This window comes from Accipiter gentilis, chromosome Z (assembly GCF_929443795.1).
Source record: "Accipiter gentilis chromosome Z, bAccGen1.1, whole genome shotgun sequence".
Lineage (NCBI taxonomy): Eukaryota > Metazoa > Chordata > Aves > Accipitriformes > Accipitridae > Astur > Astur gentilis.
In genome coordinates this window covers 45,252,812-45,396,990 of record NC_064919.1, presented here as the reverse complement: position 1 = coordinate 45,396,990, position 144,179 = coordinate 45,252,812, and the positions used below count along the sequence as shown (strand labels likewise).

Genomic DNA, 144,179 nt, shown 5'->3' with positions numbered 1-144,179 from the left:
ATGAAAAGGTTGAAGGTTGTTGAAGGTATGATTGAAAGGAAGTTAGAAATTGGGTATTAATATTACACCTCATTGTTAGGAGTGAAAAGAAAAAATTAGCATTTTTGCTTTTGAAATGAACAAATGTGCAGTTGGCACATCAGTGTGGATTCTAATGCAAGGAAGAAGTAACGACAGCATGTGCAGGGGCCAGAGTTCTTAGTTTAAGTTTCTAACTATTTAACCTATCTCACCATCTAACTTCAGTAGGGTCATTTTCCATTGCTGCTTACCAATTCAGACACCTATTGCAAAAGAGTTTTTCCACACCATGTGAGGGACATCTTTAATGTATTTGCTTTTACTGAAAGAAAGTGAGTTCAGCAAGCCAGATCATTTTTAGGTCACACTGTTTTTCTCTTAGTGTGTCATTTTTTAAGTTCTCAACCTCAGTGACTGGGAAAATGCTATTCCTGATTCTATTTATTTTAATAGCATGTGTGTCTTGCACCCACTTGTATCCTGCTACTTGAGTTGAACACGTTCTAACAGAAGGAAATTATTTCAGTATTTATTACCATAAATTGCACTCTTAGCCAAGTGAAAAGTAAGAAAGAAGCGGAGCATATCCCAGTTGTGCTCCAAGTGACACAAGCATGAAATAATTTATAAAGTCTGCCTGACTCTTTTTGTAGCTGAGCACAAACTTAAGTATATATCTGATGATCTAAGCTCATAACATAGGTGAGGTATGCCAGTTCTGAACCATATCCCAAGAACAAGAACTTCTTGTTAAGAAATGTCAAATAGAAACTGTGACATTTGTTATAAGGTATGCTGATAAGCTTTTTTCCCAGAGTGTGGGAAGAGGGCAGGGAGAGAAAATTTGCTATGAAATTCCCCCACTGGGACTCAGGAGACACCAGTTCAATTCCCAGTTCTGCTGCAGGACCTCGGACAAGAAACTCTACCATCCCATACCAGCATTGCCCATCTTCGTTGCCAGCTCCTTTCAGCAAAGACCATCATATTAAAGATTTGTTCAGCCCTTAACAGTGCAGGCATGGACTCCAAGGCAATTAACGTTGTGGCAATTAGCAGCAGTTTCTGACAAAGTTAGTACACCTACAATGGAGACCATGTTACTTTTCCATACTAGAGTACCATGCTCAGATCCAAACAGATGCCACAAACTGCAAATAAACTACTAGAGGGAAGTAATTTGAAGAGGTAGTTGCAAGAAGAAGCAAAGAAAAACAAAGCAGATTTAGAAGGTATCTCTTATACCAGAATACCTCACAGATAGAGAAGGAATGAACTTCAGTTAAGTGAAACCACCTCAGAATACCTCCTATCCATTAATACCAGTGGATGTTAGCAGCCTCCAGCTCACCAAGGCTTCCAGACACACAGCATCTGAAAGCTGAGAGAGAAACTTCTAGTATTAATTCCTCTGCAGATGTGTTGAGAGACGTGTACTGCACAGCTACCAGCTGTGATTTCATGCCCAGCAGCAAAGCCTTGCCAGCTCAGGCTGCAGCCTATTGCCCCAGATGCAATGGTTAGGACAACTTCAAAGCAATTTTTTGAGAAGTGCACATTGCATATGTGTACACAATGGATATACACAAAACAAATGGGACATCCGAAACAGTACAGCAAGAGCACAGGTTAAGGCTACAGAACTGCCATATCCTTAGGACTAGTGTGCCCCAGGAGCTATTTGCAAAGAGCTGTTTTTCCTGGACTAAAAAGAGTGCTTTGTTTTGCTTTAGCTTTTCCTACTTTGAATTTCGAGTATCTTCTGAAAATACTGACATTCCCGTAAAGATAGGAATACTACCCCCACAATTCCTTTAAAATTAGGAAGACACCATTTTTTGTGATTATTTTAGTGATTTGTTCAGCCAGAGTAACACCAAAAAAAGGAGGGAGTGTCAAACACTTCTGATGCCCTTAGGTAGGTGTGTATGTATGTGTATGTCTGCATTTATATATATATATATATATATATATGTATATATATGTATGGTAGCCTGAGGCTGCCAGAAACTTTGCCTGCTGAATGAATTATAGAACAGGAAGCAGATGGGCTGTGTATATGAAACAACCACTATCTGGCATGATGTGCTGTGCAATTTGGCTGCAAAGATTAAATTGAGCTATTGAATGTTTAATACACTATGCATAACAAATACAGCCAGAGCCACAAAACAGCATAAATTACAGAATTGGTATTCACGCTGCCTTTCCCAGGAATCAATACACTGCCACAGCTCATAAGAGTCTGTTGTTTAATACACATAAAGAAGAGAAGAATTCTTCTATTAAAATGAGTTATCTGGGCTATTTACCAAAGGCAGTGATTTAACAGTGGTAAAGTCTATGTAGTGCTGTTGAATGCAGATGATAATACTTCTTGTCCTTGTCGGCCTATTTCATTGCTCCTATCAGTTGCTGCTCCTGCAAGGTCCCCTGGGTACATTAGCAGTCAGCCCAGGAAGTGTGTTTAAGTAATGGACATAATGTTCACATTTGCTAGACCAGCCTTCTCCCTAATCATGAATTATTCTTCCCCAAGGCTCAATTGGAACATTACTTTAGAAGCAGAAGATTTAATCCTTTTCAGCTGATTGGAGGGAATGATTACAGTATTATTTTCTTGTACAGGCTGTCTCCAGTGAAGGTGCCTTTTTCTGTCCCCATCTTTAATAGGCAGCAATCTTTATTTCCCTGGAGGGAAATGGCAATGAATTCAAAATGGGATAAATCTTCAGGAATGTGAGGTGTTGAGACTGTAGATCACTGACGGTTAGTTAATTAGTTTAGCCCTTGCTTGTTTCATCTCCAAGACAAAACACCTTGCTAGGAGGCAAAAAGAAGGAAACATGCAAATAACCAATTACACTGCCTAGAAATCCCAGCCTCTGTGCACCTGATTTTAGAGGGTAACCTACAGGTTTGATTTCTATTTGATACAATCAGTCAAATAAGCAGTGCACTGTTCCCTTGGACTATTCTGATGTCTGAAGATTATTTGACCTGCAGAAATAGATTATATCTTTATCCAGTGGATACTGTTGAAACAGATACAGGCAAGAGACTACAAAAGGATACATTTATAGACTAGCATGAATATGATTGCAGTTGGCATATAGAGATGTGTTTACTCAGACAGTGAATCCTGTATCCTGTGAGATGGAACAACAAATATATTCTTTGCACACAGACATTACATGTAACTTTGAACACTGGACCCGCAAACAACTGTTTGAGTTTTTAATGACTGATGTTTCATCATCAAAGGTGTGGGAAAAAATTATAATTGTATCGTCTTTATTCTACTTCAGAATATGGTTTGAAAGTCTAATAATTTTCAACCATTTTTCTTTCAATGTACTGGGGTAGAAGCAAGTGATCTAAAAGTTTGGAAATCCCTGCACTGAATTAAACGAAAGCACAGTTTTTGCCATTGCACAAGCACTTTTTGATTCCCCTAAAACTTTCCTCATGGGGCATACTTTTAAAACAATAAACATTGGAGGAGAAGCAATACAGGCTCATTAATGTACTTGTAACCCAAAATCTTGATCAGCACCTCTTGAATTTAAAGAAAGGCCCAAATCTGTCATTCTGCAATTTATTTACAGACTCATGATATCCTGACCTTTCTTATACTATATAGCCAAGAGATGAGTACAGTGCTTGCAAAGTGTAGGAAATCAAGAATGCCTTGGGCTGACATTTTTCAATCTCTAAAACAGTGGATTAAAAAAAAAATAATTATATTTTAAAATTAAATTTGCAGGAATAAGATATGGTAGAATAATGATTATTTTGTTAAATGTAATGTATGAAAATTGAGGATGAGAAGCTTTTCAAGGGCTATTCCAACTTGGGTTCTTTTCTTCTTTTCCTTAGTATACAGAATTACATTGTGATACAGAATAAGATACATATATATATATTAAAAGTAGAATCAATTATTTACAACCATTTCAAACACAAGAATATTTCTTCAGTTCTTGATAACAAGTTGAAAGGTTACAGAGAACTTTTATCTTGGTATGTGGAGTGTGAGGATTTTTCTCAGTAGGTGAACCTGGAAAGTGCTGATGTTCACACTCTGCAGGCTCACCCCATAAGCAAAGCATGAAAAGCTTTCCCCTGAGGTTCCTCCCTGAAACACTCTAATCTCAGCTCAGCCATCAACTGCATAAGAGTTACCCCATAAATTATATTTGGATTTTACATTATTTGGTTTCATTTTTCTGCATTTACAGTTTTTTGCATAATGGGTAACGTTCACAGCCCAGTTATTTTCAGTAAAACTTAACCTAAACTTAATTTGCCACAAGCAATGACACACAGCAATAGTTTGAATAGAAACTCTACAAATATCACACTTGAAGCTTGCATATGGGATTTTTTTTTTTTTCTTCCCTTAAGATATAGTGCATTGTCCTTCAGGATCAGGACTCCTGTCTGTAACAACATGTAACTGTGGACACAGATTTACTTTGAAAAAAGAAAGAAATTTATCACCTCACTGAACCCTGGAAAAGGGTGTGGGGTTTTATTTTTAAAAATAAGAGAAATGGAATAGGTTTGAACTGCAAAGATCAGAAAGATGATGACAGGCAGTGAACACAATTGATCCTAAGAATGATCAATATCTGAATATTAAACTATTGCCAGGAGTGGAAAATTAGTTTGCTGGAGATGAGCATCACAATAGTCAAAGGAAGAATGTCTAGGGTTTAATATTTGACCCTTACCTGCATAAATGCTTAGCACCTCTGAAAGACAGACTATTAATTCAAATTTAATCACCCTTAGGAGTTACTCTATTAGACAGTATAACCAAGAATCCTTGCAAATTTTGCAGAAGATAAAGGGGAATACGGAAGACACACTCCTCCAATGCCAATAGAGAGTTGGGATTTCTTCATCTGTGATGTTTTAAGAAGGGTTGGGAGCACTGGCAGCTGACAGCAGGAAATGTCAGGGATTTGAATCTGCGTATGACTTAGATAACATGGTCAATATTTCTCTGTAAACAGTATTCCCCACAGTAAATATTTGGTTGGTTTAGCTAACATTTAATCACAAGTAGGTATTATTTTTATTGAAAGGCCCCTTAATATTTCTCCTATATTGATGTCCATTAGTAGGGAAACTGTACAAATCTAGTAAGAGACTGCCCACTCCCAAAGTAGTATCTGAAAACCACACGTTTCAGAGTGACAAGTACAGAGGGTATGTACATCAGTACATAGGGAGTACAAAGGAAAACCATCCACACCCTGCAACAGCAGTTCCCCCAATCATGTCACCCAGAGAGCACATAGAGCAGCACATTGAATGGTATCTCAAGATGCTTCATGACCTTAGCAAATCTCCTACACCTATGCCCAGACATCCAGTATCATTTCCTTAGTCACTTCTGGTTTCTCCAGCAACTCTGCTCGCTCTCTCCTCAGGAGCTCCACAATATCGACTCCCCAAGATTTCATACCACCATTGCATCATCAGGAATAATTCAGTTTGATAAGTGGTGAAGTGAGCTGAAGGTGTTCAAAGATGTCTTGCCATTGTTTGTCCATCATTTTCCTCACTTTACTCCCAGAAAGATAATTCATCATTTCTAGATTAGTAAGATCTGATATATATTCCTTCAGATACTAATAATTGGGCCAGTTTCTTCCAATGAGAAAAAAAAGTTGAACAGGACTACAAGAACAGAGACAAGACAACTTTGAGCTCTTTTGAAATCCCACTGTATTTCTGAGTTGCATGAACACCACACGTGAAAAACATTTTCTGGCTATAATTCTCACAGCTATTTTTTTCAATCATCAGTAGTTGAAAATAAAGTTACAATCAACCTTTGTGTGGTCTAGTGGAATAGAAATATATAAAATTGTTGATAATGACAGTGAATAGAAGACACTTACCAGCTGCTAGGAAGATGTTCCATTTTAAAAATGTTCAGTGCTATTTATTTTTTGATTCTGTGGGAAAAAAAAGAATACAAAAGTATTTCCTCTGAATGCATCCTGTGAATTAACTAACAAACAAGAAAAGGCTAACTACAACAATCATCTCTTCTTCATTCAGTGAAATCAGTTTGACATGATTTCTGTGTTATTTGTAGATAACTGCCAACGGGAATTGTTTGAAAGTACATTTGTGTTCATCAAAAGAGCAATCCCACACAGAGCAGGCACCAAAACCAAAGTACAGATGACAGTTCACTGAAGTGAGGTCACCAGCAATTAACGTCCAGAACACAAAACAAAAAACAGTTCAAAATCAGTAAGCCACTCAGCTTAATGAATAAATCCCCTCCAAGAAGAGTTACCATAGAGAAAAGTGAATGACTAAAAAGCAGTGAGGCATTCAGCATTATTCTGATTTTAATAGTAAATGTCACAAATTTATGAACAGCCTTACGTGATTAAGTTTCCTGAAACAGCAGGAACACATTCCTGAAATAGCTATCCTATATGCCATATTCAAGTTATAAATATATTTCTCTAATAATTTTAGTTCAAAATATGTAAATAGTTCTGCGTGTAAGAGCAGAAGCTAGAACTTAAGTCTTTCACTCCATTCCCCAGCTAGACAGTCACATTCACTACGCTTGGTCCAACTGACAAAGGCATGGGGAATGCAGGGGTGAGAGGAAGAGGGAGAGATGGTCATTAACATATTGTGTGTGAAGTTCAGTTCCATAGGTTTGCTTCAGATGAGGGGAAAACACGCCTGCTCGACCAGGCCCTACAGGAGATTGTGCCTGCAGAGAAAAGTGGTGGAAACTAAAAAAGTTTTGCTTTTGAATACTGGCAAGGCTCAGGCACAGAGTGTCTCTGCACTAGTAAGACAGAAACATTTTTGGGCAGGCTTCTAGGGACTAAAAACTTTTACTGCCAAAAAGAAAAGGTGACTAAAAACTTGTGCATGGGGGTGTGGATAACACTTTTGGATCTGATGCCCAGTTCTACTTACATTCCTTTGTGGGGACTAAACAGCTTTCTGAGAAAATAAAGCATCAAGTATACAGGACTTGAACCCAGGTGTGCCAAACACGTGTCAACCACCAGCTCAACTTTCCTGCCATAAGGTTGACCTTACAGTGCCAGACACAGACTTTTATAATAGATCTCCGTTAAGCAGTAGTGTGGAAATGGGAGCACCTTCTGGAATGCTGAGTTTAATACACCCATTAAAGAAAGGGCATATTCAAGCCGATGTCAAAAAGCTCGCATTCAAATCCCAGTTTTGTCACTGTTTTTCTTGTCTTTGAAAAAACATGCAATTCTTTAGCCTTAGTTTTCCCATCTTCAGAATGAAGTTAGAAACCTCTTAAACAATCCTAAGAGTTATCATTATTTGTAAAACAGTTGAAGCTCAAAAGTATTGTTGGGGGGGGGGGGGGGGGGGGGGGTCAAGTATTTCTAGAAAATATATATGGAAATAGTTGTATTAAGTATTGCAAAAAGTTGCAACATTTAGAGAGGCATAACCTCATTATGAAGATATCATTTGTTTTTTGAACAGCAAGACTATATGTTTATTAACATCCTTTTCTAGCTATTCAATAGTTTCCACAGAGAGATGCCAGGAAATACCCCATGGGAATCTTGCTCTCAAGGTAAAAGAATATTATTTAGCCCTTGAACATTCAAGGGTCAGTGTAACAGAAGTAAAAAGATATTTTTCTTAAAACAGCTTTAAAAGAGACAGTACAGCTCTAATGGAGCAAGAAAAAGCTAATATTAGATCCTCTTGTTTTACCTCTGAAGACCTATATTGTCAATAATAAAAAAAAAATCAATTAATTAGATTTTAATTGCTGGTGACTTGGAGAATGTACCCATCTCTTGACTTCACTGAAATTGTGCTGTCAAACAAGTCCTATGAATCTTCTTTCATCTTCTTTACTCGCTTGTACAGTGCTTGAGACTGTGCACTGACATACTTGAGAATCAGTTATCACAAATATAACACATTACTGAGAACCAACTGTGCTTGTGACTCTGCCAGAATGTTTCTGTTCTTGAAATGCTGAAATGTCAGGTCGGGGTAATGAAATACTCAATGCTCGAGGTAACTTTAGTCCAACAGAGAAAACAGCAATGTCTGTCTTTTTCTTTTTTTTTTTGTCTTTTTTTTTTTTTTTTCTTTAACCCAGAAAGATTTTACTGGCAAATAAAATATTCATTTCAAATCAAACTTTGGGATGGAAAGGATAAGATGCATCCAGATTTCAGTTCTTCCAAGGTCTTAAAGAAAATTTCCAGATAATCATTTGCATATGCACTTTTTTTAAGTGAATCCTACATATCAACAGATTTTGTCTCTAAAGCCTTTTATCACGGTAACTGTATGCAGAAGAATTGCATACTCTTCTCTAATAAAAATATAATATCCACAATACTGTCACCAGCTGTTCAGTTTTCTAGAGCATACTGAAATACAACACAGTCAATATACTCATCTACCTGAAGGAGAGGTCTACACAGATCTGCGAAGACCACACCAAAAACAACAGCAGCAACATCTCCTCAAGTAGGATTACTTCTCCCTTCTTCTGCTCTCCTTATTCACATGAATATCATGCAGTTAAAACAAAATCTATACAGACCCAGGATACATAAATTTACCTTGACATCCAGTCACCAGCTTATGCCTTAACTCTACAACTCGTATATGTAGAGCCACTGCCTGAGAAGACGACTTCATTTTTGTGGAGATTTACGAGCTGGTAGCAGAGTTAATGTCATTGTAAAAATAACTACATTGGATAATACATATATAAAACACCTATATTTTGGATAATAATTACATTGCACAAAAAAGGGAGAAAAAGCATCCTTGCTCTCATCATTTCAAAGTACAGCTGCTGTGGCCCTATCAGCTGAACTCTGTACACTGCATGTCCCACCAAGACATAAACAGAAAAAGATGAGGAACCAGGTGACTGCTCCTCTCATTCTTTCAATTAGGCAGCTCGGATTTTGATTTCAAATTTTCAACTGGCAGAAAGCCTGGAAAATTGGTTGAGTGAAAACCTGAAATGGTGGGAGTCAGAATACCATCCGAGGATTATTCACAGTCTTCCATCATCCTTTTTGCAAGCACAGGTACAGTGTGCAGCAGCACGGGAGATGTTTTAAGTCCCAGAGCCTCAGCCTGACAGCTTTGCCACGGTGTAACAGCCAAGTGTGAAATCATCACTTACTTCAACTTGCTTGGTTATTACTACAAATTAATAAGGACAGAGCAGAAGGTAGGCTAAGGGGAGAAATAGCTGTGCTTTTCAGCAGGAGGGATGGCCAAGCAAGCCCCAGGGCAGCTGCCAAGCTCAGGCTGATGCCTCAGCTGGTGAGGGCAGCAGAGTCGGGACAAAGGCAATCTGAAGCTGGGGTCTCTGGCTATAGCGTGCTTCACAAGTCAGGAAGTTTGGCTGGCCTCTGATCTGAGAAGAAAATTAACCTACCATGACCAATTGATTTATCTGTAAAATGGAAATGTTCTCAGCAGATGCGTGGTTGGAAAGCCTCTTCGAAGTGGAGCAATTTAGACCCCCAGAGTTTGCCACAGTCTGAACCCCAACCCACTGCTACCATCCTGCCCTCAGCAGGGTTGCCGCCCTTTGTCCCACACTCACCATGTAAACAATGCTGTATTTTCAGACAACCTGCTTATTGTGAAAGTTGTTGTGGTATCCAGGTTCTTTGTTTCTCCCTGCTTTTTCTTTTACTTAAAGCAATTCTATTTGTTCTTCAGTATCTAGAGGTAAAAGCTCAATCCCTGAGGAAATATATGGTACATATTTTCAACAACTGCAGTATGCACTTATTTGTGAAATAGTCAGGTGTTGTTTTATAAACACAAGGGTTTTCAGCCCATCAGGACGTTTTCCTATTTAAATATTAATTTTAAAACCTTGCCAAGTAAATCAGGAAGTTGAGAAAGAAATTTTACAGTGCACAGAAAAGCAGCTGTTTTCTCCCCCTCAAGTCCTGGTAATTTAACCAATTGTTTCTTTAAATAACGGCAACAACAACAAGGAAGGCAAATAGTAACTTTGTTTCATTACACTACAGAGCCAAATTAGGTTTTGCAAATGTTTCCAGCAGAAGACATGTGTGCACTAAGTTGGTATTTTTCCATGTGGAGGGCATGAGAGGAAATATAAATTTAATCACACATTACATTTCAAGAGCTTTTTAGTATGTGAGGGGACAAAATATTCTTAGCTGCTGCTTTAAGATCCTGCAGAATTCCCAAGCAAAACTTCGCCAACACAAGCCAAAAATCAGTACATTAAAAGTATCACTGAAAAGCTTTGAACTTTGCCCTCTTGGATAAAAACTGGTTTAATACAATGCCAGGCTGGGAAATTTGAACATAATATAAGTGGATTTAAAACAAAACAGAATTCCTTTTTTCTTTTATTTGAGAGGTAAATAATTTAATTGTTCATAACAAATAACAGCACCTTGTGCTCTTCCCTTTACAGTAACTTTAGCTGAATGTCACACAGTCTTTTTGAAACTATCACTTTTGAAATACAGAACCACTCAAGTCAGCCACATTTATTTTTCAGTCAGCTCCGTTTATCATTTTGTAATTTCTACAAATACCTGCAGTCAGAGCATCCATTATTCTGAGCACAAGCAAGGACACGTGTGCACTAAGAAAGCACTACCTCCTACAATGCTTTCTACAATCTTCTGTTTAAAAGTTTTCCTGGTAAAGAAGCAGAAACAGTAATGTGAATCACATGTCACCAAATATAAGCCACAGAGAGAGAAAAGTAACATAATCCAGGGATCCAAAAGTAGTACTGGTTATATGAGCTCAGTGACATTTTCATAAATCAGGTCTGATTAGCAATTCAGTAATATGCACCTACGTAAGTTTTGTACCATTTTACAGTAAAGGAACCTCACCTAAAGGTCTAGAGGCAGAACACCCATCTTTCATACCTCAGAAGCTCATTTGTCTTGAGGTTCCCCCTTGTTTATCTTCTTTATGTGGGCATAGCTAGGTTATTGTTATTATTAACTAACAAAATGACGATACTTTGTTCAAAGTGCTTCTAACAAAAATTGTACTTCCCTAATGAACTTAATACAGGCAAAGTGTATGGGGTAGCAACAGCAAGAATGTGTGTCCAAGTGCCTTGAAATGTAGAGGAAATCCTGCAGAAGCCTTTAAAATATTTCACATTCCTCTCTGCTGATGAGGAAGGAGGCAGAGGAAAGCAAGCATATGGATTTACAAACATTACAGCCACAGCAATTCCAGAAACTTAGTTACTCCCACCTGGGCCAGCCAAATCCTTCCCAGCAGAAAAGGAAGAGATGTTTCCCAGTGGTAGCCACCAACATGATTGTATTTGTACAGGCACGTGCAAAAACCTAATTGTTGCCTAGAAAAAAAGATAAAATTACTCCACACATTTACTTTTGTGGTTCATTTATATTTGTGGAAAGGTGTACCTGTGGGTATACTTGTGAAAGATTTGCAGCGAGTGGCTTGACAGCTCATTCAGCAGCTAGACTGTGGGAAAGAGCAGCAGTGCTTGAATCTCTGCCCATGAAGCAAACTCAGCCCACACACGCGACACTCGCCGTAACCAGTGTGCCTCTTCACAAAAGGGAAGTGGGTTTTTATTTTTATCTCCATCTCTCCTGTGTGCTTAGGAGATGAGAAGAGGGGTAGTTAGCTGCATGGTTTCCAGCGGGCTCCCAGTCTGCAGGCTCTGCCTGCACCCAGCCCGGTGAGACCGCCAGCACTCCGAACAAGCCACATGCGTATTATTTATCCTTTTGCTTGTAATTCTGCCCCCACCAGTGAAAATACCTTTCCCTGAGGCCAAACTGAATCAGGCACTGATGAAACCATTGCCTCTACACTCCAAGAGCACTGAAGTCGAGCATGTGAGCAGGCTGCAAGAGCCATCCTGCACGTAGGGCTGCTCACCACACTGGCATGGAGCAAGCCAGGACCAGCACCGGGAAGCCGGAGGCAGCCATCCTCCAAGCCTGGGTGTGTACCACACGGTGAGGCTGCAGACCACTCGATAGAGAGCTGGCAGGCCTCAAAGCCCTGGCTGTCCTTCCCTGCTCCTAACTGCTGCCACAGATGTCCAGACTTTATTATGGAGATGAGCTTGGATGCCTGCAAGAACAGCTGGAAGTGAGGAGCAGCAGCCAGTCTAATTGGCTCCAGTACAGGCCACGGCTGTGTTAAAAGAAGCAAGAGGGAAGAAAGGGAGCTGTTTTCAGAGGCTGCAGCCACCAATGAAACAGTTAAAATAATTAAACGCTTTCCTAGTCTTCCTTCCCCGCTTAAAAAGCTGCGTTCGATGCTACAAGACTATCACAAGACTGCATCTGGGTGTTCTCTGTGGACCGAGCTGGGGAGGCCCAGTACACACTACACAGATGTGGTCTGTTCTTGGGGAAAAATGAGACACCCTGAGTTAAAAGTTGCATCAGACATTGGCACTCCCAGTGGGAGAAATGCCCTGCCGAAGTCTCAATTACAGCCAGAAGGCAATCCATAAGATTGTTTAGGAACATGCAACATGTCTTCTAGCATATTCTAAACATATCACTATGGGAGGGTTTAGCAGATCTTTGAGAAAAACAACAAAACCCACTTGTATTTACCAGTGCTGTAGTAAAAGAGTGCTCAGGTATTTCTAATATGGGCAAAACCCAGAAACTTTGCTTCAAGTTTTTCTTAACTACTCTGAATGTGCATCCAAATGCAGTGCTTGGAGCTACAAAATTTGATGAAGAGGCACAAGCAGCTCGCTACAGAACGTGAACAGCTATGGTTACTAAGTTCAACTATAAAACCTTCACTTAACGGTAACAAGAACAAGACCTCCAATTTGCCACACATTTTGCCACTATGTACTACAATCTTTTGTGCAGCGCACTTTTACCGAAATCAACTAAAAATTAAGTAGCAGAAAGAGTTGCAAAGATATAAGTTGCATTCAGACTATATGCAGCACCTGTGATTGCTTTCTAGCACCTATGTCAGATGTGGCCCCAGGGAAGAATGCCAAGATGCAGCACAAGTACATGGCACACAGGACTGAACCCCCTGGGGAGGAAACCTCGGAACACAGACTGAGAATAAGTTATGGTACACCCTGAGGAGGTGTCTGGTTTGCTTGAGCACCAACAAAGATATTGGGACATCATTACAAGTGGAGCAGTCTGGAGATAGCCAGCCAAGAAATGATTTCTGCAAGGACATCCAGCAGATTAAAAGAAATAGACAAGTAATGCAAAGTTTCAAGATTTGTAGGATACAAACCAAAGGACCATGCTACTGTTCTACCATTCTCTCACCTTTACCATGTATCTCTTTTGACTGGGCTATTAAATACTAATTATTTTTCTTTTCTGAAGTAAACTTCCACCTGTGATTATTTAACAGTGTCATTAAATTTTGATAATTTCATCAGTATTTGACTTGTGTGAGTTTTCACACTGATTGCAATTCCACCCCACCCCTCCTACCTACACACACTCCCTTGCCTCCCCAAATCCCTGAGTCTCTTACATGCCACTTTCACCTTAATTAGAGATTGAATGTCCTGGCAACACACTAATATATCACCTTTGCCATGACTGAAATATATGTTATAGTCTAGAAGCATATTGTATTAACTATGCTAGAAGTATAACGCATTTTCTTAATAGGAAAAACAACCATAATTTATAAACCACCACTTTTGTATCACAGCTCACAATTTTGTTAGTCTTCTAAGCGGACATCTTCAAAACAATTTCTAATGATCCAAACTAGAGGAATTATAGTCCCATTTTTTTGGTTAGTCTTGGCATAATTCTTGTAGGTATGAAAGTTTAAATTCCACGTCTACTGCCTGTAAAATATTTTGCAGCCTCTGACAGGTAACACTTGAAATTGCCTCCAGATGAATACTATCATTTTCCAGTAACATAAAAAGCCATGTACATGATTTCTTTGCCTTTGCTGCTAAAGTAGTGACCAATCGATACTCAGAATACAAATTACCAGTTGCATCATACCAATATTGTCAGAAGACTCAATTCTTTTGACAAGGGAACTAACGAAGCAGCACTTGCTTCTAGACTAGCATGACTTGAGTATGGGGGTCTCACCAGAATCCTGTACCAAGTTCCTCACTGACATTGTACAAGACATTTCACTATTTTAAAAAGCAAAAAGAAACAGTTATAGACTGCTAGTTAAAAGCAAGAAAAAAAATTACAACAAATAACTAGCATTTTCCAATATGGGAAATAAATCAAGCACAGCTCATCAAACAGCTGTACGACTTGCCACTTGCTTGACCCGTTCTTTCTGATTTTTCTCTGAAGAACCTGGATAACATGGAAGAGGAGTCCATTTTGAAAACATTAGTCTGGGAAAGTTAGTCTTACTACCATGGGAAGTAGAAATATGAAGTAAGCAGGATAAGGTCAACACATTAACATTTACATGAATTCAGATCCCATATAACTTTAATCCTCTTCAGTGACAGGCAAACCATCAGAGGGGTGGAAATTAGACTTCAACATTAATTCAAAATGCCTGATTTAACCTTTAGAAAATAATTCAATTTTCTCTTCCTTCCCCTTTCCTGTTCCCCTGTTCCCATACACCACGAAGGCGCTTTTCTGTTTCTTCAAAATTATCTATGTCTTTTTCAAGCTTTCATTTAAAATTTGGAGAAACTGCCCATGCACTCTTTATGAGACCTAAAGTACACATGTGGGACTTAAACTCCTTTCAAACTCTCCATGCCTCTTTCCTGTAGACTTAACTGAACTAACAAAGACAAATGAGTCAGGATTAGCTTCTATTCACCCAAAATACCAGTGGACAAATGTTAGCAGTCACTGCCTGGGAGTTCCAGGTGAACTTTTCAGTAACAAATCACCTGACAACAGACAAATGGGACTGAAGTTACAAAGAAGGGCACTCACCAATTATTTTGGAAAGAGGAGTTAAGAATTAATATTCCAACAGAGGAACACAAAGGAGAGAGAGGGAGAGAGGATCCCAAATCTTGAGTAAATGCAACTTGGGAATACTTAAAAACAGTTAGAAGACTAAAGATTCAGAAAGTATTTTATTTTTTTCTGGCTCCACGAGGCTGTCTAGGGCAACAATCATCCTTCTCACAGGGATCCTTCACGTTTCTCCAGACAGGTGGGCTACAGTTTGCAATGTCTAGAAAACTACAGCTCTGGAAAGGATCAGTTTAAGTAATCTGGGTGTCCTAGATCAGCAGGATTGTGATGAGATAACAGTGTCTTTGTCTTAGGCAAGACATCAAAGAGAGTAAAATACACTGCTCAGAAGGACCAAACACACTCAGATCCAGACCCAAACTGGTAGGATCCAGCTTGTCTTGCTGAGAGACAGTCTGCAAAGATGAAAATTATGCCAATACCATGATATCTCTATTTCTGACCACACCAGCATAAGTCCTTCTTCCTTTCTAGAAAGGATTTCTGTTTACCTTCATATAGGTTAGTGTGAGAGTGCTTATGAGACTATATCACTCTAATAAACATAAATATCTTAATAGCTTCAAAACAGCAAAACTTTTGTTAAAGACAAACATCTGCTATTTCTTTTTAGATAAGGCACTGCAATTGTACATATAGACAAAAATAAGGACAGCTGGTTCTTACATAGGATGAGACACAAGAACATTACTGAAGGCAAACACATGCAAGAGTTCTGGAAATGTGATCATGCTCCCTGAAGACACTAAACTCTTCACACAGGGACTTCAGAGAACAATTTCTCCTTACCCCTTCATGTTCCTGAGGGGAAAGTGAACTCACCCAAGTGGTGAAGGCCTAACAGGGGGAAGTGGCAGTGAGCTCCAGGCTAGCCCGTGGAACAATCACAAGTGCTTTTGTATTTTTGTCCACCTGGCATCACCTCCAGGTGATGTGGAATGTCACATGAAGCAGGGCACCTCTAAAGAAGAGGTTTTTAAATTCAAAGGTGCATGACAAGAACAAAAAAAATCACAGATTCCAGTTCCTGAACAATAGATAAAATTATCTGTTTATTCAATTTCGTTTCTATTTAAAAAAAAAAAAAAATAAAAAAAAATAGCCTGAATCAAAGCAATCTTGCTTACTTTACTTGCTTCCATCATCATTGTATTCAAAGAAGTTCTATTCTTCTCATTTCTTGCCTGGCACAGACTTACTTTATTTTAAATACAAACCACTATAGTACTTGGTTGCCAAATTGCTGCATTTTTAAACATTCTAAATAGGACATTAGTTCATAGCATGAATGTTTTGAAATCTGATCAACAAGCTGTTTCTCAATACATTAAGCAAAGCAAGCAAAATTAGGCTGTTTTATGTCAGGTACTTAGCACAAATCCCTTAATAATGTGTTTGAGTGCAGAAACCATTAATAAATGCATAATTCCCTAAGACAGGCTTGATTAATTAAGTCATATGTGTATCCTTCTAATTAAAAAAAGAACATTAGGCAGATGAGTGGAATTTCTGAGTACAAAATTCAAAGGCTGTTTTGTTTTTATTTGAACAACGAAAGAAAAGCTGCTCGTTAATATAGCTGCCAAAAAAGCAGCAAGAGTGCTGACACAAACCCCCAAAACTCTGACTTATTCAAAACAACTAAGTATTTATTCCCTCATTTGTAGTCCAATTTTTAATCAGGTAGCTACTTGATTAATCCAGGCAGGTCAGATTACAAGGGCAGCTGGTGCTGATATATACATAAGCAGATACATTTGTTTCATTTATTCTCAAGTAAATTGTCTAAACCCAAAGCCTTAGAGGTTTTTGAACTCTCCGAGAGAACTATTTTATGAAAAAATAACAGTCTAATGGTAAACTCCAGACTCTTCCCAAGCACGCACTTTACTGTTGTGTGGACTGCAAATTTTGGTATTATACCACAATTTGCAGCAACACTGAAGTAATAACTATTTTTAAATGCATAGTTCTTCTGTTAAAACAATTAGCTTTTTGAGATTCCTTTTTAAAACAAGTAAACAAAAATGGAAACAACAGAAAATATAATGTTCTAAGGCATAACAGTAACACCAAATATTCTGCTAAGCTAACAGATACTGTTAAGCATAACAATTTTGCTAAAGTTATTTTTGCAGATAAGTAGGACTGATAACAGTCAGCAAAATTTCTTATAGAAATGCTAGTAGATAAGCCCCACATGGTAACATCTTAGTCTCAGAAACAGGACCCTGTTGAGTATAAAAGGGTAAAGTTAGTGGCCTGTAGGTAGGCAAGCCTGGTACCTACCTGTAAGGCACAGAAAACAGACTGATCTGCGGGATTAGTCCCAGCTGGGGAAAGGACTCCACTGCTTTGAGCAGGGGGGTGAACTACATGATCTCCAGATATCACTTCCAACCTAAATTATCCTGTGACTGGGCCCTTGAGGCACTGACCTACTTAGAAGAACACAATGTCCTATGGCTGTTTAATTACAGAGAAGTGCTTTGATTTCGATGAGAAAAAAAACAGGTGTCTGAGAGCAAGAGTGAAAACAGTAGGCAACAATGAGTAAGCAGCAGCAACTGATACACTTGATATAGGCTGGACAAAATACACTGTATTCATGGGACAAGGAGGGGAGGGGAAAGCAGGAACAAGGGCACAGAAGTGATTTGACAGCATCCCAAGAAACATTATGGGGCTCAAAACAGCTGACAAAATTGGCCTGAATCTGCTGACCTGAAAGAGGCTAAAAGTCAGACACCAGATCCAGTTATAAAGCCGCTGAATTGGTTTCTTGAAGGGATTAAGTCTTTCAGTTCTTCAGCTCCTACATCCTAGACCATCAACATGAGCAACACTCCACAATAACAAGCAAACCTGCTTAACGTAAAACCAGCCAGACGGCTACTGCATGTAGTCATAATTGGTTGGTGCAGCCAGATTTCCAGGCCTTATGCCTAGGCAATTAAATAACTCCCAACAAGAGTGACAAGAGTGAAAGAAGGCCCACCACGACTGCTAGTCTTTCCCCAGAGTCTTCATCTAAAAAAGAGTTAGCTGGGAGTGTGGTCTGAAGCTTAGACAGACAGACTGAGTCTGCAGCTATGAAGAAGCCAGTACATTACTACCACATCAATGAATACAAGATGACTTGCTGCATTGGATATACAAAAGAGGTTATGTGAGGCTGCAACTTTTGTGCAATCTGGAATGTGACTTTGAATTAAGCAGCATTCACTTTATTAGACAAGTAAGAACTGAATACAGCTCACCATTTCAGCCCCAACTCCCAAATCTGGCTTACATAGCACCCGTGGAGAGGCATACAAAGAAAGGAAAAAGATTTATCTGCTGTACCACTTCTTTGGGACAGGTGTTTATTTAAATGCATGAAACTTTCAGAGACAATTCACAGACCTTCCAAGCACTGAATTCCAAGACAATGCAATTGGCACCAGCAGTCTCCTTGGCTTGAGGGGAAGTCTAAGATCTCCAAAGAGAAAGAGACGCTTAAGTACCTCTATCCGGAAAGACATACAGCACTGCACTTAACCTTTTCTGCTTTTGCCATAACATATATGCAGGCATCTACCAGACTCTGCTTAGTAGACTGATACAAGGCTACCGCTCTTCAAAAATCCAGTAAAGAAGACTTAAACCAACAAGACATCCAGCATGACACAACAAATCCTGTTCCTAAAAGGTTAGAGAATTACAGCAGATCTACAGAGACAAGATGTTGGAAGGCACCAAAGAAAAAGAACATGTACAGTAAAAGTCTGGTTGGAAAAGGTTTAAATGAGGTCCTAGGGAGAGTTGTTAGGAGAATCTTGAAACTTGAAAGTTTCTTGCTTGATGGCAAGGACAATAAATACGATAGGAATGGCAGAGAAAACAAATACAATTGGTCTGGATTTAAGTGTTTAATAGTAAATCCTGCTAAAAAAAAAAAAAAAAAAAAAAAAAAGACTCCAGTTTGGCTCCAGCTGGAAAAAAAGAAAGAGAAAATAAGGCTTCCATATTCTAAAGGGATCTGAGTTTAATGGAATTGACTATTGGCATGGGAGGAAGAAACATCTATCCTACAAATCAGCCACCTTTTCCACCAGTCTTGCTTTCCAACATAACTCAAACTCTCTGTGCCTTCCTGGACTGTAATTAATTCCATGAAATCATTTCTTCCTTCTAGGAAAACTGTTTTCTTTCTAACGTTTAGTTACAAGACCAGTTTCTTCTGTTGTTGTGAGCTCTCCAACTTGTTCCTGTGCTGCCTGCCATCTCCCATGCCCTTTGTCCTTTGCCCCCCACCCTAGAACATTTGCCAAGCTTAGTACGCTTTCGGGAAGATACAGTCTCTCTTATTCTCCACTCATCAAACTCTTCGTTTACTCTCCTTCTTTCTACTGTTCCATCCACAACCTCTTCAAAAGCCTACATATTTTGTTTTGATGTTTTGGGTTGGGGTGGGAGTTGTTTGGGGGTTTTTTTTGAGGAAAAAAAACCATATTAATCAGTTATACTGAGTATGAAAATGAGAGCTAGAATGCTCTAGAACTGGACAATTTGACTGATGAGGCTATTCCTGACTTAAATGATTTCAGAATGTGATTGAAGTAATCCTGATATCTAAATAGAAATCAAAACCAGGCCTTGCTCTGCAGACAGGCATTGCAAAATCTCCAGTAGGTGGATTTTTGTCAATAATGTTAGTTTTCCCTGAGACTTTGTTTTCTGCTAAAAATGCATGCCCATGGCTCCTGGCTGCCAATATGCTAGGGTACATGTCTATTCCCTGAAGATCAGCATTGTATCACAGGTCATCGTTCCTTGGGACTCAAGTCAGATTAACATCCAGGCCCACATGGTTTAATCTTTTAAGGTTAAAAATCGCATCACACCAACTAAAAAAAAAAAAAAAAAAAAAAATTACAGTTGTTGATATACATAAGAAGTTTTCCTCTCCTTCAAAACCTTTCTCCCTCTACTGTTTCTCTTGCTCTCTTTCCTGGATCAAATAGCTAAGAAACCTGGGCAATTTGAGAATACACCTTAAAGAAAGCACTGCTTTTCCCTCTGTGTTTGTTTTTTTGTTTTGGTTTGGTTTTTTTTAAATACTCATTTCTCTGCTTTGTAGAAAATGTTTACAGTCCAAATATACACAAAAAGGAGAACAAAATGGTTCATTTTTCCCTTTCCAACAAACATATAGTAAAACAGCATTTAGACTATATGTGCTGACATACTTCAAAAACAAGGGGAAAGTATTTGGCAGCTTTCAACTTTACTAAGAATAGCACCTCCGTCTTTTTAAGGCTTCACTCAAGTGGGTCTCAGGGACAGACGATGGAGCATGGCCTTCCAGGGACAAGTTTTCTCAACAATTACATTTTCCTGCCTTGTACACAATCCCAGTGTTATTAAATGTTTGCAGACCATTTGCTGCAGGAGACAAGGGCACAGCCAATTCAGACCAAAGCCTGGAACAGGGATAAACACAGAAATTCTGGAACCCACCTCACAGCCAACGGTCTGGAGTGAGGGCCAGGATACAAGCCGAGGCTGAAGCCAAAGACAGGAACAGAACAAGCTGCCAAGAGGCAGGAACCAGAGCCAGGATATGATCCAAGGGTTGGGAGCCAGAGCCAAGATGCAAGCCAAAGGTCAAGAACAGCTGCCAGGGGCTTGGATCAACAACAAGCTTCAATCGTTCAACAGCTGAAGACCAAATGCAGACACCACTTTAACACCCAGCAACTAACTACATGGGATGGCCACACATGTGACCGTGCTGCTGAAAAGCACCAGGCCTCCCTCACCCAGCAATTTCTAACAGGCCCCAGCTAGCACTGAACTCAGGCCAAACCCAGCAGTCCAGACCCAAATAAGCTGCAAACTATTGCATCATAGCTAAGTATCAGTACTGGGGCACAAGGTAAACTCTGAAAGTAGCATCACAGCTTTCTTGCTCCCAGAGACCTGAATCAGCCTGATAACACGGTTCATTACACATAACACATGCCTGCGGTTCTGCATCCTTGTGCCTTTGGCAGGGTGAGCTACAACATACATTACTACCACTGTGCGTCAGGAAATGGGATGGCTAGATGACCGAAGTGGAGATCGAAACACAGAAAAGTTACAGATACAAAACTACTTTCAAGGTTAGTTTCGTCAACAAACTTGAGGCTGTGTAAACAGACGTTCCAGTAAAGCCAGTAGGAAATCTGGCCCCTTTATCAATAATCAGGCTGTCAATGTATAAATACATCCTTGTGCACAGCCACAGACAAATAGCCATAGTGTCATAATTAACTCACTTTCTCCTATGAAGTCTGTAAATTCTGAACCGAGAATTAGAAGCTTCAGAAATCAGAGTGGAAGAACAGCATGAAATATCATATCACAATCTTTGGCTAGCCGAGGGAAAGGAAAACCATTAATTGCATCCAAGCTGTAGGTATAACAAGAGGGCTTACCTAATCTGTAAGCTAATAAACCCAAGCGGTGGAGGAATGAACCAAGGCAGATAATTAGAGCCCACTGCACTGACACAGCCAAAGCTTATTCAATAAGAATTAGAAGCACCAACAAAATAGAGTTGTCTAATTTGCCCTGATTAAATACCTGGCATTTCCCAAAACTTCATCCTCTCTGTATCATGTTTGAAACAAGTTTTACTGAGATGTATGTATCTTTCCTTTAAAATAGTCTTCAATTTTTATTTCTGCAGATGATGAATTACAGGCTGCATAGCAAAAAACAAGTTTTACATTATTGGGATCCAAAACCATCAAGAGCCATGCTCTTCATTCTTTTCCACATTTGCATTTTACACCCTGCTGATCCAGGTCAGGTAAATGGCTGCTTATGAAGGAAAAAGGTGATGTTTTCACTCCATTGTCTTTACAAAGCGTTTGTAAATGCATGAAAAGGTGAATTAAATTTGGTTTAGAGTTTATAGTAGCTTCTAATCTTTGCACTCATGATAAACACATATGTATACATATGTGAAAAGCTGTAAGAGGTGGAGGAGACGAAAGGGCTCCCTAGGTAGGAAGAAGGTGAGTGGTAGGGTTGTGCACTGGGATTCACTACAAAGGTGAGTCCAATAAACCCACATTCAACTTGATTATTTGACATGGCCCTTCTTTGTCCTAGACAATACACATGATGTCCCTGTGTTGTCATATGATGTCACCAAATTCAAACTCTTCTACAGGCATTCTTTTAAGAGCATCCAAGAGTGGTTTTCATGGAGGAAAGGAAAAAAAGGAGGTCAAAAATTAAGAAAGACATTTTGTTCAGCTTTGTTTGTAAAGAACCACGCTGCCAAAGCATAGATGTGTTTCCTTTCTAGATGAAATAACAGTTTGTGATACTAATATTTCCCTTTGCCAGAATGTCTGTAGGTGCATCTACTCCTAGTTAAATTCCAAATATTGAACACTATTTTTTAAATAAAAAGTCATTTTTGGAAAGCATCAACATTTCTGTGGGATTACAAAATCAGCACCTTGGTATTTGAGCCCAACTCAATTTCCCTTGGACTGTGAAAGTGGAACATGAGTCAATGATCCCAGTGAACTGCACATTGATATTGCAGGCTAAGTGGAAGGGAAACCAAAATAATGTAGATGTAGAGATTGATCTAGGAAAATCTCCTTGCTGACACAGTGAGATCAAGAAATAATAGACTTCAATGAGTTAGACAATGCCCCCCTTTATTGTGTTTAAGTTTACAACAATGTTATTTTTTAAAGAAGTGGATAACAAAAAAAAAAAAAAGATACATGGTTTCTAAATGCTTTAAAGTATATTAACTTAAGTGACTTAAGTGCACTTGCACTTAAGTGCAAGTGATAGTGCATATCAATCCAAACCTCTCAAATAATGGCTGTTTCTCTGGTCTGTTAAAGAAACTAATACTCAGGCTTCAGGATATTTACAGCTTTAGGCTTTCATGTGGTTGTCCTCACCAGGAAATCAGCACATACTCTACTACAAGCTTTCCTCAGTGAAAGAGGCTGTGAAATGATAGCAGAGAAGTTTCCAGCTGAAAGCCTTTTGGGGGCAGGAGGAAGAGAGCAATCACTTCTCTAATTTCTGTGGGAACTGTGCTGAGGAGATGGGTGTAATATTTCTTGCCACTGGTCAGATACCATTACTGAAGTACCTTTCTTTTCTTTCCTTGAAGGTCTAAATCGTTCAAGTCGAATACTGAAAAATATCTACTATCAGTAGTAGTAACGTCATAACTCATAAAGCATTTGTTACATAGGTATCAAGCATCTCCCAAACAAGATTGTAAAAACCTAATATCTGAAATTTTTTGCAGACTAAAGTAATATCTATGCATTGATAGGCACAAGTCATCTGGAGTTGTTAATATACTTCAGAACAGCTAAAACCCACTTACTTAGACCACCCCTAAAGCCTAGAAGAGTAAAAATAGGTTTTGGTCTGTTATTTAGCCTGAGGTTAAAAATACTTTGTGACAAGGTTTTGACATATATCCTGCAAGCAGAAGCTCATTTCTCTACAAGGGAAGTAACTGACTGCTATTAAAGCTGGATGGGTTGTTAACAACACAGGTGCCCCTGTAATTTCACAAATGCCTGGAGGGTTCATCAGGTATCTCTTCACTTAAACATCAGCAAGTGCCTGGAGGCAAAACCATATGGGATGAAAAGGACTCTTCCAGTAAAGTAATTTCTTACTTGTAAATCCTACTAATTTATGACCCTGTGTTAATGCCTCAAGCTCTTTGAAGAACTATTACATAAATCTTTTTTAACTGCATTATCATCTCTTGCACACAAACCATAATTTATTCTAAGGACTTCAAAGGTCATCAGTTATCCTGGCTGCAGCTCCAGCCTGACATGGCAATCCATTAAAAACGGAGACTTTTCCCAACAAAGGTTTTCACTTTAAATTGCCGGATAACTGAAATTGTTAAGTGGTCACTCTCAGACAAATAGTCATCATATTTTTATTATCTTTAAAAGCTTCTGTTCAACTCTGTAGGCTATTAAGACATCAGCTGTCTTCCCCATAGCCTGTATTTTTCAAGATTTATAAAATATCCTCATTATGATATGTTAATGTATATTTGACCTTGATGAGTTCCATCCCACCTATTATTCCAAACAAACTCTTAGAATGGAGCACACATCAGGGAAGAAGCTTCTGCTTTGTAAATGTATTCAGAAGAAAGGCACCCTTTTCCAAGTATTTCAAGCAAGATTTCTTTGGTGTTCAAAAAAGATCTGCCTGCTTCACATCTGTATATACCCCTGGTTTGAATATGCTTTCTGTATCAAAAGGATAAAACTTCTATAAAAATATTTTGAGTGTTTATCATAAAAAGTCCAAAAAAGCACCTCCAGAGTAACTGGAAAAATATACAACTAAAAGGAAAAACAAATTAAAAAGGCTTGAAAGCAACTCAAACAAAGAGGGATTTACCAAATGGAAAAGGCAGCTGTAATGGCTGAACTCTCTTTATCAGTATTCTAACAAATAACACCTCCTGTGCTTTAAATATTTAATGTGAAATCCATGGATTTATATAGCTTACAAAATGCCAGAGGCTTATTATCTTTACAGATTGCATGACAGGAATATTCATATAATTTGATTCCACTGTTTAAGACAACAGGAATTCCTCCAGGTGCTAATGGTAGATAACTTGTGTGCTGCTTCAATAATCTACTAATTATAGAATCCCTCAGGTAGAACAATGTCATTAATCTGATTAAATTATTTATATTTCTGGAAAGCAAAATCTTATTAGGTCCTTGGCATTTGACTGTATATGTTATGCATCTGTGTTTGTAGTTTATGGTGTGGAGGAAAAGTTCTGTATTTTATCTAGCCATCACCATAGCTGGAAGAGGACCAAAGTGTCTTATATCCTAACTTATAGTGCCATTCATAAATTCCAGGGCATGCTCTGCATTGCATAGGTTGTCCATTTAGAGCACTATAACACTTCTGAGAGTGAAGGTTTGTTGTGAGGCATTTACCAGGCACCTCATCTTCTCAAGAGCAATATAGCAACAGACATGGATGGATTCTCGTCCACCCACTACAGGGTAACCATGTTAACACTAGTGAAACTATCAAACATGGTAATCTAAGATCAGAATCAAACCAACTGCCAGAATTAAAGTGAGGGTTTTTTCCTATTAAATACAGCGGGAAAAACAGAAATGCAACATATGTTTGCATAAAGCATGGTCAGATCCCACTTCAGTAGCTACGATTTTAAAACAGGAGGGAGCATAGGGGATCAGGAACTGGTATCTACCTTAATTTGTAATTTAACACATAATAGTGGCATTAAAACTAGATGCATTATAAGTTAGCCAAACCAGAAATTTTATTAAGTATTTGCAGCACAGAAGATATTTTCTGCAGCAAGCATCTTCACATCACACGGCATGACGTGTTGATTTTTTATAGTCAAGTGACAAATTGCACTGTCATCTCTGTACACCATCATGCAGTATATGGAACTTCTATTCTGTCACACAGATCCATTTGAAACTTATCTCCCTACGTTTGCACAACAATTAGAACAACTGTAATCAACATAAAGATGTTCCAGTAGTAAAGAAATAAAACCAACAGTACATTTTTAGTCACTTAAATATTAAGGTATTTAGACAACTCTTAAGGATATGATTTGATGTTGCACCTTTTTTAACTGCCATATCAGATAACTTAACATGCGCAATAATTTACGGAATAATATCAAGCTGTCATTGTAGGTCATGATTCTGCTAATATTTTTTTACAGTCAACTTAAATTCACACCCATTTAGGGCTAAGAACAAGCTTAAATGCTAGTGGTATACCTTCAAGCAAAGGATTGCTGTTCTGCTTTTATAAAAAACATCAACTAGTATGACCGTTTAGCTTTTTGCCCTTGTAAACATCAACACTTAAGTACAAAATGAACAGCATAGAAAAAGTTGAAAACACCAGTGTCCCACTGGGCAAGCATTAAAATACATGATCTAACAGTCTCTTCTTTCCTTAAAAACCTATGAACTTTTACATTTTAGGGTTTGGTATGAAATTCAGTTTTCAGACCAGAAGTAACTCATACAGTACTTACTGTATGTAGTCAGCCACTCTAAATATTATAAAGCATTACAAGTCCTAACATTACTGGAGAAGCTGCAGCCTTTTATTCCTTTATACAAATTACCAAAGACTTCTTCCAGTGCATTACTGGCTGTCTATCAAATGCAAAGGATATCTGGAAAGAGATTAGAAGGAGCAGTTTCACATATTCAGCTGATTCTTCTAACAAAAAATAATTTCATTTTGTGAGTCATCTTACTTTCTGGCAACAGCAACAAAAAAACCGATAACACACTTCACCTCTGTCCTACGCAAATCTGGTCATATAAAATGTAGGATGTTCATCATAGTGAAAGTGAGAAAGAAGAGTCCTCTCCACCCTCCAATAACAGCTCCTGCAATGAGTCACAGCAAAAAGTCACCTTGCATAAAACACAGTATCTCTCTCGGGTCAAACTCTCTGCTAGCTGATCTGGCACAGTATAACTTAAATTAATTAACCAGCAATGATTTGTACCATAAGAAAGTTCAGTGCTCTTTTTATCAACAGGTTTCTGATGTGCTTCTTGAGAACAGACTTTCCCAGGGAAGCCTAGTTTGCATGGCACAGATCTGAATGACAGCACATGCCTGCTGATACTACTATATCAGTAGACTTTCTTAAAGCCTCTTAAGTGAGAAAAATGTCTATTCTTTCAGACATGTCCACTTGAGTCATTGCCAGAGAAAATTTACAATCCACCCTGGAGACATAAAAGTAATGATTCTTCCATCTGCCTTAAATCAGAGGGGTACTAAGCATGGTCCCACAATCAGTTCACTGCTCAGTTGGACAACATGCTCAAGGTTCGAGGCTTTCATATGTTTAAGTCCTCTGTGCAGAATAAGATACAAAGATACCAGCACACTTTTCTTGTGACCATCCTCATTGTTCCTGAGGTCAGGGAGGTCTAATGCATGTTTGCTATACCCAGTAAGCATCTGCTAAATAGCCAGCTTTACAGAGAAGAGAAAAAACATGCAATACCTTACCTTCAAGCTTAAAGACCTCATTTTCTCCTACTCTACAGCTACTGTCGTGTCACAAGGCATTATCCAGGATATGTAATATTCCAGCAAAGTCTACTATACTGGGTGATAAAAATCCGAGTGGAAAAATAACAAGATTATTCAATGCTGAACGAGCAGTAAAGACCTGTTACAAGCTCTGTGTTAAAGGATTTTAGCATTTTCTCTGGAGGATATTCTGATCTGTTTTCCTATGTCCACTAGCCATCAAATCCAAGAACAATGACTTTTTTCACCTATTAAATGTTATACCACACATCAGAAGAGAAATCTAGATTCAGAAGGCAGTAAAACCAGCACTGGTTCCTATACTTGTTAGTAGGAAGAAGAAAGTGAAAAGAAATTATAGTCAGCTGTAGCTAAAGCTGCCACCTTAATAATAGCCTTCAGTGCACAAAGACTTTGTGCCTACATACATTCAGTGTACATTATGCTCTGCTCAAGGATGCAAGGGATAAGAAGTGGCTTAAACTATCATGCCTTCACATCTACATGCTACAGCTCTCTTCCAGTCTTTTGCAGGAGAGATAATGAACTTCACTAGGAGGGTAAGGATGGGAACCCTGTTCTTTCCAAAAAACTTCTACAGCTCCACTTTCAAAATTAAATTTGCTTTTGCTCTACACAAAGGCCAGTTTCTACTTATCCTCAAAAAATAGAAGACTAGTCACAGAAATTGTTAAAGATTTAATTCCTATATAATATTCTTTTTTTCACTACAATTTAAAGAGGTCCTAAGTTCTTATGTATGTGCACTCATTCCCTGCATAAAGTTAAACTGCAAAGGCAGACAAACAGTTCTTCTTGAACCGGATGCAAGTAGACACACTGGGAGAGTAGAACAAGTACAGGGCACAAAAATAGTGAGGGGATGCAAGACAGAACAGCAAAGGACAGGAGGAACAGATTAACTGTTGTTGTAAACTGCAGAAAATTCTCTGGCTCCAGTAGATTATGACAGTTTGCACAGTTGAGAACTGCCCTAGGACAAGACACAGGAAAAAGAGATTGGACAGAAAAACAGTATGTCACAAGGCCTGGTCAAAACTGGATTTTAGGTGTTAACCTTTGTATTAAGGGATTTTTGTCTTCAGGCTATCCAAGACAGGAATGCAATGGCAGTGACAGAGAGGTGAGCAGGTAAAAACAGCTGCCAAGCCAGAAATATCCTTTTGCAATGTTAACTGTCTACTCATAGTGGGTATTATAGATGCACTGTTTGGCAGGGGTTGGAGGTTGCTATTTTGTTTTTTTCTACATGATTGCATGCTTGATTGTGGTTTGTGTTTACTATTATTTTTTGGCAGATTTAATAATTGTGCGTATAAATAGAGGGAATATAGAACTGTGCATTTTAAAAAATAACTATTCTTACAACATCAGCAACAGGCATGTCATTCTTCTACCTCTTGCTCATTCAAAATTATAATGTTAGGTATAAAATAATTCACAATTTAGTCATTAAAAAAATTAAAAATCTGATTCTCAAAACTGGAGTATGGTCACGCAGCTCTGCTGCCTCCAGTGAAATGACACCTGATGTCCTTTATAGGATTTAACAACAAATATCTGCAAGTGTGAATGAACTCATTACATGTCTGACTGTGGTCTTTTCTCCTCCATCATTCTTCAGGCTTCTTTTCCACCCAGAAAAACATTGATATCAATATTACTGAGACCCAGTCTTGGGGTTTTTGTGGTTTTTTTAATCCATAGTGTATATTGTTACTCAGTCTTCTTTATTGTTTCTTCAGATTAAACTGGTATGAAATGCAGTAAACACAAATACTGGTAGCCCTAACTAAAGAAAGCTGTCATCTCAGATAGTTACAGCCCGTTACCTAAAAGTCTACCAGATCTATAAATCCAATGACTATTTACAATAAAACCTTTATATCACAGAATTATAGAATCATATAAAACAGAGACAATGCATAGCAATATAAATTGTTATGCGCACTTGTGTATGGTAGGTAAGGTAGGCTAAGTTCCAATATCCATATGTGCAAACTCAGCTCAAAAACATTTCCGTAAGCAAGCTTACAAATTAGAACAGCTTTGATGACAGTTCAGCTTGTATAGAAAATCTTGAAATCCAAATATCTACCTTGCTGAATTCTTAATACTTTTTCTATCTCTAACTTTCATGGTGGGATAATCAACTATTCATAAATATTTTCTTTTCTTAGAATGCCCTCTGCAACATGTAAATATAATTTTAATTGTATATTTTTTTCTTGGTGCTTCAGATGATTCAGCAATAGCCCAAGCCCCAGCCCTCCTTGTGTCACTCACAAACCTCCACCAGGGGATTACAGTACATACATAGAATCATAGAAGCATTTAGGTTGGAAAGGACCTTTAAGATCAAGTCCAATCATCAACCTAAGTGCCAAGTCCACCACTGAACCATGGCCCTAAGCACCATACCTACACGTTTTTTAAATACCTCCAGGGATAGTGACTCAACCACTTCCCTGGGCAGCCTGTTCTCATGTTTGACAACCCTTTCAGTAAAGAATTTTTTTCTTAATATCCAACCTAAACCTTTGCTGGTGCAACTTGAGGCCATTTTCTCTTGTCCTATCACTTGTTACTTGGGAAAAGACACTGACACCACCTCGCTACAACCTCCTTTCAGGTAGCTGTAGAGAGCGATAAGGTCTCCCCTCAGCCTCCTTTTCTCCAGGCTAAACAACCCCAGTTCCCTCAGCTGCTCTTCATAAGACTTGTGCTCCAGGCCCCTCACCAGCTTCATTGTCCTTCTCTGAACATGCTCCAGCACCTCAATATCTTTCTTGTAGTGAGGGGCCCAAAACTGAACACAGGACTCGAGGTGCAGCCTCACCAGTACCAAGTACTGGGGGACAATTACTTCCCTCGTCCTGCTGGCCACACTGTTTCTGGTACAAGCCAGGGTGCTATAGGCCTTCTTGGCCACCTGGGCACACTGCTGGCTCATATTCAGGCAGCTGTTGACCAACATGGGCCGCACCTGGTACTTGGCCTTGTTGAACCTCATACAATTGGCCTCAGCCCATTGATCCAGCCTGTCCAGATCCCTCTGTAGAATCTTCCTTCCCTCAAGCAGATCAACACTCCCACCCAGCTTGGTGTCATCTGCAAACTTACTGAGGGTGCATTCAATTCCCTTGTCTAGATCATTGATAAAGATAATAAACATAACTGGCCCCAGTACTGAGCCTTGGGGAACACCACTTGTGACCCACCGGCAACTGGATTTAACTCCATTCACCACCACTCTTTGGGCCCAGCCGTCCAGCCAGTTTTTTACCCAGAGAACAGTATACCCATCCAAGCCATGAGCAGCCAGTTTCTCCAGAAGAATGCTGTGAGAAATGGTGTCAAAGTTTTTACTGAAGTCCAGGTAAACAACATCCACAGCCTTTCCCTCATCCACCTAGAGGGTCACCTTGTCATAGAAGGATATCAGGTTGGTCAAGCAAGACCTGCCTCACATAAACCCATGCTGACTGGGCCTGATCCACTGGTTGTCCTGTACGTGCCATGTGATGGTACTCAAGATGATCTGCTCCATGACCTTCCCTGGCACTGAGGTCAGGCTGACAGGCCTGTAGTTCGCCAGATCCTCCTTCCAGCCCTTCTTGTAGATGGGCACCACATTTGTTAACTTCCAGTCAACTGGGACCTCCCCACTTCACCAGGGCTGCTGATACATGATTGAAAGTGTCTTGGTGAGCGCTCCTGCCAGCTCCCTCAGTACCCCTGGGTGGATCCCATCCAGCCCCATAGACTTGTGTGTGTCTAAGTGATGTAGCCGGTTGCTAACCGTTTCCCCTTGGATTATGGGAGCTTCATTCTGTCTTCCAGCTCAGAGGCTGGGAACCCCAAGAACAATTGGTATTGTTACTAAAGACTGAGGCAAAGAAGGTGTTAAGTACCTCAGCCTTTTCCTCATCCTTTGTCACTATGTTGGCATGGCATTTCTACATGGCATACCATAGAAAAGCCGAACTCCCTGCAATACAACCAAACACAAAGACTCCACCTCACCACCTGAATTATTTTCTAGGCCTTCAGCTGAAGTAAAGAATCATAAATAAGGGTGGCAAATGAAGCTGAGATAAGCAATGAGGTTTAATTCTCTGATATTAATGCTCCCTAAGGGTGCATTATCACCCTATAAGATAAGTGTAATTAAATCTAATTCTAATCCTGCTCAGAATTTGCATATCAGAAGCAGGCCTAATCTGCTCTGGAAAAATGTAATATGCCGTATATCTGTTGGTCACTCTACGTCTAGCACTTGTCACATTCACGTACATTATTCTTCTTCAGGATTATCTGCACTGTTTGGGGTAATTTCTGAACAAGTCAAACACGATATGGTAGATCCAGTTCAGAAATTTCCTGATTACTTTTCTGTTGCATAAACCACTTCTATAAACTAGTTCCATAAACAAGCAAAAGATCTAGAAGTTTTCCTGACACTTTATTAAAACTCATGGCCACCTCTGTATCCTTCTCACTATCCATCCAAAGCCTGCTGGTGACCTTAGGTCACAGGAATTCACTTCTCTAGTGCAGTTCTGCCAGGAAGAAGGGCTGGAGCATGGAGCTCCCAGTCTTCAAGCCCCCCTGAATTCTCACAGCTACTGACCAAAACCACTAATGAGCCATTTCGCAAATTGCATAGCAGGTCTTTATAGCCTGTAGCAGCTGATGGCATCCTTTATGGCTTGCCACAGATTGAGAGGTTCATGTAAACTGTCCAGCCAGGACCACAAGCACTTTGTGACACTGCAGGAACTGAAGGTATGCAAGGACTGTGGCCAAGACCATAGCTTAGAGGTTGGGTGCTCTCACTCCACTTCATCCTCAATTTTTGCAAGTCAAGTCATCAGTTGTTTTCCAAGATCTTTATTTGCCTTTCTGTAGGAAATTTTGGCATTTCTACTTCTGGTTCCAGAAAGCCAGAACTTTTGACTTTTGGACCAGTTCTATCATCTTGTTGTCTATTAAAGAAGACAAATCATCATCATAAGAAAAGGAGCACCATGGAAAAGGGACAGCACCTTCTTTGCAAACCACCTTCCTTCCTGTATTCTTACATGGGTTCATTTGATGCTCTCAACGTAAGAATTTTAACAAAAGGGGCAGATCATATTTTTGCCATCTTCTTTACTTCTTTCTAAAGGCTACCCGATTGGTAAAGGCAGCTAAGACCTGAGCAGTCTTCTGATGCAAAGGGGAATTGGGACCTGTTCATCTGCCACCATGTCTGAGTGCAAGGGAAGAGGCAGATTTTGCCTAGGCGACCCAAGGAAGGCCAGCAGCAGTACCAGCTGCAGCAGCTGAGGTGGCCAGGGATGGATATGCCACCAGCACCACCATAACCAGGGGGGACCCACAGACCACTTGCACAGCTCTGAGCCAAAGGCAACACCTAGCTTGTCTGGCTGTGCTACCGATTCCCCCCTCGCTCCCTTGGGGGAAAGGTGGTACCCCTTCTCAAGCCTCCCATAGCTGTTCACACCAAGCTGGTGCAACTGGTACAATCACCTTGAGAAGGGGTGTTTTAGGCAGTAGCCACCTCACGGATGGGGTCACCTCACTATGGGGCACAGAGATGCCCAGTTACATACTCTGCTCCCTTTTCTGCAAAAAGTCTTTATGCTGCTTCATTGCTGCTGTCCATTGCGCATCCCAGAGGAGATGGGAGAGGTGCCAGCTGGCACTAAGCTGACTTAGAGCCAGTGGTGGCCACCTGGGGGATGAGAAGATCCAGGGCTAACTAGATTTAGTCATAAGATAATTTTGGTGTTTATGACCATATGTCTGTGATGGGCATTACTCAGAGGTACAAGCTGTGCCAAAAGGAGAGAGATCAAGATTATTGTGAAGCCCAAAACAATAAAAATAAATCCAGGTTTGGGGAGGGAGAAGCACACATTTCATCCTTGCCTAGACATGACTCATCAGTACTCTCCTCTCCATGCAGCCTGAGGAGCAGCCCCAGCGCTTCCCTCCCTCCTCCTCCGGCCTCTCCCCTGTTCACTTACAAAACCACATCAAGTCACAGCTTTACAGCTACATCACTTTTCCTGCACACAGCTGAGCATATCATGCATAATAGCTCAAGGACTACTATTATGCTACTGTTAAATAACTTTTTGTCTGCTAATCGAGATGCAATTGGATTAGCTTTCACTTCCTGAACTCATGGCCACACTATCCAGCCACTTAGAAACACTACTTCATTTTCATCACAACACTGATGCAACAAGGAATTATTATAACCATTTTACACAGGCACAGAGTGATTAAGCTGTTTGCTCAGAGTCAGCATCAGAGTCCACAGCTGAAGTCATAAAACCTAAAATCCTACAACTTGAAAATACATTCATCCATCATCTGTCTCCTTAATAATTCTGATGCTACATGGGAGAGTTTCCAGGGATGGTCATGTTCCACTGCTTCTCTCTGACCTCAATAACCATTTCCCAGATTTGAAAATGGTAGAATAAGAGAAAGGAAATATTATAGAACAAGTTTATCTTTAAGCTTAGGAAAAAACTGCAGACTAATTACACCTCAGGGGATTATACAAACAAGTACCACATTGTATAGATTGAAGCAGAAAGGAAAATTGTACAAAGGAAATATATGTCAAAAGTACAGCTATGGCCAAAGAAATACAAATAAATTTATTTGAAGATATTTATCAGAAATCTTACGAAGATATTTTGATCATACTGGAGATATCCTCTATGGGAAATTTTCATACTCCTCTAGCCTTTAAAAGTAGTCCTGAGCAGGAATTTAAAAGGGTGAGGCCTTTGAGTGTATTCCTGTTGCTTCAGATTCCCCCACTTCTCACTCCTGCCTTTGACAGCACACATCTTTCTATAAGACATCTCCCAGTTCAGAAGAACAAGATGCCAACTCACTGCATGTCTTTCATCTCAAAAGAGCAAGTTTAAGCACCCAGACAATACCTAGTTGCCAAACAGAATATTAACCCTGAAGAAGCTATTTTCTACAGAGAAATGTATTAAAAGTAGGACAGAAGGATCATTTTCCAGATATACAGGATCTAACTTGAAGACTCCTGCTGTTCTACCATGTCCAAGGAAAAAAAAATCTCTTCTGCCTGTTCACTTTACAATTAGAAACCATAAGAGATGAGGAGTTACGCATGAACCACACAATTTCAAAGTAACTATCATGTAAGCAGAGGAGTTTCAGTGCTCTTTTCCTTCCTTATGCTGTATCCAGATGTGTTCGTTAGATCTTTTTTATCCAAATCATTTTTCCTCGTATTTTTAAGGGGCTAGTCTTTTGTTTTGTTTCAATATTACTAGTACTTCAGAAATGTGCTAGAAGTTTGCACCATTTTTAATTGTAAAATAGCTACATAAGACAAAAATATCATCTTCTGACCATTTATAGATTCTTTCTGCCATAAAAACAAGTAAATTATTTTGATAGATCTGCCATTTTAAGGTAGCTATTATTGCACTTGGGTTGTATAAGGCGATATGTTCAGATAAAAACTGTTACAGTGAATAGTGTCACTGTTGGATAGACTTTTATGTTGACAGTTTAGCCTGGCTGATCTCTAGCAATTCGTGGAGATAAGCTTATTATAAGTTTAATAAAGAAACTGTATATCACATGAAGGAACAAAAAACAAAGGAAAATTTAGCTGGAGTGTCAGGAAAAGCTGCTATAAGAATACAGAGTAACTGCATTACATTCTTCAGAAGAACAGGAAAACAGCAAAGGAAAAATACTGTTCTCTACCAAAAGAAACAATCTTTTTAGGATATTTTCATGGGCAAGAGGAAAAAAGCAAAATAAATATTGGATAAATTGTATTTCAAGGCTAAGTGAAAATTCTGGCAAATACGGTAAAGGTTCATTATCCCTCTCCCTGCTTCTTTGTAGTTTTTCTCTAGGTAGACAACTTTGAACCGTTCATGAACTGGAATGCAGAAACCTTTCTTTATGTCTAAATATTCACAGAGAGCAACAATTTCTGGAAAGTAACTTCACAATAGAATAGCCTAGAAAGAACAATGGAAAAGACTTCATAATCACTTTCCTTTTCGTGAGGCTTTTTATATTACTTTTGTTTAGGGATGGAAAATATCAAGGTATGAGATTTATGATAGGAAAGGAATCCCACTTTCTGCACAGTTCCACCATTCAGAAGGAGGTTCTGCAGTATCTGCAGAAATACATGCCCCAGATGGTGTGACTTACACATCCCCAGTATAAGCTTCCTTCTTTTCCTATGTGAAAGTTTTCTCTGCACTCTTCTCCAGCAGTTATGCCCAAACCATACTGTAATCTGCAAACCCTTCCTTGTATAGCTGAGAGCCTGACTCATGGTTTGCAGACCACTCATTCATCTCTTGTCTTTTGCTTTTCTCTCACTGTCCCAAGCTTGTTCTGCAGCTGCACAATATTACCACCACCCCAAACACCTTCTGCTGTTTGTCATACAGGGGACTTTCACCTTCTTGGAGTTACTAGCACTAGCAAGGTACCTGTTTATTCAGTGGTTCTTCAGTATTTGGCTGATATCTTGCACTTTCTTGTAATTTGACATCAGTCCTTTCAGTATTTTACTGTCTTCCATGCAGAAAACCCATAGGTAAAAGTAAGTTGAAAGTGATGTAGTGTCTCTCTCTTTTTTTTTTTTTTTTTTTAAAAAAAAAAATCAGAATTTATGAATCCTGACAAATGCCACTGTTTACAATGGACACTGATGGGGCCACCTTTCAGCACTGTTGTGTACAGGGTTTCCCACTCAAGCCAGAAAAGGGCACTGCTTACTTCATTTTGGCAACATATCAAGCGAAAAATAGTTTTCTCTTCCTCCCTCCAGCTGGCCTCCTTCTCACTTAGGCACTTCTTTTGCCCATGACACAGACTCATCAGGACAATCTCATGGCAAGGGACACTCACAGATGAAGTTGTGCTAAGGCACAGGTCTTGGTGCTTAGGCATTACCTTGTTTCTTAGCTTGTTTCTTTTCCCATAAGGAGATCAACATATTCTTATCTTACAGTTTCCCTCACTTCCTCCAGAGAATGAGAAGTGTTCACAGGTCTCAAACACATGCATATGCATTTCTCCCCAAACTCCTTTTGAAACAACCATTTGCCTTTTAGTTTTGGATCTTTAATGCAACATTTTCATTTTTCAGGTAAAAGCAGCCTTGAGATGCTATAACTACAGACCTCAGATGTCCTCAGGAAATTCAAAGTGCTTTAGCTAAGCTGTTCTCAGTTTCAATAACGTGGGTGTTTGGAATTAGCACTTGTCACATTTATCTTATGTTAGAGTGGTTACAAATGCATCACTGAAACCATGACACTTTAACAAGCTGCCAGCATAGCTTAGTACTGCCTAGCTTTAACATGGCATTTTAGCTGTGAATCTCAAAGCATGCTACAGAAGATGGTAAGCAACATGCCATTTAGCAGACAGAAAAGAGTGAGAGACAGTGTGGTGAAACAGCCTGCTAGAGGCTGCTCAGGAAAGCAGTTCTTGGCCACTGAAACTAGGGTTGATAACATCCTTAACAAGGGTGCTCTCTGCCTGCCTGCTGGCAAACCTTCAGAAATACCTTGCAGCCCTGTGTCCGAAGGGCAGGTTTTCCATACCATGCTATGGATTTTGAGCTCTTATTGCTGCAAAAGAGAAAAGGTAAGGCACAAGGCTACTTACAGGAATCCATTTCCATGGATTGGCCTTCTCCTTAAGTGTTTTTTCAGTCAATTTTTCACCAGTGCTTTTCCATTCTAGCAGACTCCAGTGCCATATATTGAGACTCCATTCAAACCCAGTTCTACTGCTGAAACCACTAGAAACCTTTCCAATTTATACCTGTCAACCAAAGTAAGACTCTAACCAAAATGTGCTCCTGTATGAAAATGCCAGTTACCATTTAAAAATGCAATATATTTCTTTAGCAGCTGATTACAACCAAACTGGCTTTTAGCCAGTCACTCTAGCCTGCTGTGCTGTACCATATCTTCCTTCACTAGAGCATATTGAAGCTTTTTTTACTAATCATGCAGTCTCTAGCACTGATATATGACAGGTTAAGCAGCAGACCAAAAAAAAAATACAAACCCCAAGAACATATTTAAACATCCTTTTGATACAATACAACAAAGTTAGTTTATGCCAGTTTAGAGGTAAGGTGGCAAAAATAGCAGGACCCCAATTTTCAAAAGTCAACACCTTTTTTAAACGTTTATTTCAAAACATCCTCGTGAGAAGGATGTGGCTTGAACAAACAAAATGCCAACTACAGCTTTCAAGAAGAGAAATCTGTGAAGCAGAACTGGATATCTGGAGCTGAAACTCTTGGCTACTTACAGTAGGAAGTAAATGCATAGCATGCATAGAGGACCACGCTTAAGCAGCTTTGAATCTCTATACATCTGACAGTTTTGAAGCATATTCGAAAGGCATCTCAGAGAGGACCACAGCACTATCTAACACCTTTACACATGTGCATGCTTCAGTACCACCTCTTCCAAATGAGCAACACCTAAATATTTTCTAAGGTTGGAGAAGGGATCGGTGTGACACAGCATAGGCTTTCTGTTGCCTATTCTTTCTAAGTCTTTTTGCACATTTTGAAGACCTGATCATGTTGCTTCAGCCATATAACATGTTTTAAAAGTAGCTGGAGTGAGAATTAAAATCTTAATTTGCATAGCCAGGGTACAGCACTCAAAACAAAGTGAAAAACACTCTATGACCTACTTTTCAATTGTTTGAGTTTCATGGCAATGGCAGAGTTCAAAATAGAACTCATGTTTCCCCCTTGAAATTACTCAATATATTAGGAAGAAAGGAGCAAGAAGGAGAAAAACTTTTAAAGGACAAAAAAAAGTTTTAAAAATATATTTCATAATGACATTACACGGGGCTTCTAGTTTGAAAGACTTCATGCTCATGTTATCCCATGTAGATCAGTCTTCCCAGTTAGGCCAAGTTCTCCTGTGATGCATCGCTTGCAGCTCACAGTAGTTGTGCTTCCCTCCCCATTACCCTCAGAAGCCCAGTCAGGACTTGTGAGCGCTAGGAAGAAGAGGAACCTAAGGACCCAGAGGACTGCATTATCTGAGAATAAAAAGAATTACATTTTCAACAAAAGTAGATATGCTGTGGAGAATATAACTTGCTTCTTGCCAAAAATTCAGATTTTTAGTTGGCCTTAGTTACAACCAGCAAACCCCTTTTTATTGGTAGAGGGCCAGCAGCTACTCTAACCAAATTTCTGCAATTAATCATTATAACAACAAATAACAAATTATCTAGTTAGATAATGATATGGAAGTAATATACACTTCTAAAGGAATTACTTTGCAAATCAGCAGTTTAATATATTTTCTCGTACTATAATTTTCTATTTGCCAGCCTGACAGATAACACACACTGAGCGAAAATTATGAATTTTGGTGTCTAAATAATTCTGTCTCCTCCTTGATATTTACTGTATATAAACACAAGTGCATGGAAGAAGTGGAATTATTCCGTAAATCACACTTACACTTCACAGCCAGAGTATCCAGTATTTCATATTAAGCACTAGCTGTCAAAGAAGTAGTGAAGATATCTATTAATATTTGTATCTGTGCATTGGTAAGCTTATGAATTTGCTGCTAGTTGAAGGGGTTTTTGTTTCGATTTACATAATTTAATTTATATTTTTCAAAACTTTGAGAAACTGGCAATAATGTTATCATTTTGGGCTAAGAAAGGAACTCTCCATATTGTCTATAGGAAAAGCTGAAAATAAACAAAAGATAAAAGGAAGAATGTGATATTTAAAGGCTTTAATGGCACATAAGATGGTACTCAAACTATCCCACTCTTAACTTTATTAAAAAAAAAAAAAAATGGAAAAAACAACAAAAGTATTCACAAGGACAGTGTAGGATTATTTATTCCAGCAAACATGAGAGTTCACAGCCATCTTATTCCCTGAGCTAATATTTGGAAAACACTTTATTCTAGAATCAATTCCTAAAGCCCTCTACATCATCTTAAGGCAGAGGAGGAGGAGGGAAGGGAAATTTTAGTCAGCATCATGACCCATATAAAAGAAATACAGTAACTGAAATTACTAAAAGGATACTCCAGGGATTACTATACTGAATAGATGTTGGATATTTTCTTAGAGGATGAGGTTTAAGAAAAAGTGGTTCCAGGATCACAGGATAACATTCATGCTACTCTCTGAGTTACAAGCTCCATTTTTCCTTCCAATGCCCCAACTATAGAAATGCTCAACTTTTCCTTCCTAGTTTCTTCTTCATACTCTCAAGGCTGCTTTCCTCCTTCATCTTTTTTCCTTACCAGTTTCTTCAAATCCTATTAGAGATGGTTAGGAAGAAATCATTTTTCTCAGCTGAACTAAAAGTTGGAAGCCTTATTTCATAAAGAAATGACAAATTTACTCTCCGTCACAAAAAAAAAAGAAAAAAAAAAAGAGGAAATTCAAACAATTATGTGCACTTTGTTTGCAAAAAAATAGCTTTTTTCCTGTGCTTTCTTAAAAAAAAATAAATCGGTACATAGTTAACCCTGAAGCTTAAGCCTTCAAACAACAAAAAATTCAACCAGTTCCTACCAATCTCAAAAAGTCTTAATGCATAAGACACTAAAAAAAGTGTAACACAAATCCCACAAAAAAACATGACTCAAAAAACTTGCCTTCATGAGAACGTAACCATCTAAACCAGCAAAGTAGCCAACAGCAATCACTCTCCTGCAGTTTATTCCTTCTGACTGCATAAAGAAACCTAGTCCTTTGCCGAGTGTCCTTTCTTCTCCTTCAGCTCTCTCCTCATTGCCTTTCTCTTCCAGAGCCATTTAGTTTCAGCTCAAATGTTTTAAATGTTTTTTTAAATGTTTTCACTTAAACAAAGCTCAGGATAGGCTGCAGGGAGTTGCACCTGAGGCTCACTGCCTTCAAATACGCAGCTAGGACAAGGTGAGCCTTTTTCTTGTTCAGAATTATTTTCAAACCTTTAACTTTTAGCTGGAAACGAGGATGGGTGGCAATGATAAGGGTAACCCTGTATTCATCTGTGATCCTTAGGTAGGCAGTGGCTCAAAGGCAACACAATCACCAGAAGTGTCAGACACTGAATTTCGGCTTTCTGGCCTCTGGGAAGGGGTGTTCAGCAGGCACTGTGGTCACCTCCACATCCCCTGATCCTCACTCAATTCCAAGAAAGCTCTTCCCATTTGCAGAAGAGCAGTTTCTAGGTCCTCAAGCTTCCTCCTCTTCCTTCATCTTCCACATGAGGCAGCAGCAGTCACGTAACAACTACGTTAAAAATAATTTTCAGATTAGGAGGAGTTAATTGAAGCATTTACACAGTCCACAGTCCTGTCGATGCTGGGAGTGCCACCTCCCTAGCTTGCTTTCAGGTATCATTAAATACAACCATCAGGTCATTTTTGCATTGGTTGTAACAATGAAATTAATATGTATTTCCATTATTAAAAATATGCCATATATTTCTGGTGTTACTTAGCCTTGGTTTTGTCAAATACAGCTAAAATAACATACACAACCACTATCATATTCTTGTTTCCAAATTATTACATATTTATTGGACAATAACAGTTCTTGCCTTTTGCCTTATGTTATCTTCAGTGAAAAGTACGGTTGCAATTAGCAAAAGACTTGTGAAAGCAGAGCCATATCCATCTAGCTTTTGAAAAACAAAGCTGAAGTAGTACTGATGCAATTCAGCTTCCCTTCTGGAGGCTGACAGCTGTGTAAGATGCCTTTCAACACAGTGAGTACAAGTATTTCCCCTCCTCACTCGTACTGAGTAACTTGGAGATTAATTTATGATGGATTCACAAACAAAATGGTCAGTGGTTCAGTACAAACCAAACATAAGCAGACACATTTCTAAACTCGTCCGTCATGCTGCTTACACAATCTGTTGATCCATTGAACAAATATATGTTGAAAGATTAGGCAGGAGTTCACTGCCATTCACTAAGATAAATGTAGACTAGACTCATTTTCTGCCTGACTTAACACTTAAGAATTTGTATTAAAGGGAGGGGGAGGGAATTCCAGCCACCTAGATCTTTGGAATGAGATTACCCTGCCAAGGACCTCACACAGAGGTCTCTACCAGCCCTCTTTCACATACTGAACCATCTGTTTTCTGAATAAAATTGCTAGGCAAGTGAACTGGTACTCAAGGAGCACTAATTCTGGCTATTCAGTTTTTTTCTTGGCAGAAAAGAAAAAAGGCACAAGGATGAAGTTGTATGGGGTACAGTTGTAAGTTAAAAGTGCTAGCTGTGCTGTCATGGTCTTTGTTATACTGTTGTCTCACAAAAGAGTTGCAGGCTATCAAGCTAGAGAGAAAACTGAAGACCATTAAGTAGGGAAAAGCATTCATGCTGCCTAGGGCCATCCCCTGGCATACTAAACCTAGTCTTTACTCAGCTTCTTCTTAGTGGCAGCCCCTCTGAAAGCAGCAACTTTCCTAGAGGAAGCCTCCTTGGCTTTTGCCAGAAAAATCCTTTAGCAAGAGATATGGCTTATTGGAAGCTGGGTCCAACAAGATTTTGGTTAAAGCATGATTTGTTGAGATTAGAAGTAGCACCCAGTGGGAAAACAGCTTGGTTTATGACTCATGTTTTCCATGAGACCTGGGAAACACTGGCATCCCCAGCAAAAAGGGCTACTGAATGTTTAGGTGGGCAAGCTGACAAGAGCTCCAACAGGTTTAAACCACCTCAGGTAATTCATCATCAGGAAGCATTTCCTTTTCTGACAAACAAAAAAATTCCAACAAAAGAAGAAAGTTTCTCATGTTTTGTTTATAAACTTCTGAGATGCAATCCTGAATATATCAGGCAGGTCTGCAATAGAGCCTTGAAGAGAGTTTGAAGGGACAGATACAGCTGTTTTGTCACTCAGACCTGGCTTTTAGAAACATGGCACAGAAAATGTGGCAAAATTCCAGGTTCACTGAAGTCAATGGCAACATTTCTGAAAGTTTCATTGTATGCATGTTTTCACAAGCTTAAAAAAAAACACCTTTCTATCTTGTGTCCAGAGTTTGAATCCCACATGCTTCTGGGAATGTGTTTTACTGTAATGATTCCAGCAACTTATACCAGGTGTCTATGTTGTACTCCTAGATCTCCTGGCAGAGATAAGTTACACAGCATCTCAGAGCCTTCCATCCCATGACATCTGAAACGCTCTTGTAAAGATTTTGGGACAAGTAACAATTTTCTAAGCATCCTGATTCCAACCTCTAACTATTGCTCCATTTCTCACATATGACAAGATTTGTCAGAAGCAGGCTGGATATGGATATCATTACACAAATCCTTGTCCTGCAACAGTCTCTTTGACCAACACTGGCATATTCCCTTGCGTGTTTTGCTGCCTCACAAATAAGGACAAACATCTTGCCTGCATCAGTGCCTATTTTCCTTGTGTTATAGAGAAGCTACTTTTTTTTTTTTTTTTTTTTTTTTTTTTTTTTTTTAGAAAGAACAGCTTACAGTGCTAAATACACTTAACCTAGGCCTCCTCTCCACCTTTCTCCCAGTTTAATTTACTCTTTCTAAAGGAGATGCTGTGGTCTTTAGCATAGGATGTCTTTCTGTTCGTTTGTTTCAACAAGTAGAGACTAATGGAATGCTGGACACTACTGTAATATCGAAAGCAACACCTCAGTAAAATAAGCAGGCCCATTGTACCAGATACAGCAAACAGAGTCCAAACATTACTATGGTTCATTGCATCTCATCATTGCATCATGTGCAAACACTAGTGTCTGCTTATTTAAGTTCAAACTCACCATAGAAATTGAAGCATTTTAGAAAACAGAGATAGTTTTACTTAATAATCATCTAATACATATGACAACAAAACCAAGCATACTTAGTTTTCTAATATATTTGATATTACTGTGGTACTCCTACCCCACTCATAACTTGTTCCTTCTTTGATCTTTGACTCGCTGTTGTGGTACCATGTACATGGCAGATGGTTTATGTGGTCCTGGGTACTACTGTGCTTTATTTTCCAGCTGTGTTGTTACCACAACACAATGCAATTCTGCAACAGAAATAAATCGGACTTTGGCCCATTGCTGGGCTGTGAACAGTCTTGAGATGATGCTCTGAATCATATGGGGCACCACAACTTTGCACGTGGTATATTCAAGGGCATTCAGTGTGAAAAAATAGCTGACAGTGGCCAATAGCCAGAGTCTGAACTGGACTGACAGACACCTTCAAAGAGGACATGTTACACAGCTGCTGCATTTTTTTTGAGAGGGGCAAAGCAACTCTGTATGTAGCACCAAACAACTTCTGTTAGAATCTGATCTACTTAAGTAAGCAAATGGAAACTTCATCCTATGACTTCCAGTTTATATATATTTATTTGATGTTTTTGTCAATGAATTCATTCAAATTCAGTAGTTCAGAGGACATGATAAATTTAAATGTCACACCCCTCTCCAGAACTACTTCCTTATACCTAAATAAAGATCAGGAAGAAAAAATGTGTACAACCTATTCCTTTCACTTCCTTGTCATGCTGCGTTAGACAACATCAGCGGACTTATTCATGTCAATACTTCTCTCGTATATCCGGGGAATAGTCATGCTATTTATTGCAAGCAACTTAGACAATAAGTTCCTAAAAGAAATGAAAGAAGGTGTATGATACTATTTACATACTAAGAACTCCCCACTGTAAGAGCTCTTCTCATTGTGAATGGACAGAGTTCAGCTCCTTGATCTTTTAGGAGGGATGAAAGCTAGTTTTGTTTTAAAAGTGACAAAAAAACCCCAACCAAACAAACAAAAAAAACCCCTACAAAGTAGTGACACCCAGAACTATCTTTTCTACCCCGTTCTTTCCCAAGTTTAAAAATAGACACTGTCCCTTTACAGATGAGTCAGTGAGTATCCTGTTATTGTCCCAGTATATGCTTCTTCTGTTTCATTAGAAATTTGATTTCCTGGTTTCTCAGTAAAGTTACTATCAGGAAAGATCAGTAAATAACACCTAGTGCTCTTCCTTGAGACATTTGGGTGCAAAGTGCTGATGGTTTTGTGTTTTCTTGGGTATTTTTACTCAGATGGAATTTCTTTACATCACTAGTAGTAGGTATTAGAGTTTCTTTAAGGATCTAATTCTATCAGAATTAATTTGTATAAAAACATTTTATTTAGGTTCTCAGAATTGCTTCAGCTTTAGCCTACTTTGATTAAACTACTAAATAAGAACACCTGTCCCAGATTTTGGGTACTTTCAGCAAATTTTTAAAACAAATTAAAAAGAAAATTCAAAATAACAAAAAGGAAGCAATAGTCTGGAAACATGAGTAGACAAAGGCATCTAGCATATTTAGGACTAATGTTTCTTATTCAATAAGTGACCCATCCATGATAAGAACAAGGCAGATACCCTGGCTGAATACAACTACAGCTCCCTGTTATTCAAACATCTAGATTAATCCCAGACAAAAACAATGTACTGGCTATCTCTAGATACCCTAAGACAATGATTCACAGGGTTATACACTGGTTTAATTAAAAGAAAAAATAAACAGAAAAGGGAAGGAGGGAAAGAAAGAAAGGGGGAAGGGGGGGAAGAGGGTGAAGAGGGGGGATACAGTGAGGGGGAGAGAGAGGAAAAGGGGGAGAAAGAGAGAGGGGAGGAGAGAGGAAGAGAGAGGGCAACCAAGAGAGGAAAAGAGAGAGAAGGAAAGAGGGGAGAAAGGGGAGGAGAGGAGGGGTAGAAAAGGGTGGAGAAGGGGGGAGAGAGAAAGAATTATTGAACAGTTTAAATCCTTCAGAAAGAAAATAATCAGGCACTTGAGATTAGTTTGGCAGTCCTGGGTTTTTCAACCTAGCTGCTAAAATTACACTAGAAAAGAAAGCTACAATATGGTTCTAATGAATTCACTGGAGACAGTTTGCATTTTAAAGAAAACATAAACTTGACCATCTGGATTAAGTTACAGCAGATTGCTGAGTATTTTTCTTCCTTCAGTCCCACGTATATGTCTAGCAACATCATATTTGGCACAGCAGTAACCTGTGATAGGCTCCATGGCTCTTTTGAAAGCCTGCTGGTACCTGCTCCAAACTTGGGAAGTCGAATGGTAATCATCATGATAAATGACAGTCAAGGAAAGCCTCATTTTGTATTTTCTTTTGCTTAAGATAGCCACTACTATTGCTCTTTCTTTTCTTCGTGCCATAACATATACTCGGCAAGTAGCATCTACAGAGAGCAAAGACAGTATATCAGACCAGTTAGTGTCTAAAATGAGTGCTTTACACCAAGAAAAAAAACCAAGACAAAATTAGTACCTGCCCATAAGACCTGTTATTCATGAGCTCCTAGGAGTGCAGAATATGCATAGTTCAGAAGAACTTATTTGAATTCATCACACTTTCTTCACTCTCCTCAAGACAGATGCATGTTCCCGTTTTTATCCCTACTCAGCTGAAAGGAGGAAGAGGAAAGCTATATTTTTTTATATTAGAATTAACAAACAACAACACAGAAACCAACAAATAAAAGTACTCAGACAACACATAAGAAGTGCTGAGTGGGGGAAAAAAAAGATTCAGCAGCTACTGAAGTAGCTCAGTTCTTCATTCAGCATAAGGTACTTACTCTTCACCAAACTCAACAAAATTATGTACAACTTACAGCCAGATCATGCTCATCTCTCTAAAACCCCTTTAATTTTCCTTCCTGGAAGTGGCAGATGGATTTGACAGCTGCCAAAACCAGGAACTTTACAAGCAGTACCTTACACTGTACTACAGAAAGATTTTGAAGCTTCCAACACACTTAAATGAAACATTTAAAGGACAACAAAAAGAAATCCTGTTTGAAATACAGGAAGTTGACACTCAAAGTTTTGCCCAGAGAAGGAATCCCACAGTGTTTTAAAATACCTGATTCAGCAGAAGGTAAGCAGCAGCACGAAGAATGTATTTATTATGTCTTGAGAACACAGCACAGATCACTGTTGCTTTCTGTTTACACTTCAGTGACCCCTGAAGCTTCTGGAGCAATTTGTTCAGCTGTGTCTACAAGCCACATTATGCACCACATTTCATCTGGTAGACCACTTTTTATCTTACTGTCAATATCCACATTTAGTTTTTGACCTATGGTCATTACACTGGAAAAACAGTGTTTCTGCTTCACAGGAACTTTGTCTTACAATTGATAACTAGTGAATATAATCTGTGTATCTCAATGCCATGGTAGGGTACATGGTGTCTACTTGGACAAGAACACTGTGAAGCTTTTCAATATCTGAAGCTACAAGTAGCTGAATGAGGAGTAGGAGGAGAGTAGCTCTCTTAGGATCTCCTCTGGTCCATCACACTGCATCTGGACACATGTGCGTATCAGGCAGCACCAACAGTAGAGCTGAGTACTACCAGGTCTTCCCCAGCTAGTGTGCCCAGTGGAAGATGGTCATGAAAAGATTGCTATCCTTTTGAATCCATGTTTTGTACTGTTGTCACTAGTCAAGCTCATTCCAGTGCATACAATGCTCCTGTGACTGTCTGGGTTATACAAAGAGCTTTTAGGACAACTCAGGCACAATAAGAGCACGTAACAGCTTTCTGGTGCTTTTGCTATTCACCCAAGAATAAGTCCTTCTCCATAAAGTCAGTGCTGCATGCAAGGGCTGTGCTTGCAGTTAAGGAGAAGTCATCTCAGCTACTGCATGGGAGGGGGTGATTTATATAAAGAAGAGCTTTAACCGTTCTTAAGGATCAAAACCACAATGGTATTTTTAAGGTATAAATTCCTTCTTCACATAACGGAAGGGGGAAAAAACATGACAGGATTTTACAGCCCACTCAAGACTGAGTCATACCCATGGAGGAGTTGAAATTACCATTTCTTTTTTTCCTACATAAGGTTGTCTTTTCCAGCTCCTCTCATCACAGCTGGTTACCACATTCACTGCTGTTTCCCTATTCCCGTCTAATCTTCTCTCCTTCTACTTCATCCCATTTGTCTCCCACGACTCATGATACACCTTGCCATCATTAGTGAATTCAAGTTACTACTTGTCCCAATAGATGAGAAATACATAATAAAAATTGAGCAAAGACTACCAGTGGAACAATGAAGAGGGGGAAGACTGTGTCTCTTCTCTCAAAGAGTCCTAGGGAGAAAGAACAGCCCACAAATCATTCTGCCCCATCAAACTATGTCTGCCTGTCAGGACAGTGCACAGGTCTCTGAATTGCACAGACAAAGTAGAAGAGGCAGCTGTCCATATTCTGATTGGATAAAAAAAAAAAAAAAAAAAGGTCATAATAAGAATGGTTAAGCACCGAAATGTGTTGTCCACAAAACCTGTGGTATCTCCATTCTTGGAGTTATGCAAAACTCAGCTGGACAGGTCCTAAGCAACCCAACTTAACTTTGAACCTGGCCCTGTCTGAGCAGATGTTGTGCAAGACATACAGACACCCCTTCCGACCTAAATTTTATTCAATGATCCTATGAGAGACAGACTGCCCGAGACTTTCCAAGCTACATCAGTAACTTTGGTAAGAACTGGCTTTGTGGGAAAAGGAGCCAGCAGGAGGTCAGAAACCTTTATGATAAACATCAACATACGGATTATGTTTCCTCCTTAGTTTTACTGAGTTAGTCATGAATAGAGACAAGGAAGCAAGAACAGGAAGATACGAAGCCAGAGGCCTACACTAAATAAATGGGGTTGTTTCATGGAACAAATACAAGAGAAGTGGCTGAAAAATAGATTTTAGCAAACGTTGGCAAAGATGTATAATTGAGGAGACCTATGGTGGATGTGCATGTGTCGTGCTCCCCTTGGTAGAGCAAGTAGGTCTACTACCCTAAGAGAAAGGCTTTTTTCCAGTTGGTTGTTTGATTTGGTTTTTTTTCTTTCCAATAGATTTCCTGCTGGATGCCTGAATTGGTAGTTATGAGATGACCTCCCTCCACCCACAGCAGGAAATCAAGCACATATTGATTGCACAACATGACATTCATTGCAAAGCTAACAGAAATAACAAAACAGCTCCTTCTTCCAGTACAACAAGATACTAAACACTGTAGCCTGCTAAGCTGCCAAAGCCCAGCAGATTGGAATTTAATACCATTTCTAACTAGTTTCATCTAAAGAGGTCAGTCCTGATTTACCAATTCTTGCAGAATAGTCCAGCAGCCAACCCACTCATCACACTGGTTCCTCAGGAGTCGATAAGAGAGAAATGGATATTTTACTTGTGTGTAATCCCAAGACAAACAAAAATCAAGGAGAAAAAAAAAAAATAGAGGAGTTACAAATGTTAGGCAGGCCTTTCAAAACCTCCCCATCTCTGATTAAAGACATTCAAGAAGGAAATGCTTCCTTTAAAAAGCTCAAAACTGCAAGAGAAAATAAATCAGTGAAAGCAAGATCAAATTAAAGTTCTTCTAGAAGGGGAAACTTGATTGCTGTGGGATACTCAGACAATTGCTCAGAGCTGAAGCTGTTCTTATTGTTTAATTTCTGTTTTCTTTCATTTTGCTTTTGTAACATGAGTTTCTTCACATTGGCATAGCAGCAAGCTACCTCCCAAGGAGCTGGAAAGACAGTCAATAACTGGCAATGTTTTACTTTTGATTGAATGTCTTGCTTGAGGCATATTTTCAGGCTTTGGATGAAAGCATGGGAAATTGCTATGATAAGCCTCAGACTTTAAAGCAGTAGTGTAGTGGGGAAGACACTTTGCTATAGCACATATTGTGGAACATTTCAAAGCAACACACCAGAACACTATTCTGTTCCTGACAGAAGACGATTCTGTCACTATATATGAGATTAACAGAGTCCACACAAATATAAACCCCACTTTTAAGGATTTCTGTAGTACCAGCCCTAGAAAAGCAACAGTGATTTTGAACGATACCTGCAATTTTCTGTGTTATTTGCCAGTTTGCAAAGATTAGAGAGCAAAGAATTTTCAGTAGGATTGCCAAAGATTTTATAATTTTTTTGAAGGTAAATGCCACACAACATTCATCACTTTGTGACACTGGCCTGTATTAGTTCTGAAACAGGAGCTATTACAGTTATTATATTATATTATAGTTATTATAGCTATTGTATTATAGTTGCCCATGCTGCAAAAGGCAGAGGCTTCACCTGGGCAAATACCTCATCCTTTTCCTGCCCTATATCCAGGTTCCAAAGTCTCCAGCATGACTGATCAAGAGTTAATTATCAACATATTTGTAATGGGAATTTTCAATCTTTTCTAGATGTTGTGTTCCTGAACAGGAAGGTGAAATTCCTTACAAGTACAATATTTTCCTGGGAACAGAGAGGAGGACCTCTGACAGTACCTATCTACCGCCTATTTTCATTAGAACAGTTCCAAGCAAGCTGGCTCAAAACAGAATGTTGAGATCTCTTGCCAAAAGCACATTACTCTTTAACCACAGTGGTTAGCCATCGCCTGGTTGGATAAGACCATATTCTCAGGAACTTATCAAATACGCAGATAAACATTTGCTTGGATATTTGCTCTTCTACTGCCTTCTTTCCTGAAGGCACTAAGAAAAAATCAGAACAACCAACAGTGTGCCCTGGCTTTGCTGTATTTGGTTCAATAACCCAAGTGTAATATTCCACCCAGATCTCTTCAGTCAACTATAAATCTTGGCTTACCTTTCTGGTGTTACATCTTCATTGCTGCTCAAGTGTGCTATTTCTAACATTATCTCCATTTCTTCTGTAAATGGAAAAGTCTTTCCAATTCAATCCACAGTCACCTTCCTTTCCAGTAAACAAGCCCAAGATAAAGAAATTCTTCGCCCTGGCTGGAGAGAGGCAGCAGAGCCAAGGTGTGCAATTCCTTCCCCTCAGGTGCTTCAAATCTGCTGCAGGGCAGCTTGCTGCAGGGAGGTGAGGGAGACGACAAGTTCACCATTAATTTAGTGGACACCCCACAAGTGGAAGCAGCCACAACAAGCCAAACACTTGATGCCACGCCACAACCCCCTTTCTTCTAGGTCTTTTTCTTCACTTGCCCCTGGACCATCTTGGACAAGCCCAGACCCTGAACAACACTTAATGATGGGGCTGTAAATTACTTATTCATAAATTCATTAGCTCATCCTCAACCACAAGAGATTTATACTGCATCTTTTGACCCCAATTTCCCACTGCTCACACTCTCCTCCCCTAAATTTCCCCCGGCGACCCTTCTTCCAGCAGGCCCCAAATGCCAGTCCCCCTCCCTCAGCACCCTATCCCTCAGCTCCTTGCCCAGCAGCCCAGCCCCAGCCCCTTCCCCAAGCAGCACTGGGACTGTCCGGGCAAGCTGGAGACCATACTATACCCAACCACCTTGTGTGCACACTGTTGCTCACAATTCCCTCCCCCCAGTCCAGCCCCAACATTACTGGGGGTTGACCATGGCACCTTGGCCCCTCCAAACCCTTGCTGGCCCTGCCCTTGAGGCCATGCACTTCATCGGCCTCTCCCCACTCATGGCCGAGCGCTAATGAGAAAAAACCTGGCCAAAAGGGAGGCTTTCTCTTCATCTCCCCTCACCCCAGTTTCAGCCTGCCCCCCACCCCATTCCAGCACTGAAAGCCTTAAGAAGGGCTGTGGTCATGCTATATGCTTGCTTTAGTGCCTTTTTATAAGCAGAAAGCTGAATCTTTATTAGAGTATGAAGAAAAGCTTTGGGATATTTCATAGAAAAATAAACTTTTTCACTAACTGGACAAAGCACTATTGGATTTTGTCTCATAGTGTGGGGTTCTTAAGAGCAGCTGGTGTGGACTAGGTTGGTTTACTCTCAGCTGGAGTATCAGAAAGGTATGGTGCAGGAGAAAGGATATTTTGGTAGAGCCCAGGAATTCTCAGGTGAGCTATTTCATAAAAATTAAACACCCAGTGGAAGCCATTGATGGAGAACTTGAAAAAAATTGTGAATTGTTTCCTTGAACGACCATGAATATGATTCTGGGTACAATGAACTATTCATAGTTAAAAAATTTTTGCTGGGGCTAGGAAAAATGACACCAGCAAAACATTTGATTTTTAACAGGATACTGAAGTAAATTAGAACCATTTTATGACATTTGGAATGTTAGAAATTTGAACAAAGATGGGCAAAAAAAGCTGCATTTTCCTAGTGTGGCAAGTAAGAAGTGTTACGCAGGAAGGCATCATTAAAAAAAGATAAAATTAAGTCAGGCTGATTAAAGAGCTCAGATTTTGTTTTTCTGATGTGTTATTGGCTGTGTTTATGGAATATGAAAAACATGTCCTGACCAAACTTAGACTGACCAGAGCTTAGATTCACAACAAACTCTTTTTGAACCAATTACAGAAAAAGAAAGCAAGCACAGTTTAGTGTCCTGTCTTTTGCTGGAGCTCATAAGCTGTTACAGGATGAAGGGTGCTACTTACGGCTTGCACATCTTTTCCAGTCAATAAGTGTTGGCTGAGAACTGGTTTGTCTGAGTCGTTTTTTTTCTCCACCAACCCTCTCCTTAAACCATCCAGCTACCCAGAGCACCATTTGATGCACTCCAAATCCCTCACAGCACAGTCTGAATTTTTGTTCTTTCCATAACAAAGCAACACCTTGCAACTTATGACAAGAAGCATCTGCTTTTTGTACAAGAATGATTTGTTACCTCCTTGCTCTGTGTAGAATAATGGGCTTGGCCTCATTAAAGCCAGAGCAGGCATGCAGGTAACAGTGTTCATTGTCCCATCAGCAAGAAGAAATGAATTCCTGGATACTACATCACTCAGTTTAGTTAGTTTGGTTGTTACAAGAGAAGGCAAATTCAGTGATTAGCCAGGGCAGATTTTCTGTGTCCTCAAAATGGGGCAGATTTTATGTGTCCTCAAAATGTTCTTTGCTTATTCCAATATAGGTATTGCACTATACAAAAAAAACCATGTTTGTTACTAAATGGCAAGGTTTATTTTGAGAATGCAATTAGTATGTAATACCTTGGAAGATGAACAGCTATTGTAAATACAGAATAAAGGCTCAAGCACCATAGCTTTTCTGTTCCTGTATTTGTGTTTTACAAGAAAAGACACAAAGCACTAAACTGCATAACTTCCATAAAATGTGCTATAACTAATTTAGAAAGACAATGCCTCAACAAATTACCATTTTAGATTGACACACGTGTGCATGCATGATCATAAGAATTCAAAACAGGGGCCCAGAGAGCCCTGTAACATGAAGTGCTCTTGATCCCCTTCAGCTGTGCTTTGAACTATGAGTAGTACCTGTTTTGTCATGCTGCCCTACGCTCAGCTCCTCTGCCTCAGCTCCATAAGGCAGGCCACTAATTTTCTCTAATCAGTTATGTGAGTGTTAGTAAGCCTTGTCAGCTCATTTACGTCAGTGGACACTAATACAATAGGAAATTAACATATTGATTTCACTCAGATCCCTGGGCAGCCGCCAGTTACCAGCAGATCTCAGCTGAGTTTGAAAACAGCAATGCTCTTGATTGCAAAATTACTTTTTTCCTTGATGCTGGCTTTCCCACACTCACTTCCGATCAATACATCATTCTGATTCACACACACATCTTCCTCAGGAGGCTCTGAACCAACTAAGTACCATTGCAAGCTCAAAGAAAATGTTGGCATTTATTTTTTTCTGTTGCAAACTAATTCTACATATCCCCTCTCTCAGGATTCACGGAAAAGTCGACTTTTTTATTGAAAGGCCCTATAAAACTGAGGTAAAGTACAAGATTAGAAAGTTAGCTCTAGAAGAAATGACAGAGGATGAAACTCATTGCATATCACACCATAAAGAACACATGAGAGTTTGTTTAAACACAACAAAGATGAGTTTCCTAGCGGAAAGGAATTTAATGCTAAAATCTATCAGAACTAATGTGTGGCCCATGACTTTTACACTCAGCAGTTACAGTATAAATCAGCTCCATTTCACTGTAACTGCTCCAAAATCAAATGTTTATTGTGGATGTACACATAGAACAAAATAGCCAAAAAGTTGTTCCTACTCTGATGAAGGCTAGACCAAGCAGAGGCAATTATCAATTTTTTTTTGGAGCTTAGCTTCATAAATTGCCTTTCAGTTTTGTCGCTAAACCTTTGAATTTCATATGTGCTAATATCATTTAAATACATGGTGGCTTTTGCCCATCTGTACAATGAAATTTCTGGATAAGGCTCCAAAATCTTATCTCCCATCTTCCAATAGGAAGGAGGTGGGGGGCAGCAAAACCTATCACTAATGCTTAAGCTTCCTGGAGCAGGCTGGCTACAGGCATAGCTAGGATAATAATTTGTACCCTCCTTCAACCACATATAATACAGTCTTTATTCAGCAAATAGCAAAGTCGTTTCACACCATGCCAAAGGTCAGCTTTTGCTGTATTAATAGCTGCTCTGGGAGGATCAGTGTTGTGCTATCCTACATTTTTTCCAGGGCCTGGAGATGCAATTTCCTACAATCTGCAGGCAATTTCCCACCAATTTTCTTGGGGAGCTAATAGGCTGTGACAGGAGATGGAGCTAGCAAGCAGCAGGCGGCATCAGAAAAGACAAATTGCATCTCTGCCACCTAACTGGGCAATCTAGAAAGACAGAGTTTATAGCTTTGTAGTGTTATTGGGCCCCATGCTAACGGCAAATCATTCAAGCTGCTATCTGAATTTCGTATTCTTTTCCTTCTGAATTTATCTCCACATATCACTTTGTAGCACTTTTTCTACAAATGACAGTTAAACACAGATCACGTATGATTACTAGTTTAACTGCTTTTTAACTAGAAAAGCCTTGCTAAATGCTATTCACACTCAGAAACAGAAATATACAGTCTCACTGTCAAGAACAGTGATATTTTTGATTATTTTCATACTTGTCAAGGTACAAAGCAGATGCCTACAGAAAGGGACTGATTTGTAAGCTAAATTCAAATGAATCACACAGTGCAAACTATGGGAACATTTAAAAAAGTCACTACAGTGAGCACACCTATCATGGTAAGAAAGTCCCACTGATCATATATAGTACAAAACAAAAGCATAAAAAAAAAAAGCCAGCTATGACCAGTAAGTTCTCCCTCTACTCTAGCAGTGCATGAAATGTAAAAAGTTAAACTGAACAATCTACCATCAGTTCAAAACCATCCATATACCCATTTACCTTACAGATTTAAAATTATTTAAAGTTAGTAAAACTAGTAAAGCTCTAAGAATGTATCACCATATCCACTTGAATAGAAATGAAACTGATTTAAAGCTGCTAACCATCACCTAATATATAAAAAAAATAATGAATTAAAGAAAATTATTCAAAGGCACATAACACTAGCAACTATTGCAAGTTATATCTGTCACTGTACTTCCCCTTACTATCACAGCAAACCCAGGGGATAAATACTGTAAACACATTCTATTACAGAACCCTGTATATCTGTATGTTTTTCTTCAAAATATAGAAGAACAAGTTTCTGAAGGCATGGAGATCATTAAAAACAACCAACAATATTAATGAAATTATTATAATTAGCAAAATTTGCAAGGTTAATATTTCCCCCCCATTAAGAATAAATTAGGTAGAGTAAAAACAATCCCATCTAAATTATTGCTGTCCACTGAGAGACAAAATTAGTACTGAGATGTATAAAATTTTACTATAATTCAACCCTAAGGATTTTTTTTTAATTACTTAAGTAATAAAAAAATGTAAAATTACAGTGAACAAAGTGTTGAAATATTCTAACATGCATTTTGAAACTCTCACATTTAAACCACTTGTCATTAATATCCCCATTTCATATTTGTGGTTTTTAATAAGTTACAGCTAGATAAAATACTGAAGAACCAGGCAGAATTATAAATAGAGTACCAGGTCAATAACTTGCACTCAACGAAGAAGAGTGTCTACATAAACAAAAAAACCTATGAAAACCACTCAAAACCCAGAAGTACTTCCTTAAACAGATTCACTGATAAAAACACAAAAGAGTATCAGGATTTTAGAATCTTCAGTTTAACAAATGAAAATTAATGATTTCTCTATACAAGTCTATAAACTTCTTGAAGTACACATTCAAAAACTCAATTATATCATAGATTAGAGAATATTCACTCAACTGCTGCCAGAATTACACATCTCACATAATTAACAATCAGAAAGACAGAGAAAGGTAGAAGCATTATGTATGTATAATGCATTAAAACATCTCTAGAGGACTAATACATATTCAGGAGGAAACACAGGGGAGCACAGTAGTAAACTGGTCCCTGTATTAAAAAGTAACTTATCCCAGGAAGTATATTTAACACGGCCAGAAAAGTTGAATCACTCCAAAGTTTTGCTGCATGCATGGCATGCTAAGCAAATACCAAACTGACATTAAGGTCATTTACATACTTAACAGCAGTGTTTGGCTGATTCATAAACATTCAAAAATATTTTGAATTTGCAAAGCCATCAGATTGTATATTTACTTGAAACCTAATTAAGAAAATACTCAGGTCCAACTGCAAAAAATAACAATAGCTGATTATTTTTTAAGAATAAAGGGAAGCTTCATTGCTCCCCAAAGTATCTTGCTACAGCAAACCACAAAATAAGAGTTATTCAGTTTATCGTAATTGCAGCCAATCTTTAAAGTAAAGGGGTAATCCACTGTGGATTGCTGTAAGGAAGTGCGACAAAGACTGCAAAATGAACAGATGGATTTTATTTTAAACAAATTAGGCTCACTACCAGGAAAGTAACAAGTGATTTCTAAGTTTCCCAATGCTATGGGTTAATTTCCATTTATGACCCCTTCATTCTGCTTGTTAATTTTTTTTAAACTGCCATTAAAAATCAGTCCTTGAAGGAAAACCAGCTTTTATTATGTGCAGTTACAAGCTATCATCTCCATTTTCTATGCTAATGACTGAGTATACAAAAGGGATAATAGTATGTCTGATTACTTAATCTCCAAACTATGCGTTATCTTTGCCTCTAACTCATTCTTGGCAGGAAACAGAGATAGAAACAAAGTTCAGGAGATACTATACCTTTGTACTGTGAACATAGCAAAGGCAATGCCAAGCTCTACGCAATAGCAACTGTCTAGTGCTCCTTGCAGCATCTCTTCTGTGAATCAACATAAACTTACTGTGGGCAAAATCACATGTAAAATTTTAGGAAATATCTCAAAATTTAAGTTTTACCTCAGAAGCCACCACAGAATTTTTCTATGGTGAGTCAACTACACTGACCAGCAATTCTACAAACAATAAAAGTATGAGTATGGAACAATGATGCTATCTTATCTCTGGGTGCTTGCTTTAGTAAGGGAAATTATTACAATATACACTGACTGATATCATCTATGCAGCTATCCACTAAAAGATTCAATCAGATTTTCCTGTAGTCTACCTATCACGAACAGACTTGCTAACAACAAAATTCTTACTAATGCATGAGCCAGAAAGGGCACAGCCTGTTGTTCAGCTTCTAGGAATGAACTGTGGACTTGGCAATAAGGAATATGGGGGAAGAAAAACCCACAAAACTCTGCTCAGATTTTAAAATGATAGCTAATATTGGTCCCCACACCACCAATTTTTTGGTATTCAGTTTTCTGAGAATAGCACTTTAGCTCCAAGGAAACACAAATCCAGCTCTCTCAAGAATTAATGTATCATAGAAGCAGTAGGTTCTTTTGTTTTGAGATATAGCATCTTTAAGAACATTCTGCCCTCTGAAAACAATTATTCATTCTTCTTATTTCCCTTCATGTTTTCTTACTGTATTCAATTTATAGATATTTTAAAGTTAAGTAAGAAGAATAAAATTAAATAAATCAACACAAAAAAAGCAAAAAAAAATCCCCATGTGCTTAAAGGGTGTTCAGAGCACAGTTTTTTCTGGTTTAGAAAACATTTAAGCGACTGTTTGAGCTCTCCCATATAGTTGAACAGAAATTCCAAGTGAACTTCTCAGAAATGTCAGTAAGCTAGACCCACAGGGCAGATTTTTAAAGCACCCAGTTCCTACATGTCTGGTTTCCCTAGCAAAATCTACCACGCTGCACTAAGCACTTAAGCTGCAATGGGACATCTGGGAGCATGTGCTGAAAAAAGGGATTATCAATTGCTGGAAAGCTGATCTTGAGCTATAAAAATATTAGGCAATAGGAAATGTTGAGAACTGGCTGTGATTTAACTCTCATTCCTCTTAGGATTAGATGACTGCTTATGGATGTCAAAGAAATGCCTACTTCCAGTTCCAACACACAGCTCAGGTGTCCTTGAATTACTATGCAGAAACATCTGAACAACTTCATGGAGAAATAGAAGTCAGTGAAATTGCATACTGAAATCTCATTCTAGGTGAATTTTGTAATTACATTTTACAATACCAGTAAAATGTGTGTGTGTCTATGTCCCCATTCTCCATCGTCCCTCCATGTATTCCCTACCAGGAACTCTTTCTTTCATTCTGGTGTTCATCAGGTCCTACTCTAAGCTGCTTCATCTTTCCCATTTTGTAATAAAAGACCTCTCTCTGGCAAGACACCATGACTTAAGTCTTGTATAGACCTACATTCTCACATTCTTTCTATGTGCTTGTGGTAGGAAAAAAAAAAATCCTTCAAAGAGACAGCACAGTTGGAGCCAGTCCAGCTTCTCCAGTGAAGTGGCTTAAGGGGTAAACACTTTATCAGTAGTGCGAAACCTGAATTCAGTACTCTTTCTTAGCTTGAAAACATTAAAATCCACCTTTCTTAATCACTAGAATGGTGGAAATTCCCCATCGACTCAAAATTGCACCAACATAATAGAAAATATAAAGGACTACTCTAACTAGATTACATGATCCCACAGGCTCATAAGTGGAGCAATCTTTCCACCAAAAAACCCCCCAAACAACAACAACAACAACAAATAAACAACAAAAAACCACCACCACCAAAAAAAATAATAAATCTATTTGTCCATCTGGGTTTAAGTTACTCAAGTTAACACTTCTGAAAATTCTACCTGCATCACCAATGCAAAGATGTGACAGAAAAAATTATGGTCAATCATTTATACAGAAAAGTATGTGACTAGATGATAGATTCTACTTTGATGCTTGTATTAAAAAACAACACTACTATTTTACCAGTCTATGAACTTTATATTCATTTGGTGCTCCCTCTTCCCTTTAAAGGAACAAAAGCTTTTGAAATGCCAAACAAATTTAAAAGACTTAATGTGGATGAAAATTCTCTCTCAAGGACCAGCCGCTTGTGGGTTGACGTGGCGAGCCATCTTTGCTTGGAACTATAATCAAAAAGAGGTACTCTGACACACTGACAAATGCATTGTGTGGAATAATATAATGATTTTCTGCACAATTGATTTATAAAAGGTTATGCCTAGTGCACATATACAAAATATACATATTAGAGCTGGCAAAGGATTTTGTTCACTTGAATTGATATTACCACAAATCTCCTCTTCATCAGTTATTGTTTGCAGTGACATCCAATATGTCATTTGTAAGGACTCCCTGCTTCTATCTGGCACTAGTGTTTGCCAGAGTGGCATTCAGACTTCTCTGAATACTGAGGGCCACCCAGCAAACACTGTCCCAGAAAGGGGCTAATCAAAGGAACCTTTCAAGATTGTAATTAAATTGACAATAAAAAAATATTCATTACCTACACCATAGGTAGTGCTGTACCTCTTTTTCCATGTGTTTTTCCCAGTGCCGTTTCTGTTACTGCTGGTCTGGGTTGGTCTGTTTCTTTGTTCAATATGCAATTATTTCCACCCACTAATTTAAACAGGGCTATAAGAACTTACAGAAGTTTTAAGCTCTATAAGTTTTAAATCTTGTTGGTAATAGTGTAGACAGACATGCCAAGATTTCACCAAATGTATTTTTTCATTAAAAATTACATCTGCTGGTGGAATAGGCTTTACTGTTTGACAAATGAAAAAAGTTTCAAAAACTATAAAAGTGAAACCTGAAACAAACAAAAAAAAAATTGAGAGGACTATTGTATGATGCCTCCCCAAGTTTTTCAAACCCAAGTCTTAAAGTAGATCTGATTGGGGAAAAAAAGAAGTAATTTCTTCATTACAACCGAGAAGCATATGGTACAAATATGACTAAATTCATTCACATTCATAAATAATGTCCAATTCCATAACTGCTCTGACTCATTGTGCATTCTAGACGCTAACAAGAAAAGACAAGGTATTTCATTATTTTCTTGACACTAGGATTTTGAACCTCCTGATTGCCAAGAATGTGGTCTTACTAACAACCCCTATGCTGCAACTTATAGCAGAATCCATTATATACATGTGTATATATTTTTAAGTTACACAAATGTGTTGGAATGCTTGCATTCTTAGTTCCTCTAATATCAACTTTTAAGAAAGGTAAAAGAACACCTATAAAGTAAAAGCCAAGGTGATAGTAATTTGGAAGAAAGCCAAATGTTCCTAACTATAGCAAATTTGCCAGAGCTGCTAAACAAAGTCAATGATCATTGACAGAGTCAGACATTTGAAAAAACTTCAATATGAACACAGGGTCAGCATAAAAATCAAGTAACCTAGTACCTACTCTATTTTTAAACTTTCCCTTTTTAAAATGGCATAGCACTTCACAGTATTTCAATGTAGGAAATAGAATTATTTCTTTGAAAAGCCTGATGATTCTTTTTGCCTTACTATGTGTGAAAGAACATGACCACCACCTAAACTGGTCTGTCATTTTCATACAAATGGATATTCACAACACAGCAATAGAAAAAGATATTGATACATATGGATAGAACACTAATTTTAAATGTCCAGGAGACCAGATTATCCTGAATGGTTAACATTTTACATTCCAAATGCAAAGTTAAGGTATTAAGGCTATTACAATTCTAGATACTACAAAATGGTCTCAGTAGAATGGTCATGTAAATTGACAAGAAAACTGATGTCTCTTCAGACTGGAAATTGAGAGAAAATTTGCCCTCAGATGAGAAGTTCGCTTTCCAGTCAATGCACCTGTCAGTCAAACTTGTTTCTTCCTAGTTATGTGTCTTTGAAAGAGCAGGGATATAGGTCATTGTCAAATGCTAGCAAAATGAGAAAGCAGCTCTTCAAAGATGAGTCTTAACCTGTCTGCCAGTTTGTGTAATCTGAATTATTTGTTCAGATATCCTTCTGTTCATCTGTACTCTCCATTAGCAACAGAAATTCTAATTAAATTACAGAATGCAGGAAATGTATGGCCCTCACTGGTGCAATAGCTAGGTTTGTCCAGCACACAGTGGTAAGAACTCATTAATCTGAAAAAACATAGTTAGAATAAAATGTACACATTCTCTCCTCATCCATTTCTCTTGAGTATACCAAGAAAACTTGATTTGAAGATGCATAGCTTTGGTAACTGGCTGCTTTGCATGGCTCTTCACAGATGTAAAACACTAATGCAACAGTGGAAAGGACTTGAAGATAGCTCAGTATGAATACATAGAGCCTATAGGCCTGCGTAACATGGGACACTCAGGAAAATTAATTCTAATTAATTTGTACAGTGGATTAGTTAAAAATAAAAATATTCCTTTGTCAATATTCTCACAAGAAATTAAGAAGTGAGTTTAACTTAGTTTAGGTTAATTCACTTCACTTGCAGCTCTGCAAGTATTTGACATGGTTTAAGTGATCCCCTGTAAAACTCACACTTTTGGTAATTTAATTAAATTTACCTGAGCATCTAAGTATAGACAAGACATTAAAAAGGAAATGGTCACTAACTACCACTTCTCTGTAAAATATGAAGGATGCAACTTATCTAGCTTTTTTTAATCACAGACATCCTCAGTTAATGAATAAGGGCTCTGATGTATTTAGTTGAAATGTAGTCTTGCATGAGTTCTGTTCAGCTGGGGGAGAAATAAGAGGGAAATCACCTCTTCTTCTAGAGAAATGACCAAATGAGTTATAATCAGGCACATATTACTGTATCTGCCAAAGAACATATATATGGGACATCAGAATAAACTTAAAATAAACTGCACAACTTCATGAAATGTTCAATTTTTATATTTACACTATAATTAGTACAAAATTGCCTTTTAAGTTTTCTGTAGCACAAGACAGTATCTACTGGACTTGATACCCTAATATGTCAAAACAACTACTCTGAAGTATGATAAAGGAATCTAGAAGAGTTATAAAGAATAAGACACCATTTTCAAACTATACATAGTGTTTGCTTTTGCTTCTAAAAAGGTACTTATATCCCCAAAAGGTTTTTAATTTTAAATAAGCAGGGCAGGCAGGGAGGGGACGGGGGGGAAGACTGGTTGTTGGTACTAAAGCCTTTACTGTAATAAACTAAATATATTTACAATTTATACAAATGTTTGACCTTCAACAAAAATACAAAAAACATATCACAAGATGCAAAACCAGGAAACAAGTTCATCTGAGACACCACTGCTCTACACAGGACAGAATGCAACTTGAACTGCAAGGAACAGAAAGGTATTTATCCCCCATATTCAGGCAATGAGAACAATTTGCATGAGGTCACAAAGAAAGAAAAAAATAAAAGGCTCCAACTTTCTTCAGTAGACTTGGCTTTTAAAAACTGTATCAAAAACCTAGGCTACATCTGTCCATCTTGCCTCTGTGTTCCATTTGGTCCACGTAGCCAGTATTTAGTTGCTGGATGTTGCCTTCTATTTTGAAAAATCGGAGTAGTTTCATGGCAAGGTCTGGAACCTCAATACTTTTGTTCCTTTCTAAAAGGCAAAACCTTTCTACTTCTACAATTAAGAACAATTTTGGCCCAGTTCAACTTCTAAAAGTTATATCCCCATCATATTTCTCAGTAGATAACTTCATAGACTGTAGCCTTTTTGTCTCCAGAGCCAGTGACTATGTACTTATCATCCACAGAGATGTCACAGCTAAGCACTGACGAAGATTCTTTGGACTAGAAGAAAAATAGAAATATATTACATCATTTAAAAAAAAAAATAAAAAAATAATTCTGTTACCCTCATCTCAGCATCCCATTTTGGGTAGATGACACAGGTGAAGATATCCGAGTCCACTCTTGGAACTCTGGGTATTCTAGTTTTTTGTTTAAAAGCATCATCATCCTCACCTGGAAGATACTGGCTCCATAAGGAGTTCTCCATGCATTAAGAAGGTTATCTTTCCCAGTACTCACAAACCATTTACCTAGAATATAAAACAGAAGGACTATGAAAATATATGAAACACACATCTGACAGATTTTGGGTTTTCAACTCACATCTATGAAATCTATTAACTGAGTACCATTATAAAAGCTCTCACCACTAATCAACATAGTACTTTTGCTTACAATCAATGTGGACACTCATGCTCTGGCACTCTGTTACATACTAGGAAATCCCTAGACTCTGTAAGTAGAAATAGCTTTTTACACGTAAATCAACCCTCACAAAAGCCTTTAGACAAAGGGATGGTTGTTTGTAGATAAGTACATTTGAATTCATAAAGCAGAGATATTTATTCGTTACTTAAGAAACTGAGATACTAAATAAATTCCGATTATCAAATGAGCTATCACTATGTAGTAACTAATCAGCAAAGCATGAATTAGAGCCCTGTCAGGGCAACTTACCACAGTAAGCAAACTTGAGTGACAATACACAACTCTCATGAAGGTGCAGTTGATATTTGTCTGGTTTATTTACATGTAGCACTTCTACATTGCTGCTCTCCATTCCCACAGCTAGCCATTCACCAGTAGGACAATAACCAAGGGAAAATATCTGAAAATTAAACCACATTTAGACTTTTTATTTTTTTCCCTACAGATACACTTTTTTCTTCTACAGTGGTTAAATTAATTGGGAGAGGGAGAGAGAGAGAAGGACCAACAAAGTTCACATAGTTCAATAGCAAGACTGCTGTTCAAAATTCAAATGGCTAGCTAACCCCTGTTCTTACCTATTAAATTAGAAAAATATGAAAAGAGAGCAGTGTCAGGCTATCATTTTGTTCTGGAAGCTAAACATATGAAAGCTACAAAATATTGTGTTGTGAGCAGCTAAAAGGAAGAGAGGGAACAATGTGCCAGTTGCACAGGGCTCAATCTCAGCTTTCATCCTACATGTTTCCCTCCCACCACACCCTCCCCCCAAGCTGCAGGGAAATCCACTTACCTGTGATGTGAAGTCGTGCTGTTGTAGCTGTCTCCCCTCTCTCAAGTCCCAAGATCTGACAGTGTTATCCAAACCTCCTGTCCAGAGCTTGGTACCATCATTAGAAATGTCAATACAGCTGGCTCCATCTGTGTGGCCCTGGAATTGCCTGATAAAACAAACCAGATTGAATAATGATTTCCTGCCAGAGCTCAAGGTAAACACTGTTGTGGTGTTAGTTTTGGAATCTGTGTGTGTCTGTCATCTCTTCTGTGTCTGCTGATGGGCAAAAATCAGTCCCTCCCTTTTACTGAGCATGAAATACAACAGTATTACAACAACATTTTCCAGGTGCTAGAGAAATGAATTGCATCATGGCTAGCCGAAGAAAGTAAAAGATTTCCTATCAGGTTTTGAAACGCCAAGAAAAAAGCTTGTGAGAACATTAAAGTACATAACTACAGTTAAAAGCATTAAGGACAACTCAGATTAAAACAAGTGCTGAGGGAACAAAACTCCTCCAGTTTCAGAAAACAGCTTCTGTATCTTCCTTTGGCTGCAAGTCAAGATGATACATAATAAGCAGAGACATTAATAGGAAGGGATCCAGACAGAGATCCAGATAGTTAAACATAAGCACTACTGAGTCAGCAAAGTTGCATTCTCTGTGGCAGGAGATCACAAAAATCTAAACGGTGCAGTTTGTTTTAAAATCTTCTCATTAGTAATTCTCAGCTTTCAGCAACCAGAAGGTCATCTCAAGTTTTCCCTAATCCTTTGGCAAAAGCCTTCTGAGGCTCCTGCATTTTTCATCAGCAATTAGCTTTAGGAAAGTCCTATGCCTCAATGTGAAAGGTGGAGGGCGGGGAGGTGGGAAGACAACTAGCTTGGGAATGAAGTTATGAATCACTAAGAGCTACCACAGAAAGGTCATGCGGCACATTTTGTTTTGTAGCTCTGGTCCCAAAATTCCACGTGTTATCAATTAGCAAGATCATCCACCAAGTGGTGGGAACACCTACAGCAAACATTCAAAAGGCTAGACAGTCATAGATGGAGAGTGCACCTTTACAGGGACTATGCATGGATAGGGCAAACTGAGGGGTTTTTATAACTAAAATCTTTGCTGACCTCAAAGTCCAACAGAAAGTAAAATTTGCATGCACATCTACATGACTCTGCATATAAGTTTAGGCTAATAATTGATATACAGGAAGTTTAACTTAAACACAGCAGACTAAGCAGATTCTTTGGTGTTTGTCTTCAGAACTTTTAAAGTATCACTGGCTTTCCCAATTTAGGCTCTCATAATGCTGTAAGCCAGCACTACTTTGGTAAGCATAAACCAAAATTTATCTTCTAGTAAACCACACAGCTAGCTGCTAAGAGCTATTTCATACGTGGCCCTATCTTTCTTTCACTGTCATAGCACTCATGCTGAATGTTGACCTGCCAGACACTTTAATCTTCTACTAATATATTCATTAATCAAAGGTCTAACAAAGATATTAAAAGTAATTTACATGGCAACCCATTTATTATACTCTTTGCAACCCATTCTAAAAGTTTTAGAGATCAAATTTCCCCCAAGACCTCAAATACCTTTCTCTCATGAATGATCAAACATCACTCCTTTACACTTCCCTAAAGAACTGAGAGGATCCACACTTTCAACCGCTTTTATAGATTAATTTTATTACTTATCATCACTAAATAAGAACTGAAAATTCTATGTATTACTTAACAATGTTTAAGACAAAGGAAAAAGAACAAACCTCAAAGAGTTCCCTAAAAGGCATGTTCAGTCTACATCAATCAGCAATCAGCAGATATGCTGCTTGTAGAAACCTGCAGACAAATCCCAACTAACTGAAACCAACATGAACTTTTACACTCCCTGTAGCAGGTTATGGACCAACCCTTTAGGCCCTGAATGTGCACCTTCCAAGACTAGGTTGAAGCTACCAGAACTAGCTTCTGCCCAACTTGGGTGCAAACTGCATTCTTTGGATAAGAAGTACTATTTACTTTGCTGTCATGAACCACTATTCAGGGAGATAAATATTTATGTAGCTATGCAAAGAGTAACTTTAATAGAAGTTTTCTTTAAACAAGTAATGACTCACCTGACCAATGTCTGATTGTGCAGATCCCACACTGCGATGTTCCCATCGCTGCAGCAGGAAAAGCACACCTTGGAATCAGGGCTGATAGCCAGAGCGTAGCAGGCAGGCGCTGAGGATGTCAGTTCTGCTTTTATACGAGGAGTTGGTGCTGCCAGGTCCCATATGGATAATGTGCTGGCTTCCCCGCCAACTATTAGGGTGCATCCATCAGGCAGCAATTTACAAGAGCGGATGTAGTTGTCTCTGTTCTGTACAACAAAAATCACCTCAGCTGTGTTAATACATACCTGCCAATAATGACCACTAATATAATTCTGACTGCATCCAAGTTTTAAACATTATGCTATATTTTCCATTACCAAAGCAGTAAAGAGAAACTAGCAGATCCTAAAAGGTTTCAAACACCTACTTCTCATCACTAACCAGAGACTGCAGCTCTAGAAATGAAACTACAGACTCCTGTTGTCACAGTCTACTCCGTTTTAAACATGATGAATGGCAAGTCTTCTGTCTCATTACACAAAACCAAAGCCAAAGTATGCTTGTATTTCTGCAAGTGCACTCTATGAGCTAAGGTCACCAACAATAAAAATATTAAAGCAAATGAGCTTTGATTTGGCATTTAGATAACCCTATATGAAAATAGAGTTCATGTCTCATGCCTTTCACATTTTGGACTTTTCTATCAAATACTATTTTGCATTGACCATTTTAAAGTTAAAATATTAAGTATTCCCATATTGCTCCTGGATTTACATTGGTCCTTTGCTGTTCAACACGACTCTTACCATATTTATATTATCAGTCTCACATTTGTGATACTATTGCTGATTGAGAGGTACTACAGGGGATTTAGAGGTGGAAAACATTTCAACCTTCATTTATTGGAAGCTTGACTTCTTAAATGTATTGGAAGTCCATTTCTCCATAACAGCTGCCAGATTAACATGGTAACAGTTCTTTAGAAAATGAAGGGTTAAAAGCTGTAACTAAAAACATACAAAAAAGCACTGCAGGAAGTAGTCAGCAATATTACTACTACTTTTTTTTTTTTTTTATTCACAGCAAGAAGCAGTAAGTAGTGCAGTGGAAATGTTGGCTTAGTGAGTCAGCCATTGCTGCTCCATTACTAAAATGAAGGCAGCTAGGACTGTGCATCCAAACAACTGTCACAGAACAGAATAAATATTCAACCATACTTTTACTACTAGTCAACCAACATAATGGCAGCAGTAAATAAAGGGAAAAGACTAAAAAACCCCAACACAAACCAAAATCCCCACCACATTTAATTGGATCAACAATGAAGCTAGAATTATTTTCATTCAGAATATATTATTACTGTGCTTTACGACATGAAGTCTTCTCAGTTAACATTTCACAAACATCTACGCTGCTTCTAATATGAGAACCATCTTTTACTGAGCCATTACCTTTTTTGAGTCAGCTTTTCAGCTACCTATACCACTGCACTCAGTCCCTTTTGTATCCTGCAGATGTGAAAACAACCAACCAAAGCGTGTAACTTGAGGATCACCAACAAAAGCATAGCAAGACTTAAAAGTGACCTTGGTACCTTGTCACATTATTTCATTATGTGGTTGCTATCCTCTTACAAAAAACAGAGGTTGTCACTCCTGGTGTGAGTGAAACACCTAGGAACATTCTGTGCAGCCCTGCATAAGCCAGGCTACATTCCTTTTAAACTCATGCAAAAAAATCATCAGCATGACTGGGGGCGGGGGAGGAATCAGGTACACTCTTTACTCAGAAATCTTACCTAATCTGTTATTTGACCCTTAGTGATGATATTTATCCCTAAACAAACCAACACTCTTCTCTGCAACTCCACCTGTTATGTGTTAAAAAGACAGCTAAACACATAAAGCAGGAAACAGAACTGCCTGCTATTTCCTTGTAATACGAACAAAATCCAGACAAGGACAGCTATTTCCTTACTGAGTCTCGAAGGAGAAGCTACCCTTGTGCACAAGTTCCTGTTCACCTACCAGGCAGTCCAGCTGAGAGACTGGGCTCTTGTTGCCAGGCTGGCTGATGTCCCAGACTTTGACGCACCCCTTCCCACCCGTGTACACATGTCTCGTGGGGTTGCTGATGGTAACTGCACACACCACTTCCCCGTGGTTCAGAGTGTTGATCTGACGGGCATGGCGAGGGATTCCTGGACCGATGAGGGCATCAGGAGGGAAAGGAACCGGCTGCATCTGACCATCTGCCGTAACGTGAAAGGAGTAGGCTCTTCCAGGGAAGGGAAAGAAGAGAGAATTAAAAAAAAAATAAAGAAAATCAGCCAGTTACAGTGCCCTAACAGAAGAAAACCACAGTATTTTTTTTTTATCTGATTACTTTCCCAATCTTTTTCTCATAAAAATCAGAGCTACAGTGCCAAGTAATACAGGCACATGAAACCTCAGAGGTAGACAAGGATTCACAACAGGTATTTTCAGCTTGCCTCACCTAAAGCATTCGTGCAGTGGGGAAGCATGTTAAATTCTACCCTTAATTCTAGAGACCAAGGTCAGGGCTGCTATCCCTCAGCCACCTGGATAACCAAAAGATCTTTAAGTCCCTGTTTTTTAGCCAGCAGTTCCAAGCAGCACCAGAAATCCTGCAGCAGCAATCCCTCACCAAGCAGTACTCCTTCAGCCTTCTTCCACAAGGCTTGCACCTGTTGCCTTGCAGTAGCATTAGCCAAAGTTCAACTTCTGCTCCATTCCTGCACCTCATCTTTAACATCAGCACCAGCTGTGCTCACATGGCTCTTTCCAGCTGCTAACTGGTGCTTTAAACAGAAAATACAAACATGCAAGTGGTTGCACACACCTTTCATCAGAAAGCTGATACCATCTTCTCATAATTACGTTTTCTTGAATAAGTATTTTGGAAAAGGTGAAAGGATCAGTTTCCCAGGTAGTTTTGGCACTTCTGTAACACCTTTTATTTGTATTCAGTGCATGATTTCAAGTATATGGAAACTGAGGGTTGAGGAAGTGAATCCCAGCACTGAATAAAAAGACTCCTCCTTGGTGAAAGTACACAAAATTATTTCTTCATGTTGACTGTAATATTTAAAGTCAGCTCTACTCAAGGACAAGAGCACAAATAGCAGCTAAAAAAGGTTTCAGGTGCAGGGGTTTTTCTTCGTCTGTTTGTTTTAAATAATAATGAAAATACTACTGCAAAAGGCTAGTTTTTGTTATACTGGTGAGCTCCTTCTTTGCTTCTTCTGTTTTATGCACATCCATAGTTCACATTTTTGATGCTGCTGTTACATTGACAGCATTCTTCAAGAGGCCAAAGTGGATAAAAAATGGTGAGATACGAGTATATCTATTTTATTTTATTTTTTTAACCAATGAGCTACTGGGTCCCTAGTGATACCTTTATTCTTCTAATATATTCTTGTGTTCAAAATTGCCCTTTCTTTTCCAAATGTACCTTCTTCTTCAGAAATCTTCAGCTGCTACTGTAGCTCAAGTATCAGTATTGCATCCCTTTTCCAAGGACCCAACAATAGATAATTCAATTCAATCTTCTGTTCTGAGCTTTGAGCTAGTATTTTCAAAGTATTTCATTGCATGTTTCCAAATATTGCACAGTTTGAAAGGAAGGAACAAGCAAGATGCCTGGATCTGTAACAGACATCACAGTGCAACTGAATATGCCCAGAAGCAGACCAGAAGATATTCCTTTAAAAAAGAGTGAGAAGTGGAGAGGTGAAAGAACTCAACAGTTCTTTCATACAGAAAGTAACAATGGAAACAGTCACCCCATGCAATATCACAGTTTTCTCAGATGGAAAGGGTAAAAACCAGTTAACAGTAACTGCTATTAAACAAAGAAATTAATAAAGCATATACATGCAATTCCTATACCTCATTCATGTTTCAAGGCTGGACATGGGCGTTGAAAGCCTGCTCAGAGAATACACAGAAATGGAGGATGAGCAAGTCCAAAAGATGACAAATCTTTTTTGTCGTGGAAGTGTCAGGAATGGGAAATGCAAGATAATAAAGGAAGTGCAAAGTTAACTCCCTTGCATTTATACAAGATGCACAGTAAATCAAATGTATTTCTTCCCATGGGACCCTTTCTCTTTTTTTGTATGAAGAATTACAGTAATGATAAAGGCTTCACTAGAAATCTCTATCATTTCTGTGAAGAGGAGTAGAGACAGGACTGTCCCAAATTAGTTATTCACTAAACAGATGAGACACGGGATGGGAGAGGAAGCAGAAGAGGAGTGGCAACAAGATTGCTCAAGGCTGAACAACTGCTCAGGTTCAGGTACAGAATCCAACTGAAGAGTCATAGCACTTAACAGGCTGAAAACCTGGACCCCATCCTGGGCTCCAGATCAAAGTCAGTTGCAGAGTATTTGTTAGCAGTAAGAGCACACAGAACTGCATGCACAACTTTGAAGTTTCAGCCTGCCCCCCTTTTTTTTTATCATGGACAGAAGAAAAACAATTAAGCAAGTATTAAGCAATTTTTTCCAGCATGTTTAAGATGAATAATACACTTGTACATTTATTTTTTTTTTAATGGAAGCTTACAGCATAAATGTTCTGTTCAATTCAAAATACCTAAATAATTGGTGTCTTGAAATGCTTCTGTGCATACACACAGCCTCTCAGTTCTTGCTGAGATGGGGTGGGAGGAAGACAATAGGAACATTTTTTCAAATGCTTCACGCACACTGTAGAATTAACGATGACTATTCTGCTCTGAAATGCCAGGGACTTACCCAGTGTACTTTTAATCATGTAGAATTTTACCTGTATGCCTGTGTTTAAACTGCAGTTATATAGATCATATGAGTAGTCTCTCTTTTTTACTATCATGAGAGGGCATTTGCTTCCAAGACTGGTTGGTCAGGACTCCGGATGACTGAGTTTGAGGGCCTGACAAACAGACCAGTGATAGTTTCTTACAAGCCAAGACAGCTTTTTCTACAGTGCAAGTTATCAGAAATCCACTGTGTAAAGAAATGGTTACACACTGCCAAATCCCTCTGCCTCTGCCAAGACAAGCACACAAAAAAGTAAATGTTCCTGTTTGCTTGAAGATGTGTGGCATGTCCTGCTAACCTCACCACTGTCAGCATACTTTTGTGGTCTATTAACTTGTATCTACTAAGTATTATGGTATAACTTTTCATTACACATACCTTTTACTTTGTAAAAACTTGCATCATTTGCAAGGCTGATGCTTGCTAGAAATGGAAAGCTTCTGCCTCCAGAACAACACAATACTGGAGGATAGCAGTGAAAACAAACTATTTGCAGCTCCATAGCTGTTGTCCTTGGCAACCTCTCATCAGGTCACCCTGACAGAGGGCCTGCTCTGCTACTTCTGGGAAGGACTGTACTTCCAGTGCTACACTTCCAAAGCTGTATGTAAGTACACCTGTACTTACATACAATTAAGAAATTACTCCATTTTTAATGTACTAGATACATTGACAGGCCTGAATTCTCAAAACTGACAAGCATTTTGGTTGCCAGCCTTAGAATAGTCATGTTTAGTAAAATTTGGTAAATTATTGAGTTCTCTAAAGCTCAAGGTATTTCTTGACAGGCATCCCTTACCCACCCGTCTTTCTCCTCCACAAATTGCCATTGACACCTGAATTCCATAACACTGCAAAAATGTAATGTGCATTTTTGTCCTTTTATGATGATCTTTTAGAACTGACAATGTATGCCAAAAACGGCTGTTCAGCTTCATGATGATCACGGATTTTTATCTCACTCACAGCATTCTGCCTCTATGAAATGTCTGGGTTCCATGATTATCCATCTTTGGTCAAATGACCATTAGCATTAAGGTAGCCCTTCCTCATGTTGGGCTAACAACCACAGTAAACAAAGAAAAAGTTCTTATACAATGCAATTACAATTTAACATAGACCAAGATAAGTACATATCAATTAATATGTAAATATATACTTTAATTGTACATTATGAAAAGAAGAGTTACAAAACAAACTTGCATGCCTTTTGTTTAGGGAAGAGTTCTGAGAAACAGTACACTGCCACTTATGATTACATTCTTTCTGAGTAACAGAAATATTCTTCTGATATACTGTTATCCAGAGACTTCTCCCTCATCTGTGTGAAAGCAGCACTGAGAACCTGCAGAGTTCCTATACATTACAACATAGTAGGTGATACTAATACAGTCTACTTTCTCAGCTTAAATCTGGTAACTATGGCCCTCCAATTTCCAAGTAAGTATCAAATAAGTATATAATAAGTAAGTATCAACTGGCATGCTGAGGAGAGTTCAGAATAATTAATTCACTGCTCAAGAACATGGCAAATAACTAAACTACCCAACTGCCAGCTGCTCTAAGTATTCAGATTAATATAATGCATGCAATTCCTGCCTACTTAAAGTACCATGCCTTAAAAAACCCCAATCTTCTACTTCATCCCTCCAATTCAAACAGAATTCCTTAACTAGCACAAAAATACCCCAAGTGCAAAACACAAAAGCAGACAGCTCCTTGTACTGATGAGTCCATTTTACTTTCAGCTCTTCTTTACATTCCAGCTTATTTATAGTTGTAGTTATCACAAGTGACTGAGTAGCGTGTTTCATTATATAGGACAAAATGCCAAGAAATAAGGAAAAAGGTATTTGTAAACAAAATCTTTAACTTCATACATATCATCAAATAATTCTATCCAGAGATACAAAGGGGTGGAAAAACAACCTGTTATTCTAGAATATAGTAAAATTAGCCTTCCTTTAAAATATTCCTTATTGTACACTCACTGAACAATTGTGAAGATCAGGAGAACTGAAATCTTTTTAATTTTTGCCTTGACCAATTCCAGAACAGCATACTATTCCTTTCCAAAAACACAAAGAAAAATCAGCTTTTAACTAGAATCTGAAAGAGTTAACGACAGGGAATTTCCCTTTCCTACTATTTCCTACATGTATTTTCAGCTCTTTCTGGTGTCTGTGTGTAACACCTTATGCTTCAATTAAAACCACATTTGGAAAAAACCCTGAGAAATACATTTGTCCTCAACGCTACCATTAATTCACAATTTTAGACACCAGGGAAGCAGTACTGTGAACATAAATCTTAGCACTGAGCTTGAAAAATCTGTGTTCAGTGCACAGTCCAACTATTAGAAGGTGTTGTTCACATCAAGGAGAAATCCACAAGAACATTAATTTAGCAGCTATAGAAGACTAAAAGCTAAATAAGTACATTGCTAGGAAGGCTATGCAAAGCAAAAAACATGACAGCAATGCACCAAGAGCTTATAGTGTAGGGCATAGTTAAATGTATCAAAATGGCAAAGTGCAAGACTCAGATACCACATGTCCATGCCAGAAACTAGTACTGATTTCCCATCCCCAAACTAAGACAAAGATAGTTATTGATTAGTTGATGGCTGAAGGCAATCTGGAAGGAAAAAACACACCACCACCACCACAGCCCCTCCCTGCCCCCTGCCTCCACCTCCCCCCCCCCCCCGCCCCCCAAAAAACCCACCCAGACAACCCACAAACCAAAACCAGAAAAGCAGCTAAGAAAAGAATAATCTACTAATGGGAATCAACTTTGAAACCAAGAATATGAAAACTTATTTTATCCACATTCATACATACATGTAGGTATCAAGTCCTTGCCCATAAAATTAATTACTGAACTACAAACAGCTTAGGAGAGAAAACAACTAATATGAGATCACATGTGTGTACACCAAAATATCAAGGAATTATGAAAAACCTGAAAATCCTCATAGGTAATAATTTTTTAAAACAAACAAACAAGCAAACACACACAACCTGCTACTAAACACAAAGACTAGCTCATTTGTATAATTAAGAAGCTGCTGAAGACACTTGGACTTTCTAGATTGCTACCCAATTTCCCAAGTACTTCTGTACCACTGCTAATAAGGTTAGACTCTGCAAAGAGCAAAACTGAAAGATTCACATTCAGGAACACAAAAGATGGTAGTAAAGACTTATGTTTAATCAAGTTACAAAATAAGACAAGCAAAAGACAAGCTTTCCAGACAACAGTCTCTTGATAAAAACAGATAGACAAGTACAAATGAGTTTTTAAGAGGCTACTAATTTTTCTAACAAGCTAGTCATTAACAGATCTCAGAATACAAAGGGGTTAAAGAAAACTGGGTGCTGTCAGAAGTGTCATTCTTTTGGAAAGAAAGAAACTTAATTTTCTGTTGGAAGTAGGGCTGTGTGAAAAAAACCAGTCCCAGCAATAGCCATTGATAAAAAATGTGCAGCCGTGAGCATACACATATGGCTGGGGATTCAAGAGTTCAACTTGAAAATTCTCTGTACTGCCTGCAACAAGACTCAGACTAAAACTCCACATCTCATAAAACAAATTCAATGTGGCACCTTAACTGCACTCTAGCAAAAGGCAGATTTTTGAAAATACACCAGGAGTACTCCACTAGGTTGCGTGGTTATATAACCCATGTACTTTGTACAGAAAATACAGGAGACTTGCCTAGTGTAGGTAAGACATACTCAAAGATGCTGCAGGTATCTAGCTAGATATGGCATCTAGCTAGCTGTAGCCAAACGAGACTAAAACAAAAGATCGTCCTAAAGCTGTCAATGAAGAGATAACAGATCAGTTTATGGAATTTTAGGTTTGCCTCACTTACAATAAAGGTAAGCAAAGAAGTCACTTTAGAGGAAATGACTGACTCAGTCCAAGTAACACAACCACAAAAAACATTACAGAACACATGAAATCAAGTGGGGAGTAGGGAATATGTATCAAAGTAGGTGATCTACGCAGCAGTGTGAATAAAGTGCTGAAAACACTGAAGAAAAGGATTTTTTAAAAAACCCAAACAAACAGACTGTAATTTAGCTATGAAGTACCAGGATACAAAGTATAGCAGCATATATGCACTGCTGTTATAGTTGCACAAGTCAGCCACAGAAAATTTCTGACTGAACCAGAATAGGTTTTGATAGCTTATAATATAAAATATTGCCAGGCATTACTAATGGAATAAGTAACTGAAAGCTTATGAATATATTTGTTTAAAAGTAAAAACTTAGAGCCACTGGATTATGCAATCTCCAAAAATATTTTATATAAGTATGCCAAATTCTACTAAAGTCAGCAAGAATGAGTCTGACCCTTAATAAAAGAATGTTTTGAGAACGAAGCCTGTTCCTTACTGTACTAAATTTAAGTACACCACCATCTGATACATAACACCAACTCACTAAGCCCTCACTTCGGGAATCTTATCAACATACCGCCAACTTTTCTTTAAGTAAATTCAAGATTTAACAGGTTTCTCACACTGCCAACAGGTAACTAAGTCTGTTCTCAGAAGCATGGTGGATAACAAAAACACATTCAGGATGGCTTTCCTAATCCAAGTCTGCTGCTTTCTTACCGTTACAGAAAAACAATAGAAGAAAATACACTCTTTTGCCTGTAATCTGGTGTACTTTTACAGATGTTTGCATGACTGACATTACAAGCATCACTAGCTATTAATAGGAGTTCAAAATGCAGGCAAACAAATACATGTGTGTATGACTTTCACCACAGTGTGTCTTACAACTTAGTATCCTAAAAGTAATAGTTTCTGTATTCTTCCTGAAGTTGCAAAAGGAAAAAATAAACCATGATAGATTGGTAAAGATGACAGTATGTAACAGGAACACCCAGTACGGGAAGTGCAAAATGTCAAGTGAGTTTTTAAATTATGCAAGTACCTAGACAGAGAGAAATTACCCTAACTGCAACATTCTGTTGAAAGAGAAGACGGGACTGAATGCTAGGTGTGAAGGGACAAAGAACAGGTTCTAACAGTATTGAAAAACCTGTTATAATTCTCTCTGCCCCACTCTGTCCAAGAAAACAGATTAGTCATATTTGCAGTCTGTTCTCTGTTTGTACCTGCATAGACTAGTTGTCCAGAAATACTTAAAAAATAATCATTTTTTAAGAGGTCATACATGCTCATGACTCTACTGCACATGGATAAGCTCAGTCTCAACAGTCTACCAAAGCCAAACTACTGAAAAATTTGATGTATGCTGTTTTGGTGAATTTATTTTATTGTAATATCAATAAGCCACAGCATCACGGAAGTATTTTATTTAACCACTTCTTCATCAATAATTAAAACTTTTAAATAAAAAGAACCCATTGTGAAAGTTATCCTTCATCTATGCACCACCTGCTGTGCAACTGCTTCATCATCCTTTCGCTCTCCAGCTGCACACTTAACACAAACATTTTAAAGAGCTTACTCCATTATGCAAGGTGTGCATCAGTTGCTAAAGTAACTGCTTCAGATACCCACAACAGTTGCAGACTGTCATGCCTGATGATACAGGTGCCAGACAAGGAGTCTGCGAGTTTGCATTACACATCTACGCTCAGTATAGTAGGAAGTTTAGTTTCAGTGTGTTTTTATCTTACACATTTTACCACTCTCTACCAGTTTGTAGTCCCCTTAACTTCCCCCAGAAAGGAGGAAATAAAAAAACTTAAGATATACCTTCAACAGCTTTTCCTTGGAAATGGGTATATACACACCTGTTTTGGGATATGACAACTACCATTTGATAATTTATATGCTGCACCTCTTACCAAGAGAAGTCTAAAACAATCTCTTGGGAACAACCAAACATGACCCACTTTGGAATTCTTGTTCACTGAGACAAGATAACTTCATTCTCTCTAGATATTGCCGATGTTACCAAAACGTTAGAAGTTACTTACGGTTTTCCCCCAGGAATCCCTGCTAGATTTGGAGGGATTCCAGGTACTCTCATGTGAGGAGGAGGATCAAACCCAACCTAACAATGAAAAATGAATTAATCTCACACTTGCAATTTCTTATTCAGCAAGCCCCTTTTCTTTACCCCCAAGATATTATGCATTTAACCAAAATGTGGCTTTTACCCACAGTATTAGATAAGTGCATGTCCCTTCACAGAGGGGAAAAACAAGATGTTTTCCCTAGGCATGCTTCTGCTGGAAGTATTCATATGTGAATAGAAAAACAATAACGTGTATCATGCATTCACATCACTGAGCGTAACACAAATACCCCTGTGTTAGCACAGAGCTAGCCCTGGAATTAGAGTCCATGGTGTGTCGGCGTGTAGCCACCCCAGTGCTCTGTAGCTCTGCGACAGCTAGCACGTACCCATGCAAGCACAGCATGGTGCTGGAAAGCAGCTTCAGGCCCCAGCCAGAATCTTTGCATGGCTCCACACCGCACTGTGTGGGCACATCAGCTGAGAGATCTCTCACAGAGCTACACTGCAGGGTGCAGACAAATTTGTCTACAGCTTAAATATACTATGCTCTCTTTACATACTGCAATTTGACTAAACTTTTATATCTTGAATAAATAAGTACATCAAATAATCCAAACAGAAATTCTGGACCAAACAGACTTAGTTTTTCTTCTGAACAATATACCCAAGTTAAAATTCTTATTGCTTTAAGGAGCACATATACACATCTTCACATAAAACCCCTGTTTAGCAGTTTGAAAATAGTAGCCATATCTAAAATAATGAGAAGACAGCAAGCTTAAGTCCCATCTTGCAGATTTACAAGTAGGTAAGTTTGTTTATACATACAGCTGCCATCAAGCTCATGCTTGCAGAATCGGGCCCCTAAGTTATTCTGCTTGACAGCAGCTGTAACTGCTACGCTCTACGTACTTACCACACCCACAACAGCAACTATTCTTAACACACCTTGTCACAGAACTCCAAGATATGTACCAACCACTTTCTCATATTGATTTCCACAAAAAAACAAAATACAAGGACAGAGATGTAGATAAAAAGACTTCTACATGCTTCAAGATGAATTTTTTTATGTCTGTACGGAACACATATCTGGTTCAGCAAGAGAAAAGCAGATGTCCACAGCACCAATGAAAATACGTTGTAGCTACCAAAACTACCTTTTCATTTGATGCATAAAATAATTTGATGCATAAAATTTATTAATCAGTCAAAGCACTGATGAAGGTGAAGAGAAAAGGAAACACACATAAATACACCAAGATTCTTTGTTTTCAAGGTGCAAATTTGTTTCTCCAGCCACGCAGCAAAGTGAAACACACAGTGAAGCTGTCAAGCCTCTGGCGCTGTTATAACTTGGGAATTCGACAGTGCTAAATGAAGCATGTAGCTCTTCTCAGTGAACCACAACTCACACAACTGAGATTGCATGCAACGTATGGCCTACCATAGGAGATCTTCCATAGGCAACCACAGCAGCTGCAGCAGCAGCAGCACTCATCTGGGGTGACATATTGTGCAGACTGGCATAGGCTGCCCCTGGACTGGTTAACTCTCCGTTCATGCCAGCATGAGGTACCATTCCAAATGGAGCAGGGTACGGTCCTGGTACTGCCAATGGCGTCCGCAAACCTGCAGCTACAGAATAATGAAATCAAGTAGTTTTATTTATTTATTCCTGCATACAGAGGAGAAAACAGCCCTTTCATTCCCCTACAATATCTAACCTTCCCCTCTCACATACACACACTGCCAAGAAACATTGCCATAATTTATCAGTACCACCAACTCTCTTCACTCAGTGTAAGAAAGACCTACTGAAGTCTGAACTTGCTGATTACTTCTAACAATCTATTCTAGCACTACCCATTTCCATTTCTGTAATATTTCCCTGTTTACATTAATCTCTCCTTTGCCAAATTAAGCAGTAAAGCTGACAGACATGGTTTACACAGCTCATGTCTGAAGCAACTGTGCTGTACCAACCTAAACAGCAGAAGTAAACTTCCCCCTGCATTTGTCAAGATTTACACTGCAGCAAATATTAGTAGACTTAGACAAAGAGCTGGAGAAAAGATTGCATTCAGAGTAAGTACCAGAATCTTCTGAGAAGTCTTTTTATATTGCATTCAGTCTCTGGATTATTTGCAAAAAAGATAAAGATAAAAGTAAACAAAGAAGGATAAGAGATAGAAAGATATTCAAACTCTTGATAATCCAAACATCTGCTTCTCATAAAGCCCTCTCTTGATATCAAGAGCAAAGCAATACATTTAGTTAACATTCGCACAGAACTACACGCATAAAAAAAGATTAATTCTGGAACCATAAAAACACGTGAGGTAATGCATTACCAGCTTGGTTAACCAAAGGGTCCATTGTTGGAGGCTTGCCAAGGCCTGGACGAAGTCCTGGAGTTGCGCTAGTGCCTGGGGTTGGCACATCACTTCGAGGAGTTGGTGTGCTGGATTTCAGAACAGGCGTGCTGGCTTTTTCATGCTGGTATCATTAAACAAATTAAATGAGTATTATTTTTAATCCAGGCCATATTATACAATTTATCACAACAGCAGCTGGGATGCTGGGCACCTACTACCTAGTCCCTCAGCCAATTTTCATAAATCCATGCAATGCTGACAACATTAACTTGTGAGAGAGAAATGCTGACCTTTTTGATTGCTGCCAAAATTAAAATAAGAAAAGAAACACAGACTTATTCTTCCTTCTTCCATTGGCATGAAAAAAAAAAAAAAAAAAAAAACACAAAAAACCTGAGCTAATTTTTTTTCAGGACAATACAATACACATCACCAAATTATTCTAGCTTGAAATCATTATTGTCTCAAATATTATTGGACACAGCAAATCTAAGTACAAAAACAAAATACCACAATAGTTCATAGTGCCAAAACATTGTGACACAAAAGCTACAGAGAATCTGATCAAATTATTACTGATACTGCAGAAGAAATTTTGAAAGAGTAACAGCTTATTTAAAATTAACAAAAGCCTGGAGAACTTCTTAGTGACTATATACAGACTATGTTAAACCATACGCTATTGCTCAAGAAAAATAAACAATGCTTAAGCAACTCTTGTACTCTGCAATAAATTTGCAACTCATTTGACAGAAATGTAGGAACTACAAGAAATCAAAATGAAACAGAAAATATTGCTGAGGAAGAAAGCTGAATAATACCATGAAGGTCTGGAAAACAGTAGTCCATTTCCGTTTCAAATGTTTAAAGCCATGTACTTCTGCCACAAGTAGTTGCAGGAGAATGGAGAGTTAAGACTTTATAAGAAAGAAGATGATTTATCTGGACAACAGACTGCTACCCACCAGACTCATTTCTTTGGATTTGAGGGAAGTGGAACTTCCTGAAGAGGCTGTAGATGCTGGACTGCTAGAGGCATCTTTCTTCAGCAGGCGGGTTTTATCTATACCGTTTTCACGTGGTGAATGAGTGGGACTTGCCCTTGGGGAAGAAGGATCCTAAAACAGTGGGAAAGGAAGAACAGCACATAACCATGTCATAGGTTGGTACAAAAACTCCACTAAGGAGTCTATGGGAAAAAAACCTAGAATTTCAGCAGTAAGTCCAAACAACAAGACATTTTGTTATCTCTATAGAAAAAAAGCTGAAATCCCTTCATCAATTTAGAGACATGAGTTCATATAGTAAGCAATCTGGTTTTACTTTACACTACATGCAATCATAAACTGTTTCCAAGCATAGAGCTTGCAATCTAAGCACAAACTACGGCAAGCACGCACAACATGTGGTAAGAGCAAGAAAGACCAACAGTAACTGAAGTAGAATTTACGCTCTTTTTTCCATGCACGCTCTCCACGCACTGCTAGTGACAACAAACATTTCAATAATCTCTTTCAGGCCATACAAACCTTGCTCATGTCTACCTTCAGAAGAAGAGATAAAGATGCATGCTGTATATGCCATAATATCTGTCACTTCTTTCTAAATACTATTTGCAACTGTCTTGCTACTTAAATCTACAGGAAAAACTGAAACCACCTCTCAGATGATTATCTTTCTCTCTTCCAGAGGCACTCTCTGCATTTCCTTTAACCTGAAATAGCCAGCCCAGCAAGCTACAATGCCATCAGAGCTCTGCAGGTTCTCCATGCTCCTTTGGCTCATGAAAATAGCAGCAGGAAGGAAGCAGTCCTCACAAGAGGGCACCAAGTCTACTGATTGATTACTGAGCAGTTTCATTTTAAGTAGGCCTTCTGAAAAGACTACTAAAATCCCTGGCTGGTTACCCATTTTTCTACTTGGCTGACATCATTTGGGCACTTGGAGCTGGTGAAGACACCTCTTCTCTTGTCAGCTTCTCTCCCTGTGCTTTTCACACACCAAAAGAACCATGCTACCATATTCAGGCTTCCTAAATCTCTTTGTTGTATGAAATAAAAGATGAAGAAAAGGGAAGGCCCATCCCTTCACCTTGATGGCACTGCCAGATCTCTGCCCTGGAGAAAAAAATGTGGCTACAACCTCTGGAAAATTTTGTGAACGGACTGACTTCATTCTGACTTTAGCTGACTTCCTTCTAAAAACCAAATATTTCTGGAAAATGCTGTCTTTTACATAGGGCGTTAAAATACTAGTGATCTTTAAGGTACCAAAAATGTTTTTAATAATACTCCTACTATTAAATACAAGGTTAGGTAATGTCTTCCTTTTTCATTTGAAGACACTAGCCTGAAAACCTCAGCCCTCCACCTGCATCTCACCACAACTCTCTCCACTGCAGAGCAGCTGTGAAGCATCAGAACATAACTGCAGAGGCAACAGACCTGGACAAAGCAGCAGCAGGAAAAGCTGAGATGGCAACCCAATCAAGCTCAGAAGAAGGCATAGTAACTGCAGTACTAACAAAAAGGAGAAGTTGTGAATATTTTAACATATCCACACAGAGGATTCTTTTTCTTCTAACATCTAAATGCACTTTTCCTTTAACCTTTGGGCAAATGTCAAGACTACAAAAATGAAAAAAGTTACCTCATTGGATACATCTACAACCAAGTTATCGTCACTCTTGTCCCCATCACTGTCCTATTAAAAATAAATAAATATAGTGTTCATTTCAATTAGTACATTAAGAGCCCAGAGAGAAAGACTACGCATCTACTCAGACATTTTTTGGTTTTCCTAAACAAGCTTTTCATTAACTTATTACCAACAGGGAAAACAATGAAAACAGGAAAACAACACCTTATTTCTGCTTCAATAATAAAACCCATATAAGGTAGAACTAGTTGAAAGGTGCTGGTCTCACCATCAATGCAAGAGAGTCCAAACACCCTCCTTATTACCATCATAAACAGTGTTATCACTACTCCTAAAAGAGAAACTCATTCTGTTCATATGCTAATCTTATGTGTTAATCTTATGGAAATTACTGCTTGTGCATACCTAAAAAACCAAGAGATCTCAAAAAACTGGAGCTTTTTTGGCATTTGTTTGATGTATCAACTTCCTCAAAGTGATAGGACAATTTTGCTCCTTCTCCAGAAAGGAAAGTTTTGAAATGGAAAGTTATGGGGAAGAAAAAGCTTCAGAAATGCCAAGGCATTTCAAGACTTCTGCCTAACAAAACCAAAATACTTTGACATTCCTAAATGGAAGTGTTTTATTGTGGCTTCTCAAGCTGCATTTTGACTGTTTCACATAAATCTGTGTTCACCTGAGCTGCTCTAGTGCCTCAAGATAGCTGTTACTCTAGTGCCTCCTGGTCCCTATCTCCAAAATGGTCAGGGATGCCCCAGTAGACACATTCTATGATACACAGTGGTCTAGTGATTTCTGCACGATGGTAGTTCAACCAGAAGGTGAGTCTTGACTCAAAACCAAACAAAAATTAAGTGAATTATTTAGAATTTTCATGTAGGCCAAGTTTGACATTTCCAATAACAGTACTTTTACTTAAAAAGTTTCTAGGCAAACAAATCAGACATACAAGATTACTCAAACTGTCTCCCATCACTTGCATTCAAAGTGTCTGGGCTATCACACTTAAAGCCAGACAAAGTAAAACACCCATTCCTTCCTCTACTTCAGGCCATAAATGTTTAAAAAAACCCAAATCCCCAAAAACCCAACAGGTAGTTTCAACCCTTCCCTTCTCCTTTAGCAGCTGACTATTGCTCCAAGAAATACCACAAACATATTAGGGACCCAAGAGTGCCACTGAAGACAGAATGGTGGCTCTATTTGCCACTCAGGAATCTGTCCAACCGAAGGGTGCAAAAGGAAAAGGAATTGGAAAGCTTCACCCCCCATTATCTGCCACCTCTTGAAAAGTATGAAGCACCCAGAAGGCAAGAACAGGTTAGAACACATTTGAGCATGTGGAAGCACAGTAGGTGGGACACCTGTTCACCAGAAATACCACCCCTGAGAAGGGCAAAAACAGCTGCCAAGCAATGATTAAGTGCACTCCACTGACCCCGTCATCTTGAGAAATAGAAATTTACTGGGACTATCAAAGGCATCTCCTATAGGTACTCTTGATATCAGAAAATTCTCCTCACTAACAAACTAACAGGTTGAAACTATACAGGTCCTAACAGAGAATTTAGTCAGAAGTCAAAAAGAAAAAAAAAATGCATTTTGCATCTTCCTTCCAAAACCAGCAATTCCTACAACTGGTTTATCTCCCTTCTGACAAAAGCAGTACTTCTTTTCCCCTACAAGTGTCTCGCCTAAAATGAGCTCAAAATCAGCAGCTCTGTTTGCAGAATTGGGGAACCTTTAAAAACAAAGGTCTTCTTCCAGATTAGAATAAATCTGTAACTGTCAAATACCCTTGTTTTTCTCAGTTCTTTATTTTGATGCTGCCTTTAATCCATTTCAAGTGAACAGCAAACAGAACCATACATTTAAAATGTGGATTAAAACAAACTGCTTCTACAGTGCAATATCCTTTCCATTTCTTTCCAGTAGAAACACAAGAAAAACAAGCAAGTTAAGCTTTTTCTTCCTTTTTTTTTTAATATCAAATGTAGCTTAAGAATACTTAATATCAAATATTTAAAAAGAAAAATGCCCTTAAAATATCAAACCCTCAAAGTTGAGGGAGTAACATGGGGAGGTTTGCCAAACCCTTCTGTAATCAAAACAAGATTATTAGAAAGTGGTGGAAATACAACTTGCAAAACCCTAACAGTACTACAACCCCACAATGTGCAGAAAGGGGAAAGTAACCTCATCTACCGTCAGTAGCTCGAGGGATAGGCAACAGCTGCTCAGAGATATTCTCGGTCCAAGTGGATAGAAATTATCCTACCAAATACTGAGGAAATAAAGTAGCACTTGATTTTTCTCTTGGGTTTCAGTAACCAGGAAGTAATTAATGACTGGACTCATATAAACCTGACAATTTGCCACATTATTGCTATGTCAAAGAACAATATCTTCTGTTAGATTTAAGTTCTTCTTTTCAGTACTCTTTCACACCAGTCCTAGTCTCTAAAGCCTGTTCAAGTATCACCCTGTGATTTGGCTGAGCATTTAGACTGGAAGTTGAAAGCCTATGTGAACCTTCTGAGGTTTACATATGCCACACTTGCACTAAAGTGTCTCTTCAAAACCAAGCAACAAGCAAGCTAGTAAAAAACACAGAAAACAAACTGTGAACACTTTATATTTCAATTTGCTTTCTGCTGAAACTGCCATATCAACCAAAAGCAAACTTTAGTAAGTCAGTACAGCCTCATAACATATGCAATTTGCAATGGTAATTATTACTCAACATGGTAGTAGCTAGTATCAGAAAAATGTACTAATACCCTCCAAATCAACAAAATCTTCCATTTCAATCAAACCTGCAGGTTTTAGAGCAGTCCAGAAAGGATCTGTTGCTCAAACTCTCAGAAATGTCCCAGAATACATGTGAATTCTGAACAGCTACTCCTGGCACATTATTCCCTGTTGAGGAGTATTACTTGACAATAGCCCAAAACATTGACTCACTACTCTTCCCACACCAATACTGGTCTCCCTGGCACACATATTCATGTACTATATCAGCCATAGGAAACACATTGCCTTGTTCTTCACAGCTCTTTTACTCCTCATACAAACACAGTATGTGCAAATAAATTAATCATTTCTTTGACACAGATTTGCTTACATAGTGGCTGGAATCCTTATCATCCACCTTTCTCTTTTTGATGTCATTGGTATATTCAGGGCCATTCCTGCGTTTATCTGTGCTTCGCAGACTGTCCGGGACCAACAGAGAATTACTCTGTAATAACAAAAACCAAAATCAATCAAAAATTCTTTTCAAGATTCCTTCCTATATGCTTAAAAACTCAAATTGGATGTGATCGATGCTTTAGCAATGTGATACCTACATAGTCTTTCATTCCATTTAATTCAGCTCTAAGTACTTCAGGCAAACATGTACAGCTTATGCATTCTAAGAAGCTTGGCTTTTCATTGTTGAACTTATCAAAAGTTTAGTTCACTTGTCAGTCACCATCTATTTAACTAATTAATTCAACTGAATTTATTGTTTAGGAGAAGCAGGCTTGCTGTTTACTCATGACCAGGTAACAATGATTTTTTTTAATATACATATCCCACATAATAAGAGAGACTTACTAAATATAATCTGATTGATTGCTCACTTCTAGACAACCATAAATACAATGAGGCTTTTGTGTGTCTATACCTGCAGGCATGGATAGATATATAGCAACTTTAACTCTTAGCAAATATTTACCACATAAGGTTATGCAGTAATCATTTGTTACTGCAGTAAACTCCAACTGGATGCCTTCAACAAATGTATTGCAAACAATGATCAAATATTTTTACTTCCAGCATAACGTTTGCTACTAGTGTGAAATTAAGGCTAAAGTGTTGTTTAATCAGACTGGATCTGAAAAACTGAGGCCAACACACACAAAAAAAAAGACAAAAGCAAAGACTAATCTTTTCCTCAAACTACATGGACTGCTTTCATTCATGCTAAGTTATGCTAAGTACAAACTGTTGACCCAAAGAGAAAGGCATTTTAGACATTTTTCAATCACATGACAATTTTACATGCCTGCGATTCCCATCTCCATCTCCGTTCCAGCCAAAGCATTAAAACGTGTTACAATGAGTTCTTTTAAGTGCAGGATTAGCATATGCAAGAGGGCAATTTGTTCAGTGATGTGTTAATGCTGTGAACAATACTGAATGAGTTGAGAAAAAAAATCTCCTTTCATAAAGATCTGCTAAGCCTAGTTCCTAAAAGCCAAGTACATGCTTACATAAATAAATATATGCTTACATAAATGTATAAGGAAATACATATTTACACGCATACATGTACCTCTCTCAAGAGAAAAGCCTAATACTGACATATATACTGTGATATAAGTGTAAACCCCCAAAGGAAATACTTAGATCTACCAAAGAGCCAGAGATATTTACTCTTAATGTATCATAAACATACACTAGCAGCCAGTGAACTGTGCAGTGAATGGCTTCCCCTTTAAAACCTGAGGACACCATGGTAGTTTTGCTTGGACATTAATATTGGTCCCAAGGAGAAGGAAAACAAAACAGGGTACATAAGGCAATCTGAATCCTCTTTTTCCTACTTCAGAAGCTGCACTTTAATGCCAATTCTGAGCTCTTTTATTCATGACTATTCAAGCTAAACAAATGCCAAGGGGCTTACATAAAGCATATAGGAGGGTCTGATGAAATTCAGTATAAAGAAGCTCAAAATAATGTCTTTACTGCAATGTTTTGCAGCTAAAAGGTGGGCTTGTTGGATCACTGAACTAATTGCCTTGACAAACACAGTCTGAATTTAACCCCTTATCTCCTCCCAGATGCACACAAACTCAGGGATTCACTAGTTTGAAAAACATTAAAACTGATATGTGGTATTTTAATGTTGAATTCATTATGCCTGTAGTTGTAGAAACATCTTAAGCAGCAAGCTGTCGATTCAAACTTGACCACAGATGAGTACTCCAAATTTTTTTTTTTCTTAAGGAGGAAAATCTTTTAGTTAAGAGATACTTCCCTTAACAAACTTATTAAGAAAAAAAATATAGTAAAAAAAAATCTATTTTACTACTGAAAAGCTTAGAATAGAACAATGAAGGCAAATGTAGTAAAGTGAATAAACTCAGTTTCTCATTTTAAATTGTCAAAATTAAGTGTGAATAACTGAAAGGTGGCAAAGGAGCAGCAGCTGGGAAAAGTTTAGCAACCCTGCTATTTGAAATTACTACACAGAAGTCTAGGGAACAGCTTGCAAATTTTGGCATGAAGTATGTGTAAATACAATGGGTGATATTTTTTTCTGGTTTAATGTAAAGTCTACCTAGACAATGCTAACCATATTCTGTACAGTTTCTCCTGTAGAATTTCAATACTGTGAAACTTACCTAGGAAATCCTAGGTATACCTAGTTCCCGCTCTGTCCTAAATGCCAAACAAAGATTATGAGATTTGATTTTTCCTCAAAAGACTGATGGCTTACTTATCACATAGACATGTAATTATAACAATAACCTACAGTCCTCACAAGCCTATTCTGCAAAACAGCTCCCCTGTGGTCACGTTTACACCGCCTTTCTCTAACTTACCACATTCATCCACGCTAGAAGCTGTTGTAGAGCAGCTTATTTCACAATACTGGCAGTTGCAAATAAGATTGTGTTGTTAACTCTGGCAAAATTTACCAGTAAACTCAATAATTAAAAAGTTGCTGTTTTGTTTCCCTTAGGAATAGAAGGAAGTTCTAACAATGGTGACTAAAATCAGGTAGAGTATAACTTTTGATGAAAAAATAGCTTGCTAATGTAACATACTACCATAATTCAAACCACCGATTGTGTAAGATTTCATTCAACAATATGAAAATATGTATCTTTTTAAGTAGTGCATATGGAAGATGCAAAACACTAAAGTATCCAAGGAAATAAATGAAAATACAAACAAAAGCTGGGAAGATATGATCATATAAGCCTTGGGCTATTGGCATTTCTTACCAACGTAATGTTAAGGCTCGAGCAACAGTGAGGACAGCCTACCAAAAGCTGCCTTTCCTCATTTCAGCTCCAACAGAGTTTGTATTTGCCATATGTTCACTATCAAGCACAGGGCCAGCTAGGAGGCAGGAGCAACAGCTTCACAATAATAGAGTTCTGCTTATCTTCTCTTTGAAAAAAATAGTCTGTTTAGTTCTTCTACCAGGCCTACTAACATCTGACTTATTTTCAAGAGTAGGACAATCATTTTTATTTTAGCTATAAGACTTATATAGCTTTTTAAACAATGCTACAGAAATTTTCAGTTGGGACTGATCGTCAATAATAATCAGTTTGTACAAAAAGGGCAAAAAATACATACATGCATAGTTGATTTCCTAAAGAGGAACTGCAAGACACCAGTTTTCATTTTGTCTTAATTTCAACAGACTAGATGCATAAATTGAGGATAATCCCTGCTTTAATACTAGAAATTCAGTTTATCAGGGATTACCAATGCGACATCTATAAATCATGAATCTCAGATCAGAACAAATGGTCAAAATCAATTCTATGTAAATGCTTTTTCTTCCAATAATTCAAAATTTATTCACATGAATCCCTTTTCTTCAAATAAGTCCTGAAAGAAGAAAAAAAAGCCTAATGTAGCACCGCTTCCTGTCAGAATTGCAAGACTGCATAAGGGCTGTATAACAGAAAACTTGGAATCCTAAAGCAACTTTGCTGCCAGCAAAACTTAAACAGTGAAACACCAGAAGCAAATATAAAACAAAAACCTAGTCATGATGCACAGAAAGAAGGCAGGTTCCCTATTAGGAATGTAATGCCCGTTATTCAAATGCACTTCTTCGGCTGCAATGCCATTCCCCATAGGAACTAGTTCCCAGCCACAAGGTATGTGTGCCAGAGGTACAGGCTGAGAGCCCACAGTAATCCCATTTAGCCGCAGTTATAATATAGCACAGACAACTCACCAGAACATACAGAACTGACAATTAACTTTATGCTGATCATTACAGCAATTAAATAACAGTATTTATATCACATCTGTGCTCATGGTTCAACTACACCTGGTCCCAATTAAGAACTTCCCTAGAGCTGGGCTCCTTATCCTTCCCACTCCCCTTTCACCCAAAGACACACACACTTGCTCTGTGCTTGGCCGTTCACAGATTCACTGTACATCCAAACCAACTGCACCCACCTGCCATTACAGACAGTTATTACAGCTGACAACTTGCACTTGCCCATATCACCAAGTAGGGCCACTGTGTTTATTTAATCACAACCCTGGACCCGTGCCACTGCACCACGCACAAGTGCCCTCTACAGCTATCCATATGTAGACAGGAACAAATGCAATCCCTTGTTGAGTGGGCAAAAAAGGATCAAGTCTAACGTCTACAGCCAAAACATCAGTTGCTCAGCAGCCCCGCTGCTCATTGTCAGGACACTGGAAACGGGAGTAGTGCTTAACTGTCACCCAGCAAGGCACAAGAGGATTGCACTTAAAGTTATTTAACGCAAGAATCATTAACTTCCATTTGTTGAACATGCTTCTTGCAAACACACACGTCGACAACCCAGAAGTTGATTTATAAAGTCAATAGGTTTTGTTTTAAATTACCGGTGATGAAACGCTACTGACTTCGCCCTCTTTTCACCCACCATTTTAAGTTATATGTAAACTAGGATGTTCCTATTAGGAACAAGGGAATCTAGAAGCCTAAATGGATTTGAATCGCTCTCCACATCGATTCAATAATCAGGTGACATTAACAGAGAATAAGCCTCCTGTTGATTTCAGTATTTTCTAGCTAATGTTTGTCAGAATCAGGGTATCCATAAAAATTTATACCAGACCACCCCAATCCTCTTGCCCTTCGTCAGCAGCCTTATGCTGCTATATATCAGCGACAAACTAAACTGCAATGCAGCACCCCACAGCAACTCCTGCTGAAGCTAATTTGTAGTTTGGATCTATAGACTGTAAGATATGACTTATTTTTAAGTTGACAGAGCTGATAAAAATAAAAGATACAACTGATTAAACAAATTCAAGTTTTTCAATTACAAGCTACATAACAGAAAATACTTTATTCACAAACACCAAGAAGCATACATGTCCTACACTGAAGAGTACCCTACACTTTCATATAACTCCTTTTATGATCCTCCCCCCCACTCTGCGCTTTTAAAGAATTAAAATACAAAACAAAAACAGCTTGCATACAGTATCAACCAAAAAGTAGCATTTGATTGTACATGCTCCCTTCCTCCAAGACTGAGAGGGGAAGAACAGGACAGAGAGCTAAGGACACAGAGTACTTTTCTGCTGTAAGAAAAAAGCATTTGCTTCACAAAACAATAGCAACATTTGCACTTAACAATGAAGGCAAAAATATTTCTTGGAAAATTTATGAGTACTCAGAAAACAAGCTCATTTTTTTTCATGAGGACAAAAGATAAACACCAACCTTAATGTAAATCCCAAGCACCTAATGGCGGATTTCACTGTCTACAAATTATTACTGATACAATACAGTGCTTCAGAACTTTTGCATTTCTATGCTGTCCAAACAGGATACTAGAACAGTGGGAAGACAAGTGATAAATGAACACCTAAGATGAGTTTGAAAAATGTTGCCAGTACGTTTCCTAGAAAAAAAAAAAAAAATGTGGACAACAAAAGTTTTTTCGTATTGATGTCTCCCAAAACTTTATTAAGCTTCAGTTGCAAAACCTGCTTACTTTGCCTGGCTTCATTACCTGCAGCCAGGCTGTGTCACAATAGCAGGGATGCCTGCATTCTCACAAATGTAACATGACCCAATTTTGGATGCTTAGAGTTACATCAGCTAAACCCCACCTGCCATTATCCATGTAGTCCTATAATTTTGACCAAATGTTAGTAATAATAGTATACTTCATACATGAACTGCTAACTTAAATGTTATATATTTCACAAACATGCATTTACACGCAAAGAACTTATTTTCATTTTAGTTCCTGAAACTTTAAGTAATATAAAAAAGAAAAATGTAGCCATTGCATTTAAATATAGCAAAAGCAAGCAAAATGGACACTGATCATAATCAAGAATAATGAAATAACTACATCTTTACATTCCTGTATAAACACATGAATCTCACTGCATTACAAATACATAAAAGCTCATGACTGCTTATTTGCCTAAGCAGACTTAGGAAAAATAAACAAACAAACCCCTGATCTCATTTATAAATGAATATGCTCAAATAATATGCCACAATATGCTTTACCCCAAATTTATGTCCAAACCCCTCAATTTAAAACCAAATAGGCAAGCATTAAACTGTAGTCTTTCAAACTTGAACATTTGAAGTTGTTAGCTTCTACTGATGATACTGGAAGGTCACATTAGACATATTTGATGGAAATTGTACTGTCGAACTGCACAGTAATACAAAATATCATGGTTAATTTAGGTAACTAACAGACAGCATAGGGTTTGGTGTCTTGGATGATGAACACTAGCCTTTGTCAGGATTTCTGGCAGCACCATTACACTTAAAATGTTATTCTGAAAATCAAATTGATAATTTGCAAAGTAAAAGCCTACTGCTCATTTAGAACCACATGTAATAATTAATCAGACCTGCTGGTATCCTTGTGTACTTGTGGCCAATTTTATATTATCCTTAAAAACATATTTTAATAAATTAAAAAGAAATCCATCACAAATACAAGAGAATTTGAGAAGTTCAGAAAGCAAATCATTCCCAGCTAATCATTTTAACCACAAATTTTAACTTGACTGTCACTTGAATTATGTTCCTTTCACCAAAGATATCATTTACTGTTAAGCCAAGATTCTAATGCAACGCTGTATTTAAACAACTTTAAGTTCAAGTTTAAGCTCACCTGTATTATTATTATTCTCCACTGTGACCAAAAAGAAACTATGGCCACCATAGCATAGTAAACTGAAGTCAATATATCCATACAGCAACATTCTTTTATAAAACTTTCATGATTGTTTCAAGGTTACTTAGTGGTAAACCCAGCATAAAAAAACCCTACTACAGATAATAACCAAGCGATCACGAGTTACACATACGGAGACAGAAGTAACTGCAGTGGAAATGTTATGTACTTTAATTAAATGAAATTGACATATATAGTAAACTAAGCAAACAACATTGCAAGTCTCCCACAACACAAAAGCCAGGCTTCATTTTTGACAGTTCTCCTTCCACAGGAGAGAACTATCCTCAGCTACAGGATAAATTCAGACTCTGAATTTCCCAACACTGTGAAGCATCTGTTTTTAAAGTCAAAAACCCTTTAGCAAAGTACATGATGGACAGGGCAGGGGAGGATGGGAAGAAGCAAGGACAGGACACATAACAACTAAAGCAAAACACAAACCCATCACTCCCACGTGCGCACATGTGTGTGCACACAGGCACAGAATGCAAACCTCCTTCCTTAGCTCTTAAGCAAAGGTGTTGAGAATCCTGCACTTGACTAACTCTCAAAGAAGTACGACCCACTCAAAGAAAGAAGTCCTTAGTAAGTCTGAGGCTTCAAGAAAACCCAGCATAAAATTATTTCCACAGTTGCACTGTCATTAATAACATTAAGCAAGCAGAAATGAATGCTTCTTGCTTATTAATCTAGAAACAAAAAAATTGCCACAAAAGATACACAGACAGTTTCCAGCAAATAAATGTCAAGCCCTAGTATAAAAAAAAAAGCAGTAATAAAAATCAGAAGTTTAGTACTGTAAAGATGAGTCAAATAACTTTTCCTAGTTGAAAAAAAGAAACAAAATAGAGCCAAATTTACCTATGACATCAACAAGCAGAATTAGCTTTGTTACTTGAAATGACGTGAAAGTTGCACATGCCCATCTCAACAGATTAATACAGCAATATCACTCAAAACACAACATTATAAAACGCTGTAACAAAGTACTTCTTCGGCTAGTTTTTAGATAAGATTGCCTTAGACCAATCCTATTACAGCTTATGTCTAAAGGGAAAAAAAAGTATTGCTGTGGAAGTTATACCTGCAGCACAAATTAAGCAGTAAAGACATTAGTACAGCTTAAACTGATTCATTTAAAGCAACTCTTAGGGCTAAACAATGTCATGACACATGGATTTTAAATTTCTCACCTGTTCTGCGACTCTTAATGCCTGAAAATCCTACAGGAAAAAATCTTAACTCTGGCTAATAACATTATACATTAAGTTTCAGTCAAGGTTCTGTTTGATTTGCAGCTTCTCCCCCACCCCCAATAAGCAAACTAAAGTTCAAGTTTCCCCAAAATCATTCTGCTCAGAAACAAACCTGATTCATACAGTTCTCCAAATAAATGAGTTGGTGTTCTAAATAAACCAAGAGATGTCTTAACAAAAAACACATATGCCTAGTATCATGGAACTGACTAAAAAGAAGACAAAACAGACAAACAGTGCAATGCCAGAAGTGGAAACATTAGCAGGAATGTTGGTACTTACTGTGCCTGGCTCTCTGTCTGCTCCCGCAGTAACCAAGAAATGCACAGACATGCCCGTTCAGACACAGAGGCAAGAACAGAAATAAAAAAGGGGGGAAAAAATTAGAACTCAAGCCGCGAACAGTTTTAAAATGGCTTTTATTTATATAAGTCATTGCACATTCCTAATACAGTGATTTCCTGAAAATTACAGTATTTTGTAAACATGATTTACAGTTTAACCATACACAAAGCCTAGTTTTATTTCATGACAGAATAAATTATTTTCTTTTCAAAAATTAGTCAAGTGCAATTTTGCCCAATATTTAATTGCGTACTAGAATTTAAGCCTATGAAACTAAAGTAACAGATGCAATTATCTAAATCTTTTGTTTGAACACATTCACTTCAAAATTTAACTTCTCACTCCCCCTACCTTCCCACCCACCCATTTAACAACATTACTTTCTTTGAAAAAAATTACCCATTATGCAGTTTAACAGTTTTCCACAATATGGTGCAGGCCACTGGTGTTACAACTAAGTATTTACCAGGATGTCAAAATGCTCTGCAAACTACAGAGCAGGTGACACCTAGAGATCCCCTTTTAAAATAGTGAAAACTTCCAAGCTGAATTTTGCTTCAGTGGTATATATGCAGATATTCTTAAGTTTGCCAACAGGTTTTTTTCTCATTCTATATAACTTGAATTCTTTAGAGATGCACATAATTTGCAGCAATGCGCAAATTTGACAATGTCCTAATCAGGCCTGCCATGCCTCTCACCTCTGTGGTGTTCTGCATCGTGATGCTTCTTGTCATCTTTTATTGCCAAGTGAGACTGCCCACCCAAAGCACTAGAAAGGGCAAGAAGGCCAGCACTGCTTCCAAGTGGAGGGATTCCTGGAGGCTGAAGTCCTGATGGATGCGGTGTTAGAGGCACTGGAGGTCCATGGCCATGGGAGAGATGTTGAGCCTGCAGCTGCTGCTGCTGTTCCCAGCAGTATTGTCATCCCCAGAAGAACAACACGCAGCACATAGTTTGGGAAGGAGAAGGGAGAAGTTTGGTTAATTATTGAGAATCAACAGTGGATTTTTTTTCATTTGTTTGTCTCTTTTAAGTCTAGCCTGTCCTCTTTGTCCCACCACAGTATAGATACTGCATTGTATCATGCTGTCTGTGGACAGCTCTGCTCATGTCCCGTAAACTAAAAAAAGCTAGCTGAACACTTGTTCTGCAGCCCAAGGAATAGGTTCAACTACTGTAGGTTGTTTTGGGCAGCTACTGCCACAGCATCACCAGTGACAAACAGCAGCAGCAGAAGGCCCAAATACCTCTCCCTTTCTACAGAAAGGAATATCACCACTCTGGGAAAAAAACAAGTCTCACTGGCAAGACTGATTTAAACTAACTCCCTTCTTTTCCCCCTATTTGGAAAGAGGAAGTAGGTTTCTATATTGAATATTAAAAAACCTAAAAGACAGTGTTCAATTTCATATTTAGTGTAGTTAAATTTATGTTTTATTCTAGCCAAGCTTTTGGGGGAAAAAAAATAGTCATGAATTAACACTGTGTTTAGGAACCAACTCTGAGCTTAAAATCCATGTATTCCAGATAGCGTCAATAAGGTCATGGAATTCCCAACAAGAAACATGGTATTAATGAATTAAAATACCTCCATCTGTTTCAAAAGCAGCTTGCAAGATCAATATCATAATGAGCGGACATACAACCCTGTAACCAATCTGGCAAAATAACCTGTAAGCAATTTTAGAAACCGAGTCCTTATATTGGAATGACTTCCCCACCGTTTAAATATTAAGATATGTTCTAGTTAAAGCTGTTATGATTTTATTAACATTTTCCAAGTTCAGTTAACCATTTAATCTGTTCAAAATGCTCAGCACAGATTTATTTAGAAAGTTAAGCTTCAGAACCAGCTTTAGCTTAGTCATAGCTCCCCTTTAGTCTGCTACAGGTAAATAGATTTTCTGCCTCTTTCCTGCTTCCTTGTGCCTGTGCATATGAACAGAAGACAGAACAAACCTCTCCACCTTGGCCACACTCCACCATCCCTCTGCTGAAAGGAGATACCACGAAAAAAGCTAGAGTACCACTCAATTCATGGGATCAAAGAGAAGACAGATAAGCAAATGTCTGAACAGGATGAGCTCAGCTAGACATGAGAGTTTGACCTGGTGAATGCTAGTAGTCCTGTAAGAGCAGGCAAAATTGTTACAGTACTGCTGACAGCTACTGAAATCATACCTAGACTAAAGCTCATAATATTTCACAAGTTACTCCAAAACGACTCAATTCAAAATAATGCAAAAATATGTTATCTGCTTCCATAGGTCCCAAGACTCTTCAAGACAAACTGTCAACAATACCTACATAACACCTACTGGCATATGAATTACTTAATTTATTACTATTTAGGTAACTACTATGCCCCTACACTTTTGTTTCTCATAACCCCATCCCAAGACACATCTTGAACTATTTATAAATTTACGTAGACACAAGTGACTAACACTGAAGAACTATGGACTGGATCTGCTAATATTTCACATTTTTGCTGTCCCAACTGTAATGCAGTTATCATTTACTTACTTTTGATACACAAGAAAAATCTTAAAATTTACCACAATCCCTTTAGTCAGTTCTGTACAGCCATAAGTTTACCAAATCTTTCTCACACCATGTATCAGGAATTTCTTTTCACATGCTACATTAAAAAGCCTTACTATTCTTCACTGTAATATGTACCTCTGATGACTATCCTTGCTAACTTTTCAGAATGTTTAAAAGCAACATAAGAGAGAAATAGTTCTTATTCTTCTATTTTAATGTGTTTACAACAACCCAAAACCATTCTGAATGAAGTATTAAAAATCATTTTTATTTGAAGTAGTTAAAGCAGTAGACCACCTTCTACAAAATCAAGCAGCTATTGCTAGTGACACTTCATTTAACTAAAGAAGTATCAGCAAAGAGCACTGAAAAGCCTGACAGGACTGCAGGGTTTTGGGTTTTTTTTGGTTTGGTTTGGTTTTTTGGTTTTTTTTTGTTGGTTTTTTGGTTTTGGGTTTTTTTTTGGGGGGGGGGGGTGGGGGGGGGTGGGGTGTTGATCCAGCCTCTAAAGAATAAGAGGACATTTCTCTTCTCAGATTTTAGTAGTTTCCAGCATGTTTCCTCAAGTAGGAGAAAACCTGATATTTTGGCAGGCTCTCTCAGAGATGGTATCTTAAGTCATTCCCTTCCTCATTGACCACTTAAGCCAGGTCAGTCATCTGCACTCTAGCCATGAGACAACATGCATCAGCAGCACTGTACTGCATTTACGGCATTGGTCTTACTTGTCCCCAGCAGCACTATCACACTGGATTACCTAGCTGTGGTGTGTAATTGGCTAAGAACAAAAAGTGATTTATCCCTTCCAAATTGGTTTCATGGAGAAAAACCTTCTCCCTTCTCCAACAGTGAGCTCAAATTAGCTTTTGCAGTGTGGGCCTAGGAAGACCAAGACAGGGAAATTAAGTTAAGTTGTTTCCATTCTTGTCCCTATCCCTTCAGGAAGCCTGTGAAGATTCCCTTTATTCATGCCTCTCTTGTGTGGCTTAATTAACAAACAAGTTAACCCGCATGATTTCAGGAAGCATAGCTTAATGACTTTGGAAATCAAACTGTTAGGGACACGTTACCTACAATTTCCCTGGCTCTGCTTCGTAGCCTACACATAGAGTAATTTGAAAGTCCCAGAAATGAGGAACAGATTAATCCCCTCTAACAGGTTCTGAAGCTGAAAACGTGACAAGGGCTATGTCCTGCTTCTCTGACGGGACTGCATACAAACAGCGCATGGGGTAATGTCCAGTGTAAGGCATAGAATGGAATATGAGAGCTGTAAGTGGAAATGCATCACTCTGCATAACGTATTAGCAGCTTTGCAAAATGGTTACTGAGGGTAGCAGAAGAAAATGGCACCCAAAGATGCTTAAATATCCAACTACGTTAAACAGACTTAAAACTGAAAACCTGATCATGGTCTTTTAAGCCAACAAGGGTATATTGTGATTTAGTGTTTATCTTCTGAGGCTCATTGCTGTTTAAGACTAATGTATATTGATTCACTGTTTGTATATTACCTATTCATAATAGGTTTAAAGTTGTCCCTAACACATAAAGAAAATCCTTTCCAGAAGTGCATGCTCTTCTTATTTAAAAAACTTGAACTGTTCGAAGTATATTGTATTTTCCTTCTACAAGGGGAAAAGGGAATATGTGCTGTGCACAAAAGAATAAACTAAAGACCAGGGAGATGGATAACAGCAGCGCTCACCAGATGTATTTAGTAACTAGACATTTGCCACAGCAGATCCTAGAAACAATTATGTTATGCATATAATCACTTCCCCGTCACTTCAAAGACACTAATGCCTGCTCTGTCACCTTTTAAGAGCTTAGCAGCAGTGAGATATAAAACAGAATAAGCTGGCAGCAGTATCATGGTCTACTAGGCATGTTCATTAGCAGTTAATTAAAAACTAGACACCTGCCATAAGAAATGTGCTCAAAAAAGGATGAGTAACAGGTCTGTCTTACTACCAATTATCATCATTACTTGCAGAGCAAGGGCTGTGTCCACTTTCAGAGAGAAGTGGGAAGGTAGAGAAAAGTGCAATGATGCATACATAAGTGACTGCACTGAGGTAATTAGCCACAGCAATAATTTTAAAAGCATCAGTAGTTCACCCACCGTTTTGTTGCAAAACCAGAAGTTCTTCATATTTGCAAAGGGAGAAAAGGAATGACAAATTCAGCTTACTGTATGGTCTACATGTAGGTTTTATTGCCTCCAATTCTTTTCCCAGTATCCCCCTAACCAGACAGCAAAGACCCAAAAATCAACAGAGCACTTGCTTCTCTGAGCAAGCACCTCCTAACAATTTTTAAGGCAGTACAGTTTTTCACCTCCAACATCCTAGGCAAGTTCCAGCTATAAAGAGCTCTTTAACTAGGACCTAAAATTTGGAATTAATTTTCAATGTCTGACAGAGACTTCCAGAGACAGTGTTAGTAAGTCTTTGTGAAACAGATTTCCTACATATAAACAATGACACATCTCCTTTAGGTTCCTTGCTTATCAAGACAAAGCATGAGCTCCTACAATCCCACTTCCCATCTTAAAGTAGCTCTGTTGAGGTCACAAACACCTATGGCTTACTTAAAAATCTAGTTTTGAATTCCTACCATTAAACAGTTAGAGCATTCTGTTCTTAAACAATGTGTGATATACTGCTCAGTATCTGTTGAAAGGCACTGAATTAAAAATTCAGATGTGATTGTACATGAACAGTGGAAAAAAGGTCACACCTGGTCCCAAACTACAATAGCTGTCTTCTCTTGTGCCCTTCTAAATAAATACCCGGGAGTAAGAAACTTTTTCAAAAAACTTATCAGTACTAGCACCACATTCCCCCAAGCTCCATAGAGGTGTTCTGAAAAAATATCTGGCAAGCACAAAAGTCATTTAGAGACCTAAAATGTAAAGGGCACTATTTCATGCCAACTTCTGTAAAACTGAAGAAATATGATTTGTTAAACTTAAGCAGCCAGAAAGACATGACAGGAAAACATGTATTACTGTGTTTAGTTTCACTGCCATATGCTCTCTCTTAGCAAAGGGAAATCTTCAGGTTTTTTATTTGCTTGTCTAAGTAGCAGATGGAAGTGAGAGCCTGTATCAAATGTCTAAGGCCAATGAACATGAGGGCCACTGTCTGAGCACATGCAGCTAGCCAACAAAGTGATAACCTTCTCCCTCACTGTTTAGAAATATTCTTAAAACCTATATTGCAAATGTAACCTTCAAAAAAAAAAAAAAGGAAAAAACCTCAAGATTATGCTTCTGTCAGATCCAGTCTTCTGCCTCATTCTAAAAAAAACCCGAAACCCTGCACATACCACCCACGCTACAAACAGTCAAATCTAGGAGTAAACTCATTGGACAATCTAAGCCATTAATTAATACTGGCATTTAAATTTCTGTAGGTACTTTCAAAAGAGTATTTCAGCTACACAGAAGAACATAGTGCAGGATAACAAACAACCTCCCTTAAGAATATATCCACATTCTTCTACAACAGAGTGCCTATATCAGCGGACAAGTGAAAAGCTACAGGTACCATCTACCCACATTTCTGGAAGGCCTTTGATATGGTCCCCCACAACATTCTTGCCACTCAATTGGAAAGATATGGGATTGATGTATGGATTGTTAGATGGATGAGGAACTGGCTGGATGACCACAGACAAAGAGTCAATGGCTCAACATCCCCACAGAAACCAGTAACTACTGATGTCCCTCAAGGGTCCATAACGGGACCAACACTATTCAATATCTTCATCAGTGACATAGCTAATGGCATTGAGTGCACCCTCAGCAAGTTGCAGGTGACAGCAAGCTGAGTGGTGCAGTTGATTTACTTGAAGGAAGGGATACCATCCAGAGGGACCTTGACAGGCTTGAGGAGTGGGCCCATCATCATGAGGTTCAACAAGGCCAAGTGCAAGATCCTGCACCTGGCTCAGGACAATCCCCAGTATCAGTATAGACTGGAGGCTGAATAGATTGAGAGCAGCCCTGTGGAGAAGGACTTGGGGATACTGGTGGATAAAAAATTGGACATGCACCAGCAACATGCACTTGCAACCCAGAAAGCCAATCGTATCCTGGGCTGCATCAAAAGAAGTGTGGCCAGCAGGTTGAGGGAGGTGATTCTGCCCCTCTACTCTGCTCTGGTGAGACTCCACCTGGAGTACTGCAACCAGTTCTGGGGTCCACAGTGCAAGAAAGACATGGACCTGTTAGAGCAGGTCTAGAGAAAGGCCACAAAAAAGATCAGAGAGGGCTGGAACACTTCTCCTACAAAAGAATGCTGAGAGAGTTGGGGTTGTTCAGTCTGGAGAAGAGAAGGTTCTGGAGACACCTTACTGAAGCCTTTCAAAACTTAAAGAGAACCTATAAGAAAGATGGAAAGACACTTTTTACCAGGGCCTGTCATGATAGGACAAGGGGCAACAGTTTTAAACTGAAAGAGGGTAGGTTTAGATTAGACATAAGGAAGAAGTTTTTTATGGTGCAGGTGGTGAGACACTGCAACAGGTTGCCCAGGGAAGTTGCGGATACCCAAACATTGCAAGTGTTCAAGTTCAGGCTGGACAGGTCTCTAAGCAGCCTGACCTAGTAAAAGATGACCCTGCCCACAGCAGAGGCGTTGGACTCGATCTTTGAAGGTCTCTTCCTATCCAAACCATTCTATGATAGATTAACAAACTGATATATGAGCTATCCAATATGGATTGCTTACTACTCCATTTTCTAACTTTGCTTCAGCAGCAGAAACTGTGTTTACTCTTCATTGCTTTTGGATATTTCTTTTTCCTCGATAATACCAGCATTAGACTAACTAATCATAAAGTGCATTAGCAGTCCCTGCTTCTGACCTCTTTTAACCCTAATCTTCAGTACGACAGCAGCAATCTGCAAAACTAAGCTCTGAGTTTGCTTTCTTTTGCTGATGACACAAAACTGGGAGGGGTGGCCGATACACCAGATGGCTGTGTTACCATTCACAGGGACCTCAACAGGCTGGAAAAATGGGCTGACAGGAATCTCGTGAAGTTCAAACAAGGGGAAGTGCAAAGTCCTGCACCAGGAGGAAAAATCCCGTGTACCAATAATATATTCCGGGGGCTGCCCAGCTAGAAAGCAGCTTTGAAGAAAAGGTCCAGGGAGTCCTGACAGACACCAAGTTGAACATGAGCCAGCAATGTGCAAAGCACATGAATGGCATCCTGGAATGCATTAGACAAAGTACTGCCAACGGGTTGAGGGAGGTGATCCTTCCCCTCTCCTCAGCATTGGTGAGGCCACACCTGGAGTAGGGCATCCAGTTCTGGGCTTCCCCATACAAGACAGACATGGACATACTGGAGAGCATCCAACAATGGGCCTAGAGAAAGCTAAACAATTTCAGCTCTCTCACCCTGTCCTCATGTGTGAGATGCTCTGGTCACTTAATCATCTTTGTGGCCCAATGACAGAGCAAGAGGGAATGAGCACAAACTGAAACATGGGAGGTTCCTCCTCAATATCAGATTTTTTTTAATTTTTTTTTTTTTACTGTGTGGGTATTTGAGCACTGGCACAAGTTGCCCAGGGAGGCTGTGGAGTCTCCATCCTTGGAAGTATGCAAAAGCCATACAGACACAGTCCTGTGCAACTGGCTCTAGATGGTCCTGCTTGAGCAGGGGGGAGTGGACCAGATGACCTCCAGGCGTCCCTTCCAACCTCAGGTATTCTGAGATTCTGCAATTCTTATTGTTTACTGCTTTCTCCCTCTTTAAAAGTGTTTTAGAAAAATGAGAGTCAGCTACTACTATTATTGCTTAAATTTCTACCCAATTCCCTTGAAACATCTGTATTTCTTTTGGTTCATTTGGTTTTCTTACTTCCTTTTCTTCTAAATGCTCCGATTTTATTCTGACAGATAGGAAGCCTAACTATACCACAGTAAACAAACCTGAAAGTGCCCACCACTGCATCTCTAGCTAGCGAGCCAAGAATGGAGCCTTTGTAGTTTTGTAGTTGTTTGAAAACTATCCATTATGTGCACAAGCCACAGTGCCATGGGTGCGGGAAGACAATATCCCGTCAGAATAAAGACAGTGTCTTCAGCAAGCCTCTTCCATCTATAAACCATGTGAAATTTCATTGTTCTACAGAGATTTAAGTCCACAGAAGGACAGTATCGGCAAAAGCTATCCAAACCCGTATATTTCATACATATAAAATTTGTGTAGCAGAGGCATGATTATTTAAAGACCCAACTGTCTCCTGGGAAAAATTCTGTTCCTTTTTTTATGCTTTATTACAGAAGATGCATAGGATAGTGTCTTTGAGTCTTACCATTTATTTTCCACTCTCACAAGAAAAAAACAATATCAAAACTTATTTACAAATCTGACTTTGATGTCAGAAAGCAAATATAAAAGTCAAACAAGACGAAAAAGTTATCTTAAGTTTGTTCTTTGTTAATATTTTCTATTACAGGAATCTGCTTCAAACTAATGTTGAATTTCTAAACAGAAGGCTCTTCAAGTTTTTCAGTTCCTGTTTCCACTTGTTCAAACAACACAAACTGCACTAACAAGTCTCAACTTTTTTGAAGCAGTAAAGGGTTGCATAAATTGCCTCACATAAACCGGAAAACTGATGCTACACTGGGATAAAGGCAGCTCCCCCCCTACACGTTCCCCAAGCAGACCTTCTCTCACAAACTAACTTCATCTCTAGGGTAAATGAAATAAGGCTGAGAAACTGTATCTCACCCCTCTGCTGATACAGCAATTATAAGAACACTAACAAACTAAGTCTTTCTGCCACCTTATCTATTAAAAATAATAAAAAAAATCAGATACAAGACCCTCAGCATGTTCAAGATACTCCATATGAAGCTACTGCAAAACAACACGAAGTTTATGGTTCTCAGTTAGAGTCTTTTATCTGTTTTCCTTTCTTAACTCTTTTCTACTTGGTCCCTTGATTCCTTCCTCCTGCTGTTACTTCCCTCCTTTTCAGTATTCACTTTTAGTCCTCTGCTATGGGATCCTCCTTTAGGAATCAAGTCTCGTCTACTCTTTGTTCTTCAGAAAACTTGAAATAGGAAAAGCAATGCTGATTTCAACTGGGTCATGAAGATTAAAACGACCACTTCATGCTCTAAAGCTCCCACTACACTTTTACACTGATGCCTACCTGTTTCACTGTAAAATGTATTTCTTCAACAGATTTATCCTGCACAGTTTTGCCACAGAATACTAAACCTGGACAGCTCTAGAGTCTGCTTTTTTTTTTTTCTCCTTGCATTAGAGTTTCTTTAATCTTGCTAAAGTAAGGAAAGTTAGCATAAACACAAGTGTAATTCCCCATATACTTTCTGTATATAAGGCTAAAAGTTCTTCTCTATTTAAAGAATGAAAGTAAAAACTAGTTGCAGTCATGAAAGTGCCCCACTAACTTCTCTGAAGCAAAAGTATGTATTTGTTGATTGGCTGTGTAGTTCAACAGAAAAATTACGATACTGGGAGAAAACACATATTCTAATGTGGGACCAGCAAACCACTGGTGCACATGAGCCACCTCCAAAGAGCCCACAAAAGGCAACCAAGACAGCCAACAAGGGTCAAAGCAGTTATACCGAAGCCTGCATCTACCTAGCAAAACTATAAATTCAATTTTTCATTACTACAACAGGAAAAAATTTTTGAGAGCTCCTTAAAATCTATATATAAGACAGATAAATACTAAGTATATTCTTTAGCTTGTATTTTAGAACATGTTCTGTATTTCATGAGGATTTTTTTTAAATAAGGAAAATGAAGTCTCTCAACACAAGAAAGGCTTTGGTTGCTATCAATGTGAATTACATAGCCAGTACCAGCCTACCTACAAGTACAGACACAGTGCACTTGTTGAATCACAGGATCGCATTTATAACTATTTATAAATAGTTAGCTTTACACCAATGGAACCAAGAAACAGGTCTTCAATGCTCCCCAATATAATGTAAATAGCAAATATAAAAAAAATTTCCAAGGGTAGCTTATTAACTATTGATTATTTCCTGCATCACCATTACAGACTGCAGACATACAGACTGCAAGGGTGAAAGAAGCACTTTATCTTTTCTTTCTTTATCACCAAGCTGAGCAACAACTTTGATCTTTGCTGGGCCTTTCTGTCTCACTTCGAACAGCTAGGTTTCTCTGCCCTTCCTTCTGGCATTTTGGAGGGCAAGCCCAGGTACCAGAATTAGAAATATAAAGAGATATTACACTTCAGGGCTCTTCAAAAAGATCACTCCTGTAAACAGTAATGACAGATGTGGGTGACCCCACCCGAATGATTTGTCACCACACCCAGTGAACGAGCACATCAGCTGTTTTTCCACTAAAGTGATCAGCAATTAACTATTTAACAAAAGTTTAGTGATAATTGTTAAATGGCAAGATTTTTAACAACCCATTGACATAAAGGGAATAATTATTTAGTACGGCCAGCATGACTGGCAGTTTCACAAGAGTAGATCTGCACTAGCAGCCTAGCTATGCTGTGGACCCTCTGTGGAGCATCCCACACCAGGAGAGCCCTGCAGCTAGGACACAGGATATTGCCAGCAGATGGAATTCTTCCAGTTCAGCAACATCTTCTCCCCAAGGTGCATTAGCACTCCACTAGTGTAGCTGCATCCACATAAGGGCTTCTGCCAACAAAAAGGAAGGGTTTTCTTCCCTCCTCCATGCTTTTAGGTACTGTAAGTCAACCTAAAACTTAATAGCTTGCACCAAGTGCAGACCTATCGAAGCACGGCTAGTGCTTCTATCAGCAGCTATGCTGGCAACACAACAAGCAGCCCACAAACTAAAGACCCTTTTCTAGCATAACCTTGTATGTATAGACACACACATATAACATATCATATATACACAATGATATTTTTTAATATATCATTATTATATATTACATATACTATACATTATATATTACACATACTATTCTGTATATATTATATGTATATATATTGATTGTGTATACTTTTATATAAAAATATAAAAGTTCTTCTGCATAGCTTTTTCACTGATAGCTCTTCTAAAAATATGTATTACAGGGCTAGCTTAAGACCAGTTCCTGTCTCAAACAGTTTACAGAAGAAAAAGGAAATAGAAATAAGTCAGAAGAGCAAGTTCTAAGCATCCTTGTATTATTAATGGCACATTTTTTTCCCTTAGGTTAAATAATGTTGGGTTTTTTCCCTTAGGCTAAATTCTGAAGAAATAAGGGACAAACAGCAAAGCTGAAGTTGCATTGGAGGAACAAGACTGCAACAATGGAGGAACCAGAGAAGCCTTTATAAAGGACAGATGCCACAGAGCAAGAGGGAGTGGAGGGGTAGAGTCACAGTAAAAATGGGAAAAAATTATCCTTGCACAGAACATGTCTTCACAAAAGGACTTCCAGACTCCAAGGGAAAGTAACAAATTCAAAACCACATTCTAAAAAAAAAAAACCACAAAAGACTACCTTAAATACTGTTGGTCCAGACAAGACAAAGGCTGGTTTTCTGAAACCAGTTACATTCTTCTGAACACCGTCAGTGTAAGTCAGTTTGAGAACAAAGCTTTTCTTTAATTTTAAACAAGTACATATTGCTTTCTCTGAAGACTCAGATGCAAGCCTTAAGTCTCTAGAATGAAGCTGTCAGAACACATTGCTTCTGGTTTGCAGAAACTGCCAGCACATTTTTTTTTTCTGGGGCAACCATAAATTCCTGCTATTACTCATCTTCTAACCTCAAATCTACATATTTGCCTTTTTAGCTACTCTTAGCATGCCACTACCATCCAACAACACTTCAAAAAGCACGTTCTTGCTGCCACAGCAGCCAAACCCAACTAGTTCCAGCACACACCAATTTGGAAATTACTTAAAGATATTACTCTAGGGGTTTTTATTACTGATGTATGATTATCTTAAAAAGTATTTATTCTCCTTCCAGGCTCTTTTAGTCTCCAGAAATTTAAATCCTGCTGAACTTGAAGATAGTAATGATGGAGTAGAAAGGCTTTTTGGTAAATTAAAATCTGGAAGTTGAATATAGTATTTTAAATTACGATCATCACCCTTTTGTCGCAGCTACTACTAACTAGAAAAACATTTCAGAGATATCAAAGAATTAAAAATAGGACAGTCATGAGAAAAGCATTACATTGATTTTTATTTACTATTCCAAGCCACAGACCAGATTCTTGGATATTTCTTATACATTCTGTAACAACTTCCACCTACCAAATGATTACTTCTGAACAGGCATTTGAACAATCCACTTTTGCTAATCCTTGCTTTTACTACTTCAATACTACTGCTTGTCAGTATTCAATTTAAAGAGCTACAGTTAGCCAGCACCTTTAAAAACAGTACTGGACATTCTCATGAAGTTAAGTGTTAAACAAGACAGCAACCATGGTAGTTCAGCAGGTACTCTGAAAAAATAATGCAGCTACCAGATACCAGGAATCCTGCTGTTGATACAAACTCTTCAGCATATTGAAGAGTTATAGCTAACTGCTGTACAAACTGTCTTTGCCCTGCCTTTAGTATTTCCTAAAGTTATCCTAAATGCCTATGCTAGTCTTGCTCTGTGCAAGAACCGGGAAAGCCAGCTTCCCTCCCTTCTCTTCCAGTCCTCCCACACAGCCCCCTCTCTTGACAGTTTGCCTTGCTCTTCCCCCTTGAAAGATAGTGGGTTGCTGTTTTCTTGCACATTTCCAGTGTTCAATATTTACTGTACTTTGTGTCCCCCTTTACCTCCCTCCATCCCCTCTGCACCTCTCTCTTCACTTTCCTACTCCCACTGACTGCATCTTTGTCACAGTCACCCAGTGACAGCTATATTTTGCCTGTGTGGTACATGCCACTCTCATCGGCACACTGACAGTTCACCTTAGTGTATCAGTGTTTGCTTCTCAAAACTAGACCTTAGTTCCTTTCAGATCTGTACGCTTCATTCTTTGCACCTCTCTCTCCTACTGAAAAGTAGTCCAGCTTAAAGCCCTACACCATTTAACATGTAAACTCACAACAGCTTTCTCTATTCCTACTCATGTTACAGGACAACTCCATGACCATGCTTTGATTCATCCTTATGCAACTAACTTCTTTGCACTCGATTTCACCTCATGTGCAGTCCCTGCTGAGCTTCTCTTTTGTCTGTGCCAACCGATTCATTCTTCCAACCAACTCTTACCTCCTCCAAACCCACCACATCACGGACTACTTGCAAGAGGAGCACTAAAGATTACATCACATCTTTATCTCAGCCTACTGACTCTTCACCTGCTCCAATTCCCCCACTTGTCTCACTTCAAGTATGAATACAAAGCAGACATTTATAAGAGAGAAGGTATACTCATCTCTTCAGTTTGCCTCCTTTTACTTCCTTGGTAACTTAGGGAAAACGTAGATAATATTCACAAAAACTATCTTCAATCATGGAAAGCTATTCTGCCTGCATATACTTTAATCAAGAGAGGTGCTTTGAATCACTCTCTAGAGGAAGTAATCCTTCCCTCTGGGATTAAATAACCAACCCTTCTGCGCCAATGACATATATATATATATATATATATATATATATATATGCACTCCTCTGCCTCAGCCACCTTCAAAAGCAAACTCATCCCTAAACCCCTATTTTTTCTTTCTGGTAGCCCTTCCATATTTTCTTTATTAAAGCTCACTGAACATGCTTTCTGTAAATCCTTGCCTTGAACTATACTATTCCAGCATTTTGACCCACCTTTAGTCCCTTCCATTCCGCTGAAACTATTCCTTCCAAACCAGTCTGTTTAACAGTACTATTTGAAGCCAAGTTCACAAAAAGAAGGAATCGCCTCTTCCAGCATATCACTATCCTCTGCTTCTATCTACTAACCCTTCCTGAAACCATATTCTCCACTGACTTTTCTGGTCTTCTGTTTACTATTGTTAAGATTAGAAAAACCTGCATATGTGGCAGTCCCTGCTGCACCTCTCTCCCGCTGCAAAACAGAAGAACTTACATCTCTACACCATTCAGCATGTACATTCCACATCCTCAACATCTGCCCAGTAGACAGTAATCTAGCAAGCGGTACAAACTCACTGTTAGTACCTCACATCTCATCAGAATCTACCTTCTCTCTGCATTCACAGTTGCATATCTTCAGGACTGAGCTCTAGCTAACCACATTTTTTCCAACCATCTCCCTTTCACTCCTTTCTTGAAAGCTGTTTAGCTTCACAAGTTTGTAACCATATACTTGGTCTCACCTTTGACTTGTAGTTTAGATATTAGATCTAGAGGAGAGAGCCACCTAAAGATCTTTTGGTTTTCTTTTTGGACAAGATCCAAGATGCAGCTGTTTCTATCCACCCACATGTGAAACCTTGCAAGATAAGGGAGGTCTGGCCTGCAACTCAATTACAGTTGACTTCTGGATGCAATCTTCCCCTCTTCAGAATGACTGAGAATCATGTTCTCCAGGAAATTATCATCTCGTTTAGACACCACCCTCCTCTATATTGCTGCTCCAAGGTCTTCTGTTTCCCCATCAGTGCAGAGTACACAGAGCGGGGTGGGGGGCAGGGAGGATGGGGAAGGCAATGTCAAGTGGAAACCAAGTTTGGCTAACACTATCTATTCATTCACATTTTAAACACCTTCTCCTAGGTGTTCTGTTTTGAGTAGGACAAACGACCAATACACTTCAATAATGCTTTCTTATTTTTCCTCAAAACCTGGTGGCAGTAACAATAAAGATCTGGACATTGTTTGGGGACTGGTATTTTGAGAACACCAATTGTCATGCTGACAAATACCTTCTCCCTTTGCTACCTATTTTAAACTTAGTTTACAAGTCTGGAGCCTTGTATTCTGAAAGCACCTACCATGACAGAATCCTAGCATGTAATTAAGGTTTCCACATACTTTAAAAAAAACAAACAATGAAGAATAACCCAGGATTTTACCACACAATAAAGTTCTTATTGCTAGAGTTTAGTAATTTAGACTTGGGGTTAGCTATTTTATGTTAAAAGTGAGGACGTAGTGTTTTGTGCTCACTAGATCTCATTTTATTTAATTTAAAAGAACTAGGCAATTTCCCCTCCCTTAGCACATAATGCAGATCATGGCTGAGAAGGATCTAAAGTAATGCTACAGCTGCTTAGCTCTTCCCTTGCACTAAGTTCTGCATTCATTTCTGCTCTAGTCTGTATTTCTATTTTATAATGAAACATACAGCCTAGTTATTTATAGGCTTTCTAAGGATTAACTACACACTCATAAGAATAAACCCTCAAGAGGTTAACCTCATCCTCTTAAGCTTCACACACTACAATCCCAGAGATAGCTGGCAACCACAGCCAGAAGAAAAAATAATCCCACATCTTGCTAATCCTTTAGCCATCACCTCATGCAACAGTGGAGAGACCTCTCAGAGGCCTACAACTCAATCTGTCTCAAGAGTACTGTCAATCCAAAAGATACATATTTCACAGAACTATTAGCAACCTACCTCAAAAGGCAAAACAAGACATACCTGGCTACTCAGTGGTACACTAAAATCGTGCATCTAAAATGCAATGCTAAAAGATTCCAGCTTGCTGCTTATATTTCCTATTCAGATATTTGCCTGTTCTACACATAAAACTACCTAGTTTATTAATTTGACAGTAAATCTAACAAATTTTGCATTGTTTACATCTAGACAGATCTATTTAACTGTCTCTTATACTTCCTAGCATGAACTTTGAGTACCTTTGCTCTCTCAAAAAAAACCCAAACAAACCGCCCTTCAGGTTAAACCATGATAATCTACCTAATTCTTTCATACCATGATCTGGATCCTCCCTTAACCCCAAATGTGGACACTGCCTGCAGCTGCAGGAGTGCCATGGAATTAACAGGTGCACTTATCTTCTTAAGTCTAAGTTTTCTGTTTTGTGTATTATTTATCAAGCAAAATTGCTGCTTCATTCAAAATTAGTACAACAAACACTAAATGATGTAGTTTAAAAAAATTGGGAAGGAGGTTGTTTAGCTGCTCTGCTACCCCACAGCTGAAGTTAAAGCCTTCAAGTACATGCAGGAAAAGTATAAGGCGAGAAGTATGACTGTTAATAACGAAATATCATGCACAGTTCTTTCCTGAAGTAAGAATTTTTAATCAACACAGAGGATTAGCACTGCCTAGAAGCTCACCAAGTCCAACTATGTAACTTTTTTTTTTAAATATGTCAATTCATTCATTCTCTTTTGTAGATGCTTAATATATACTGATTCCAAAGCATGTCTTTCGACTGTGTGGCTAAATTCTCTGAAAAATCTCAGTCCCATGAGACTACAAGTCCCTATCCTCACAGTCTGTCCTCTAATAGGCTTTCACCTTTTCAGCTGGAAATAAAAAAAAATATGAAATAAACATAGTTCAAAATCGTCTTAAATTTCAAGAAGTTGTTCCTACTAATTAAAGGTTTTGTTCCCTTCCAGAATTCACACATGGCCCAGCAGCAACAGGAATTGCTCCAACTCAGCCAAGCCAATTGGGAAACTCTTGAATCATCTAGTGTCAAGAAACAATGGCCCGTAAAGACAGAAAGGAAGGAGGGGGGAAAAAAGTCAAACCCCAACAAAAATGCTGATTTTATCTAATCAGGAGAAACTACGCAAGTGAACATCAGCTAGGAAAATTAAACTTTCCTCCCAACCTCAAAGTTTATTGTACATAAGTATCCTTGGTAGTATGACACCAGAGGTTACTCAACTGCATTTTCTGCTGTTACAGATTGCTCCAGCATATTTGCATTTTGAAAAGAAGTTTCCTGATCTTTCACGTTCATGATAGATGTCCAAACCGTTAAATTACTATTTCTTTTCTTATCTTGAAAGACACTGCACTTTAGCAGCGTGGCCCTTCCATTGTTCTTCACACTAAGTCGGGTCCCTGAACAATACTGACAGCTGCTATCAAACTGGGCCGTGCTCACTCTCCGTGCAGCTGCCGCTTGTAGAAACAGACTGGCTTCTGATGTGTCCTCCCCTCTGGGGAGAAGGTTTGACACACTGCGTGCTCAGTGAGGGGGAGCAAAGGTCCACTGAATTGTCAACCCAATTTTATGCTATTCAGATTTTCCAGGATGCACACTGTCCCTTTCAAACAAAATCAAGCATATGTCAGAGCATGAAACTTATTGTGTGGCACAAGATAATTATTGATCATGTAAGACTGTAAAAGATCACTGTGACATACATCTAATTTTAGCATCATGTATATGCATGTGTCTACATGGTCAAATGAACTTTGTGCCCAACATGTTCATTTCCTCATTTACAGTTTTGGATTTGTATGGCATCACTCAGAAGTCTTTCAGAAGACACAGGCAAGTATCTCTTCTGGTGAATCCTACATAATTTAAAAACAAAAAAGATGGAGGCTTCTATTACTGCTTCCAAAGAGCTTCCCCCCCGCCCCAAAGGTTCTTAATTGCATGTGGTACTTGTAGATCCTATTGCTTTTAAAAGACTATATTGTGCAGACTTTAAAAAAAGGTACATGACAAGCTTGAGATAGCAAAATTTGATTTGCCTAAGTAGCATTACCCTAAGTCCAGCAAGAATGTTTTTAAATATATTTTAATACATACTTCCATTTACTGCACAAAACATTCTTTAAAAATAGTTCATTAAAAAGGGTTTTCCATTCCATTATCATCCTAAAGAAGTAATTCATTTTAAAAAATGCAAGAAAGTACAGTTCTCTAATCTTTTCTAATCAAACACCACAAATGTACATATGCTGTATTTCAAAGATCAAATCAGGTATTCACAAAGTAATTCATTACGCAAGCAAAGCATAGAGGAGATTGTGACAAATACAGATGTAATTGTGTGGGTTTCTAAGATGTGATTAGCAAATCAACTAAGTAACAGTCAAAATTTGATACGAAGGGAAAAAACAGCGCAGATTTGAAGGGGGGGTATGTTTATGCAAAGCTAAACTGTCAAGTGTAATAAAGCAGCTTGAATAAAATCTAAGCTGAAAATCCACTGAAGCTCCCCATTTCAGGGAGGAAAAGCTATTAAAAGGAAATGAAGGTCACCCTCCCAGTTTATTTCACCTAATTGACTGCCAATAGCTTACCACAGGCAAACCGACTGTAGATCTGCAATTGAGAAACTGATGAAAGGAGAGTTTTCAAGCTGACGCTCATTCTTTTAATCCTCCCTCACTCTTTTTTTTTCCATCTCCAGTTGGGATGTAATTTTAAGCACAGATGGATTAACTGGTTCCATTGTCTGTAGACGTCATTGGACTATGGCACTGTTAATCCGTACAGCAGCATGTCTAATTATCATTACAAAGTGTCTGAGGGAACTATAAAGACCAGCAGGGCATCTTCTCACAAGCAATTAACATAAATTGATAAATGAGTAATTTGAATCCGCTCAAAGCGCTCACATATGAATAAAATCAAAAAGGACGGGTTCTTGTTTCGGCTACTTCTTTCACTTAGTCTGGAAGGGCAGAAAACATGAGAAATATTCTAGACTTAGTGGCAGGGGAAATGAACTCATGCAGTGGAAGGAATGTATGGTTCAGAAAGTTCATTAATACAAAGCAAATGACTTGTGACTGACAACCAGTCACAAGCAAGTAGTATTAACTTATTTCAGCATATTTAGCAGCACATACTTGGTGAAAGGCTATTAGAACACTGTGTCAGACAATTAATACTACTTCAAAAGCAAGTGAAATTTCTCTTCAGTAGCTTGCAAATTTAAATTTCATGAAAGAGTCACAAGAAAGGGAAAGAAAGAAGAATGAATACTTGTACAGGCTCCAAGAACTCAAGTGTCACAAAAAGCATGAGGCAAAGGTAACTAGACATAGTGATATACAATACCTACAAACAAACAAGCAACTCCCCTAATCATTGTGTTTCTTCCTGGAAAAGTTTTGTTATGCACAGAACTGCTGCACAAAACTATTAACTTTATCCCTGCTAAAATCTGCGTGAATCAAGGCAAACACTTCAGCAACACTGGGCATCAAAACAGCTTTAGATATCAAAACAGTAAGCTTATTTTAAAAATAACAAAGCAGTAAGATATGAAAGCAAGTTATACACACTGTAGGAGGTAGACCTGGAAGGCCACGTACCCCGATGATGGCATTCAGTTCGGCCATGGTCACTTGTTTGGCACGTTCTACAGCTTGGGCCACTTGCTGCTGATGCTGTTAAGAGAAGAAGGGGCATGGGGAGGAATTTGTGTTAAGGCATTGACCACATCAAGTCAAACCAGGATCACAAACACCTGAATAACCAGTTTGTCTGAAGAAGCTCAGGCTACCTATTGCAAGACATCTTAAGCAGGTAAAAGGTAACAGTGCCCTATTTCTCACCTGTTCAAGAGCAAACAAGAGCCCTGAAGGCAGCCAGCTCACCTCCTCCCCCATGCCACTTCAATATTAATTTTCTGGCAAATGAATAATCAGTTTCTAATTGAGTTGACAGGACGATAATGTCAACTTCACACTACTGTCAATTTTAACATTTATATACTCTGCCCACACAGCAAAACCTACTGAAATTTCAAACAGGGAAGAAGTGCTTCACTGAACTCAACAAGAATTACAAATAGTCTTTGTAAACTGTCGAGTTTGAAAAGGCATATCCAAAATAACAGGTTTCAAAATGTAACAGCAGCTGCCCACAATATGTTACAATTGCACTCATTCAGACCAGATGCAGGTTTGTAACCTTAAACAGTGTTTTGCATCTGAGCTAACTACTCACCTTTTGCACTAAAATTTGATACACATTATGTAGACAAGATAAGCATGCTTATTTCACTAGATTCACGTTTGACAACTGAATATCAAATAGGCAATCACCATGATTAGAAATGAAAGCATTTTGTTGCATTGGTAATATTTTACAGACTCCCACTCTCCTCAGGCAACGAACGCGGCTGACGAGGCTGAGCCATTGTCGCTAGTTTGAACTCAGATTTGTTAGACCAAATTAGCAGGGGGTTTGCGCACTTCAGCTATAACAGATGTTCCTTACACTTGTGTATTGTGATAAAATTAACATCTTAAAACTAGCTAATTTGCAAACAGAAAAGCAACATAATTGCACTTTAACAGCTGAACAGTTTTACTTACTTCCTGAGACAAAAATGGGATGACTTGTGCACAAATTGTATTCAATCTCTTGGCGATTTCTGTCTATAGAGGAAAAGTATTTTGATTAAAACTGTGGTTTAGGTTTGATGCCATGTATTAACTAGTGTACAGGATTATATTAAGTTCACGCGATGAAGAAAGTAACAAAAAATCCACATCTTCATACTACTGCAAATATAAATAGTTAATATATAAACCCAGATGAGGACAGTGATCTAGTTAGCTACTCTAGGACATCTGCCATATCTAAAGCACCTAATCTGTATATACATGTAGGCACAAATCTGGTCCTTGTACATAGCTCATTAACAAGTAAAGCATTTTTGAAATCCATTAAGTCCAAGATAAAGCCTTTTAAAAGGTAGATTTATTATTACTCAAATTATCAAGCAGCACAACATGAACATAACAGGCATGGAAGAAAAATGTTTCTTTCATGATCAATTTTATCTGCCTATTATAAAGGTAAGATTAGTTTTGCTGACAGAAACACACCATCAGAAGTACAAAAGAAATACCAAAACAGAAGCAAGGCAGAATGGAGACAAAAGGTACAGATTTCTAAAACATCCATATTGAGAGAGAATTAAAATAACGCAGACAAGAAAAAGAATCAGATCAGAAAATGTGATAGTCAATAACAGCAAATTAGTGAAACCATGAGTAACAGAACAACAAGCCTAGGAACCAGCAGAGAACAGAACAATCCTTAACTGAAAACAGCAGAGAAGACAGCAGGACAAAGTCTTTGAGTCCCACTTTTCAACAGCTTTATATATCTCCCACTTTTGGCATGTCAACTTGAACACAGGATTTCCGGTGGGGTACAGGAATCTTTTTCTCTCACTAGTCAGTCTTACCTGTGCTTACAGGTTTTCAGACCTAAGCATTTGCCCACCATTCAGAACCACCATTATAATTAACCCTCAAGGTACTTGCACAACTCCTACAGTTTTCTTTATATCTCCTGCAGTCACTGTAGTGCACTTGCACAAAACCAAAATCAGCATCCAGATGTGAACCCAGTCTACATAAAAGACACTCTGAACAGCTCTTGACAGTCTCTGTCATATCGTTAATCCATACAGATGCTTCTTGGAGTTTTTGTTTGTTTGTTTTAAGACAAATGAAACAAGAGAACCCTGCTGAGAATCATTAGGCCTTCCATACAATGGCATGCATAAACCTGAGTAAAGATGAACTCTTTCAAAGAAGTCAGGTGGAAACATTGCTAACTCATCTGCCGAGCCCTTCCCTGAGCCCTCCCATCTTCCTTAGTTTTTTAGGAAGACACTGCGATGTGCTGATCCTTATACATCAGTCGAGCAGTAATTAGGATACAAAGGCCATCCCCCACTTTTATGTCTCAACAGACAGGTGGTTTGGGATCTAAGTACAAGTGGCAAGCTTTAACACTGCCCTCTCCACCTCTGACAGAAGTAGGGAAAATATTTGATAGCACTGAGACTTGTAAAACACCATGTCTCTCTGACGTAAGCTTAAGTACTCCCCCTGATGAAAGTCTGGCATTTGACACATCCACCCTAAAGTTTTGCAGAGACAAGAGTCTCCAAAGCCATTCTGCGATGTTTTCTTCCTAGGACAAAAAGCTTCCCCTTAAGTAAGGGCACTGAAGTGACAGTTGCTTTACAGCAAACCTTACCCCCCTGAAACAAGAGGAACAGATCTCTATTCTCAATCGAAACAGCTACCATTTCACACAGTACCACAGCAGTCTGTTTCTGTTTGGTTAGGCCACAACCATAAAATACCCATTATTCTGTGTGTGGCCTTAGTACTGGTAGTACATACATAACAGCAAAGGCAAAACAAGGAAGTTACCAGCTTAACTATTATCAGTTATCAGACTTAACTATTGCTAAATCTGTTGGTACTTTCAGCATCTGTTAACAAGGAACAAAAACTACATGACTGTGAGAATCCACATACTAAAGGGCATTTCTTCACACACATCGTACGTCTCTCCAGAAACCAAGGTATGCCAGCTATGGAAAGAAAGTCTGTTAGACAGCAATCCGTTTGGCTGATGTTTAGCTAAAATGTTTAGGGTCCAAGAAGTTAGTTGCCCTAGACCAATGGGATTACCTTTGTTTTCAGGACAGAAGCCAGGATGAATCATAGCAGGTGATAAGAGGGGAAAAAAAAAAGTAAAGAAACTCATCTGGTTTCTACTGGAAAGTTCTTTAGCCTGCATGGCCTACAAAAAAGTTTCCCTATTCTGTAATACTGAGGTAAATATTCTTATTGTAGCTGTAAGAAAAAAACAATTTTCAGTAGAGTCTATAAAACATGCAAGTTGTCCACGTTATTGGGTTTTCCTGCACAAGTCCCAAGTATCTGAGCTTCACTGCAATAACATAGCATACCGGATGGCACACAGTAAGACAAGAGAATGCAACATCACGCAGTAATTACCAATCTCAATGCAGGTCAATTAGGTTTCTTTAAATTTTTATTTCCTTTCTAAAAAAAGGGGGGCAAAATCAACTTTCCCCCTTTCCTAGTCAATCTTATTTTAAAATTGTCTCAGTACTATCATACCTGACTTAATATAAGAACTGGGAAAAAAAACATATCTGAGTTTGTCTTTACCAAAGCAGGGTATTACTGATGATCATATATGAACAGCATCCTTAATATTCATCCACAGTGCTAGGTAAGCTTAAATGTGTATGCCATAAATAAGTTTATTTTGAGATTTCTTGCTGCCAGTTACAAATGCCACTTAAGAGACATCTGTACTGAAAGGAAACTGAAGAAGACTATGCTATACTTCATAACAAAAGTCTGCTTACATTTAAAGGACAGTTTGCCTCCTAGCACTATTTCGCACACGCTATTAAATAAAGGACTTAAAATTACTTATCCACTATGAGACTTCATACATCTCCTGTTTGCTGCCCTCAAATGTTTAGTAAAAACTATTCTTATTCACAAACATGTTAAAAAATTTTTTTGTTCTCTATCAAGTTGTGAAAGTTAGGTTTTCATGCACAATTCGCCTAATCTTGCCCATCAGGAGTTGCAAGAGTTTGTTTTCAAAATTGAGTAAAAGGAATGTTCATTAAATATAAATCTAGCTGTTCAAGGGGCAATGTACATTCACCTTTCAAGGTGAAATATCTTTGAGTATAATATGCACGTGTCTGTATATAAATATTCATTCTTGAAAGAAAAACCTTTTTTGAAGGAGTCTAGGAGAGCTTCATTAATCAAGACTAGACATCGGTAACTGGTGGCATTTGAGTAAGCTGTATATTCCACATTTGGGGCTCATGCCATTTGAAATTCTTAAAAGAAAGGTACTTATCAGTTACTTCTAGAGGCCTCCCAACATAACAGAGCTATTATGTAACTGCTGATCTTGAGACATGTAGGGCAGTCAGAAGAATGAGTAAACAAAATTTTGCAGAAAGCTGCTTGAGCATAGACAAACACAACTAATTGCCCATGTTCTTTGGCTCCTTGGTAAAGCAGAGTGTAGAAACCTGCATCTCTCATGAAAGCCCTTCTAGCTCTATGGCAGCTCTTGGCAAAGCATCTCAAGTGCCCTTAATTGTTTGTGTTCTTAATGCAGAGCCTCTTGAATACATTCATTTTTAATAGAGGACTTGAGTGTGAGGCCCATCAAAGAATGACAAAACTACATCATTCACTGGTTCTTGCTGTTGTAATGATTTTCTTTTGATTTATTTGCAAGTGACAAGCTTGTCAGACCCCTGACTGAAGTGCTACCCTCCTTTCTGAAGTATCATTAAAAATTAACATGAAGGAATTCAGCTGCATTTTTTAAAATTAAGTTGAGCTGATGGATTTTTTTTTTCTTCACTCATGCAATTTTTTTGCCTCCGTTCCATCTAATACAGGACTTAAATGTTTTGACCTAACCATTGCCAAACTCAAGTGTTTGTACTTGTTTCTTGCTAAAGTGAATTCTTAACATAATGACAAAGAACAAAGCAGCCAGACTAGTTATAACATTCATTTAAATTCAGTCATTTTACGAAGCAGTTAAGAAAGAGCTTGTATATACAATTGTAATTTTTTTTTTCTTTCTGCATTGTTAAAAAAAAAACCATTGAAGTGTCTTCCTCTACAGTAGTCTATTCCAGATCATTTTACATTTTGACAGCACATACTTTCCAAAGCACCATGTAAAATATCATACCTAAATCAACATGATTTCTTAAACAACTACAGATTTTTGCACTGGAATGAAAAGAAGGAAGTATAACACAAGTATCCAAACCCTAACTGTATTTCTCACCACACCTAACACCCATGTGTATTTTATCACTAATGCTGGAAGCCCAAGCCTACGGGACCCACCGTCACTTCTGAGTGAAGAATGCAACCTTCTTCTGAGAAGAATTAGTTAATTGCCTTTCAGCTTCAGAGGTTTCAACAACAAGAATTTTGGTTTTGCTCCAACCAGTGTGTACCATACATGTCCCTGAAGTGACTTTAGCTATAGCATCCATGGTGATCTAAAGCAAAAATTAAATCTTACAACACATTATTTCTAACAATCAGTTGTATTGTGACAACTGCTCTATTATTAGTGCTGAGACTCCTTAAAGCTGTCCAGACCTACCTTTACAAAACAATGCTCAGCTAAAAATGTCCACTGTATGTCAGAAGCTTGTTATTCTTTCTTGCAAACTGCACTTCCTATATCACAAAGTTAGATCAGTGTTTCAAAGCACTCTATCATCCCTCCTTAAGGACAGGCTTATGTATTCTCATTTATTACATTATTTACTTCAGTTATTTCAACCTAATTTTGAGAATCACATTTGTCATTAGATTGGGAAGAATACAGCTTAGGAGCAACATGATTAAAAGTAAAGCAAAAAAACCCAAAGTTCTGATGATACCAAAAAAAGCATGGCCTAATCCATTCCTTTCAAGCAAAAGCATCAGAGAATCAGCCTTCAAAGCACAGACAAGAATACACTGTCAAAACACATTCACAAAAGCTTTATAAGGTAATTCTTAAGTACTCTGCCTCCACTTACACTTTCAACATGTAGAAAGCCAAGTACAACACTGAACTCCTTCTGTAAGAACAAAATGGACTTCCTGCCATTTACAGCATGTAACACAGTAATCTACTAGGGAGTAAAGGTCAATGTTGCACTTTTGGTCATTACTGAATCATTTGAGATTATCTGTGGTGGGGCTGAGAAGAAAATCGAAGTCTATGAGGATGCTGTGAATGGCTTGACCTCAGACCAATTTTCGTCTCCATCTAACAGATGTGGGCAAAAGCCCTCTTTATGGAACATGCTTGACTATGATTTTAATCCCTGTTGAAGCCAGAAATCAGTTAGGTACTACATTTCTAAAGTCCTTGGGTAAGAAACTGCATGTGTATATTTTAGTCATGAGCTAAAGTTAGTACCCATCTAGTATTTTCATTTTTCCAGCAGAATCACTGAAACAAGCAACACACTTAAACAATGTAGCCTTTAATCATGATTGTCTTCGAAGATCTCAACAAAAAGCACACATATTCACAGAGCAATTACAGAAAAAAAAACCCAAAAACATTTCACTGTGCTTAGCTTTCTGCATACTTTGTTCTAACTTTGCTACAGAAAGACTCTAGTACTTCCAAAAATTTGTTGTTAAGAATTCGGGGAGTGAGGTGTAATTAAATCTCAAAACTTAAAATATTCAAAACCCTCGGGTGATTAAGGCTAGCATTCTATGAACTTTGCTGTTCATGAGTTATTGAATCCATGTTGAGCATTGAGATATGCATATATTATTAATGCCCTTTTATTTAAAACAAATAGAGTACAATCTGTTTTGGCAATGTCTGCAAAACGAAAAAAAAAAAAAAGGCAACAAGCCATTTAAAAGTTTAGGCCCCCATAGTATATCAATGTCAAACAACAGCGTGTCAAGCTAAGATTCAATTCAGGTAAGTGCCACTGCCAAATTTTCTTGTTCCCAGACGTGCTTTAAGATTATTTTATTGCTTAAAATTTAATTTGTTCCAACTCGCATCTCCATGACAACGTTGGCTAACCCTGCAAATCATTTGGGTAATTGGATATCTTATCTTTCTATTGCTCTCAAATCGAATGATTCTGCTAGAACTGCAGCAGCCAATCAAATTTACAGGCCTCCTGAGTAATAGACTCGCACAAGTAGCCACATTCATCTCCCCTTTACTGCCGTATTAACCACCCTGCGACAAACCGTGGAAGTTGGCCTTCAAACTCTATTTTAAATTATAAACACTGTCATTACTAATATTCTCACCAATAAGAGGGGGTGGGAAGGTTTATTCTCAACAGATACTTGAAATTCAATCTGACAAGCAGCAATGGGTAGTGTTCATTTCAGTGACAGGAACAATCTCTGTATTTTGGGCATAAACTGTCAGTTTAAAGTGACATACCATTAACAAATACAGCTTTCCCTCTGCCCCATATTTGTACTACTCATTTTAATTGTGAGGTCAGTCACCCACATGATGATGATATTAAAACCCCAGAAGACTGGCATGAAAAATCTTTAGCTATTAAAAAAACCAAAACACCACCATATTGCAACTGGGAGTAGGGAGAGGAAGAAGTAACAGAAATATTACCGGAATAAAAACTCAAAATGATAAAGCCATAGAATGCTAGGTAGTTTCCAAAGTGAAATTAGTTTTGTTTTTTTTTAATTCAGTACCTAACCTACATTTATCTGAATCCTCTTAGATGTCATTTTAAATTACAGAGAGGTCATGCTAATTTAAACATAAGCTACATATGATGCACAAGTCAACAGCTACACTTGCCAAACATCTACTACAGGTTTGGACTTTGTTCAACTGTAAATTGGAGTGACTGGATATATTTCAGATGTCTAATTTCAATGCTTTCTATAATAATAGAGAGAGGCTGCTGTGTTGCTCTCAATGAACTACTGTATACAACTGCCCACCCCATTTGCAGCTGTAAATCCTGTTGAAACCAAGCCAACTGGCAACAAAGAAGCTGTTGTCAGGATGTTAAAGTGCTCCTTTCACACATCTTTACTATGCCAAGACTCTTCTTAAACTTGGCTAAACAGGACAGTTATCACATTTCTCCTCTCATCCAACTTCAGCCCATCTTGCTCAAGCACTCACAACTACAAAAGGTGTGTTTATACAAATTTTAGTTCCACAGCTTAGTTTCCATGCCTAAGCTAACCTTCAATACACACATATGTATTTAAATCTCTGAAGTGAGCACACAGCTTTATCTTACTTTCAAGTTGTTTTCCAGCAAACTCAGTTCCCACTTTTATTTAGATTCCAGGAGATGCTGAGCGAGTCAGAGGCTGACTCTAATCCAGAAGAGGTCTTGCCACCTTTGTTTCCAGAGGCACACTTTCTTTGAACCGTGCTGGAGACATTTGGACTTGTCCAACATCAACTAATTAGTCAAGCATAAGACATTACGATAGGAGGAGGGAAAGGGACAGCGTAGTAGACCACCAGGTCAATAATTTAACTAGGGTCACAGGAGGCATCTATCAGGTAGCAGAGCAGCCCAAAGTACCAGCAGAACCAGAGCAGAGGTTTTGGAGGGGGGGGGGAACAACAAGGTATCAGATGACCTCCCTTCTTCCCACAGGACTGCACCCTTATGTGCTCTTATGGTACTCTAGCAGAAGCACAGTCTCCAAAATTACCCAGCATGCTTTGCATTATTAGCCCTAACAACTGAGCAACACTACACTACACAAGAACAAAGAGGAGACAAAAAGAAGACAAAAAGAAAGGAGGCATAAAAAAGCAGTATATCTGTAACTGCTACACCCCTATCAGAAGAGAGCCCTGTTGGCTTTTCATTTAGTTCAGGACACTGTTCGCAACTATCAGAATTATCTACCACACAGGATTTGAAGGAAAGGTGAAAATAATGGAGATTTTTTCACTACATGGGAAAAAGGTTTGGAAATATTTCAGCAAAACTTTGGGAACATGTCAATGAGTTTCTTCCCCATTTTATTATTTTTTTTATATATGTATTCTGTTGCTCACAGAATAAGAAAAACTAGTAAAGATACCATCTAGACCACATTCTAAAAGGGAAGAACTGATTGAAACTGTCCAAGTAGAAACTAATTTGATTGAGACTGACAATCACTGGCAGAGTTTATAATCACTGGGACAGGAAGGAAGAATTAAAAAAAACAGTAAGACTCCAGGAAAGTGAATGCCGACTGCTAAGATCAGCTTTACAGGACCTGTTACTGGAGAGGGAGACAAAATGGCATTATGGAGAGCTGACGTTTTCTTTATGAAACAATATAAGGCCATGGGTAACAGTTAATACATCTGAGAATGGAAGAGGAAGGAACAGAGGAGAGAGGGAAGGGATGGAATTGTGCCAAGAGACTAAATCCCAAATTCTTAACTGACTTCATACAAACAGGAAAGTGTACAGGAAGTGGAAACTAGGTCAGGTTGTGGCAGTATGAACACAAACAGCACAAGTACATATTTTTTGTAACTATGTGCCACTGGTAAGCAACAGGTAAAGCAAATCTACTGCTCTACAGGTTGGAATAGTCAGAGAACTGAAAAAAAAAGTTCGATCCCCTTAATTAGAAAAGGAAAGATACAGTCAAGGGGCACTGAGAAGGCCAGAAAATCTGTACTTTTTCACATCCCTCCTAACTATACAAGAATCATTACCAACCACATAATTAATATAAATTACTAGTTACACAAGGTGAACACTGTAGCTTAAATAGGAAAGGAACAGGTCAGAGTGTTCCCAAGTAAAACATCTCCAAATTGAGTAGGCCTGATGAAATAAAAAGAGCACAATAGTGAAGACTGAGCAGGTAGTAGACACCTTGCAGAACCTGCAAATGTTGAGTGGATAGGAAACTATGAAAGGACAGTGCCTAACAGACAGAAAACAGCAGATGGAGGAGTAAAGACACTCCAGCTTGATTACTACTCCTTAAGTTTGGGGCATTAAAAAGCCTCATATCTGTAAACATCTAGGTTAAACAGGGATATAAATCACAACTTGGAAGTATTTTTCAGCAGTAAACAACATCAGAACTATGCAATGTCCAAAAAAGTAAAAGTAATTATGGCTAAGAAAGGCAGATGATGCTAACGTCTTCAGTAAGAATTTGACACTCATAGCACTATTAGGAACAACACAAACAGCCACCTAAAACTTCACAGGAAAAAGTACAAAACTGCTTTATGATTAAACCATGTATAAATACATCCTTCTTTTCTGCAAATTAAGTTCTGCATGCATGATAGGTTCAGTATTTTTCAGTATTTCCCACTAACAAGCATAAAGATCTCTTCATTTGCCCTAATCCTCAATTTGCAGAGAGCTTCAAGCTGAGAAGGACAGAATATGCTGGAGAATAGCTTCAGAATTCACTTTGCAGTGAATATAAAAATGGACTACAAAGGAAAAAGAAGGATAGGGATAAATAGGGATAAAGGACCATAGCACGCCTAGACAGGAACATAAAGGAGAAGGAAATAATGGGCCAGGAAGGAATCTCTTGGTCACAGCAGATCAGAAGTTGAACATAAGTCAATAGCATGCTGTTGCAAAAAAGGCTGCCACCACAGTAAGCCATACGCCAAGTAAACCTTCTATGCTACTCAGCACGGCATTTCCTCCCCTGGAGTACTGCACTTATTTCAGGCACTGTACTTCAGCTGGGCAACAACATTCAGAGAATGAACACGAGACTGTAGAGATATACAAAACAGTTCTGGAAGGCAGAGGAATGATCTGCTCTCCCTATTCAGGGTGAGGAAAATGCATAGTAAAGAGCTGAAGCTGCAACAGAAAAGATTGAAATTTAACTGAAGAAGCACTTCAACAGCAAGGACATAAAAGCACTCCGCTACCTACAGAGCTTGTGAGTCACCACTGCTGTTAAGTCTTTGCTAAGATAGGACAAGCACCCTATCAGCAATGATACTGGTATAGCTGACCCTGCTAGGACATAGGGAGGTACTAGGTACTTTCCAGTGCTGTGTTCTACAGTTCATATTTCAGTTTAAAGAAACAGCCTAAGAGCTTCCCTGTTAATCAAACATTTTGTGTTTGCTTAACTGGCAATTTATGTCCATCACTTGAGGCCACAGACAGCTAGCTCTCTGCAAAGTAACGGCTGGAAACCTTATAACCAGTTACAAAAACAGAAATGCAGAATGACCTTACAACTCACACATGAAGAACAGCTATAAATGTTTCAGATTTTTTTTTTTTAAGCAAAACAAAAAAAACTTTGTTGTAAACGTAAACTGTTGTGGCAATCCTGCAAAAGAATGATCTTTCTATTAGTTATTTTTCCCAAGAAATTTTGGGTGGTTTATCCCCTCCCACCAGAGATTTAATTCAGACTTCTACATTTAAAAAAGTTGAGATCATCATACTGTGAAGGACAGAGCACAGCAATTCAGGAATTTTAGAACACTTAGAAACAATTTCATAAACAGGCAGATTTCCACAGATCATAAAAAACACTCAGTTTCAGATGTCCTTTCCTTTTCTTGACCTAACAAAAGTAGGTTTCCTCATAGACTTAATACCTAATTAAGATGCAGCTGAACAAGCATACCCATTCTTGCTTCCCTTCTCCAAAACTGAAAGCTATCTTTTTGTTTTTGCTTGCTAATCCATAGAAGCCTTTAAAATGGCACAAATAGAGGCGGCAGCATTTTGTTCTCTAAATCAATTTTATCCTCAGCCATCAACTAGATGTTCCAGCACAGAGAAAGAACAGTCCTTCCCTTCTAATTCAAAAATCCATACTACCATTGCCCTTGCAAACTGCTAAACAAGCAGTATCGGCAATTCACTTGTGTTCTGTAATATATTTACTGCAAATCCCAAGGGCTTGCCTCCTAATGCAGTTTTCTATTGTGTCTGTTCTTGTCAATATACTGACTGGTCACCTTACAAGTAAGTTGCTTTGACCGACTGTTTACACAAACAACAAAAATCTTCAAGAAGAATAAAAAAGAGACTGAACAGGAAAAAAAAGAACATCCATGCTGCTCGGGGAGGGACACCAAAAAAAAACAACCACCAAAACCCAAAAAAACCAACCCCCAACCCCAAAAGACACCCCTACACCAAAACACAAGTTAACCTCAGTTTGCTGGTTTGTTATCACATCGCCAAAAAGGCTAGTTAGCTCTTCAGATCACCTAAGAAGTACAAAATATTTCCAGACAAGCAGCCCTGACACAAAGCTTACCCAACACCCCTCAAAGAACTTTAATCTGTAATTTAATTATCTGTGCTAATTTGTTCACACATCTGAAGAACATAAAGAAAAGGTGAGAGCAGCTCAGGCAATCCCCAATTAGAGATCAAAATCTTCTTAAACACTGTGCAATTTATCATTAGCCACAGAATACTATTATCATTATAAAAGTTCAGTGAAACCAAACTGATTAATTTCCTCAACTGTTTTCCCCATACTAGAAAGCATCTTTTATAACTACTAGGCTTGCTTACAACTAAAATAATACTCAACACTTACAAACTTAAAATACTACTACCCTATTAAACAACACTATAAACCTTTTCCTATTCCAATTTCACTTAAACATACTGTGATTATTGTTCCAAGTGAGAAATTTCAACATTATTTCTATTTGTTTATATGACTCTTGACACAGCAACAGGGTGGCCTGTTTTTTTTAAGTACCAAAGTGCATCACTAGGGCTTGTTTTAAGAGACAACCTCAGGAAATAACTGATTTTTAAGCCTAGTCAGATTTAAACTAGAATTCAGTTAAGAATAAACTCAAGTTCAGCAAGCTCTAAACTACTCTTCAATCATCTCCAGCACTATGCCATAACCAGGGCACCAGCTAAGTTTCATAGGGGCCTTTACTGCAATCTGTTTTATGAATATATTCAGCAGTACAGCCTGGAAAATACAGCAAGCAGTGGGTAAGAAAGCTTGCTCCATAAGAGAATTCATTCAAAGTAAAAACAATGGCTGAAGAACTGCAAAGAGACCTTACAAGTCTAAGTGGGTAATCAAAAGAGTTTTATATAAACAAAATTTACACACACTGGGAGTAGCTATCCCTAGCCTTAATGTAAAATGATGGCTCCTGAGCTTACAATCATTGTTCATGAGCAAGAACTCTAATGTGAAAGCGGACTCCAGCAGTTCAGCATTTCATGGCAGCCAAAAGAGAAATCAGATATTGGAAACTTTACTGAAGGAGGAAAAGAAAAAAAAAACCAACCACCAAACATCCAGAAAACAGAATTATGTGATATTATAAACTTCTGGTTCACCTACACCCTGAGAACTGCACGTATTTCTAGTCCCTTCATTTCAACAGGCTAAGTTAAAAATGAAAAAGGTTGAGGGAAAAAGCAAGCAAGATGATCAAAGAAAGCTGCACAACTGCAAAGGCTGGGACTGCCCAACCTGAAGAGGAGTTGACACAGATGGGTTACGACAGAGACAAAGTTTTGAGTGCACTGAAAAAAACAGCTAGGCATCAACGACTTGTCTATTCTGAAAATGAAGGGCTATCAAATAAAGATAGCAGAAACAAGGTTCAAAACAGAGGCTGGTTTTTGTCCTACACCTGGGACGACCTCCCTCCCACAACAGCAATGCCAGGGTAGAAACACACTAGAAAGCAGTTTTGCAGAAGAGGACATGGGTATTCTGGAGGACAAGTTGAATACACATCAGCCCCACACGTTTCTGCTGATGAAGGTTACACCTCATACTAGGATGCAATAGTATGACTGTAACCAGCTAGCTGATTAAAATAAATTTTTCCCCTTTCTGTTCCCCTCATTTGGCAAGAAGGAAGATGTTGCCAAAATGGAGCAAGTCACTAAGTGACACTAGTAAGATGATCAGGGAATCTGAGCACACAACATACAAGGAAGAAGTTAGATTTGTTTAGTTTCCAGAAGAGAAGGATTAATGGGAGAGGAGATCTGATTGCTGTCAAAGAGGTGATTATGACTAAGTCAGACTCTTCTTACAGGTGCAGAGCAGAAGAACAAAAGGCAGGCAATGGTCACCAGTGCTGAAAGGCAAGTCCCTGTCAGTGAAGGAAAAAATTTTTCAGAACAAGAGTGAGTCAAACACTGGAAAGTGTTGCCCAGAGATGTCATGCAAGATTACCTCCACAAAATACTTAAGGTGGAAATTCGATACTTGCAAAAGCACAGGTTGCAAGTTCAGGTTGAACATGGCACCAACTTGCAAGTACTTTAAAAGCCATGGCCTACAAGTAATCATAAGGACCGAGTTGTTAAATGAGCTACTTTTGACAAATATATGCTGAAAAAAATCAGGAATTCTCCCTGCCAGCTGTTGTTTTTCACCTTTCTAAAAGAATTATATGAGCAACTACTATTGGTCAAATAGCTACATTCAGAGTCCAACTAAGAAGTGTGATGCAAAAGACAAAACCAGTAGTGTTTGACATAATTTCCATTACATATCCCTAAATCTTACCTGAAGTAGAAAGATAACCTCATTAGTTCCTCTCAAAGCTGTTATTTTTTAAATAACAGTACTGCGCAGTCTTCTGATAAGCACCAGTTAACCTAAAATTGTTTTTAAAGGCTTTTATTATATGCCAATGGTAACCTACTATCAAACCTAGAAGATCTATCAAACCTATCTTCAAACCTATCCTACTATCAAACCGATCTTCTATTTTGTACAGGGGACACAATGCAGTTTTACTGCTTTGCTACAAACACTTTAGCGGTGGAGTAGGGTGGGAGGAAAGGCAACTCAAATGATCAGCTTGATTTGGTATAACAACCAGCAGAAGGAGGAAAAGCATTAAGCTTTTTCACTGGAATCTGTTGTGACAAAAGGCTACTGTGCATTCACAAAGCATCTTCCCTCTTACTCTTCTGCCTGCCTCAAAAAATACCAGGACTTTTTTTTTTTTGCCCGCTTGAACCAACCCATAAAGTACATCAACAGACATTTGGCAACAAAAGTTCCAGCAGCGCAAGGGAAGTTTAACAACATTGGCGGTAGGAATGCATTTCTTCTCTCCTTACACAGCTCTGTGAGGAACCTGGAATCTAGCAGACCAAGTCTAAAAAGGGATATGATCAGGCAGTATTTAACATACGTACAGTGCTTACACTGTGGCATACTTTCGGATTAAGTTGTATACGGAGGTGACATAATAGATGGTATCTGACAATATGATTATCTAAAAGCCACATGGAGACACACTTCACACAGTGCCCTGAATCTGTCAGGTAACCCCTTCACAATAATGCTGGCCTCAAGCTCAAATGTGGTTCAAAAGTCAAGAAAGTTCATCATTACTCTAGTCCTTCCTCCCCATTCAGACTGGCAACTCTAGTTGTGGTTGAAATGACTGCATTGGTGATACAACTGTACTAATTTAGAAACCCAGTATTTGTACAATAAGCACAATTTTTTGAGTGAAAAATATTATGTCCCAATCAACCATACCATTTTCTCTTTTAAATAAAAATAAGGTTTGCATGTCTTATGTAGCAGTGCCAAGTGTAAAATGCTCTTGAAACACTCACTGCACACCACCAAAACCTTAAGGATTCATGAAGTTTTTCGTTCCAATAATTAAAATGCAAGCAGGAAAAAAAGAAAAAAAGAATTAATTTGTCTTTAAATCCTCTTCAACAGCACAGCCATCCTACTCAGCAGCTGTAGAGAGCTAACTAAGCTCCTTAATTCTCTTCTATTTAACCCACTCCTGAAGACTGATGTTATAATGATATCAGTAGAAGATCCTGTCCTTCGCCATGGAGCACTGGAAATTATTCCACAAAACAGTCCAGGCTAAACCGGACATTTAACTCTTGTACAACTGGTTAACATAATGCAGTTTGGGAGTTTCTATACTTTTCTATAAGGGGCAAGGCACTGAATGACAGGTCTGCCTCCAGGCAGGTCACAGAGATCACAATAACCCACCCAAAGAGAAGGAAACCTAGCTGTCACTGTGGGGATAGCAGAAATCCACATAACTGTAGTAGTTTATATAGTCTGTCAGATGGTTCAGCAGTGATGAATTTTTCTTTCTTTGGCTGCCTGCCACTGAACAAAAGCTAATCTTGCACCTAAACAATCTAGGCATTAAATGCACAGGAAGCCTTATCTTCTGACTTATGACATAAGATGACAGAGAGAGCTTGTGAAAATAAAGAGGCCCTGCCCTAACAGTCAAGGGCAGCAACCCTTTAAGTACAGTTACATTTTTAACACCCAACCAACTCTACATCTTGGCACTAGCAGTTGATGCATCTGCTTTGCCAGCCACAGATGTCACAGTGGGGAAAATCTGTCTTGGACAGTATAACACAGAAGAGAAACTTAAGACCTCACAAAATGTCCTTATTCATTCTGTCTTCTTGACACATATGAAAACAGTATCTGAATCAAGTGCTTCTATCCTAAATGAATCCTCAGGCGCTTGTTTCTGTTTCAGGTATGCAAAACTTAGTAGCTATTCACCTTAAAATAATTTCTCTGAAAACAGTGTAAGAATCCACACACAACACCCTCTTAAGAACTAACCTTTGAAATTCTTAAAAAAATATAAGAAAAAATAAAAAACCACACAGACACAAGACAAAAAAAAACCACCACAAACCCACAAACAAACAAACCCACAAACCAGCCACAAATGTGCCAAAAAAAGATTATTTCCTGACCACTGTTCAGCCAGCAGGTTGAAATGCAGCAGCAGCACCTCGATTTAAGCACACAGTTATGCAATTAAACACTGCAAAGTGCGAGAGCTAAAGTTGTGAAGGAAGCCTTACTGTGGCCATTTCCGGACTCAAATGCAACATATTCAAGTGGAAAGCTCTGCAGTACAGCTGTTTGTGTATGAGAAGTTCACCTCAACTGAGTTCATTTATAGCAACTTTCAAGTCCTGACTAACTTTGTTTTAGTCAAATTATAATAGATTACCAAGTTAAATGAAGAGAGAAGTGCTGATGCAACTGTATCAGTACCAGAAGTCAACCCTTTCATATGCAGGCAAACTGCAACTATTTCATTTTATCTAAGTGGCTCTACCTTAACAGTGATGTATGCACCGCGCTGCGTAAACACTGCTGCAGTGTTAATTTTTTGGGTTTTTTGATCAGCAGCCCAAGCACTCTGAAGGGCTTCACACAGAGTGACTGCAGCATCCACATAAGAGGCAGGCCTTAAAAATGTTAAAGCTTGTTCAGTGGAAGTTTCCCCATCACTGCATTTTTCAGTAACAAAGATGTTGTCAGAAATGACAATTTTTCGTGTCCCCTGATGATGCCTTGCTAGCATTTGGTTATAAGCCATAAAGCAGGAATAATTTCAGCCTGTCAGGAGTCTAGCTAATGCCCAGTTTCCCCCTAGAGAGAATTCCTGTCAAATGTAATGAGAGCTCCAAAGGCCCTCTCTACAACATAATGAGCACTTAGGCCATGCTGGTGATCAGCCAGCAAAAAGCATCAATTTGAGCCTGGCTACACCCTTGGGGCTAGACGTCACCAGTTTTAATAAGAATTATGATTACTATCTGCCAAAAGCCTCCTCAGAACTTATCGTTAGCTGTGGAAATACAAAAGAATGTCATTGGTAGGCTTCTTTGTTTCCTGTAATCTAAGACCACCTACACACTGAACTGTAACACCATTTGGCATCCTCATTGCAAGCACCTAAATCAAGAGTCTTTAACATGAAGGTGCTACCATTATCAGAAATTAGAATTACGTAACATGTAAAAGCATAGTATCTGAGACTCATATCCAGGGAAATACATTTATGCCTTCAAAAGCATATTCTTTTGTTAAGACAATACACAGAGCAAGTGTGCTCTACTCTCCCTGGCTAGAACCGACACAGGTATAACACTCTGTCATAAATCTTAAAAGCTTCCGAAGTATCACTGCCTACTGGGTATGTAATTATAGTTGCCATACATACAGAACATTAAACCCTTGCGATACACAGATGTTAAGGTCAAAATGGAAACCTCAGTTCTGACAGTCTTTAAACTTGTGGGCTTAATTGATTTTATCTAAAGTTAATTCCTAGACATTTACTGAAATCACACGTTCCCTTCAAATATCTTCTGAAAACAACATCCACTTTGCACCAAATGAGGCTCCTATACGGACGTTGGCTTCCTCACAGGTTAGTGTGCCAAAAAATGTTGTTTAGGAAAAGGAAAAAACAAAACAAAACAAAACCACCAAGCAAACAAACAAAACAAAAAACCCACAAGGAATTAGTCTCCAAATCACAAGCCCTGGAAAAGTCACCTCACAGAAAAACTGACACTCTGCTAAAAGATAAGAAAGAAGACGACTAATGCAGCTACAGTACAGAACCAAATCAAACACTACTCTAGTTGTTCTATCTACCTATTTGGTGTACTAGTTTAGAAAAAAATGAGGTTGCCAGAATAGTTCTTTGTTTACCAACACTTTGGATCCAAACAAGTGTATCTCTAAAAAACAAGAGAATACCTACCCAGCTTTGCAGACAGAAGGTTATCATGGAATTACAGTATTGCCTCATCAAATGTAATATTTTTAGGGGAAAACAAAAGAAAAAATATAATCAAAGAGTTCAGAGTTACAAAAGCAAAATTCAACTCTGCAATTCACTTGCTTAATGAAAGTCTTTGAATATACCGAAGATCCAAAGCCTGAACTAATCAATTTCTTCGCTGTGCCCTAGCCGGTCAGCCATGCTCTTTAATTTAATGAAACAAGAGTTTTAGATGAAATAGCACATACACATCAAGAAGGAATTGTATTGTTGCACTTTGAAATGTGTCCAACTGTGCAACTTCATCTAATGATAATTTTTTTTAGGAGGCCATCGATTTCTGAAAGACTTATTGTACCAGCATCTTGATGAAAAAGTGAATGTCAGCATATCTACAGAATACTTACACCCTGCCATTAATGCTTTATTTGGCAGACAATGACTACTCAATTGAGGGTCCTCTGGGCTGAGCTATCATTTAGCTTTTCTTCTCTTATGAGGTCCTTAGTGTCTTGTTCCAGTTCAATACTCTTTTTATTCACCATTATAGTGGCTATAAGTGTGAATTTTATGGGAACTGGCAAACTCATAGTCATAACTAGAGCTTTCCAAGTCACTAATCTTCTCATGCCTTTAAATGGCAAGGATTTGAGCAACTATCACTACACACGCTAGACACACACACACACAAGACCAGTTCTACATATCAAAGGCTCTACCACTAACAAAACACGTAACGCACTGAATTACATTTTTTGAAACCACAGACACAAGACCTTTCTATTTTTGCCAACGTCTTTCAGGACCAGTACCATGAAAGCCTTGTCACTCAACCTAACCTATACCTCATCTGACAGCAGGTAGGCAAAGGTTTACTAATCGCAGCCTATTGATTCAGACACATGATACAGTTATCCAAACATAAACAGAACAGCTACATTTAAATGCACTGGACAGACTGCAGATTTTGTGGTTTAGAAAACAAGATGCCTTACCTGTTTGTGCATTTCAATGTTTAATCCATACGACATTTCATAATACTGCAAATAAAGGAGCATACATTATTTTCTTACGGTGGCTTACATTGTATTAGGTGATATTTACTGAAATAAATAAAACCGACATATACTTACCATCACATAGTGCCTCTGCATTTCTGTCTTTTCGCTTGCCAGTTTCTCACATTCCAATTTAAGGCTACAAAATAGTAGATCACACTTTAATGTAACTTATGTAATTTGTTTTGACATCTACCCACTTTATTTGTATTTTGACAGTAGCAGCTAATTGAAAAAAAAACCTCATAAACTATCATGCAGATACAGAGAGCAAGACTTAATTCGTACTTCAAATACAAAGGCCGAACAGGAAATTTAAGAGGTATTTAATGGGTGCTGTATGAAACCCAAACTGTTTCCAGAACCCAAATGTATCCAATCTTTATACTTTGACAAAGACCTGCTAAGAAATGCTACAACTTTCAAGCTGTAACAGAATCTGAATTTCTCCAAAGTACTCCTCAATAGTAAAAGAGAGGTATTTCTTTGCATAGGACATTTAGTAAATTACTGCCAAGTAACACCACTCACGCTTAAAAGTACAACTTGAGCATGTCTGTAATTCTTAACCTTAAGTACACTGTAGCTCACGTTATCTTGCCCACAGCTTGGAAGTCAGTAACTTTGACTATCACTTAAGAGCAAATTTGTTTTCTATTTTCATTTTCATAAATGAAAAGAAGTTGTATTTGGCACTTGCATATCTCATCACTAACAACAGTGTAATTCTGACTATTTTCACTGAGGGCAAACATTCCCTTTGTTCTCTGGCAAACTGATATTTATTTTTTTTAAATGACACTAGTAAGCAGCCTAGGAAACAGTTAGCATGTAAGCCAGCATTCTTCACTCACCCCTGCGATACAGAATGTTTATAGTTTACACTGCATTTCTAGAGCAATAACGGTTTTAGATAAGACTAAGACTACAGTATCACAGGTAAGAAAGAGAAAGCCTAATGAAAACCAAGCGATTTCTAACTGGGAATCCTGCAAAGCTTTTATTCCTCTCCAGATCTTGCAGGTGCACGCAAGCACAAAATCAAGGAAGATTAACACCCCTTAACTCCAATTGTCCTCTGTACACAAGAGCCCACACCCTAAATCTCTGTAGGGACCTCAGCGGCAAGCAGAAACGCAACAAAAAACGACTGAAGGACAGCACAGCAGTCAGAAACGCATGCCACGGCTTCAGCTGATTCACGTCAACTTTGTGTTAGTACTCCCGTACTTGGCGTGCTTTAACAACCCTTCTCGGCTCTTTAAGCATCGCGCGCTGGCATTTTATTAATCTTTGCATTAACACCACACACAAATGAGCAAACATGAGAATTAGCCTCCTTAATGCTCTGTGAACAGAATTAGCGCAGCTCTTCTCTCGACATACTTAAAAAAAAAAAAAAAAAAAGACAATCCTCCACTTAAGGATCCCTAACACATACCGGGTTTTTTTCTAAGCGCCCCAGCTTCGACATCACCACCCTTTCGCAGCTGCCCGGGCAGCAGCACACCGGCAGGAGGACCCGCGCCGGGCAGGGCTGCCTTCATCCCGGGCGCCCCGCCACCGTGCTCCTCCCGCCCTCCCCTTACCAAACTGGCCGGCAAAGGCCGGCGGTGCCGGGTCCCGCGGCGGGGCTCAGCCGCGACGCCGCACGCCACCGCCTGGACGCGGCCGCCCAGTGCAGCCCCCCGCGCCCGGCCGGGGACGGGGCGACGACCCCGGCCCCGAGGCGTCCCGCCGGCGCTCACCTGTGGTACTGCGCCTGGAGGAACTGGAACTCCTCCTTGATGCGGTCCAGCGACTCCGGGATGGTGAATTTGAAGGGCTGGCCCGCAGCCTGGTGCGGGGTCTGGCGCGGCGACGGCCGGCACGGGAGAGAGAGAGGAACGTTCAGAGACAGCGCGGCCGCCCCGCGGGGACAGGGGGGACGGGGACCGGGACGGGTGGGGGGGGGGGGGGGTGGGGGGGGGACGGCGGCGCTGCCCGCCGCGGCCGGCCCGGAGGGAAGCAGGGGGGGAGGCGAGGAGGGAGAGCCCGGCCCGGCCCGGCCGCCACCGCCCCGGGGCGCTGCGCACTTGTTACCCACCTTCCCGTCCCTCATCTGCTGGGGAGGGTTGGGGGGGGGGGGAGGGGAGGGGGGGCGAGGCTAACCGCGCTCCGGGAGCCGCTCCGGCCCCGACCCACCCGCTCCTGCCGCCGCCGTCTACACGAAAGCGGGGCGTGCCGGCTCCTCCCCGCCGACCCCCGCCGCGGGGGCACGGCCGGCCCCGGCCCGGGCGCGGCACTCGGCGGGGAGAGGGATGCTGCCCGGCCCGGCGGCGACCCCCACCCCCCGCCCGCCCCGCCGTCATTCCCAAGGCAAATAAGTTGCCCACGAAACAAAAGAGGTCGGGGGAGGGGACGCGCCCCCTCCCCGGCCACGCCGGCAGGCAGGATGCGCCGCTCCTGCCAGGAGGGGACAAACTTGGGAGGGCGCCCGTCCCCCCCCGCCCTCCCAGCCGCGGGGGGTGGGGGGGGGGTGGGGGGGGGAGGGAAGCCGTGAGTGCGCCCCGGCGGGGCAGAGCCGGCAGCGGGGAGCCGCCCGGACCGCCCAGCCCCCGCCCCGCTCCCCCGCCGGCCCCGCGCCCCCACCCCCGCGGAGCGGCGGCCCAGGCCGTACTTACGGGGTGCCGGCTCTGGGGGAACATGGCTCCGGCCGCGGCGGGGCTCCCTCGCAGCGCGGTTCTCGCGGCGAGCCCCCCCGCCCTGCCCCGGCTTCACACCCGGGGCGCCGAGAGGGGCAGGAGCGGCGACACCCGCCGGCCGCCTTCCCTCGGCCGCCGCGGGCAGGAGCGGTGCGAGGCGCCGCTCAGTGCCCCCGCCGCGGGGACATCCTCCGCCCCGCGGCGTCCTTTGTTGCTGCTGTTCCGGGGGGGGGGTGGGGGGGGCCGGGGCAGGCGGACGGGCCGCGCTCGGGACGCTCACCGCCGCTCCGCGCTCCTTCGGCGGCGCTCCTGCCGGCGGGCGGCGCCCGCAGCGCCCGGGCGCGGCGGGACGGGACGGGACGGGACCCGACGGGGCGGAGGGGGCGGGAAGAGCTGGGGGGGTGGCTACGGCCGCCCGGCCGCTCTTGCGAGTGAATAAACCCCCTCTCGGTCTCGCAAGTTGCCGATGCAATTGTAAAGGCCGGAAACCCCGGGCGGAGGCGACTCCTCTCCCCACTTCTGCCTCTTGCCAAGAGGGGAAAATCCAGCCGGAGGAAGCGGGACGCGGTGTCAGCGGCGGGACCGTCGCAAGCCGGAGGGGCGAGAAAAAGTCTCCAGGGAGGGCCGCGCTGCTCCCGGGCGTCGGCGGAGGGGCCGGGTCATCGGCAAGATACGGAGCGACGAACAAGGGAGGAAGGCGGGAGGAGGAGGAAGGGGGCGAGGGGGGGCTCTGCACAGCCGGCCCCGGCCGGAGCAGCTCCAGTAGCACATGCACGAAACGCAGGAGGGCAGAGGAGGGGGAACCACACACGCAGCAGAGACTCTTCCGTTAGTTGCAGAGAGGTCCCTAGGACAAAAGAAAAACAAACCCCCTCAAAATGCCCACTGGCCCGACCGGCCAAGCCGCCCGCCCCGTCGGGGAGGGGAAAAAAAAGGAGGAGGAAAAAAAAAAAAAAAAAAAAAAAAAAAAAAAAAAAAGAAGCGTCCGTATCGGGGCTAAACCAGACGGGAAGCTCCTTCGTGCACCAGCACCGCTGCAGCTTCCTCCGGGCGGGCGCGCATCGGGGAGCTGCGCGTCTCACCAGAGCCCCCCGAGCGCGGTACATCGCGGCGGCGGCGGCGGCAGGAGCAGCATCCTCATCCTCATCCTCATCCTCATCCTCCCCCTCCTCCGCGCCGCCCCACCGCTCCTCGCCGAGCCGGGATGAAGTTCTCCCCGGCTGAAAAATCCGGACCCGAGCGGCCGGATACGCCGCCGGCCGCCGTTCCCGTTCCCCCTCCCCTCCGCGCCGGCCGAGGGAGAGGGAGAGGGGCGGCTGGGGCGGCCCCGCGGGAGGCGCTCGGCGGGACGGGTGCGCGGCCGTGGCCGAGCGGGACGCGCTGTGCTCGCCCGCGCCGCTTACATTAGCACGCGGTTTCACACTCCGCCAGCTAACCAGCCGCCCGGCCCCGCCCACGCCGCCGAGCCCCGACGGGCGGTGGGGAGGGGGGCCGCGGCCGCCGCCCAATCGCCGGCCCCGGCACCAACGTGGGGCCGTGATGCGGGCCGGCGCCGCGGGCCAATAGCGAGAGCCCGAGCCCCGCCGCCTCTCCGCCTTTCGCTGGGAACCGTTTCTGGCGGAGCGGCAGGAGCTCTCCGACCTGGCCAATAGGAGGGCGCGGAGCGCGCGGAGCCGCGGGGAGGAGGGGAAGGTCGGTAGGAAGGCGAGCGGAGCGGCTGAGCTGTCAATCAAAGTAACGTGGGGCTCGCGGGCGGGGCCGACGGCGCCCCCCGCGCGCGGCGCCTGCGCGCGCCCCTGCCCCGGGCCGGCGGCTCCGGAGCGGCGCGGCCCCGCAGCCCAGCTCCGCTTCCCCGGGCGCGCCGCGGTGGCTTGGCTTTTTTTTTTTCTTTTTTTCTTCCTCCCGCCCCCACCCCCGCCGTCTCCATCCGCTGCTAGCGCGGCTTGCTACCGCGCGGCGCGGGGTTAGAACTGGCCCCGCGGCGGGCCGTGCGCGGCGGGCCGCCGGTGCGCCTTCCGCCCGCGAGAGGTGTCTTGGGCGAGGGGCTCCGTGGGGACGGAGCGGCTTACCCGGCGGCGGGGGAGCTGCTCTGCGCCTTGCGGGCGCTGGCGGCGGCCAGGCCCGCCTCCGCCCTCCCCGGCCGCTCGCTGCAGGGAGGGACGGGCAAGGCGGCCGCGCGAAGGAGCCGCGGCCCGCCCGGGGCCCGGCCCTAAGCGCTGGGGGGGAGAGAGGCCGACGCGGCCCGTCCGGCCCGTCAGTCCGCCCTGTGACTGGGGCGGGCAGACGTGGCACCTTCCCCCCGTCCCGGCCGCGTAGTGGTGCCGGTGCGCGCCGTGGCACCTGCTGACTGCTCCCGGCCGCGCAGAAAATACCGTCAAGAAGGACAAAAGCCCCCGCGGGCTCGCGCGGCTCGGGCATGCCGACTGCGAGGCCGGTTAGAGCGGGCGGAGGGCGGCCTGGGGGGAGCGCTGGCGTGCTCGTGGGAGGGGTCTGCCGGGGGGGAAGCTGTCCAGGGCTGGGCCGTGGTAAACGGTCCGTAGGCCCGCTTGATGCAGATGAGGGTCAAGCAAATTCCACAGGCTCTCTGCGCGACTGCTGAGATGGCAAATGGTGACGCAGCTCGCAGCGGGAAGTGAACTTCAAAACGTACCCTCTGTTAGCAGCCGCCTCGCTCGTAGCAGGATCGCACGGTGGAGTGTGAAATACTGGTACCTTTGGACTTGAAACAACGCCTTAAGACATGTTTCCGCTGTTAGTATGCTGGTACACTACCTAAAAAGAGGCCCTGAAATGTTGCATCGCATCATTTAAACACAGTAAGGGCAATTCTATAACTTGCATTTGCTTACAATTCCCCGTTAATGTTTATTAGATACCTTTATCGAGGCTCGTATTATGCTTCACCTTGTAGCCTAAAAGAGGAGCAGTTGATGTTTAAAATTTGAGACAAAATTTGATACGTTGCAGTATCGAGGTGTGGCTTTACTCATTCCGAGCGCTGATTTCCATACTACGTTATGCCCAGCTTTACACAGAAACAACCAAAGGAAAAGAAAACGAAGCTCCCTCAGTCTTATGCTGTGAAGTTTGGACTTCATTCTGGGACTACAGAGTTTCGATACCAAAACAAGATGCTTGTATGTCTCTCTGCGTGTGTCTGCGTGCATGCGTATATGTACATCTAATAGTGTCTCTACTGTACATAAGTAGGCATCCCTATACATATGCGTGTGTGCTCATATTTAAACATGTGCAGATGTCTTTGTGAATACATAAATAAATGTGAGGACTTCTAATGGACTTTTCTAAGAGATGAGGCAAAATACCCTTGATAGTGACCTTTGATAGATTGTGGTTCACGGGACGGGACTGTAAACTTGTCCGGTGTTCCATATGCGTAAGTAAAGCTAAAAATCTTGCATTTGGTTCCCAGCTCTTCCCTTGTAGACTGGGACAAGCCAACTCACTGCTCTGTGCATGGCATTGGAAAGCTTAATTAATTAATGCTTATAAAGTACTTAGATCTTCAGATGAAAGATGCCATAAAAATGCAAGCTATTATTATATACTTTCTGTGTGTACCTAGTAGCTATGGAGTCTGTAATAACGTAACACATAACTTTGGTTGTACTTTGCTTAACCTGCTGGTACAAGTTGTTAATGAGATATTAACAGATATGACATTAAAACAACACTATGTTTTGGAACATAAACAAAAGCTTTTTTTTTTTTTTTTTTTTTTTTTTTTTTTTTTTTTACTTACTTGCCTACAGGAATGTTGAAGTGTCTTGTAGCCTTTATTTGTCATCATTAAAATGTCCAAGGCATGTTTTAACAGAAACAGAAAAACTCTATTTTCCTGATTTTTTTTTTTTTTTAAAAGTGCTTTTAATCTACTGAGATTCTGGAATCAGACACTTAAGGGCATTTTGAATCTTCTCCATTATAATCAAGATAGAAGAGCTGTAAAAACAGTAGCAGAATCACATGTGATGATTTTTTTTTTTTCCCAAATGAGAGCCACTGACATTACATAATATGAACAATAACCAACATGATCTGATATTTAACTAACTTATAATTTGTGATCATTGGCTGATGAGAGCATAAAAATTTCCTTTTTGTTAGATGTGTATAAATCTGGATTAATCCCAGAAAACTGAACATTCTCTTTCCATGGAAATACTCACTACACCACTGAAAGACAGGCCAAAGTATGGCTAAGCGTGTTGTAAAGAGCTGTATTCAACTCAAGGTAGTATTTTATACCAGATCGTTACGCCACAATACTGCACATACTCTACACAGTTCTCAAACTGGATTAAAAATAATTGTGTTTAAACCTTTGTCTCATGTTTTAAAAATACAATGAAAATACTGCCTTCAGTATTAACCTGCCCCAAACCATTCTGTTTAATCATCCATTCAACTCTGCTGTTTGAAATCAATTGTTTTTCACTGTAAGCATTTTAATGTATTGTTCCTACCTCATATAGCAAAGGGCCTAATCCTGCATTGACTATGTACTGAAAACTCACAGTGAAGGCAGTTGGAGCTTTGAGTCAAAAAAAAGCAGTATTGGATCCAAAATGTAGCTTGAATATACTGAAAGGGTTTCAGATGTAGCATCTGTTCTTTAGAGAAATGACGTATTGTGTGATGTTCTGTTTACCATACTGTTTATATTTTCTTCCTTTACTGTTAACAGTACTATTTACAAGCAGTAATTTTTAACTTCCCACAAACTGGCACATTAATAAAAATGTTATTGATGTTAATCACTAGGAGTTTGCTGCAGGTGGGCGGGAAACAATTTAGCAAATTTGTGATTTATCCCACTGTTCTACTACCTGTGTAGTGAGAGCAAATCAGTGGAGGAAGCAATTATAAAATTCAATAGACTTTATGCTTTCAAAGTTTTAGATTGAGAGATCATTGGAGTTTCAACTGAAAGAGAAGCAGAGAGTATGTTTAAAAATTATGTATAAGTGCATGGGGGAGGGAAGGGTGGGTTTTGGTTTGTTTTTCTTTTTTTTTTTTTTTTTACCTGCACGGCAGCACAGGTGGACTGAAGAAAAAAATAGTATCTGAGTCATACAGTGGATGTGACTACCTATACAGTTGTGAGAATAATAATTATTATGAGTGCATGCAAAACAATATCACTTTTAAAATATTTCTTTATTTATGAAGTGCAAATGATGTGAGGAGGGTAAAGCAATTACATTTCTAATTATTCGCTATCTTTTGGCTAATAGCCATTGCATATCCTCTTTGTAATTTGATTTCTTTTTAATTAGTAGCTTCCCTTGTAGGCAAGAATGTTCAAAAAGTTGCACTAGGTCATTTTACCATCATGACTGTATTCCCTTCCCCCATTCTTTCACCCTTAAAAATTCCCCGAGTTGAATTAAAAAAAAAAAGTCAGTAGCAGATCGTGCAGCAGTAAAACCTCAAATAAAATCAAATCCAAAGATTCCCTTGTGGTTTCACACAATATGGTAAAATTAGAGATTGCAGGAAACCGACAAAATTAAACTGGGAACATTTGAAGAGAAATGCCCAGGCTTTATGAAAATGACACATTGACTGGCCAGTGTGTTTTTTTATCGACAATTTCTTTGTTGAGGCATAGATCAAAGAAACCCGCATATGTTTTCATTTTGTTCTAAGTCTAACTACAAAATTACATCCAGATGTTTAATAGGCATTCTGTTGGTTATTCTGCATTGATTAGGTATGTTGGTACTGTTTGCTTACAAGTGTAGCCGGATCATTAGCTAATGCAAAGAAATGTTTGTAGCGAGTTGCTAATTAGGTCTTTTGGAAACTCTCCATACTCAGGAACAATTTGTACAGTGGCCAGAAAAACTTGCGGTACTTGAGAAGTCGCTTTCCCTTCTGCGTCTGGGAAAAAACAGTCAGTCGCTTTCCCTAATCTTCTTTTGCCTACAGGGATTGCAGCTTGATCCCAATGGGTTGAAGTGCAAATAAATTAGGAAGAGACCACACACACGCACGTGCGCACGCACACGCACACTCCCCCACACACACCCACCCACCCCAATCTGCTCTTTCAGTCAAAATGCAGTTGTACAATCTTACAAAAAGCTAACCAAAATCGAGTGTTTAAAACTAAAATGTGTTAAATTCTCAACCTTCATGTTATCAAATACACAGCATTTTTGAGCATACTTTAGAGACAGATGGGGAAGCCCTTTATGATAAATGAGTGTACTTGAATTCATTACTGTGGTACTTATAATTAAAGTAGCTCTTTCACAACTTCACTACTTCTGCAGGGTACTTCAAGACAAAGCTTAGAGGAAGTGTATACATTGATGACGGAGGGGTGAAAAAGGCACAGTAGAACTTTAATCTCCTGTGTTTTGTTAAGTCTAAAAGGGGGTCAGAGATATTACCTGTTTACGATAATGTCAGAGAAATTGTTGTAGACTTCATGTCTCTGGCTTGATAACCTTCTAGGTGCAATGTCACCTTTCAAAAGATGCTTGACAATGTCAGTGACCTTTCTAATAAAGACCACCTGCCTGTATATCACACTTTGGTCTGTCACAGAATGAGGTCTCCACCACAGGAGATGACAGCAGAAGGAGCAATGCGTGTCTATTTTGTACAGTAAATGGGGACACATGCTCATACCAGCTCCCTGATCCTGTCATCACACACATGACTAAGTTTACTCCTGGAAATAGTCTCTTCAAAGTCAAGGGCAATACTTGCATGAGAAAGGATATCTCTGTGTTAGACTTCACCAGATCATGGCCATGCCTACAGAATGCATAGGTTGTGTGTGAGATACGTATGCAAAACACGTGTGTTTTTACCAACGAGGCTACTGACGTGTAGAAGACTGGGTTTTATCCCCCTTTCGGGGAGTTACCTAAAAGGGAAGGGTGTCACAGAAGCACAATTAACCATTTCACTTCAGTGGACTAGTTGTAGTACACTATTTTTCCTTGACATGCAAAATCCTAAAACTTTTCCAGCCTGTTTTGGTTGCCCATGTATTGTCTTTTGGCACGTATATTGTCTTTTGGCATGAATAGTAGATATTTATTTATTTATTTTCCCTAAGCTGTCAATAACATCTTAGAAAAAGTCTTACAGATCACCAAAGACCCTTCGACTTAAAACCACAGGGGAAATAGCCTTGAGACAAATGGTCTTGTGGAAATGTTGCCTCCACAACATGTGTTGCAATGAGTGAAGGAAGTTTCATCTTGGAAAGAAAGGGATTATCTGAGAGGGAGACATGGCTCCAAGGGCACTGGCATTTCAGGCTTAGGAACAAAAACTGCTTGCTGCTGCAAAGGTACATGAAGCCCTGTCCTTTACCCTAGTATCTGTTCTCTGTGTATGAAAGCAACAGCCTTGAGGAATCTTTTAAGTACAGATGTGATACTGAAATACTGTGTACAAAATCATGACTCTCTGTCAGCCAATAGGAATTAGGTTCAACTGGAAGCTGGCTGGAGTTCAGCAGCTGTTTCTCTAATACTTCTGCCTCCCAATTCTTCAGAATTTGAGTTCTTGCCTACACTGAGGTTATAAACCCCATATGAGCTGCTCTCATACCAACCTTCTACTCCAGACCTCAGATTTCAGTCTGGTGGAGTCTAGATGAGAGCAGATTGTGCTGTCCTGCTGACTCTTCATAATGTGGATGCTGTAATGCACTGGCATGCTATGGCTGCAACATCTGCGGAGATGCTCTTCCAGCACTGGTGGCACAGAGGCACTAGGTCTGTTTCCAACATTCCCCATGCCGTAAAAGCTCTGGGCTCCCATATTCTTGAGGGAATGGATTTACCAATATGTCTTTTAGGATCCAATGGGAAGTGGAGAGATTATGAGAAAGAAGCTGCTGGACTGGAATAGTGGTGGGGAGGAGAACTGGGGAGAGGCAAAGGAATCATACGGAGAGGGAACATTTCAGTACCAATGTGATGCAATTCTTAACAAATGTGGAAATTTATTTAGAAAAACACCATTGAACTTCAGGCAAGATTGCAAACAGTTACAGTTGCTTACAGTACAAAAAGAGAGTAAGTAAATGTCTCAGTCATCCAGCACTGTCCAATTCTCTGTTTTTCTTCCCACTCTGAACTTACTGCCCTTCCACTGCTTTCAATGCAGGTGTCTCAGTTTATATCCTGAAGGGCTAATATGTAATGACAACTGTGATTATTAACAGAGCATATCCATCCTCCAAAATATGAAATCATAAATTCCATAGTTTGACACACACATAGAACTATCACTAATATGGAACATCTACTCAGCCCTCAAGTGGACGTTCAAATGAAACATCCCATCAAAAAGACATGGCTTGCAACTATTGATCTTTTCTGGTATACTGGTATGCTTGTAATCAGTGGCATCATCCAGTATAAAATTGCTATAAAGAAAAGGAAAAATAGATCCACCTCATGCAATTCCACTTACACATTACTGCCTCTAAAATACCAATAAACTTTCTACCATGGAAAACCACATGACATGATTACACAGACAGTAGAGTAACCATGCACCACTAATGCAAATATCTGAATATTTAGCAGTTAGAAAGCATGATGAAGAGTTAAGATTAATACTGGTTGTTGAGGAGAGAGCAGCCAAAGTCACCAAAAGGACATTTTTTGTGAAAACAGAAGCCTAATGAATATGGTATAGATGGGATGTTGTATGCTGAATTGCTTGGCTGGGGACATGGTTGCGTGGGGTCCCCGCCCCCCCCCCCCCCCCTTTTTTTTTTTTTTTTTTTGTTTGTGGTTTGCACAACAATGATTTGCCAGCAATCCACCTGAGCTCAAAAGCAATGACAAATATGCACATACCCATAATTTACCATTATAAATTCAACAGTTGGTAGTAAGTTATTTTCTATCCAGCCTTTCACATTTTCTGCTGTAGCTTTATTATCTGTTAATGGGCTTATGCATACTCAGGTGCTCAGCTGTCTGAGTTAAGTAGCATCCATGCAGGAGAAAATCTCCATGTTACATGACCTCAGAGCATAGCTCAGGAGAATGTCTATGCCCTAAAATTGGCAGTAGTTTGTACTTTGGGAA

At 39.5% G+C, this 144,179-nt stretch overlaps 1 protein-coding gene across 5 annotated transcripts; it reads right to left on the bottom strand.

Moving 5' to 3' along the window:
- Nucleotides 1-61,331: 61,331 nt before the first annotated feature.
- TLE1 (TLE family member 1, transcriptional corepressor) lies at nucleotides 61,332-136,488 on the bottom strand. Of its 5 annotated transcripts, none has more exons than XM_049794543.1 (20): nucleotides 135,064-136,488; nucleotides 134,149-134,249; nucleotides 132,476-132,539; nucleotides 132,338-132,382; nucleotides 113,759-113,821; nucleotides 112,721-112,825; nucleotides 93,709-93,913; nucleotides 92,945-92,961; nucleotides 84,563-84,679; nucleotides 81,430-81,483; nucleotides 79,746-79,898; nucleotides 78,757-78,901; nucleotides 77,850-78,040; nucleotides 76,359-76,435; nucleotides 67,582-67,831; nucleotides 65,573-65,820; nucleotides 63,468-63,615; nucleotides 62,924-63,074; nucleotides 62,420-62,496; nucleotides 61,332-62,245 (listed from the first exon to the last, which is right to left on the bottom strand). In XM_049794543.1, the coding sequence occupies exons 1-20, from the start codon at nucleotides 135,085-135,087 to the stop codon at nucleotides 62,138-62,140; spliced, it is 2,343 nt and encodes a 780-aa protein (XP_049650500.1). In that variant the 5' UTR covers nucleotides 135,088-136,488; the 3' UTR covers nucleotides 61,332-62,137. The 5 variants fall into 5 exon arrangements, with proteins under 5 accessions (XP_049650500.1, XP_049650501.1, XP_049650502.1 ...); XM_049794544.1 differs by having other exon boundaries at nucleotides 93,709-93,910; XM_049794545.1 differs by having other exon boundaries at nucleotides 112,751-112,825.
- Nucleotides 136,489-144,179: the final 7,691 nt, after the last annotated feature.

Bases quoted from the DNA above. Each gene is read 5' to 3' on its own strand.
- TLE1 (XM_049794543.1), bottom strand. From the start codon at position 135,087: ATGTTCCCCCAGAGCCGGCACCCC. The intron at 93,914-112,720 runs GTGTGTATAACT...TGCTGGGAACAG, and splicing joins TTCCAGGTCTACCTCCTACA to CAGCAGCAGCTGCAGGCTCA. The intron at 67,832-76,358 runs GTAAGTAACTTC...CTTCCCTGGAAG, and splicing joins GGGATTCCTGGGGGAAAACC to AGCCTACTCCTTTCACGTTA.